Genomic DNA, 132,479 nt, shown 5'->3' on the forward strand with positions numbered 1-132,479 from the left:
ATTCACAAAATGTAGACATTATTTTTATTATCTGGGACCATTTACATTGCAATTTCAAAAATTTCCATCATCTACCATCATGCATTCACACTCCTATTTGTTTGGATCCATAATTAAGGTCAAGGAACCAAATTAAAAACCATTACTTGAAATATTTTCCATTAAAAATTTATTTGGAGACAAAACTTGTGCACAAGAGATTCCCCCCACATCGAGCCTGTCTTATAGAGGAGTGGGGGGTCTTTGGTCATGTCATATAAGCATTAATGTCCATCCAATTGTACTCAATGCAAGTCGTGCACAAAAATTATTGCCAATTTATAAAAAGGAAAAAGGTTCTTTCAGCCACATGAGGGTCTCAGGGCAGGATATACTAAGAGTGCGTTTGGTAACGTTCAGAACAGCATTTTGAACAGTTCTTTTGTTCGAAAAGAACAAAAAAACATGAAAAAGTGTTTGGCTTTGCGGTTCGTTTTTTCGTTCTTTTAGAACGAACCGGAGGTCTTGAGCACCAAAAGAACGTTCTTTGCAGATCATCTCTGAGACGGTCTGCAAAGAACAAAGAACGACGAGCGACGGACAAAAGTCACAAAACCCGTGATTTTTTGAGAGAAATCACGAAACTCATCTCTCGCTCTGCTAGCACCAATTTGGGAGACGACGAAGGAAGGACTCGCTCTGCAACCCTAGGTGAGATCTCTCACTCTCTCTCCTTCTCTATCTCTCGCATGCTCTAGTAACATTCGCTCGTTGTTTCCCTCTCTCTGTTTCTCTCTCTCCCTCTCTATCTCTTGCACTCTCTGCACCTCTCTCTCGCTCTTTCCCTTTCTCTGTCTCTCTCTGTCCTTCTCATACTCTCTGTGTCATTTTTTGGCTCTTTTCCTCTCTCTGTCTCTCTCTCTCCCTCTCATACTCTCCCTCTCATCGTCTCTGTGTGGAGATTATGGAAGATTGATCCAATTTGTTTCCGATTTTGTCTCAGGAAGTGGATCAACACCCCTTTAATCAGCAGCCTACAACCGAAAAGGTACGGAGAACAACCCCTTTGTTTCTCATTTTGTCTCTATAGAAATCGATCCTCTATTGGTGTCTCTCCTAAGTTCTGTTCTTTACAAAATTTTGGGGTTTTATTCCACCCTCTAAGAGGGCTACTCGAACTCAGTCTTGGCTCCTTTTGCCCACTGCTGTTGCTACTTCTGTTATTCCCCTGTGGTTATCAAACGTTTTCTCTATTCAACCCTAATGTTCAGATTTTGGTTGATTACTTCTTCTAATTAAATCTTAGTCTGTTCTTCCTAAGTTTCCTAATAATGTTTATGACTCTTTCCAACTTTGTATTTCCTCAGGTTGAGAAACAGAAGCTTTATCTTACACAGCCTCTCAATTCTCACTGATTCATAAATCATGGTTACATCCAATATTGGTTCAGATATACTTCTTTCAGATGTAATTTCTAATTGCCTCACATCTATATAGTGTAGAAACAAAGGAATTTGTCTTTTGATCAAAATTCAAATACAAAGCAGTTGTAAATCATTTCCATACTTAAGGTAATGGGGTTTCAGCACTTGAAATTATTTATTCTCCATAAACCACCGAATACTCAACACAACTCAACTAATCTTTGACCCAACTACAACTACTTTTTCCGACATGAGTACTGTTGTGTTGGTCCTCTATTTAGCACTTGAAATCATAAGCACAGATGTCCTTTCTTACTACTGCAGCCCAAATCATTTTTTCCCCTGTACCCATATCAATATAAGAAATTCCAATTTGCACTGTAGCATAAATCTACTAATAATACTTCCAATTTATCCTTTTGAGATGACTGCAGCCCAAGTAATTTTCGATTACCCCCTTATACTTTTAACACTTTCAACCTTCCTCTTCTCCTAATGGTTACAATGGGGTTCAAAGTCACCTGAGGATTAGGGATCAGAATTCCCAATAAAATTCCAGAATCTTAGAGATAGGAACAACCAGATTTCAGGAGAAATTAAGCATCAGAAAATCAAAGGGTCTGATCTGGATGATAAGCTGTTCAAATTCTGAGATATGAAAGAACCGTACTAAGGTTAGGTCTGTTGGATATTCAAGAACAGAATTCCAAAACCAGAAATCGATAATAGGAAATAAGGAAATCAAAACTGAATTATTAGGAATATCATAAATTGAAGCATGAACAAATAGCAGAAGTCATATTTCAGTAAACAAACCCAAAAACCTGAGAATTATACTAGAATTAGGATAATTTGGAATTCGATGGATGTGCAGGCCTAAGAACAGATCAGAACTGATATTCAGATGCAGCAGGAATAGCAAAACAATATTATGCTATTGTTCAACATGGAAAGACATGTCTAAACAATATTATGCTATTGCCTAGTTAGAGCTGTCCAAGTGGCATAACATAACTTTATAAGTCCACGTGTGCAAAAACTGATTTACAGTCTAAATTAGGGACTTCTTTTGATAAATTTATATATTCTTTTTCAACCTTGGGGTGGGTTTGCATTTTGAGTGAAAGTGAGTGAAAAAGCGAGAGAGTGAAAGAGAGTTTTTTTCTTAGTAAATATTGCCATAGTCTATGGCATGAACTATTTTCAAGTTGGCAAGGCAGTCTTGAACAGGTGTGTTTTTATAAGTAGTGGTTTTCAACACATCAAGCCAACAAGCTGGTGGGCCCATGATCAGAAAGGCATTGTGTGAGACCACCAATGTGAATTGCTGGTCTACTTTTCCTTCCATTCCAACATCTCTCTCTCTCTATTTGGGGGGGGGGGGGTGGAGAGGGTAATGTAGTCCTAGAATAGGAGATAATCCTACTAGGAGCCAAGTAGAATCAAGCTCTGGTCAAGCCTGCTATTTGGGGCTGATTAGGGGCTGTTTTAGGGCAAAGTTAAGGTTTAGGATGGGAATTTGGGAATGGGGTTTATATGGCTGTAATATGCAGGTTTAGGGGGTCATTATGGTATAAAAATAATTGAATTTGGATCAGTTTGAATTTCTGCTGAATTAAGATTAGGGTTTCGGGTTTTAGAATTAGGAAAAATAATCAAAACTAGGGTTTTTAGTGGGAGTTTAGGGCTAGGCTTAGGATCGAGTTTAGGGGGCTGTGGGAGGGAGGTTCGATCCTAATATGGGAGGGTTTTGATGGCCAGAAGTGGGGAATTTGTAATTTTAGGGTTTAATGGCTAATGGAGGGTTACAGAAATTAGGGTTGGACTGGACAGAATGGGCTACAAGTCTGGTCGAGTGGAGGGGTTTGTTTGGGGAGGTTGTGACCTGATTTTAAAAGGAATCTGATGGCAGGATATGGCTGGACAGAATTTAGAGTACTAGGGTGTATGGGAAGAAAGTAGAAAATTAAAGGGGGATCGAATGGGGGAGGGAAGGAAAGCTAAAACAAGAATTTAAAATCCAAACTTACACTGGATTCCTCCGGCAGCAGCTTGAATTGTTGAAGGATAAAACCACCTTCGAATAGAGATCCTCCCAGTCGTCACGGCGTAGAGAGTCGCAGGATTTCACCCACCCTTCCACCTTGATAACCCATAAGGATGCACACACTCTCAAAGAGCAAGAAGTAGCAGCAAACAACCACGAAATTCTGTATTTTTTTTAAATTCAAATCTGTGTGGGGGAGCCTCCCACGATCTCTTATTTTATAATAAAGGCCAGTGGCCAATTCCTAATACAACTTAAAGTCTCTTCTCACTTAAATCGTGGAAGGGATCTAATCACATTCTAATTACTAATTTAAAATAATAAAATATCCTAACTACCCCTACTAATTTAAAATAAAAGAATCTAACTTAAAAACAACTAATTAAAAGAAGATTCCCTATTAGCCAATAGGATATAAGAACCCATTAACCAATAGGATCACTTCACTTAAATTAGACCCATTGGACCCATTGAACCAATTGGATGCAACCAATTCTAAACCGGTTCAATCTAAAAATATAAAAATAAACTAAGTATGGAAAATATAAATCCTAACCTACGGCTCCCTATTCAAACCCTAAGTTCAGGGTTTCTTCTTCTTCTTCTTCCTTCTTGGAGCTGCATCAACTTTCCCTGTCTTGAAAACATTCATCCCCGATGAATGGCTGGAGATCACATAATGGTCTTCCAAATCAGGATCGAGTTGCTTGAGTTCATCTTCAGCGGATGGTGCAATCTTGTATGCGGACAGCAGCTCTTCGAAGGATGAAGAAGGTTGCAGTTCTGGCTGAACAGCAGCCTCTTGACGTATTACATGAATACCTTATAAATCATCATCATCCAAGTAGTTAGTCACATCATATCCATCATCAGGAGGGAGTGGATGAATATGATTTACGCCTTGTTCTTCATCTTTACCTTGAACTTCTTCCTTTTCAGCCACATTGATAAGCTTCTTCTTGTGTGGGCAGTCCCTAGCAATGCGTCCTTTGTCTTGACAAGAGTAACAAGTAAAGGGGTCATTTTGGCCCATAGGGGCCTTGCCCTTGTCATCCACACGTGGGGAAACAGCAGGCGAGAGGTGTTGCCTATAGAGGAACCTTATTTGGAGGTGCTAGTGTTGATGTAAGCCGGCTTGGAAGTAGAACCCGACTGTTTACATGAAGTTAATAGCTCCTTTGCTTTCAAGGCCTTCTCAAAACAATCTCGAACATCTACCACATCAACCACTCCAATTGTCCTGTTGATCTCACTTGATAGACCCAATCTGAACCTGGAAAGCATTTGGATGCCCTCCTCCCTAATGCCAGTGTGAGAAGAAAGAGCATTGAATTGCCTCATGTACTCAGTTACAGTCATGGTTCCCTGGTGGAGGGAGTTGAATTTATCCTGCATCTGAGACCTGAAGTGCCTTGGTAATTATTGCTTGCTCAGGTCATATGTCATGTCTTCCCAAGTGCGGGGTGTAGTACCATTGAAGTCCATCTCCCTTTCAGCAGTTCCCCACCACTCACGTGCAAGTCTGACAAGCTTAGCACGAACTAACTTCATTTTCCCTTCTTCAGATAGATCATACCAGTCGAAATAATCTTCTATTGCAGCAAGCCAATCATAAAATACCTGGGGGGTCAGAATTACCATCGAATTCTTTCAGCTCAAGCTTCACTTTTTGGTTGCCTGTATAGCGCCGATTAGTACCCTGGTCTCCAGTGAAGTAGGATCTCATATACTCTTCAAAAGTAGGCTGCCGACCTCTGTCTCTGTCCCGGTCTTCTCTATCTCTGTCTCTGTAGCCTCGGTGGTGATCTCTATGTTCTCGAGAAGGTTCACGGGCATATCTAGGTCTGTCCCGACGATCTCTATAATAATCTCTATCATTCCTGTCATCTTGGTTAGTCCTAAATCTGTCCCTATTACCTAAGTGTCCATCTCTATAACCCCTATAATCATCTCTAGGGCTCCCATCTCTATCAGGCAATCTCTGTATCACTGAATAGGGCTGGTACCTGTCTTCTTCTATGGGCAGGTTGTTGTCCCTATCAGGAGGGATTCTCTATCCTTCCAAGTGTTGCAATCTAGTCATGATTGCATCAATTGTAGTCTTCTGATCCGCAGAAATTTTTGGAACATCTCTAACACTACGCCATAGGGTCGGGTGGTTGTGGCAGCATCGGATTGCCATGTTCATCCATGGCTCTGATACCAAGTTAATGCAGTCCTAGAATAGGAGATGATCCTACTAGGAGCCAAGTAGAATCAAGCTCTGGTCAAGCCTGCTGTTTGGGGCTATTTTAGGGCAAAGTTAGGGTTTAGAATGGGAATTTGGGAATGGGGTTTATATAGCTGTAATATGCATGTTTAGGGGGGTCATTATGGTATAAAAATAATTGAATTTGGATCAGTTTTAAATTTTTGCAGAATTAGGGTTAGGGTTTCGGGTTTTAGAATTAGGAAAAATAATCAAAACTAGGGTTTTGAGTGGGGGTTTAGGGCTAGGCTTGGGATCGAGTTTAGGGGGCTGTGGGAGGGAGGTTCGATCCTAATATGGGAGGGTTTTGATGGCCGAAGTGGGGAATCTATAATTTTAGGGTTTAATGGCTAATGGAGGGTTACGAGAAATTAGGGTTGGACCGGAGAATGGGTTGCAAGTCTGATCGAGTGGAGGGGTTTGTTTGGGGAGGCTGTGACCTGATTTTGAAAGGAATCGATGGCAGGATATGGCTGGATAGAATTTAGAGTGCTAGGGTGTATGGGAAGAAAGCAGAAAATTAAAGGGGGATCGAATGGGGGAGGGAAGGAAAGCTAAAACAGAATTTAAAATTCAAACTTACACTGGATTCCTCCCGAAACTTGAATTGTTGAAGGATAAAACCACCTTCGAATAGAGATCCTCCCAGCCGTCATGGTGTAGAGAGTCGCAGGATTCCACCCACCCTTCCACCTTGATAACCCATAAGGATGCACACACTCTCGAAGAGCAAGGAGCAGCAGAAAGAAACAACCACGGAATTCTCGTATTTTTTAAATTTAAATCTGTGGGGGAGCCTCCCACGATCTCTTATTTTATAATAAAGGCCAGTGGCTAATTCCTAATACAACTTAAAGTCTCTTCTCACTTAAATCGTGGAAGGGACCTAATCACATTCTAATTACTAATTTAAAATAATAAAATGTCCCAACTACCCCTACTAACTTAAAATAAAAGAATCTAACTTAAAAACAACTAATTAAAAGAAGATTCCCTATTAGCCAATAGGATATAAGAACCCATTAACCAATAGGATCACTTCACTTAAATTAGATCCATTTGTCCCATTGAACCAATTGGATGCAACCAATTCTAAACCAGTTCAATCTAAAAACATAAAAATAAACTAAGTATGGAAAATATAAATCCTAACCTACGGCTCCCTATTCAAACCCTAAGTTCAGGGTTTCTTCTTCTTCTTCTTCCTTCTTGGAGCTGCATCAACTTTCCCTGTCTTGAAAACATTCATCCCCGATGAATGGTGGAGATCACATAATGGTCTTCCAAATCGGGATCGAGTTGCTTGAGTTCATCTTCGGCGGATGGTGCAATCTTGTATGCGGACGCTGACTCTTGAAGGATGAAGAAGGTTGCGATTCGGCGAGCAATGACCTCTTGACGTATTACATGAATACCTTATAAATCATCATCATCCAAGTAGTTAGTCACATCATATCCATCATCGGGAGGGAGTGGATGAATATGATTTACGCCTTGTTCTTCATCTTTACCTTGAACTTCTTCCTTTTCAGCCACATTGATAAGCTTCTTCTTGTGTGGGCAGTCCCTAGCAATCGTCCTTTGTCTTGACAGAGTAGTAACAAGTAAAGGGGTCATTTTGGCCCATAGGGGCCTTGCCCTTGTCATCCACACGTGGGGGAACAGGGGCGAGAGGTGTTGCCTATAGAGGAACCTTATTTGGAGGTGCTAGTGTTGATGTAAGCCGGCTTGGAAGTAGAACCCATTGTTTACATGAAGTTAATAGCTCCTTTGCTTTCAAGGCCTTCTCAAAACAATCTCGAACATCTACCACATCAACCACTCCAATTGTCTGTTGATCTCACTTGATAGACCCAATCGAACCTGGAAAGCATTTGGATGCCCTCCTCCCTAATGCCAGTGTGAGAAGAAAGAGCATTGAATTGCCTCATGTACTCGATTCACAGATCATGGTTCCACTGGTGGAGGGAGTTGAATTTATCCGCATCCGAGACCTGAAGTGCCTTGGTAAGTATTGCTTGCTCAGGTCATATGTCATGTCTTCCCAAGTGCGGGGTGTAGTACCATTGAAGTCCATCTCCCTTTCGGCGGTTCCCCACCACTCACGTGCAAGTCGACAAGCTTAGCACGAACTAACTTCATTTTCCCTTCTTCAGATAGATCATACCAGTCGAAATAATCTTCTATTGCAGCAAGCCAATCATAAAATACCTGGGGGGTCAGAATTACCATCGAATTCTTTCACTCAAGCTTCACTTTTTGGTTACTGTATAGCGCCGATTAGTACCCTGGTCTCCAGTGAAGTAGGATCTCATATACTCTTCAAAAGTAGGCTGCCGACCCTCTCTGTCCCGGTATTCTCTATCTCTGTCTCTGTAGCCTTCGGTGGTGATCTCTATGTTCTCGAGAAGGTTCACGGGCATATCTAGGTCTGTCCCGACGATCTCTATAATAATCTCTATCATTCCTGTCATCTCGGTTAGTCCTAAATCTGTCCCTATTTCCTAAGTGTCCATCTCTATAACCCCTATAATCATCTCTAGGGCTCCCATCTCTATCGAGGCAATCTCGTATCACCGAATAGGGCTGGTACTGTCTTCTTCTATGGGCGAGGTTGTTGTCCCTATCGGGAGGGATTCTCTATCCTTCCAAGTGTTGCAATCTAGTCATGATTGCATCAATTGTAGTCTTACGATCTGCGAGTAAATTTTTGGAACATCTCTAACACTACGCCATAGGGTCGGGTGGTTGTGGCAGCATCGGATTGCCATGTTCATCCATGGCTCGATACCAAGTTAATGCAGTCCTAGAATAGGAGATGATCCTACTAGGAACCAAGTAGAATCAAGCTCTGGTCAAGCCTGCTGTTTGGGGCTATTTTAGGGCAAAGTTAGGGTTTAGAATGGGAATTTGGGAATGGGGTTTATATAGTTGTAATATGCATGTTTAGGGGGTCATTATGGTATAAAAATAATTGAATTTGGATCAGTTTTAAATTTTTGCAGAATTAGGGTTAGGGTTTCGGGTTTTAGAATTAGGAAAAATAATCAAAACTAGGGTTTTGAGTGGGGGTTTAGGGCTAGGCTTGGGATCGAGTTTAGGGGGCTGTGGGAGGGAGGTTCGATCCTAATATGGGAGGGTTTTGATGGCCAGAAGTGGGGAATCTATAATTTTAGGGTTTAATGGCTAATGGAGGGTTACAAATTAGGGTTGGGCTGGACGGAATGGGTTGCAAGTCCGATCGAGTGGAGGGGTTTGTTTGGGGATTGTGACCTGATTTTGAAAGGAATCGATGGCGAGGATATGGCTGGATAGAATTTAGACTGCTAGGGTGTATGGGAAGAAAGCGAGAAAATTAAAGGGGGATCGAATGGGGAGGGAAGGAAAGCTAAAACGAGAATTTAAAATTCAAACTTACCTTTGGATTCCTCTAGCAGCTTGAATTGTTGAAGGATAAAACCACCTTCGAATAGAGATCCTCCCGGCCGTCATGGTGTAGAGTCGCAGGATTCCACCCACCCTTCCACCTTGATAACCCATAAGGATGCACACACTCTCGAAGAGCAAGGAGCAGCTGACAAACAACCACGGAATTCTCGTATTTTTTAAATTTAAATCGTGTGGGGAGCCTCCCACGATCTCTTATTTTATAATAAAGGCCGGTGGCTAATTCCTAATACAACTTAAAGTCTCTTCTCACTTAAATCGTGGAAGGGATCTAATCACATTCTAATTACTAATTTAAAATAATAAAATGTCCCAACTACCCCTACTAACTTAAAATAAAAGAATCTAACTTAAAAACAACTAATTAAAAGAAGATTCCCTATTAGCCAATAGGATATAAGAACCCATTAACCAATAGGATCACTTCACTTAAATTAGATCCATTTGTCCCATTGAACCAATTGGATGCAACCAATTCTAAACCAGTTCAATCTAAAAACATAAAAATAAACTAAGTATGGAAAATATAAATCCTAACCTACGGCTCCCTATTCAAACCCTAAGTTCAGGGTTTCTTCTTCTTCTTCTTCCTTCTTGGAGCTGCATCAACTTTCCTGTCTTGAAAACATTCATCCCCGATGAATGGTGGAGATCACATAATGGTCTTCCAAATCGGGATCGAGTTGCTTGAGTTCATCTTCAGCGGATGGTGCAATCTTGTATGCGGACAGGCTCTTCGAAGGATGAAGAAGGTTGCGATTGGTGAACAAAGAGCCTCTTGACGTATTACATGAATACCTTATAAATCATCATCATCCAAGTAGTTAGTCACATCATATCCATCATCGGGAGGGAGTGGATGAATATGATTTACGCCTTGTTCTTCATCTTTACCTTGAACTTCTTCCTTTTAAAGCCACATTGATAAGCTTCTTCTTGTGTGGGCGAGTCCCTAGCAATGCGTCCTTTGTCTTAAAGTAGTAACAAGTAAAGGGGTCATTTTGGCCCATAGGGGCCTTGCCCTTGTCATCCACACGTGGGGGAACAGCGGGCGAGAGGTGTTGCCTATAGAGGAACCTTATTTGGAGGTGCTAGTGTTGATGTAAGCCGGCTTGGAAGTAGAACCCATTGTTTACATGAAGTTAATAGCTCCTTTGCTTTCAAGGCCTTCTCAAAACAATCTCGAACATCTACCACATCAACCACTCCAATTGTCCTGTTGATCTCACTTGATAGACCCAATCGAACCTGGAAAGCATTTGGATGCCCTCCTCCCTAATGCCAAGTGTGAGAAGAAAGAGCATTGAATTGCCTCATGTACTCGATTCTGATCATGGTTCCCTGGTGGAGGGAGTTGAATTTATCCCGCATCCGAGACTGAAGTGCCTTGGTAAGTATTGCTTGCTCAGGTCATATGTCATGTCTTCCCAAGTGCGGGTGTAGTACCATTGAAGTCCATCTCCCTTTCAGCGAGTTCCCACCACTCACGTGCAAGTCGCAAGCTTAGCACGAACTAACTTCATTTTCCCTTCTTAGATAGATCATACCAGTCGAAATAATCTTCTATTGCAGCAAGCCAATCATAAAATACCTGGGGGGTCAGAATTACCATCGAATTCTTTCAGCTCAAGCTTCACTTTTTGGTTGCCTGTATAGCGCCGATTAGTACCCTGGTCTCCAGTGAAGTAGGATCTCATATACTCTTCAAAAGTAGGCTGCCGACCTCTGTCTCTGTCCCGGTATTCTCTATCTCTGTCTCTGTAGCCTCGGTGGTGATCTCTATGTTCTCGAGAAGGTTCACGGGCATATCTAGGTCTGTCCCGACGATCTCTATAATAATCTCTATCATTCCTGTCATCTCGGTTAGTCCTAAATCTGTCCCTATTACCTAAGTGTCCATCTCTATAACCCCTATAATCATCTCTAGGGCTCCCATCTCTATCAGGCAATCTCTGTATCACTGAATAGGGCTGGTACTGTCTTCTTCTATGGGGGCAGGTTGTTGTCCCTATCGGGAGGGATTCTCTATCCTTCCAAGTGTTGCAATCTAGTCATGATTGCATCAATTGTAGTCTTCGATCTGCGTAAATTTTTGGAACATCTCTAACACTACCGCCATAGGGTCGGGTGGTTGTGGCAGCATCGGATTGCCATGTTCATCCATGGCTCTGATACCAAGTTAATGCAGTCCTAGAATAGGAGATGATCCTACTAGGAACCAAGTAGAATCAAGCTCTGGTCAAGCCTGCTGTTTGGGGCTATTTTAGGGCAAAGTTAGGGTTTAGAATGGGAATTTGGGAATGGGGTTTATATAGCTGTAATATGCATGTTTAGGGGGGTCATTATGGTATAAAAATAATTGAATTTGGATCAGTTTTAAATTTTTGCAGAATTAGGGTTAGGGTTTCGGGTTTTAGAATTAGGAAAAATAATCAAAACTAGGGTTTTGAGTGGGGGTTTAGGGCTAGGCTTGGGATCGAGTTTAGGGGGCTGTGGGAGGGAGGTTCGATCCTAATATGGGAGGGTTTTGATGGCCAGAAGTGGGGAATCTATAATTTTAGGGTTTAATGGCTAATGGAGGGTTACAGAAATTAGGGTTGGACTGGACAGAATGGGTTGCAAGTCTGATCGAGTGGAGGGGTTTGTTTGGGGAGGCTGTGACCTGATTTTGAAAGGAATCTGATGGCAGGATATGGCTGGATAGAATTTAGACTGCTAGGGTGTATGGGAAGAAAGCAGAAAATTAAAGGGGGATCGAATGGGGGAGGGAAGGAAAGCTAAAACAGGAATTTAAAATTCAAACTTACACTGGATTCCTCCGGCAACAGCTTGAATTGTTGAAGGATAAAACCACCTTCGAATAGAGATCCTCCCAGCCGTCATGGTGTAGAGAGTCGCAGGATTCCACCCACCCTTCCACCTTGATAACCCATAAGGATGCACACACTCTCGAAGAGCAAGGAGCAGAAGAAACAACCACGGAATTCTGTATTTTTTAAATTTAAATCAGTGTGGGGGAGCCTCCCACGATCTCTTATTTTATAATAAAGGCCAGTGGCTAATTCCTAATACAACTTAAAGTCTCTTCTCACTTAAATCGTGGAAGGGATCTAATCACATTCTAATTACTAATTTAAAATAATAAAATGTCCCAACTACCCCTACTAACTTAAAATAAAAGAATCTAACTTAAAAACAACTAATTAAAAGAAGATTCCCTATTAGCCAATAGGATATAAGAACCCATTAACCAATAGGATCACTTCACTTAAATTAGATCCATTTGTCCCATTGAACCAATTGGATGCAACCAATTCTAAACCGATTCAATCTAAAAACATAAAAATAAACTAAGTATGGAAAATATAAATCCTAACCTACGGCTCCCTATTCAAACCCTAAGTTGGGGTTTCTTCTTCTTCTTCTTCCTTCTTGGAGCCGCATCAACTTTCCTGTCTTGAAAACATTCATCCCCGATGAATGGCTGGAGATCACATAATGGTCTTCCAAATCGAGGATCGAGTTGCTTGAGTTCATCTTACGGATGGTGCAATCTTGTATGCGGACACAGACTCTTGAAGGATGAAGAAGGTTGCGCTCGCTGAACCAGCCTCTTGACGTATTACATGAATACCTTATAAATCATCATCATCCAAGTAGTTAGTCACATCATATCCATCATCGGGAGGAGTGGATGAATATGATTTACGCCTTGTTCTTCATCTTTACCTTGAACTTCTTCCTTTTCAGCCACATTGATAAGCTTCTTCTTGTGTGGGCGGTCCCTAGCAATGCGTCCTTTGTCTTGACAGTAGTAACAAGTAAAGGGGTCATTTTGGCCCATAGGGGCCTTGCCCTTGTCATCCACACGTGGGGGAACAGCGGGCGAGAGGTGTTGCCTATAGAGGAACCTTATTTGGAGGTGCTAGTGTTGATGTAAGCCGGCTTGGAAGTAGAACCCATTGTTTACATGAAGTTAATAGCTCCTTTGCTTTCAAGGCCTTCTCAAAACAATCTCGAACATCTACCACATCAACCACTCCAATTGTCTGTTGATCTCACTTGATAGACCCAATCGAACCTGGAAAGCATTTGGATGCCCTCCTCCCTAATGCCAAGTGTGAGAAGAAAGAGCATTGAATTGCCTCATGTACTCGATTCTGATCATGGTTCCCTGGTGGAGGGAGTTGAATTTATCCTGCATCCGAGACCTGAAGTGCCTTGGTAAGTATTGCTTGCTCGGTCATATGTCATGTCTTCCCAAGTGCGGGTGTAGTACCATTGAAGTCCATCTCCCTTTCGCCAGTTCCCCACCACTCACGTGCAAGTCGATGCTTAGCACGAACTAACTTCATTTTCCTTCTTGGATAGATCATACAGATCGAAATAATCTTCTATTGCAGCAAGCCAATCATAAAATACCAGGGGGTGAGAATTACCATCGAATTCTTTCACTCAAGCTTCACTTTTTGGTTGACTGTATAGCGCCGATTAGTACCCTGGTCTCCAGTGAAGTAGGATCTCATATACTCTTCAAAAGTAGGCTGCCGACCTCTGTCTCTGTCCCGTATTCTCTATCTCTGTCTCTGTAGCCTCGGTGGTGATCTCTATGTTCTCGAGAAGGTTCACGGGCATATCTAGGTCTGTCCCACTGATCTCTATAATAATCTCTATCATTCCTGTCATCTCGGTTAGTCCTAAATCTGTCCCTATTACCTAAGTGTCCATCTCTATAACCCCTATAATCATCTCTAGGGCTCCCATCTCTATCGGGCAATCTGTATCACTTGAATAGGGCTGGTACTGTCTTCTTCTATGGGCGAGGTTGTTGTCCCTATCGGGAGGGATTCTCTATCCTTCCAAGTGTTGCAATCTAGTCATGATTGCATCAATTGTAGTCTTCGATCTGCAGTAAATTTTTGGAACATCTCTAACACTACGCCATAGGGTCGGGTGGTTGTGGCAAGCATCGGATTGCCATGTTCATCCATGGCTCGATACCAAGTTAATGCAGTCCTAGAATAGGAGATGATCCTACTAGGAACCAAGTAGAATCAAGCTCGGTCAAGCTTGCTTTGTTTGGGGCTATTTTAGGGCAAAGTTAGGGTTTAGAATGGGAATTTGGGAATGGGGTTTATATAGCTGTAATATGCATGTTTAGGGGGTCATTATGGTATAAAAATAATTGAATTTGGATCGAGTTTTAAATTTTTGCAGAATTAGGGTTAGGGTTTCGGGTTTTAGAATTAGGAAAAATAATCAAAACTAGGGTTTTGAGTGGGGGTTTAGGGCTAGGCTTGGGATCGAGTTTAGGGGCTGTGGGAGGGAGGTTCGATCCTAATATGGGAGGGTTTTGATGGCCGAAGTGGGGAATCTATAATTTTAGGGTTTAATGGCTAATGGAGGGTTACGAAATTAGGGTTGACCGGGACGAGAATGGGTTGCAAGTCCGATCGAGTGGAGGGGTTTGTTTGGGGAGAATTTGTGACCTGATTTTGAAAGGAATCGATGGCGGGATATGGTGGATAGAATTTAGACTGCTAGGGTGTATGGGAAGAAAGCGAGAAAATTAAAGGGGGATCGAATGGGGGAGGGAAGGAAAGCTAAAGCAGGAATTTAAAATTCAAACTTACACTGGATTCCTCCGGCAACATTGCCTGAATTGTTGAAGGATAAAACCACCTTCGAATAGAGATCCTCCCGGCCGTCATGGTGTAGAGAGTCGCAGGATTCCACCCACCCTTCCACCTTGATAACCCATAAGGATGCACACACTCTCGAAGAGCAAGGAGCAGCAGCAAACAACCACGGAATTCTGTATTTTTTTAAATTTAAATCTGTGTGGGGGAGCCTCCCACGATCTCTTATTTTATAATAAAGGCCAGTGGCTAATTCCTAATACAACTTAAAGTCTCTTCTCACTTAAATCGTGGAAGGGATCTAATCACATTCTAATTACTAATTTAAAATAATAAAATGTCCCAACTACCCCTACTAACTTAAAATAAAAGAATCTAACTTAAAAACAACTAATTAAAAGAAGATTCCCTATTAGCCAATAGGATATAAGAACCCATTAACCAATAGGATCACTTCACTTAAATTAGATCCATTTGTCCCATTGAACCAATTGGATGCAACCAATTCTAAACCAGTTCAATCTAAAAACATAAAAATAAACTAAGTATGGAAAATATAAATCCTAACCTACGGCTCCCTATTCAAACCCTAAGTTCAGGGTTTCTTCTTCTTCTTCTTCCTTCTTGGAGCTGCATCAACTTTCCCTGTCTTGAAAACATTCATCCCCGATGAATGGCTGGAGATCACATAATGGTCTTCCAAATCAGGATCGAGTTGCTTGAGTTCATCTTCAGCGGATGGTGCAATCTTGTATGCGGACAGCAGCTCTTCGAAGGATGAAGAAGGTTGCAGTTCTGGCTGAACAGCAGCCTCTTGACGTATTACATGAATACCTTATAAATCATCATCATCCAAGTAGTTAGTCACATCATATCCATCATCAGGAGGGAGTGGATGAATATGATTTACGCCTTGTTCTTCATCTTTACCTTGAACTTCTTCCTTTTCAGCCACATTGATAAGCTTCTTCTTGTGTGGGCAGTCCCTAGCAATGCGTCCTTTGTCTTGACAGTAGTAACAAGTAAAGGGGTCATTTTGGCCCATAGGGGCCTTGCCCTTGTCATCCACACGTGGGGGAACAGCAGGGCGAGAGGTGTTGCCTATAGAGGAACCTTATTTGGAGGTGCTAGTGTTGATGTAAGCCGGCTTGGAAGTAGAACCCGACTGTTTACATGAAGTTAATAGCTCCTTTGCTTTCAAGGCCTTCTCAAAACAATCTCGAACATCTACCACATCAACCACTCCAATTGTCCTGTTGATCTCACTTGATAGACCCAATCTGAACCTGGAAAGCATTTGGATGCCCTCCTCCCTAATGCCAGTGTGAGAAGAAAGAGCATTGAATTGCCTCATGTACTCAGTTACAGTCATGGTTCCCTGGTGGAGGGAGTTGAATTTATCCTGCATCTGAGACCTGAAGTGCCTTGGTAAGTATTGCTTGCTCAGGTCATATGTCATGTCTTCCCAAGTGCGGGGTGTAGTACCATTGAAGTCCATCTCCCTTTCAGCAGTTCCCCACCACTCACGTGCAAGTCTGACAAGCTTAGCACCGAACTAACTTCATTTTCCCTTCTTCAGATAGATCATACCAGTCGAAATAATCTTCTATTGCAGCAAGCCAATCATAAAATACCTGGGGGGTCAGAATTACCATCGAATTCTTTCAGCTCAAGCTTCACTTTTTGGTTGCCTGTATAGCGCCGATTAGTACCCTGGTCTCCAGTGAAGTAGGATCTCATATACTCTTCAAAAGTAGGCTGCCGACCTGTCTCTGTCCCGTATTCTCTATCTCTGTCTCTGTAGCCTCGGTGGTGATCTCTATGTTCTCGAGAAGGTTCACGGGCATATCTAGGTCTGTCCCGACGATCTCTATAATAATCTCTATCATTCCTGTCATCTCGGTTAGTCCTAAATCTGTCCCTATTACCTAAGTGTCCATCTCTATAACCCCTATAATCATCTCTAGGGCTCCCATCTCTATCGTGCAATCTCTCGTATCCTTGAATAGGGTGGCACATTGTCTTCTTCTATGGGCAGAGTTGTTGTCCCTATCGGGAGGGATTCTCTATCCTTCCAAGTGTTGCAATCTAGTCATGATTGCATCAATTGTAGTCTTCCGTCTCTGCAGAAATTTTTGGAACATCTCTAACACTACCGCCATAGGGTCGGGTGGTTGTGGCAGCATCGGATTGCCATGTTCATCCATGGCTCTGATACCAAGTTAATGCAGTCCTAGAATAGGAGATGATCCTACTAGGAACCAAGTAGAATCAAGCTCTGGTCAAGCCTGCTGTTTGGGGCTATTTTAGGGCAAAGTTAGGGTTTAGAATGGGAATTTGGGAATGGGGTTTATATAGCTGTAATATGCATGTTTAGGGGGTCATTATGGTATAAAAATAATTGAATTTGGATCGGTTTTAAATTTTTGCGGAATTAGGGTTAGGGTTTGGGTTTTAGAATTAGGAAAAATAATCAAAACTAGGGTTTTGAGTGGGGTTTAGGGGCTAGGCTTGGGATCGAGTTTAGGGGCTGTGGGAGGAGGTTCGATCCTAATATGGGAGGGTTTTGATGGCCGAAGTGGGGAATCTATAATTTTAGGGTTTAATGGCTAATGGAGGGTTACGAAATTAGGGGTTGGGACTGGACAGAATGGGTTGCAAGTCCGATCGAGTGGAGGGGTTTGTTTGGGGAGGTGTGACCTGATTTTGAAAGGAATCGATGGCAGGATATGGCTGGATAGAATTTAGACCGCTAGGGTGTATGGGAAGAAAGCGAGAAAATTAAAGGGGGATCGAATGGGGAGGGAAGGAAAGCTAAAACAGAATTTAAAATTCAAACTTACACTGGATTCCTCCTCGCAACGCTTGAATTGTTGAAGGATAAAACCACCTTCGAATAGAGATCCTCCAGACCATGGTGTAGAGAGTCGCAGGATTCCACCCACCCTTCCACCTTGATAACCCATAAGGATGCACACACCTCGAAGAGCAAGGAGCAAAGAAGAAACAACCACGGAATTCTGTATTTTTTAAATTTAAATCTGGTGGGGAGCCTCCCACGATCTCTTATTTTATAATAAAGGCCAGTGGCTAATTCCTAATACAACTTAAAGTCTCTTCTCACTTAAATCGTGGAAGGGATCTAATCACATTCTAACTACTAATTTAAAATAATAAAATGTCCCAACTACCCCTACTAACTTAAAAATAAAAGAATCTAACTTAAAAACAACTAATTAAAGAAGATTCCCTATTAGCCAATAGGATATAAGAACCCATTAACCAATAGGATCACTTCACTTAAATTAGATCCATTTGTCCCATTGAACCAATTGGATGCAACCAATTCTAAACCAGTTCAATCTAAAAACATAAAAATAAACTAAGTATGGAAAATATAAATCCTAACCTACGGCTCCCTATTCAAACCCTAAGTTCAGGGTTTCTTCTTCTTCTTCTTCCTTCTTGAGCCTGCATCAACTTTCCTGTCTTGAAAACATTCATCCCCGATGAATGGCTGGAGATCACATAATGGTCTTCCAAATCAGGATCGAGTTGCTTGAGTTCATCTTCAGCCGGATGGTGCAATCTTGTATGCGGACAAGACTCTTGAAGGATGAAGAAGGTTGCGATTGGTGAACACTGCCTCTTGACGTATTACATGAATACCTTATAAATCATCATCATCCAAGTAGTTAGTCACATCATATCCATCATCGGGAGGGAGTGGATGAATATGATTTACGCCTTGTTCTTCATCTTTACCTTGAACTTCTTCCTTTTCAGCCACATTGATAAGCTTCTTCTTGTGTGGGCAGTCCCTAGCAATGCGTCCTTTGTCTTGACGAGAGTAACAAGTAAAGGGGTCATTTTGGCCCATAGGGGCCTTGCCCTTGTCATCCACACGTGGGGAACAAAGCAGGCGAGAGGTGTTGCCTATAGAGGAACCTTATTTGGAGGTGCTAGTGTTGATGTAAGCCGGCTTGGAAGTAGAACCCATTGTTTACATGAAGTTAATAGCTCCTTTGCTTTCAAGGCCTTCTCAAAACAATCTCGAACATCTACCACATCAACCACTCCAATTGTCCTGTTGATCTCACTTGATAGACCCAATCAACCTGGAAAGCATTTGGATGCCCTCCTCCCTAATGCCTGTGAGAAGAAAGAGCATTGAATTGCCTCATGTACTCGATTCTGATCATGGTTCCCTGGTGGAGGGAGTTGAATTTATCCTGCATCCGAGACCGAAGTGCCTTGGTAAGTATTGCTTGCTCAGGTCATATGTCATGTCTTCCCAAGTGCGGGTGTAGTACCATTGAAGTCCATCTCCTTTCAAGCTTCCCCACCACTCACGTGCAAGTCGACAAGCTTAGCACGAACTAACTTCATTTTCCTTCTTCGATAGATCATACCAGTCGAAATAATCTTCTATTGCAGCAAGCCAATCATAAAATACCTGGGGTCGAATTACCATCGAATTCTTTCACTCAAGCTTCACTTTTTGGTTGCTGTATAGCGCCGATTAGTACCCTGGTCTCCGGTGAAGTAGGATCTCATATACTCTTCAAAAGTAGGCTGCCGACCTCTGTCTCTGTCCCGGTATTCTCTATCTCTGTCTCTGTAGCCTCGGTGGTGATCTCTATGTTCTCGAGAAGGTTCACGGGCATATCTAGGTCTGTCCCGACGATCTCTATAATAATCTCTATCATTCCCTGTCATCTCGGTTAGTCCTAAATCTGTCCCTATTACCTAAGTGTCCATCTCTATAACCCCTATAATCATCTCTAGGGCTCCCATCTCTATCAGGCAATCTCAGTATCACCTGAATAGGGCTGGTACTGTCTTCTTCTATGGGCAGGTTGTTGTCCCTATCGGGAGGGATTCTCTATCCTTCCAAGTGTTGCAATCTAGTCATGATTGCATCAATTGTAGTCTTCTCGATCTGCAGAAATTTTTGGAACATCTCTAACACTACCGCCATAGGGTCGGGTGGTTGTGGCAAGATCGGATTGCCATGTTCATCCATGGCTCGATACCAAGTTAATGCGATCCTAGAATAGGAGATGATCCTACTAGGAACCAAGTAGAATCAAGCTCCAGTCAAGCCTCGCTGTTTGGGGCTATTTTAGGGCAAAGTTAGGGTTTAGAATGGGAATTTGGGAATGGGGTTTATATAGCGTAATATGCATGTTTAGGGGGGTCATTATGGTATAAAAATAATTGAATTTGGATCAGTTTTAAATTTTTGCAGAATTAGGGTTAGGGTTTGGGTTTTAGAATTAGGAAAAATAATCAAAACTAGGGTTTTGAGTGGGGGTTTAGGGCTAGGCTTGGGATCGAGTTTAGGGGGCTGTGGGAGGGAGGTTCGATCCTAATATGGGAGGGTTTTGATGGCCGTAGTGGGGAATCTATAATTTTAGGGTTTAATGGCTAATGGAGGGTTACGAAATTGGGTTGACCGGGACGTAATGGGTTGCAAGTCCGATCGAGTGGAGGGGTTTGTTTGGGGAGGTGTGACCTGATTTTGAAAGGAATCTGATGGCAGGATATGGTGGATAGAATTTAGACTGCTAGGGTGTATGGGAAGAAAGGTAAAATTAAAGGGGGATCGAATGGGGAGGGAAGGAAAGCTAAAACAGAATTTAAAATTCAAACTTACACTCGGATTCCTCCGGCAACACTTGAATTGTTGAAGGATAAAACCACCTTCGAATAGAGATCCTCCCAGCCGTCATGGTGTAGAGAGTCGCAGGATTCCACCCACCCTTCCACCTTGATAACCCATAAGGATGCACACACTCTCGAAGAGCAAGGAGCAGCAAGACGAAACAACCACGGAATTCTGTATTTTTTAAATTTAAATCAGTGTGGGGGAGCCTCCCACGATCTCTTATTTTATAATAAAGGCCAGTGGCTAATTCCTAATACAACTTAAAGTCTCTTCTCACTTAAATCGTGGAAGGGATCTAATCACATTCTAATTACTAATTTAAAATAATAAAATGTCCCAACTACCCCTACTAACTTAAAATAAAAGAATCTAACTTAAAAACAACTAATTAAAAGAAGATTCCCTATTAGCCAATAGGATATAAGAACCCATTAACCAATAGGATCACTTCACTTAAATTAGATCCATTTGTCCCATTGAACCAATTGGATGCAACCAATTCTAAACCAGTTCAATCTAAAAACATAAAAATAAACTAAGTATGGAAAATATAAATCCTAACCTACGGCTCCCTATTCAAACCCTAAGTTCGGGTTTCTTCTTCTTCTTCTTCCTTCTTGGAGCTGCATCAACTTTCCTGTCTTGAAAACATTCATCCCCGATGAATGGCTGGAGATCACATAATGGTCTTCCAAATCGGGATCGAGTTGCTTGAGTTCATCTTCGCGGATGGTGCAATCTTGTATGCGGACGCAGCTCTTGAAGGATGAAGAAGGTTGCGCCGGCTCAACAGAGCCTCTTGACGTATTACATGAATACCTTATAAATCATCATCATCCAAGTAGTTAGTCACATCATATCCATCATCAGGAGGGAGTGGATGAATATGATTTACGCCTTGTTCTTCATCTTTACCTTGAACTTCTTCCTTTTCAGCCACATTGATAAGCTTCTTCTTGTGTGGGCAGTCCCTAGCAATGCGTCCTTTGTCTTGACAGTAGTAACAAGTAAAGGGGTCATTTTGGCCCATAGGGGCCTTGCCCTTGTCATCCACACGTGGGGGAACAGCAGGGCGAGAGGTGTTGCCTATAGAGGAACCTTATTTGGAGGTGCTAGTGTTGATGTAAGCCGGCTTGGAAGTAGAACCCGACTGTTTACATGAAGTTAATAGCTCCTTTGCTTTCAAGGCCTTCTCAAAACAATCTCGAACATCTACCACATCAACCACTCCAATTGTCCTGTTGATCTCACTTGATAGACCCAATCTGAACCTGGAAAGCATTTGGATGCCCTCCTCCCTAATGCAGAGTGTGAGAAGAAAGAGCATTGAATTACCTCATGTACTCGATTCTGATCATGGTTCCCTGGTGGAGGGAGTTGAATTTATCCTGCATCTGAGACCTGAAGTGCCTTGGTAAGTATTGCTTGCTCAGGTCATATGTCATGTCTTCCCAAGTGCGGGGTGTAGTACCATTGAAGTCCATCTCCCTTTCAGCAGTTCCCCACCACTCACGTGCAAGTCTGACAAGCTTAGCACGAACTAACTTCATTTTCCCTTCTTCAGATAGATCATACCAGTCGAAATAATCTTCTATTGCAGCAAGCCAATCATAAAATACCTGGGGGGTCAGAATTACCATCGAATTCTTTCAGCTCAAGCTTCACTTTTTGGTTGCCTGTATAGCGCCGATTAGTACCCTGGTCTCCAGTGAAGTAGGATCTCATATACTCTTCAAAAGTAGGCTGCCGACCTCTGTCTCTGTCCCGGTATTCTCTATCTCTGTCTCTGTAGCCTCGGTGGTGATCTCTATGTTCTCGAGAAGGTTCACGGGCATATCTAGGTCTGTCCCGACGATCTCTATAATAATCTCTATCATTCCTGTCATCTCGGTTAGTCCTAAATCTGTCCCTATTACCTAAGTGTCCATCTCTATAACCCCTATAATCATCTCTAGGGCTCCCATCTCTATTAGGCAATCTCTGTATCACTGAATAGGGCTGGTACCTGTCTTCTTCTATGGGCAGGTTGTTGTCCCTATCAGGAGGGATTCTCTATCCTTCCAAGTGTTGCAATCTAGTCATGATTGCATCAATTGTAGTCTTCTGATCTGCAGTAAATTTTTGGAACATCTCTAACACTACTGCCATAGGGTCGGGTGGTTGTGGCAGCATCGGATTGCCATGTTCATCCATGGCTCTGATACCAAGTTAATGCAGTCCTAGAATAGGAGATAATCCTACTAGGAGCCAAGTAGAATCAAGCTCTGGTCAAGCCTGCTGTTTGGGGCTATTTTAGGGCAAAGTTAGGGTTTAGAATGGGAATTTGGGAATGGGGTTTATATAGCTGTAATATGCATGTTTAGGGGGGTCATTATGGTATAAAAATAATTGAATTTGGATCAGTTTTAAATTTTGCATGAATTAGGGTTAGGGTTTCGGGTTTTAGAATTAGGAAAAATAATCAAAACTAGGGTTTTGAGTGGGGGTTTAGGGCTAGGCTTGGGATCGAGTTTAGGGGGCTGTGGGAGGGAGGTTCGATCCTAATATGGGAGGGTTTTGATGGCCAGAAGTGGGGAATCTATAATTTTAGGGTTTAATGGCTAATGGAGGGTTACAGAAATTAGGGTTGGACTGGACAGAATGGGTTGCAAGTCTGATCGAGTGGAGGGGTTTGTTTGGGGAGGCTGTGACCTGATTTTGAAAGGAATCTGATGGCAGGATATGGCTGGATAGAATTTAGACTGCTAGGGTGTATGGGAAGAAAGCAGAAAATTAAAGGGGGATCGAATGGGGGAGGGAAGGAAAGCTAAAACAGGAATTTAAAATTCAAACTTACACTGGATTCCTCCGGCAACAGCTTGAATTGTTGAAGGATAAAACCACCTTCGAATAGAGATCCTCCCAGCCGTCATGGTGTAGAGAGTCGCAGGATTCCACCCACCCTTCCACCTTGATAACCCATAAGGATGCACACACTCTCGAAGAGCAAGGAGCAGCAGCAAACAACCACGGAATTCTGTATTTTTTTAAATTTAAATCTGTGTGGGGGAGCCTCCCATGATCTCTTATTTTATAATAAAGGCCAGTGGCTAATTCCTAATACAACTTAAAGTCTCTTCTCACTTAAATCGTGGAAGGGATCTAATCACATTCTAATTACTAATTTAAAATAATAAAATGTCCCAACTACCCCTACTAACTTAAAATAAAAGAATCTAACTTAAAAACAACTAATTAAAAGAAGATTCCCTATTAGCCAATAGGATATAAGAACCCATTAACCAATAGGATCACTTCACTTAAATTAGATCCATTTGTCCCATTGAACCAATTGGATGCAACCAATTCTAAACCAGTTCAATCTAAAAACATAAAAATAACCTAAGTATGGAAAATATAAATCCTAACCTACGGCTCCCTATTCAAACCCTAAGTTCAGGGTTTCTTCTTCTTCTTCTTCCTTCTTGGAGCTGCATCAACTTTCCCTGTCTTGAAAACATTCATCCCCGATGAATGGCTGGAGATCACATAATGGTCTTCCAAATCAGGATCGAGTTGCTTGAGTTCATCTTCAGCGGATGGTGCAATCTTGTATGCGGACAGCGCTCTTGAAGGATGAAGAAGGTTGCGCTCTGGCGAACAGAGCCTCTTGACGTATTACATGAATACCTTATAAATCATCATCATCCAAGTAGTTAGTCACATCATATCCATCATCGGAGGGAGTGGATGAATATGATTTATGCCTTGTTCTTCATCTTTACCTTGAACTTCTTCCTTTTCAGCCACATTAATAAGCTTCTTCTTGTGTGGGCAGTCCCTAGCAATGCGTCCTTTGTCTTGACAGAGTAACAAGTAAAGGGGTCATTTTGGCCCATAGGGGCCTTGCCCTTGTCATCCACACGTGGGGGAATAGCGGGCGAGAGGTGTTGCCTATAGAGGAACCTTATTTGGAGGTGCTAGTGTTGATGTAAGCCGGCTTGGAAGTAGAACCCGATTTACATGAAGTTAATAGCTCCTTTGCTTTCAAGGCCTTCTCAAAACAATCTCGAACATCTACCACATCAACCACTCCAATTGTCTGTTGATCTCACTTGATAGACCCAATCAACCTGGAAAGCATTTGGATGCCCTCCTCCCTAATGCCAGTGTGAGAAGAAAGAGCATTGAATTGCCTCATGTACTCGCATACCATGGTTCCCTGGTGGAGGGAGTTGAATTTATCCGCATCCGAGACCGAAGTGCCTTGGTAAGTATTGCTTGCTCGGTCATATGTCATGTCTTCCCAAGTGCGGGGTGTAGTACCATTGAAGTCCATCTCCCTTTCAGCAGTTCCCCACCACTCACGTGCAAGTCGACAAGCTTAGCACGAACTAACTTCATTTTCCCTTCTTCGATAGATCATACATAAATAATCTTCTATTGCAGCAAGCCAATCATAAAATACCTGGGGGTCGAATTACCATCGAATTCTTTCAGCTCAAGCTTCACTTTTTGGTTGCCTGTATAGCGCCGATTAGTACCCTGGTCTCCAGTGAAGTAGGATCTCATATACTCTTCAAAAGTAGGCTGCCGACCTCTGTCTCTGTCCCGGTGTTCTCTATCTCTGTCTCTGTAGCCTCGGTGGTGATCTCTATGTTCTCGAGAAGGTTCACGGGCATATCTAGGTCTGTCCCGACGATCTCTATAATAATCTCTATCATTCCTGTCATCTCGGTTAGTCCTAAATCTGTCCCTATTACCTAAGTGTCCATCTCTATAACCCCTATAATCATCTCTAGGGCTCCCATCTCTATCAGGCAATCTCTGTATCACTGAATAGGGCTGGTACCTGTCTTCTTCTATGGGCAGGTTGTTGTCCCTATCAGGAGGGATTCTCTATCCTTCCAAGTGTTGCAATCTAGTCATGATTGCATCAATTGTAGTCTTCTGATCTGCAGTAAATTTTTGGAACATCTCTAACACTACTGCCATAGGGTCGGGTGGTTGTGGCAGCATCGGATTGCCATGTTCATCCATGGCTCTGATACCAAGTTAATGCAGTCCTAGAATAGGAGATAATCCTACTAGGAGCCAAGTAGAATCAAGCTCTGGTCAAGCCTGCTGTTTGGGGCTATTTTAGGGCAAAGTTAGGGTTTAGAATGGGAATTTGGGAATGGGGTTTATATAGCTGTAATATGCATGTTTAGGGGGGTCATTATGGTATAAAAATAATTGAATTTGGATCAGTTTTAAATTTTTGCAGAATTAGGGTTAGGGTTTCGGGTTTTAGAATTAGGAAAAATAATCAAAACTAGGGTTTTGAGTGGGGGTTTAGGGCTAGGCTTGGGATCGAGTTTAGGGGGCTGTGGGAGGGAGGTTCGATCCTAATATGGGAGGGTTTTGATGGCCAGAGTGGGGAATCTATAATTTTAGGGTTTAATGGCTAATGGAGGGTTACGAAATTAGGGTTGGACCGGGACAGAATGGGTTGCAAGTCTGGTCGAGTGGAGGGGTTTGTTTGGGGAGGCTGTGACCTGATTTTGAAAGGAATCTGATGGCAGGATATGGCTGGATAGAATTTAGAGTGCTAGGGTGTATGGGAAGAAAGCGTAAAATTAAAGGGGGATCGAATGGGGGAGGGAAGGAAAGCTAAAACAGAATTTAAAATTCAAACTTACACTGGATTCCTCCGAATGACTTGAATTGTTGAAGGATAAAACCACCTTCGAATAGAGATCCTCCCACTAGTCATGGTGTAGAGAGTCACAGGATTCCACCCACCCTTCCACCTTGATAACCCATAAGGATGCACACACTCTCGAAGAGCAAGGAGCAGCGACAGAAACAACCACGGAATTCTGTATTTTTAAATTTAAATCTGTGTGGGGAGCCTCCCACGATCTCTTATTTTATAATAAAGGCCAGTGGCTAATTCCTAATACAACTTAAAGTCTCTTCTCACTTAAATCGTGGAAGGGATCTAATCACATTCTAATTACTAATTTAAAATAATAAAATATCCCAACTACCCCTACTAACTTAAAATAAAAGAATCTAACTTAAAAACAACTAATTAAAAGAAGATTCCCTATTAGCCAATAGGATATAAGAACCCATTAACCAATAGGATCACTTCACTTAAATTAGATCCATTTGTCCCATTGAACCAATTGGATGCAACCAATTCTAAACCAGTTCAATCTAAAAACATAAAAATAAACTAAGTATGAAAAATATAAATCCTAACCTACGGCTCCCTATTCAAACCCTAAGTTCAGGGTTTCTTCTTCTTCTTCTTCCTTCTTGGAGCTGCATTAGAAGAGGGGGGGGGGGGAAGGGTTGCAAGGAAGTGGAAGGAAAAGTTAGGGAAGGTGGTCATCCTAGTCAAGTCATTTTCTTCTTTTTGGTTTCTGCTAACTCCCTCTCTCTCCCCTGCCGTGTGCATGTGTGTGTGTCTGTGTGCATGGTTGAATGATGTAAATTGGAATCTGCAGTCTCAGAGGAGTTTGGTGTCATTCATCCACAAGTTTTGATACTTGGGTTTAACTGGATTAATAAACATTTTTTGGGGGGGCGGGGGGGAGAAGGGTTTCTTATTTTGTTGTCAATTGATTTCAGGTTGTTATAGTTAGTAGATTGAGTTACAGAAAAACATGATTTATGATTACCTTATATCAGTATGTAGATAGACAAACAAAATATAAAGGAAAGAAAACTGGGCTGGTGGAGTTGGGGTATAATAATGATGAAAGAAAGAAGAAGAAGAAAGGGGTTGCACTCAGTTTTGATGGGTCTTTAGCTCAAATTGGTAGAGCACTTGGAACATGAGTATGTTCTAAGAGGATGGTGGTTCGAGTCCGCCAAGGCCCTCTTTATTCAACTATTCATAGCATAGTTAGTTATGCCACTAATCCACATAAGAAACCCAATTTTAATGGCATCTTTGAAATTTAACATACTTTTATACTTACTTTGGTTATGTTAATGAGATATTTTAATTTTATGCTAAGGTTGGTAAGAGAAAAGGATTTTACAAGTCTTTTTTTTGGTATAATTGACAAAGAAATGACATTATTGTAATTAATATCAATTAGGAAAGAACAGGTTTTACCAAACACCATTTTCATTCTGAACGACGTTCTTGAGACCGTTACCAAACGATCATTTTCGGTGTCAGAATGCCATTCTAGACCAAGAATACAAAAGAACGTTTCTAGTCAAGAACGGACGTTCTTTGTTCAAACCATTACCAAACACAGCCTAACACTATTTCTCTTTATCTCTTTCACTTTCACATAAAATGACCTTGTTGAAACCATTTTATCACGCCTCATTGATGCATTCACATCACATTCACTGCTTGCTTAGAAAACCCTTTCCTTTATAAGAATCAATCAAGCATGCCTTAAAACATCACATGTAATTATCAAATTAAGCAAGAAGTACTCCTAACCACATAGCAACGACAGCCCATGCTTATTCACCCAAGTACAGAGAGTCACAAAGAAGTGAATGAGTGACAAGTGGCAAACTGGGAAGCCAACCAAATGTATTTTTTGGGGATTAAATACGACAACAAGGGAGACATGCCATCATCATTACTTTCCAAAAAAGAGGGAGAATATATATATATAATAGTGATATATATCTAACTGGTCCAACAGACAACCTCGAAGGCCGAGAAGGAGAGAGATAGAGAAAGACAATATGGAATGGAATTAATTGAAAAACGCGTATGAGTCACAGGATAACGTCTGCACTCGTGCAATGTTAAAGGTCAGAATGTGGGTCCCAGAACCGACTCCCCTACTTCCACAATCCATAGTTCTCTACAACATTTTTCATTATCTCTGTAAACATACACACGCGTACACGATCAGTACAGAGACCATAACCCACAACAGATAAAGAAAGCAGAGCCACCGTGCAGAGGAGAGAGAGAGAGAGAGAGAGAGAGGGACCCTCTAACCCTCTATAGTCTAACCATCAAGTCGGTGGTGCTGAACAGTTCTGGGTGACAAAGAAACGATCAAGTTCATTTTTTTCATACGCGTAAAGGACTGTGATTAGTTTTAAGAGAAAGAGAGATCTTGACCTCCCCCGACATCACCAATTTTCAATATTTATAGAAAAAGGGCAAAAAGAATTAGTAATATATCTATAACATATGCACTTCCTGTCCTTTAAAAGGTGAGAGGGGGGAGGGGGGGTGGGGGAGAGCTTGTGGGTTTTAGTGTCCCTTTACAATGATTGCTTCCATGGAAGTGTGTAGAGCTTTGGACAAAGAGGTAGTGGAAGATTGAATAAATGATAAGGGATAGAGAAAGGAAGATGATGATGAAGATGAACCTATTTTTGGGATTTGTTAAGTAGCTAGCCATTAGAGTGTTGAAAGGCTAAGGTTTTTAATTTTTGTTTCCATTCTTTTTTTTTTTTCTTTACAAAAAAAAAAAAAAATCTTTTTAAAGATTCTTCAATCTCTCTATCCTTTTTAGGAAAGGTAGGGCATTGTGGCATAGGGTGATAGGCACCTTTCATTTTTAGGGTTGGGACTTTTGGGGGTGGGGAGGGAAGTTTGAGGCATGCCAATACTTGGGATGGGATACAATTGGGCGGTTGCAGGATCATAGGCCGGCTGTTCCATTCCATTGGTCTGTTTAGTGGATTGTAGGCCCCCCACTTCCAGTCCTTACTCCACTCTTAAAGTAGGCAGGAAGGAGCCTGGAGTGTATCTGTCCTTACTTCATTATGTGAATATATCCTTGTGGGGAATTCTCATCATCATCCAGGGTGAAGAGAGAATCTCTTTATCCACCATAATTTGATGTTATGATTGAATTATTGGAATAGTGAAGTTTCATCACTAACTCTAACTCTCATTCTTTATTATCAAAGATTCAAACTAATCTTGTGGAATAAAAGATTATCTCTTCACCATAGGTAAAGGAAAACTCTATCCTACAACCCCTATTGTTCTAAAGAGGAATAATACCTTTTGAGATTGTCATTTCTCGACCCAACCCACCAACCAGGCTTAGTTTCTTATGTGCTCCATGACCATATTTCTACGAGGGTTTCAACCCAGTGAAATCCTAACTCTGCACCTTCTATTTTGGATGATTGAGAGGAGTTAAGGGAGTTAGGGATAGACCTAAAATGACTACAAGAAAAATGGTGAGAAAAGACATTTAGTTTCAGATTATTATTAAGAACTATAACTCTAAATAGAACTCGATGGAGAAAAATGATTCATTTAATTAGGATAAGATTATTTGAATTGTACACATTAATTAGGAAGGAGGGCTCTTGAGTTTTTGCCTTTTTAAGTAAGAGCTAATTTGGGTTTATCACGAAATTTAATTAACAATGATTCTACATTTTCTTATTTTCTTGGCTTCACCTTTGTACGCGTTTGGATTTGAAAAAAAAGTTCAAAAGAAACTACACCGACATGGTTCAAGACCCTGTGGACTCTGGTTTCGCAATTGGATTTTTTTGTTTAAAAAAACAAAAAAAGTGGAATCATAACTGGAGTACATTTTAGCATGGACTCGTTGTGTCACTACCAAACTGCAATTTTTTTTTTTTTTTTTGTTTTGAAGATGGCAGAGAGATGCCTGACCCAATTGAGAAACACTAGAGACCCACCAGGGCAAAAAGGTTAGGATTTGCTCTGGTTTGTACCTATTTTCTATGTCTATCATTTCCCTTGATGATGATAACTTCTTAACTTTTTAATATTTGGTGCTCATTTGTATACACTACCATTTTGAGCACTCTTATCCTCTGCATCCCACCAGAGCTTCTACATCCTTTTTGTTTGTGTTAAAGTCTACCAGGTTATCAATTATTGTTTGAGCCATTGGAAATAAAGAGGGATAACTTTCTTGTGGATGGTTACTTCAACACCTGCTTCCAATTAGTCTTATGATTTGGAAGAGAGTCAAGAGACACATAAGGACACATAACCCAAATGGATCCTCACTTCTTTGCCTGGTCAATGTCAAGATCATTTGCATTTTGAACTTCTTGAAAATTTGAAAGCTCAAAATTCTTGAGTCATCATGAACTTATGCCTTTTTTGAGTCGATAAGATAAAAATTCAGCTAGGTAATGTTGATAAAGAACAGAGGAGGTACACAGGAAGCAGAAATTGATAAGGAACATACAATTAGAGAAAAACATCTCATGCCCTCTCACATCCCTAAAACTTTCTCTCCTCCCAGACCATTTGGGCCTTTAATGGAAAAACTGATTCACGCGTCTTGATTGATGTGGCGTGGGAGATTCTCCTCAATATTGGAGGCATTAAAAACCCTCTCCCTAAAAATTTCTCTTTTTGAAAGACTAGTTAATCACCGCAGGTGCAATTGATCTAATATTACAGCACTAAACAGATTATATTAGAAGGCAAAAATCCAACATCTTGATTGATGTAATAGTGTAATTGCAGAGCTTCATATCTGATAGGTTCAGCCACTCCATGGAAGGAACTCTTGGAAAATTTTAATATCTAAAGAGTGAAACGGATTTGAGAATGATGAAGAAAAGGTTAAAAAAGGTGTGGGGTTGGGGGGAATGGGAGGCTTTGTCTGATTGGAAGTAAATCTTGTAAAATATTTTAAAAATAAATGACACTTAGCATAACAGAAAATTGTAACATTTCAGATAGAAAGTAGTCGAAAAATAAACTAAAAATGATTCTTCCATCATTTTGCTTACAAAAACCCACGGTTCCATCCTAGTGGGTTTTAAAAGATGAAATTTGTATTATACAATGAAGAGATCAATATCATAATAGATAGCTACATTTTAGACTTTAGTAGTAGAAGAAAAGGATGAAATTTTCACACCATCATACTTACCTAGTAACATCTAAGTAATATGGTAGGAAAGTGATGTAAATTTTAGTTACTAGATTCATTAAATTTGACTTAGTTAAGCAATTATTGTTTCTAGCAACTTTTTAAAGTTTCTATTTTATTTTTGTTTAACCATTACACCACTCTAATAGTTTAGATTCAACCACATATATCTTAAAGAATGCAGTTGAAATTTGATTACCTAAGTAACAAATTTAGTTGTGGAATGATTGATGGTATCAAAAGGAAAGTTTCATCATTCTTAAAAAAAAAAAAATGTAATTTCACTTTTTTTTAAGTGATATCATTAAGTCATTATCAAAAGGTGTCATTAGTGCGCATCTAAAATGACACTATTATCTTCATAGGGAAAAAAAATGTTTGTCATACAAAAAGCGCAAAAAAAAATAAGGTTAACAAAAATTATTTGACACCTTGAGGGTTGCCAATAAGAAAATCCCTATTTTTAGTGAACATTTGTAAACTTTACTTTACAATAGTTTACATTCAACTCATGGAGCTAGAGGAAATTGGCACTTAGGAGTTCTTGGGTAGGCAAAGATATGTTGAATACATATGCAATCGTTGTTTAGGTTATTGATTTGGATAAAGTTATTACATATATTTGAAAATTCTTGACTATGAGGAAGTTTTAATTGAAATGCAAGCCCCAAATTTACACTCTTTGTTGTTAATGAATTTAATGCAACCCTTGGTTCCAAAACCCAAAATATAGGTCGCTATGAGCCCACCCGAATGAATAACTCAATTAGAAAGATAGTGGCAATTTCATAACAAAATGAATGTTAGAGCAGGGAGGAGCTTTTCAGCAATGGCTATGGAGGCTGAGGCATTGAGGGATGGCATTCTCTTGGCTCAAAGCTTGTCTCTCTCCAGAATATCTGCTGTATTTCAGACTCTTTAGCTTTAGTTTCTGTTTTGAACAAGTCTAATGTTTGTTTAGATTGGGCAGCAGACATCATAGTTGATGATATTACGTTGCTGTTTAGTAGTTTTTCTAGTGTTAGATTCTGTTTTGTTAAGCGTGATCTGAACCATGAGGCTCATACTCTGGCAAAGGGAGCTTCTGTTGTTCGTTTGTCTAAAGTGTGGTGGATGGAGCCACCCAACTTCATTGTATATCCTGCTGCTATTCTTCATAGCAGAAAATCTTTCTTTTCTTTTTTTAAATAAAATCACTTGGTGGAGGCACTTCTCCACTTTTTCTGTTTAAAAAAAACCAAAACACAAAAGACTAGTCCCCTTCTACAACTTCTATATCTGGTACGCACAACGGAAGAGGACTCATGAACGAGATACCTCCCTCATCTGATCTCTGATGGAACCGAGATTGCAAAGGTAAGTTTCTATTTCAGATTTCTCTTACCAGCAATCAATAATAGGCCAAATCACAAACCAAATAGGTAGTATTTAACTTCTGAAATCAGACATGGCAGAAGGATGAGAACCAGGTCCCTGTTTTGATTTGCTTCTCACAACAGGGAAGATGTTAGAGGACGAAAATCTAGGGCTTTGATTGCTTAGGGAAAAGGTTCCTCTAAACCAAACCTCAAGGGAAAAGGGATTGAATAGACAGAACTTGATCCAACCTATGGGGTTGCCAATACCATTAACCAAGGAACAAGAACAGGAATAGGAATAGGGCAGGGTCACCATAGGAGATATAAGAAATAAAGAAGGAAAAGATGGATAGAGAAGGAAAGACAGAGAGAACAGAAAAAATAGAATAGAACATGTGGTTCAGATCTGTAATGAATCACGCATACCTGAATTAAGCATGGAGGATGAGAGAGGAGACGAGATAACATCACGCATCACTCACAATCGTGAGAAAACTCAAATTTCATTCTAATATTCACTCTAAATTCTAACGATTAGGTTACATGTGTATAAATAAGAGAAAATCTCAACTCAATATAAAAACCTACTCAGCTAGGAAATTAAAAATTCAATCTAATCCCCTACGCAGTTAACCCAAACAACAACTCAGCCTTATACCAACTAAATGGGGTCAGCTACATGGATCCTTAAAAAGAATATTAATAAAAGTAAATGAAAAGAACTTAACAACAGCCTTATCCCCACTAAATGGGACCGGCTACATGGATCCTAGCCCTCCAATCAGCTCTATTCAAGATCATACTTGAACAAGACCTAAGTTATGCATGTCTTTCCTCACCCCTTCTCCTAGAGTCATTTTAGGCATGCCCCTAACTCTTTTCGTACATTAAATGTGAATCAAGTCACTCCTCCGGACTGGAGCATCCCAAGGCCTTGAACATGGCCATGCCACCTCAAACGACTTACTCGTAGCTTGTCTTGAATCGGGGCTACTCCCAAATCAATTCAAATATGGTCATTCATTTTTTTATCATTCCTAGTTTTGCCACACATTCATCTCAATATCCTCATCTATGCTGCTCTTAGTTTGTCTATATGACGCTTCTTAACTGCCCAACATTCTGCATCATACATTATAGTCGGTCGTATGACTGTCTTATAAAATTTTCCTTTAAGGAATCCGTAATCACACAGCACTCCGGATGCCCCTCTCCACTTCAGCCATCCTACTTTAATTCTTTGTGAAACATCATCCTCTATATCACCTTCTTTACTTATGATTGATCCCAAATACATAAAATAATCACTTTTTGGAACCTCCCTCTCATCAACTTTCAACCCCTCATTTTCCGTCTTGGAGTTACTAAAGTTACACACTATATACTTCGTCTTCGTTCTAATTATCTTAAACCTTTTTTATTCCAAGGTTGATCTCCATAATTCCAGTTTGGCACTAATTCATGCTTTTGTCTCATCCAATAGAAGAATAGTATCATCAGAAAAAATCAGACACCAAGGAACTTCATCTTGGATGTCCCTGCCTCCCTAGTAAATCATCTATAATAAGCGCAAACAGATAAGGGCTTAGAGTTGATCCTTGATGTCACCGAATTGTAATTGGAAAATCACTACCTTGACCCCCCACGGTTTTTACACTAGTTACCACAAAGATATTTTTAATTATATCACATATTACTTGAAACACTTCTCTTCCCTAGCACATGCCAGACTAAATCTTTAGAGACTCTATCATAAGCTACTTCTAGGTCAATTAAGACCATATGGATATCCTTCTTGTTCTCTCTAAATCTTTCCATGAGTCTCCTAAGTAGATGGATAGCTTTCGTTGTGGATCTTCCTGGTATAATACCAAATTGATTCTCCAAAATATTGGTTTCATTTCTCAGGTGTGTTTCAATAGCCTTCTCCCATAATTACATCGTATGACTGATTCATGTATGCCTCTATAGTTATTGAGACTCTGGAAATTGCCTTTAATTTTGTAAATTGGGATCACAATGCTTTTCCTCCATTCATCTGGCATAGAGGAAAGGCTATCCCCTATCAACCTTCAGACCAAAATCCTGGTTGGGTTATAGTCCATCTCAGTCTGGGTTTCCAGATCAGGTCATGCTGGTCCAACCACAATAATGGCATTGCATCAGAATTCTTCCTGATTTGGAATTTTTGGAAACTCATGAGTAAAAGAAAACTAGTTCTGGAAGTCCATAGGGGGTGGAAAGAACAAGATAAGAAAGAAAAAATATAAATCAATGAAAACAAGAACGTAAGCAATTCATAGCAAAGGAAAGGCTAACATGTTGTATAGGATAATAGCAATCTTAACAAAACCAACTTCCAGTTCCCTCAAAATATGGTACAAATAAGACTACAAAAAGGACTAAAGGCCAACATCATGTCTATAGAAACAAATGCCAACTTGAGTACAGAAATTAATGGTATACCACTCAGCTGAAAACAAAAGAGACATACAGTTAAACAGTGCAGAAGAAAGAATGAGCATATAGCAACAGAAGCAAAAAAATTTGATTACAACTGACATCACCATAGCATAGTAGTGTAACCTGAAGAAACCCCAATTGTTTAGAACAAGCCTCTCTGTTTAACAAAAGGTGGGGGTGGGGGTGGGGGTGGGGGTGGGGGTGGTAATGATAATCCCTCCATCCCACCAAGATAATCCTTGTTCCCATTTTTGGCTGTCCCAAAATCTGTCCACATTCCAAATTAGGTATGGATTTTTTTATTAAAATTTATGATTTTACCCTTTGCATTGATTACTAGAACTCATTTAAAAGATTTAAAGTTAGTAGTGGAGAGAGGCAAAATTGAAAAGTATGTTTTAGTGCCATAACCTTTCCCCCTTTAAATTTCAGGCTTTTTCCAAGGTGACGGTCACCACTGGAAGAGACAGCAATAATTGTAAATCAATGAAAAAAAAAATTTATTTCACAACTTAAAATAATCAAACTGTTTGCAGCCCATCAGGACAAGCTCAAAGGTAAAGAAGAATCATTGGAATAAATTGGAGATGAGTCTACCTATTTGGTATAGATGACAAAAAGATCTAACAAGAAAGGAAACAGTCATCATCATCAAGTAAAAAAACAGAAATAGGGTGTTTCTTGAACAGGTTTGTAGTTCAGTCTTATTGCCATGCTGACTGAGCTTTCCACTCACAAATTGCATGAGAGCTACTCCAAAAACGGGTATGGTCAAGGAGGAAGTCCATTGGTGAAGGTGATGACAAGCAGTACCACAATGGTAATGGTGAAAGAGAACAACATGGTCAGCTCACACAAAAAAAATTATAGTGCAGATGCATGTTCAAGTCATTCTACAAACCATAATGCACTTCATCTGAAAACAAGGAAGTCTAACAAATGACAGGGGCCATCAACTTTTCCAAAGAACAACGCCATTGCACCACCTAATAAAAACCATGTACATAGTTGTCAAGGTGTCGTCTGTTAGACTTTATGTAATATAGGTAGTTTGGGCATTAGTTTAGTATCTTGTTGTCTTACATTGTAATTTTACCTTTTTACCTTTTACCTCCCTAGGGAGGTGTTTGTAATTCTCACTTCATGTTAGTAAATCAAATAGGAGAGAGGAATCTTCTCTCTCCAACATTTGGTTGCACATCTCCTTCTCTCTTCTCTTCTCTTCATCTTCTCCTCTTCTCTTCTCACCTCCTACCTTCTCCTCTCCTCTCTTGAATTGATCCTTACATCATTTCCAAATTGGTATCAGAGCTCTCTCTGGTTCTGGTTTGAGAGTCGACCTACAAGCTCTCCGCCCTCTCCCTTTCTTTGGAACCCTAGGTTACAAAGGGGCTGCCATGTGAAAACATTGAAGAGATCATACTATATGTCTTGATGAAGACTATGGAAGCACCAAGATAGGTCTTAATGTGAAGATTTGGCTGTTTGAAGCTCAAATAAACAAGGGACAGTTTCAAACTTTGTTACCGCCAGCTCTTGAGCTCACAATTTCTCTCTTCTTCATCTGGCATCTGTTGGAGTAGGGTCTTGGCCCATTGAAGTCACCCTAGGCTTCCCCTTCAAGCCCCCAACAGCTTGGTTGCAACTTGCAAAGGAGGACAGCCCAAGGCTGTAACTCTTTTTCATGCTGCTGCTACAGTACCGCCAGTTCTGGAAAATTCCTCTGTTTTCTCCTTCATCGAGCAGTGTTTGGGAATGGGGCTTGGCTTGCTAGAGTCGCCCAAGGGGTGGCTTTCAACCCCCCCAAGGCCTTGGTTGCTAAAGAGGTGAGTTGGTGGAGCACAATTCATCCTCCTCCAAGCTGCCAGGTACCGCTAGATTTGTATTTTTTTTTGCCTTACATTTTGCTTGAAATGCTTTATATGGTGAGTTTGGATGCTATTTGTTGGTGAGTTACATCATTTGGGACTTATATGTTATCATGGATGAAGTTAAATCGTGAAGGGTGTAGGTGAGTTGGTTTTCTTCAAGTTTTTTTATGGTTACCTACTTACCGGAAATTTTTATGAGTATTGAAAAGAATATTTTGGGTAGAGTGCACTCCCCATTTGGTTTGGATATCATCCCCACTTTCTACATGTGTTCCTATATTATGTCAGAGATCGGAGGAAGAGGTCAAGGGCCACCCCAAGGGAATGACAGGGATAGATTCAGCTGTCATCACTGTGGGAAATCTGGGCACACTAGAGAGAGATGTTGGACGCTTTATGTTGTCTCCCTGGTATGCATGGCAGCATGAGAGGGGGAGCCAAAGCACACATTATAATAACTGAGGTTGAACCTATGGGATATCCATCTAGACTAAAGACAAACACTAGTTCTTTCACTCAGGATGATATTGCAGCATTTCGCAGGGTTATATCATATCGGAATAGCTTTCCTACTACATCTACAATGCCAGATTCTTTACTTTTCACCTTACAAGCCTCTACATCTGCTTCTTCCACCGCCTCTTCGTGGGTCATTGACTCTGGAGCCACTGACCATATGACCGGCATATCCTAGTGTTATAACTCCTACTCTATATGTTCTGTTAAGGAAAAGGTTAGGGTCATTGATGATTCTCTTTCTTCTATCTCTGGTAAGGGTAGTGTCCGAGTAACTTCTGTTCTTCATGTTCTCTAGTAAGGGTAGTGTTTCTTCTATCTTATCTGCGAGCCACCTAACCAAATCCTTGAAGTGTTGTCACTTTTTTTTTCTATCTTATTGTGTTTTTCAGGATTTGGTGACAACGAGGATTATTGGCAGTGGACGTGAGGAAAAGAGACTCTACCTTCTTGATCCAGGAACATCCCCTCTACCTACTGCTCAGTCCTACGCATGTGGACGTAGTGACAACAATACCGTTGACTTTGTGATGTTGTGGCATCACCGTTTGGACCACCCTTCTTTAGGTGCTATGAGGAAAAAACTGCCACACTCGTTTTCTTTTATTCCTCCTTCCCATGTATTTTAGTGTGAACCCTGTTTGTTTGCTAAACATTGTCGTTCTTCTTATCTCTATCATGGTAATAGATCCAATATTCCTTTCCATATCATGCATTCTGATGTTTGGGGGCCTGCTCCCACTACTTCTTTGTTTGGATATTGTGATTTTATTTCCTTTGTTGATGACTATTCCCGGTCCACTAGGACTTTTTTTATGAAACAAAAGAGTGATGTCTATGATGCCTTTAAATTTTTTTTATAAATTTACAGTGCTCAAACCACGGATCGAAACAGATTTGGGCAAAAACAGAGGTAAAGTTGCAGATCTTTTTTGTTGTTGTTGGTTGCACATCAAGTCATCAATAGAGTAGGTCAAAACAACTCAATTCCTTGCATCAAGCTGATATATATTTACATATTGCATAATGAGGTGTTTTTATGCTTCAAAATTGTATTTTATATGTATCATAAGTACATCCATGCATTTAATGACAATTTTCATGCGTATCTTTAGCATAACTTGCGTCTCTTGGATACCATACGATATGTTTATTAAAGTCACCCCTCCGGTACGATACCTGATACGAAACTTAAATCCTTGCCTCTCCTCAGCGGCAAGAGGTAAATTTTGTGGCAGTTTGTGATTTTAGTCAAGCATTCAAGAGGTCATAAATGTTGTCCCGATAAGGACGGTTAGTTTGGGCAGTACAGAGGTATGGAATCCCAATAGATTACTTTTCAAGACAGTGGGATCCAGGCTCCAGTGGCCTCTTCTTCAGTGGTTCCTACACAGATCCAGCATTTATGGATCCCTTCTAATGCCATCAGGCTAAACTCTGATGGCAATTCCTTAGATAAATCCTAGACCGGCTGGCATTGGAGGGACTTATAGGAATGTTGTCATAGTTCCGATATACTCAGGGCTCATTGCAGTTAGTGATTCAACAACAGCAGAGTTGAAGGCAGTGTTTACAAATATAGAAGTTTCATCATCACATGCATAGTTATCAAGGCGTCACCAAGGCATCGCCATGGCGTCCCAGACTTCTTGGTCGCCTTGGACACCATGGCGGGCGACTTGCCACCATGGCGGTGTCGCCTTGATTTTTTGCCCTCTAAAACACCATGGCCGCCTTCCCGCCTTGATAATTATGATTACATGGTAAGCAACTTATTGCAATCGAAGGAGTCATGACCCTTGTTATTAGTTGAATGAAATCTACTAGGGAGGTCCGTAGAAATATCATCATCTCATAAGTCATGACTCTTGTTATTATTTGGATGAAATCTAGTACGGAAGACCAAAGAAATATTATCATCTCATAGTCATGGCCATTATCATTATTTGGATGAAATCAAGTGAGGAAGGACCATATAAATATTTTCATCTCTTAAGAAGCTAGGTCCCTCAAATCTAGGGAGGACTTTTCCTTCTTGAGGAGAAAGAGATTAGAAAACTATCTCGCATATGAGCTAGCTAACCTTAGCAATTCTCTTCAGAGATGGTGGCCTCGGGGTTTCTTGTTGCCATAAAAGTTTTGTTTTACTCCTCAATTGATTTTGCTATTCGCTCTCTCTAAGTTTTGTTTTACTCCTCAATTGATTTTGCAGTAGAAGATTGGTGGACTAGATATCGTTCTAGCACAAACGACCCTCAAATCCACACAAGGTAGACGATAAGGGCGAAAAATGTCAATTTTCAATAGTTTTCAAGCTGAAGATTACAAACTCTAAAGAGACTTTATATAATAGGTCAAAGACAATTTGAGATTCAAATAAGTGCTCTAAAATTCAAAATTCAAATATTGCTCCAAAATTCCAATTTCAAACTTCGGCGGGCTTTTTCCTCGAGATCTTCAATTTGATATATGATTCGCCCCATTTCGCCCTAATATCTCTGACCACTCTGGGTGGACTTCTGCTGGTCCAACCGGCTCTCTCTCTCTCTCTCTCAATTTGATATATGATTCGCCCCATTTCGCCCTAATATCTCCAACCACTCCAGGTGGACTTTTGCTGGTCCAACCGTCTCTCTCTCTCTCTCTCACACACACACACACGTTACCCCAAGCACTATTGTAACCATACAAACAAGATTTCTGGTCTACCAGAATACAAGTTAATCCAATTATGTCAAAATATGATAACATACTATTACTTCTTTGTTGATTGGAGATAGTGATCCTACCAGCCTCTAAATTGAACGGAAAATGCAGAGGTAATCATATGGTAAATAGCACTTTCCGAATTACTTCTAATAGGACAAGCATTGGCATAGATAAACATATTTCCACATAATTGAATCACCAAGTGTTTCAGTTAGGTCATCAATATTCCATTCATATAACTAAATGAATTATGTATCTGGTTTTCCTTTATCCTTTCTTTTAGGATTACTTGGCTCTACTTGTTCAGTACATGAAAGTTTGAAACCGATCATCATACAAAATGGAACATTACTGAGATAATAACTGAATAGTTCTTTGTGGTGTAGCCTTAAGGCCACAGGTTTAATAGCATGTCTAAGTTCAGTTAAAGAGAGAAATAGTTGTGATGCAGATAAAACACACTAATGAGGCTTATTTTATGGAAACAAGCCAGAAATAAGTCTTGGGTTGGGTTATATATGTGTCGGGCCTTTAGTCCAATGGGTTTTCTTTGTAAGAAGCCACTTTAATGGACCAAAATTATGGGCAGGAGGTAGGAATACAGTATTTACTTTATTAGTTTAGTATGAATTTTTATTTCACCAAGTAATTGTTATTTACTTGTTTGTTAAAGGATAGGATAGAGTCTTACCTGAGTAAAACTTCTATTCCTACTTTAAATAGAGTTTTAATTATGTGGACACATTCTGATTACTCAAGGTACAGTTCTAGTTATAAGGGACATCTATTCCTATTATGGTAGAATTTTCTATTTCTTTCTTTCCTATGTCAAGTACACTTTCTTTTGCCACTGTAAATACGCTTTTAGTTTCTATATATTGATGTAAAAGTCATAGAGCTCCATATGATTTTGCTATTAAATAAAATTGGCTTTTGCTGCTTCTATGTTCAGTGGGATTCAAATTGCTCTGTTGTGGGATGCAACAACCCTTGGTGAGATGCTAAGGTTGGCTGATGGGATGTTAGCATAGTTCCAGGTGAGATGCTTAGTTCATATCATCTTCTTTTACTCCATTCTTCTAGTCTATATCATTGATTCAGGTTAGTAATTTCTGGTTTCTGTACAGTTCTTCTTCATGTTCTAGTTGCTGGAAATTTCTGTTTCTCATTGTTTACATCTGAGATTTCAAATCAAACTTCAGATTTGACAACCATATAGTATTTAAACACACTTACGGTTTCAAAATTTGATTTTGGTGTTGGTTTCTTAGATTCCGACTTCAAGTGGGATTCTTCGTTCTACTTGTTTTGAAGAGCAGATTCTACTTGCTATTTCATAATTATAGTAACTTATTAAATCTAATATCAGATCATTTTTCTGCTCTTTTGCTGACTATCAAATTGGAACTTTAAATTTCTGATTTCATGGTTTTGATGAAACCCTAAACTCTAGAGTCTTATTGCAAATAAGTATGCCTGCCAGTTCAACTGCTAATAATGCCATGAGAGTTCAGAGAGGACCCCAAAGAGTTCCTACAAATCAACCCTCCTTTGAGGATACCTAACGTAATATTTATGATAATGGTTTGAATAATCAGAGGACTAATGATGATGCCCAGAAGGAAAGGTCGAGTTGAAAGAGTAATCATGAAATTTGATCCCCACGTATTCTTCGACTGGCTTGCTAGTCTGGATGACTAGTTTGACTGGTTTACTCTGACCGAGGATGGGAAAATGAGACTCACACGAGCTAAGCTGATAGGACTAACCAAAGAGTGGTGGAAAAATCATGATAATAGGTTACAGACATGTTGTACAGTAATTACTAATTACCACATGGGCAGAGATGAAAGATGAGTTGAAGAAAAATATCTATCAAAAAATATCCAAATGAAGGTCTCCCTTCAAAAAGATTACCATCAAAAGGCCTTCAAAGAAAAAATACTTGAAGCTATAACAACTCAGCCTTATTCGTTACTTTGGATGAGCCGACGAAGGAGAATCCAGTTTCCCCACACTAGTTTGATTTGTATTGTCAAATATCAACTCCCAAACTCAACTCAACTCAACTCAGCCTTATCCCAACTAAATGGGGTCGGCTACATGGATCCTTGCCCTCCAATCAACTCTATTCGAGATCATACTTGATACAAGGCCTAAGCTATGCATGTCTTTGCTCACCACTTCTCCTAAGGTCATTTTAGGTCTGCCCCAGCCCTTTTTTTATTAATAATAATAATTATAATAGCAGCAGCAGCAGCAACAACAACAACAACAACAACAATACGTTGTCAATAGTTACTCATGGGACAGAATGTAAAGTAAAAAAGTGTAAGTATAAAAAGATGGAGTTAAATGAATATGTGCAAAATGCATGAGGAAGGCATTCATCATTTATTAATTTAATACTTTTTGTGTAAGCAACACAAGTCTTATTGAGAAAAGAAGTTTTAATTGCATCAACCACTGCCTATCAGGACAATCTGAAACCCAACTACCACCACACCCTCCCCCCCACACACACACACAAAAACAAAAAAAAAAGAATGGAAAAAGAGAGAAGACCCAAAGCCTACAAAAAGCGAATAACACCAATCTTATAGAGGAACAGTGTTGACCTAGGCATCTACTTAAAGGATAAGTTCATTGTGGATGCCAAGTGAGTGATGAGTCTGATGATATGTCTTAACCATTTACTACTTCAGTTTAATACAGAATATACAAGGATCTGTTTTTTAGCTTTCTCTTGGTGAAGCGATTTATGTCCCCGAAGCTCCATTGGAGGTTTTCAAGCTCTAACAATGCGTTCATTGGGTGCTCAATGATGCAATTTCTGGTCAAACAAGGTTAGTGAAGCAAATAAAGAATATCTGAGATTATCAGCCAAAATACTCCCAAATATGCACAGGAGTCAGTTCTACCATTTTGGATTGATCGTGCATTAAGAAAGTGTTTGAGATAAAGATTGAATGGAATTTAGAGCTAACTGGATGGATTTCAGATCATGGGTCACTCCTACATAAGCTTTGTGTTAGTGTAGTAAGATATGGAGACAGTTGAAATCCTATTTTTTGTAGTTTTTTTTTTTTTTGGCAGTATAGAACCTGTAGTAGGGCCTCTGTTTTCCTTTCTTTTATCAATAAAATTTCTTATTGAATGAATAAATAAAGCGGATGAACTAAACTGAGAATTGCACTAACTACTAGAAAGAAATTATGAGCTCACCAATAAACAAAAGAAGGATCAAGAAAAACAGATGTGAAAAGCGAGCATCCCAGCTTCCAAATAAGTCACGCCCTTACAGATGCATATGATAAGTTGACCATATCTTGTCATTAAAAACTTGTACTACAGTATCAAGAAAAAGAACAGAGAGAATATTAAGGGATATAATACAATTGATTGTTTCAAATTCTCACTATGTTAGTTTGTGACAAAGGTGAGATTCTACATTTGACCCATTTCCCTGCAGAGTTATAGAATGAATGTCCATCCTGGAAAGCTTATGGTACATTTTTCTTTCACAGCATAATTTCTCGTATGAGCAGCAAAATATTTGGGCTAAAACAACACCCATCACTTAAATAATTGTTTCCTAGAAGAACTTTAACTTCGTTTTTTCCTTCCTTTTACTTGCTCATTTCTTTTGTTGTTTTGTCTTTAAGCTCTGTAGAAGAGCATGTATATTACTAGCCTTAAACTGTACACCCTAGAAACTCAATAATTTCATCATGGATAAAAACCAAAACGATAAAATCAAGCACAAGGTGGTATAAGAGCTCACGGAGGTTCTCTAATGGTGTCGTCTGATTTATTGGCGGGGACTTCTCTGCAGTAAAATTGAACTATTTAGTACATAGCAGATAAACAAATGAGAGAAAATTCATGATATAAGCCAGAAAGTGTAATGATGGCAGAGGAGAGAGAGGAAAGAGTTTTATGAGAGAGAGTACCCCTAAGTAGAGATTGAATAGATCAACAATGGCGGCTCTCGCAGAATGAAACTGATAGGTGCTTTTAGTCCTCTGGTTCTGATCCATGGAATGGGAAACGGTGAACAGAAATCGCGACTCGGCGAGCGAAGCTAAAAATTCAATGTTGAAGAGTTCCAAGTTCAGATACTCTACAGTCTACCTTCACCGGTGGTAGTTAGAGGGAATTAAATCATGGACCTCAAATTTGTATGAAACGTCAATTTTAAGACGATTATACCCTCAGTAGATACCGGTACCATCAATCCATATCGAATCGGGCATCAATACTATTGATATCATATTGGTATCGGTCTCTAATGTCTATTGTTGCGGATAAAAACCGTGCTGTCACGCTATGAGGTCACTGAAAGCAAGAAAATGACGATTGGGTGAAAGAAAAGACTTGTGCTGATTTCGCGACTCTCCAATGCTTAAGTCAGTATTAAATTTTTATTTTTTTTTATTTTTTTAAACAATCAATATTAATTTATGTATTCAAATAATGTATCTAAAGAAAAGGTAGAAATTCTTTATGCTCCTTTTGGTTACCAAGTAAAATATATTTTAACCATATTAATATCTAGGAAATGATCTGACTGATCACATGTTAAACCCTCCCATGTATGTCTATGTTTTTTTTTTTTTTTTGGTAAGACATGTATGTATATTCATTCTTTGTAGTTCATGGGCCTTCTTAGTAGTATTGAATTTTTCAATGTTTTATTTTTCTACTTGGGCTACCAAGGGTGGGCTCCTGTAAATTGAATGAAGCCAAGCTTCCTTCACCACCTCCTACCGCAACTTCAGTGCCAATGCTTGTGGTTGGTCTTTTGGATCATCTATTAGAATAATCTTGGGGTTTGTACAAAACCCTGAACGGATTCCATAAAATAAACTAGAACATGATGTAATGAAACATAGAAAAGAGAACCGATGTGTACATTGCACTTACGCATGTTGAAGAAGAGTGATTGCGAATCCACTATCAAAGTTGCAATACCGACAGTTTCCAAATCTCCCTTAAAACTCTCTTTCTTGTGAAGAAAAGAGAAAAGTGACTACAGAGACTCTCACCAAAAATATTTATAATACTCTCAAACCTTCACCCACTTCCACAATGGGTCAATCTGGCCCATCTCAAGAATAACAAGTAGCAAGCCTCATCAACCAATGTATTTTGATTCTCATCAATAACTGACCCGATAATTAATCAAGCCCACATATCGACATTGAAAAAATCTAAGATCATCTTCTTGCAACTCGAATTCTCCCTCCACTGCATCTGACAACAACAACAGTTGGTTCTTTTACGGAGGAATGTCACCATCTACATTCCCATCTTAGTAGCTCTCCCTAATCTCTCTTACACTCCTCGAGAATCGAGATGGAGATTGATTGGCCAACGGCCCAAGAGAGAGAGAGCATGAGTGGGGGCGGAGAGATGGCACCCTGGACATAGCCATACTGGCAAGCCACATATATTGTCTTGTGTATAATTTATGTGGTTTATGCTTTGTGGTTATGTGGATGTATTGAATGTTTGCCGGCATGCCATGAGCTTCCCCCTATCGGTGAGAAAAGATTTGTGTGACCCTTGTCATTAATTAAATATATTTTTCTCATAATTTGATCATATTTTATTTTAGTTGAATATTTTTTTTCTCATATTTTGATAATTTTATAGTATTATATTTTATTAATGTATCATAATTTATTGGTACCCAAATTCAGTTTGGTTTCAATTCTAACTCTTCCTATGTTGGATCCAGAAAGTAAGCAAGTCCCACTTCAGTTCTGTTTCTTAATTCCGAATTTTAACCAATTTCTATTCAATTCAATTTGATTTTGGTTTGTTCAATTGAATCCGATTTTGGTTTTCGGTTCCGATTCTAATTTGACACCTTTATACAAAGGAGATTGAGATAAAAAAAAAAAAAAAAAAAACCAAACAGAACAAAAAACAAGAAAACTAAATACAAGTAAAAGTCAAATAAGAAATAAGAGATCCTAAGACAACTGATATGAAACAAAATATAAGACGATATCGTCTCATCCATGGACACATGCATGTTTGCCCTAAATTTTTTCTTCTTTCTGTATTTGACTTTTCTGTTCCTCCACAAAACACTCTTCCAATTGATTGGGGGAATGTTTTAAAATTTAGAAAGAAGTTACCGTTGTAGTTAGCCACTAACCAAATTAATTAGTTGGTTACCGAGGAAGATGGGCTTTTAGAATTTGAGTGTCTTCTGTTTGTAGTAATCCTACAATTAACTACCCAACCCATTTTTATCGTTCTAAGAGAAAAGTATAAGTAAAGGAGAGAAGAAAGCAAATTGCAAAGCACCCTTTGTTTAATTTTGTGTTCGTTCTGGTTTTTAATTATCTTCTTTAATTAAAAAGTACTTAATTAATTGCTTTTCTTGTTGGAAGCCATGGAATCTTTTAAGTTCTTCTCATCTTTCTTGATTCTCTTCTCTTCATGGGTTTTCTTGGGGTTCTCTCAAGGCACTGGAGGAGGAACAAGTGGTGGTGATCCTACAGCTTGCCTTACTAAGCTCATCCCTTGCCAAGATTCTTTGAAGGTTTCATCGGCGCCGCCACCGACGTGTTGTATTCCATTGAAGGCAATGGTTACTGATGATCCAAAATGCCTTTGTGGTCTCTATAACGACCCAGAGATGCTAAAGAATTTAAACATTACACAGGCAGATCTTTTGAAGCTTCCAAAAGGATGTGCCATCAAAGTTGACATGACTGTGTGTGAAAAAGGTAATTAGATCTTCCCTTTTTAATTTGGGTTCAGTTTTCTAAGATTTTAGTATTCCGAAAAATTAACTTCTGAATGCATACCAAACATAATGTTTCCAAAGGTTGAACAGATAAAATTGCTTAAGATGTGCAGCAATCCCAAATGACGTTTCAATTTATTACAATTAATTTATGGGGAAAGTTTTCATACACGGATTACACAGCTGTACCGTGTATGTGAGAGGGTGGGAGTTTCAAGGCATTAATTAATGGGGGGGGTTATGACTTTTCCAACTCTTTGTGAGAGGGGACACAACCATGTATGCTTACACGGCCGTGTATGAAAACTTTCCCCCTTAATTTATTGTAATAAATTTATTTCAATTTATCCAATCGAATCGATTGAGTTAATTCGAGCAAATCGGTGGTTCCAGGCCTGTTATAACCGAATTCCGGGAGGGGATCACTGAGTCAATTTGGATTAGTCCCAGATAAATTGATCTTGTTTTTTGATCAATATATAGCACCCACTTTTAGTTTGTCATTTTTAGTATTGCTTAGATTTATGATGAGTACATATGCAATGGAGGTGTTATAACTTATTAAATTTTAACTTATTCTTGTTTCTTTTGCTACAGTAGCACCAGCCAGTTCACCTACTGCTTCACCATCAGATTCTACTGGTGAGGTTCTAAAGCTTTCTTCTACTCCATAATTTCTATCAACAAAAGAGAGAGAGAGAGAGCTATAACCATAAATTTTCAAGTTTTTAATGAATCCTATTAAATATATGTCATATTTTTCAGGTACTAAGGGGAATTCTACTGGTGGGAATTCTACTGGCAGTCCAACATCAAAAAGCTCAGCAGATGGGATCTATCCTTTCAGTGGACTTGGTTTCATTGTTACATTTGTAGTTTTAATCTTGTCAGCATTCTAGGATCATTAGTTCAGTTAATTCAAGGAAGAATTTTCTTGCTGTAACCCTTAAGATATCAATTACTGTGTTACCTTATTTTTTTGCCCCATTTTGAATAACAAGCTAATTTTTTGGTGACATAAAATAGTTTCATTTCACATGTGTACTTAAAAAGTGTGAGACAATTGATGGATAATAGACGTTACAGATAGCTAGTTCATGTAAGAGGGTAAAATACTTTCAATTAGGGATCGAGTTTTCCTCAAGCCACGATGAAAGAGGAATTCCTTCGCCTATAGCCATCATTGTACTTGGATGGGTGTTAGAAACAGTGAAGAATATTTCAAAGACCCTTAAACAAGTATCGTCCAAGGCACTCCAGGGCTAATCACATGGAACCCATTCCTCCTATGACTAGCCCTGGATGGCCTTGGACGGTACTTGTACAAGGACATGATCCGCGCTCGAACTTTCAACATATAAGGAGAGTAATGATGACCTTAAATTTATGAGTGATCAATCTCTTCACCGAGAAAACTTTAATAATGACTACATGGTTTCTAGAGAGCCAACTCATATGACAACATTACATGATAACAACACTAACTATATAGTAATTACCCACTATATACATGACAACCATCTTAACCCAACTCACTACACCTGTATGGATGGCTTAGGAAAATGGTCTTGTCCGCAAGATCTAATTTTGGGAATTCGTTTTCCATTGCTGAAACATCTTTCCCAAGTAGCCTCGGCTGGAAAAGTGCCTTGTCAATGAAATAAAAAATCTCATCCATATTGATGTCCATGCGTGTACTTTGATATGATTTCTAGTTCAATTTTGGATTGATTTCATAAAGTAGTCAACAAATAGATTTTTTTATCAAGAAATTAAAATAGTTTTGGTTAAATCAATATGAAATATTTTAAGAATAAAAAAAAATCTATTTGATAGTTAAATTTATGAGAATAGAATATCTATATTTATTTGCGAAGGGTGGCGGTGGCGGGGGTGGCACATGGCTAGGAAGCGGATGGTGCTGGTGGTGGCATGGTAGTGGTGATGGTGGGAGGTGGTGGCAATGGTGGCGGTGGTGGTAGCGGTGGCAACAAGGATGTAAATGGATTAGATTTGGCTCGGATTTACTACTATTCGAATTCAAATCCATTTATTGAATGGTATATCTGTATCCGTATCCGATCTAATATCTGACGGAATTTTAAAAACTAATATTATATTCTAATTCGGGAGTTTATCGGATACCCGAATATTATCCGATCCATAAACTATCTCATTAGTAAACAAATCTGACCTATAGCAATTACGGATTTCCGACTCTGATTACCGATTATCGGTTGGCGGTTGTGGAATCATGGGTAAGGTTTGGGTTAGGACTTGGATTAGGCATATTATCAAAACATCTTTATAAAAGTATTTATAATAAGGTTAATATAGTAATATATCATATGTTTAGAGGGGAGGGGGATGATATTTCCCCAATATTAAATTAATCACATTTCACAATCGGATAGTAAATTAATCGGATATTATCCGGTTTGAAATGAAAACATCTGAATCTATATCTGATTATCTTTTAGACGGAGTTGGTTATTTTTTGGAGACCAAAGTCCCGGGTTCGAATCCGTTGGGATTCGAAAACCCCTAAACGGATTCGAACCCAGATCAAATACTGATTTTCGACTATCCATTTACATCCTTAGGTGGTAGTGGCAAAGTGGTGGCAGTGGGATGATGGTGGTGAGTCTGGTGACTAGTGAGAGCATTTGGAGAAGAAGAAGGGTGGTATTTTATTTTAATAAAAAATTATTATTTTGCCCATCAAATTAATCATGTGCTCATTAAAGAACAAGAGTAAAATGAAATGAAATAGAAATTCTAAAACAACTCCTCAGCTATTTCAGAAGTTTTTTATTCCAATTGATTTCTATTTCACTGAAATAAGGTATAAAAATCAAACCAAACAATCTTCAAAATAGAAATCACCACATTAAATTGAAGGGCGGAAGTTCTCTCTGCAGCAGCTCAGGCTGCGCCCAGACACATGGGCTGCCCATTCAGGGGGGCAGGGTGATCATTTCGCCCACCCTCATGTGTTTGGGTGCAGCCTGCATTGCTGCATAGAGAACATTTGGCCTAAATTGAAATAGAAACCATACCAAATCTTTTTTTTTTGGGTAGAAGAAACCATACCAAAACAGGCCTTAGATGTTTAATATAACTACGGTTATTCAGAATGTATAGTAAGAAACTGCAAGCAAAGTTGGTAAAGTAGGGAAGTTTGTATCCCCACCTCTTCCTTTGTGGACTGAGATTTTGTGTGTATGTGCTAATTATTGCCTAAAAATTTTTTTTGTGAGAAGGGTAAGGGTGTCATAATCAAATTGTAACCATTTATTGAAATTGAATCAAACGTTGAAATTGAAATCAATAAACCGTTTAATAAATGGTTTGATTCTGTTTTAAAAATGAAACCATTTATTACATGATTCGATTCGATTTGGTTTGAAACCTTATAAAAACTATTGCATCGAATATGAACTGAACCATTTAATAAACCACTGAGGACCATTTAGGAACTAATTATCTCTTCCTTCTGTCTTCACCTCATCTCTTCGAGTTTAAGAGTCATAAAATCGAGACCAAAACCGTTTAAGAACCATTAACAAAAAGTTTTAATCCAACAAATATTTTGTCATAATTTATCATCCACGTTAATTAAAACATTAAAAAAAGGAGTAATTCAGTTTGGTTTGATAGTTTTAATCATAAAACCGGAACTAAACCAAATAGAGAAAATACTCCAGAATTTGAAATCAAAACCGAACCAACTTATTTAAGTTGGTTTCGATTTCGAGTCTAAATTGACCCACTTACTTTTCAGATAGGATTCCGATAAAAGAGGGAGAGAGAAGGGGGAAAAAAATAAAAAGAAAAAGTAAAATAAATAAGAAATCAAAAGCTTAGTTGGAGTTAGAGAGTAACTCCTCTCAACTTACTCCGGGCTCTTCACCCTGTCTCCCTCAGCCAGAAATCCCAGTAATATAAGGAAAGCTTTTTCTCATAATTCACACTTACATGTCTCTCTGTTAATAACATTAATCCTATAACCATCCAAACACTCCTATCGTTCGTTCTAAGAGAAAAAGTATATAAGTAAAAGAGAGAAGAAGCAAAACCTTAAACCCCCTTAAACCCTTCAATTCGTTTCTGTGTTCTGGTTTTTAATTGTCTTCTTATCTGATATTAGAAAGTACTTAATATTGCTTAATTTTCTTGTTGGGAAACCATGGAATCTTATAAGTCCTTGTTTTTCTTGATTCTCTTCTTTTCATGGGTTTTCTTGGGCTTCTCTCAAGCCACTGGTGGTGATGCTTCGTCTTGCATTATTAAGCTCATCCCTTGCCAGCCTTCTTTGAAAGATCCGTCATCGCCACCTCCGACGTGTTGTATTCCATTGAAGGCAATTGTCACTGATGATCCAAAATGCCTCTGTGGTCTCTATAACAACCCAGTGATTTTAAATTTTCTAAACATTACACAGGTAGATCTTTTGAAGCTTCCAAAGGGATGTGGCATCAAAGTTGATATGACTGTGTGCAACAAAGGTAACTAATTAGATCTTCCTTTTTTAATTTTGGGTTCAGTTTTTTAAGATTTTTAGTACTGGGTTTAATCTTCTTCTCTTTATATTGGAACTATAGATCGTGTGATTTATTTAAATATGTTTGGTGGATCACAGTTTCAATTTATTTCAATTTATTCAACCGGATCGGCTGAGTTAATTGGAGCAAATCGGTGGTTCCAAGCCTGTTATAAGTTATAACCGAATTCCGAGAGGGGATCATTAATGAGACAATTTGGATCAGTCCCAGATAAATTGATCTTGTTTGATCAAATATATAGCACCTATTTTTAATAATATATTGCTTCGACCTATAAAAATTTATTCTTTGTTTCTTTTGCTACAGAACCAGCCAGTTCACCTGCTGTTTCACCAGTTAGTCCAACAAATTCTGCTGGTGAGGTTCTAAAACTTTCTTCTACTCCATAATTTCTATCAACAAAAGAGAGAGAGAGAACTATAACCATAAATTTTCAAGTTTTTAATGAATCTTATTGATTATATGTTCCCTTTTTCAGGTACTAATGGGAATTCTAGTGGCAGTCCAACTATCAAAAGCTCTGCAGCAGATGGGATCTCTCCTTTCGGTGGACTTGGTTTCATTGTTACATTTGTAGTTTTAATCTTGTCAGCATTTTAGGATCATTAGTTCAGTTATTTTAAAGGGGAATTTTCTTGTTGGTACCCCTTAAGGTTATGATGTCAAATACTTTGTTACGATATTTTTTTGCCTTAACTTGAATAATAAACTAATTTTTTGGTAAGTTAAATAATTTTTTTTTCACATATGTACTCAAAAAAGTGTGAGATAATGGATGGATCATACAAGTCACAGTTAGGTAGTTAGGGTAAGAGGGTAAAATACTTTAAATTAGGGATCGAGTTTTCCTTAAGCCACAATGAAAGAGGAATTCCTTCACCTATAGCTATCATTGTACTTGGATGGGTGTCAAAAATAGGGAAGAACATTTCGGAGACCGGATCATGTCCTTGTACAGTACCATCCAAGGCCATCTAGGGTCAGTCACATGGAGTCCACTCCTGCAGGTCCCATAATGGATTCCATATGATTGGCCTTGGACGGCCTTAGACGGTACTTGTACAAAAGGATATGATCCGTGCTCAAACCTTCAACATGTAGGGTGAGTGATGGTGACCTTAATTAGATTTGTGGGTCAACCTCTTCACCGAGAAACTGCATGGTTTCTAGAGAGCCAACTCACATGACAACATTACATGATAACCACACTAACATGTAGTAACCACTACATACATAATAACCAACTCACTACATTGGAAAATTATCGTCTTCAATTATCTGCCTTTCCATTTTTTTCAATTCCTCGAATAGGGGGGAGTGAACCCCACCCGGGCAGTGTGTTCGGGCAAGGGATAGGGTGGTCATTTCTGCCCCCCTATGAGAGGAATTGGAGAAAATGGAGGGGCAGATAATTGGAGACGATAAAAATCCCACTACATCTGCATGGATGGCTTCTAGAGTGCCTAACATTCCTTCCCCATAGGAAATGGTCTTGTCTTCAAGACCTAATTTTGGGAATTGGTTTTTCCATTGCTGAAACATCTTTCTCGGTGGATAAATGTCTTGTCAATCAAATAAAAAATCTCATCCATGTTGATACCCATGTGTGTGCTCTCATTAGTCCCTATCCTGGTGCAGGGGCCACGCAACCAGACAGCAATATCTTTCCCAAAAAATTAGGGTATTTTAACAAGGGTTTGAGGAATCGTCCACAGCCAATCTAAAATGGGTTTTGTAATTATTTTTTGTCGAATTAACCCAAATTGTGTCAATTTGGAATCAGATCAAAATCGATTCCAATCACTATTTCAAAAATCAAAATAAAATCGGCTGATTTAAATTGGAATTGCCCATGACCAAAACAACTGATTTGAGAGTGTTGCAAAAAAAAAAAAAAAATTTTTTTTGTTAGAACAGAAAAAAAATTTGGAAGCGATTGAAATCAGGTTGACTACACTGGAGGTGGCGGCAGAAGATATCACCAATCTCTTTGATCCTTTGGTTGAGTTAATTGTGCTAATTCAATGCAATTAAGTTGTACTTTCAACAAGGTCTTTTTCCTTGTAAATAAATAAATAAGGGTGTACCCAGCGCACGAGGTTCTCGCCACTGTGGGGTCTGGAGAGAGTCTTTTCCTTGTATTATCCAAAAAACACAGAAGGGATCCACAAAGTCTTTTCATTACACGATTTCCACTCTTGAAAGAACCTAAGTTTGTGCCCCCACCTCTTCCTTTGTGGACTGAGATTTTGTGTATGTGGCAATTATTACTGCAAAAATTATTTTTTGGGAGGGGTAAGGGTGTCAAAATCTAATTGAAACTGTTCTGTAATCGAATCAAATGTTGCAACTAAAACCGAAAAACCGTTTAATAAACGTTTTGGTTTTGTTTTGAAAATGAAATCGTTTATTATATGATTCGGTTCGATTTTGAATTACTTATCAATGGTTTGAAACCTTATAAAAACTATTACATCGAATATGAACCAAACCATTTAATAAACCAATGAGAACCATTTATTAACTTGTTAGTCGTTACCTTTTCCTTTCGTCTTCATCTCATCTATTCGAGTTTTAGAGTCATAAAATCGAGACCAAAACCGTTTAAGAACCATTAACATACAGTTTAAGGACCATTTTAAAACCTATTACATCAAATTGGTAACAAAATCAAGATCGAAATCGTTTAAAATCGAGAAACTAAAACCATATAAACGATTCGATTTCGATTTCTACCTACTATACTCTGAACTGAACCAAAGCGTTTAACAACCTTAGGGGATTTTCAAGAAAGTTCTGGTTTTTTTTTTCCTTTAGGGTGGAGAACTTCTGTACTCGGGGTTCGGCTACCTCTTGAATGGTACAAGCAGTGCTTGCAATTGCAGGTTGAAATGGTTTTCATTTCAATTTTACTGTTCCTTTCCCACCCCCCCTTTTAATTGCCGGAGAATCTGGTAAAGTGGCAATCCAATGTAGAGATTAAACTTCAAGGAAGCTGGGGAATTTAGGTAATCTATCAGAATAAATCCCTTCCTTTGTTGCTGCCCACGGAAGGAAGTGATTCTTGTCTCGAACTTCACTTTCTGTTTTTTGTGCTCCCATGCAAACGCAACGGCTTTTGCATGAGTTACAACAATCAAATTTTATTCTTCATGGGCAATTTTTGTAAACGGTTTGATTCGGTTTAAGATATAATATTTGGAAATTGAAATCGAATAAGAGCCTATTTTTCAAATCAGGTCTGAAACAACTCGGTTTGGTTTCAGTTCAATTTTTCATAATCGGTTCATGATTCAATTCTGACCCAATTTTTATTCGATTTAGGCTATTCTAGGTATTTGGGTTAAAAAGATCTTCACCCGAAAAAAAAAACCTTTATTTGTTCTGTCAGAGTTTTTTTTTTTTTTTTTTTTTTTTTTTTTTTATTGAAAGGGGAAAAAAAATTATGATTTATTCGGTTAAAAAATGAGTAATTCTGTTAAGTTTGACAGTTTCAATCATAAAACCAAAACTAAACCAAATAGAGAAAAAAATTTAAAATAAAAATCGAACCAATTTATTTCAGTTGTTTTTGTTTTCCATTCTACATTGACACCCTTATTTTTCAGATAGAGCAAAGGAGAAAAAAAATAAAGGGAAAAAGTATTAATCAGTAACGGAAGGAATCCGATAATAACGTCTTCAATTCCTAAAGTGTGGCAGTGCGGGCAGTGTTAGGTGGAGATGTCGATACCTGGAAGCTGCTGCATCCAACAGTCCATATCAATGAGAGTGGACCGTTGGATGCAACAGTTGCAAGGTGTCGACATCTCCACCTAACACTACCACACTTTAAGGAATTGGAGAGGATAATTTTCCGAAGGAATCCTCCATCTAGAAATAAGACACATGGCAGATAAGCAGTGGAGAGCGACTCCTCTCCCCTTACGGCCTCCTCATTACTCAGCCAGAAACCCCAGAAAAATAAGGACAGCTCCAGGCTGTGAGCTAATTAATTATGTTTGGATTGTGTTCCATTTCAAACCAGAGAAAATGAACTTTTTGAAAATCTTCCAATAATGTTCATATCATAATCCATTCTAAAGTATAGAAGGAAAAGCATTGAAGTCAAGCAAAGAAAACAAGTACCCATTACCCATCCATCCATCCACTACTTTATTATGTATAGATGGAATTGAAATTTCAGGACAATTAAGACTATGGCAGACTTAATTCATTCTTTCATGTTGTTTTTCTTAGCCACCACTTTCCTCTTCAGCAAGAGTGTGAGCTTTACAGTGGACCGCTTGTACTCAAGTGGCCCTCCTCCTGCAATCTTTGTTTTTGGAGATTCATTGAGTGATACTGGAAATGCAGTTGAAGCTTTCCCATTTTATGCTGATGCTGATAAGTCTCCATATGGTTCTACCTTCTTCCATGCTCCTTCTGGGCGATACTCAGATGGTCGTTTGATTATAGATTTCTTGAGTAAGAAATCAATCCTGAAGTAGTTTTGAATTTATTAATGCTTTTTACTAGTGATTAAAGATGGTTTATGTTTCTCATCAAAGATGATTGAATTGCCCTCTTTATTTACTGCTTCTAAATGGGGATTGCCATTTCTTCAACCTTATTTCATCAACATAGATCCCAACTACAGATATGGCATCAATTTTGCAGTTGCAGGAGCAACAGCTCAAAACATCACTGATCCAGTGCCTTTCTTCCTTCCCCTACAGCTGTTCAATTCCTTAGTTTCAAGCACAAGGTCTTCAAATCCTTAAATGCCAAACATAGATCAAGTAAGCAATTTCTCACTCAGTAAAATCCTATATTAGATTGCTCCACTTCCACATTTTGTGCTCTGTTAGTATTATATGTCTCTATTAGTATTGCATTCCCTATTGATTAAGCCTTCATTAACCAGGATGTGCAGTTTCTCATGTTCCTCCATTAGAGGCATTCAACAATGGGCTTTATGTGATCTGTATTGGCTCAAATGACTTCCTTATAGCTATGTTTAGGGACAATCTAAATCCTACAACAGAAGACAGTTCCTTTGGTAATATCAGCTATCACCAAAGCCATACAAGTATGAGTTCTAACTTAGAAAATTAACATTTGTTCAATATTTCTCAAATCTCAAATGAAGTTTTGATTCGCATATTTCCTTTTATAATCTAAAAAATGTCTTTGAAAAATTTATTCAGGATCTTCAGAAGGAAGGAGCAAAGAATTTTTTGGTCTTCAATTTTCCTGCCCTTGGATGTACCCCATTAGCATTGACTCTAGGTTCTATGGGATCATTCAATTCGACTGATCGATTTGGATGCCTTCAAGTGTACAATGCTGTAGTGGAATTTGCAAATGATGGGTTAGAAAAATCCCTTCATGTTCTCAGTGACCAGTTCAAGGATATACATGTCACATTAGTGGACTTCCAGAAGTTTATCTTTGATGTGGTTGCAAACCCTACAAGCTATGGTAAATGATATTAAAAGTGTTATTCTTTCTAAAACTGTTTTGTGTCTAAGATTACCTTTCTTTGCCCTGGGGATGGAGATGGTTGCCTGTGTGGGGGAATTGTGTTTGGTAATGTGGATGTTGATTTCCCTGTTCTAACCAGTGAATAGATAGGTTGCTCTCTGCTCATCAGATTGGCCATGTTTCAAGTTTGACCTTTCTTAACCATATGGCCGTCTATATAATGGATGTTTCATCAAAAACTACATGTCACGGTATCATGTCTAAACCTGCCACTTTGAATCTATCAAAACCAACACAACACCCTCACCTAGGCCTAGAGTGGATCAGCCATTTAGACTGCTTCATTGTCACCCCAATAATGTATTGATATGGAAATTTCTTTGTCTGTATATTTTTATAGCCAGTTTTCTCATGTGATCTGTAATCTCCAAGATGCATCTTCGTCTGTCTACCAAACTTTATTTTTCCTTTCTTGTTTATGTTGTAAACTTTTTGATGTAGGATTCAAGAGAAGTGAGAAGTTCAAGGCTTCTTGTGGTTATGGAGGAGGTCCCTCTAACTACAACCCGTTCAGCCAACATTTTGTAGAGGAGTTGACGAAAGGGATGCGCTACTGGAGATCCATACATGGCTGAATTCTACTAGAATGTAGCAGAGCAGAAGTGGAAATAAGTAGTTTTCTTACTTATACTGAACAAATTCAAGAACCTTTATCTTTTTGGATATTGAAAGGCATATTCTAAATTTGTTAAACAGATGGTTTGGACAATGTTGGGCACCAAATAGCCTCTCTGGGTTCTCTTCTGAAAATATAATTGGAGTGGTACTTTCTAGATTGGTTGTTGATTACTCAACTCTAAGACTTTATGTGGACTCTGGTTCTCTTTTTAATGAAAGATTTGTTCTACCCAGAAGGGGGTGGGGGAGAAGAGAACATTTATGTATAAGTAGTTCCTTTTAAGTACTAATCTAAATAGGTGTTTGATTGGGAGGGGAGAGGGCATTTATGTATAAGTAGTTCCTTTCAAGCACTAATCTAAATATGTGTTTGACTTGCCTCAAAATATAATATATAAGATTTTTTATTAGGAGAATGTTCTCTGTGCCGGGGGTGCAGGCTGCGCCCAGACACATGGAGGTGGGCGCAATGACCATCCTACCCCCCTGAGTGGCAGGCCCATATGTCTGTGCGCTGCGGCACAAAGAACATGAGCCCTTTTTTTTTTTTTTTTTTTAATGGTAGTGCGAAAACAAAGCATGCGTTTCAATTTGAATAGATGCACAGCACATTTAAATAATGGTCAGTAAATTTGATAAAACTACTGGTCTAAATATGAATTTGTTCAATTTATGACATTGATGTGCATATTCAAGAGATCAAGTTGCCACAAGACCAACCGACTACATTCTTTAGCTTTTGTTGTTTGGGAATGAACTTTCTTTCAATCAGAGAAACAAAAGGGAAATAAACCTACATTCTTCAACATTTGTATTTCTCATGTGCTTCCGTGAAAGGCATTTAAGTAATAGGATTACATGATCTTCTTTAGAATGGATGATATAACTGTGATCTCCCTTTGAAATCTCAGACCCAGTGCCTGTGCAAGGTAACACAGCAACACTAGTCATACTTGCAATGCCCAGGATAGTGCCAATTCCAATCGGTTGAAATTCTCACAATATATGGTGCAGAGTCCAGGTAAACACCCACGGAAACATACCTCCGCCCCGCCGACATCAATAACTAATCCCCAAACTAAGGTATTAAACATATGATACACCACAGATGACAGAGACATTGATCATACAAAGAGAAGAGGCATACATACACTACAAAAATAAACTAATTATTTTCAAGAATAATCTTGTTATGTACAAAAATGTCTGGAAACCATAAATATCTACACTTGAAGAAAAATTATTCTTTAAGCTAACCATGAATTATCTTCTACTTGTCTCATCTGCTACAAATATCTACAAATGACGAAAAATTATGCTTTAATCTAACCCTGAATTATCTTCTACTTGTCTCATCTGCTATAAATATTTACAAGTACACACTAACTGAACTCCAGCTTAATATTTGGGCTTTGAGTGCCCTCGAATTTTATGATATGGGGGATTTGATTACTCTTGTAATCAACAATTTGTGGACTCGGACTAACCTTGTTGAATTCTGTAACTTTGGGACTTTGAGTGTCCATGTACTCCATGAATTGTTGGTTTCGATTGCTCTTGTACCCTATGGCCTTCTTCGGGAGTTTGGACAATACAGTAGTCCCACCATTATAGCCATCCATCAGAAACTTCCCAATTTTTGACCTCCACTCTGAGCCGTCCTCGTTCTTCCTGTCATGAACAACTCTGTCGCAATAGTTGAGCATAGATCCTAAACCAGTATTTGGTGCCCAACCATATTCTTCCAGCACTCGTGCTTCCCCCTCTGTCAAATCTTCCCCAACCTAGACAACAAAAAACATGCCTCAAATTTCAAATTTTCAACATAAAAACAGAGACTTATCAAATTTGTTTAATATCATAGAACAAACTAATAGGCATTACTTCAACACGAAGATTCTGGCACTTGCTTCTACTTTGCCAGCACAAGGAAAAAAAAAGATTTGTCAAGCTGATCAAGTAGCTGATAGATTGATTCAGTAAAGAAAAAGGCACAAACATAAAAACACCAAGGGGATTTAACAAAGTGGTCTACTTTCAGATCTCTGGTGCAAAATTAGCATTCTATACACTTGACATAATGGAGAGGCACATCTTCAACATCACAAACATTGATCCACAATTCCTACACAGCAGAGCTCTTCTGGAAGAAAATTTTATTACAATAATTTGTGTCCTGAGGTGCATTCATAGTTGTCACGGCAGTGAGGCGATCCAAGGCGGTGGAGAGGGCCAAAGTTCAAGGCGACACCAACTAGGCGAACAAGGCGTCCAAGGCGCCACCTAGGCGACGCCTTGACAACTATGGGTGCATTAATCTTAACTGACAGAAAACACCGACACAAAAATAAAAAATAAAAAACTTATGATCTTTGCATCTCTGAAGTGAATAAGATTCCATATCCCTGCGAAATTTTCTTGACACTCACTTTTGACCAAGTGACCCAGACATGCACTTTTTCATGAAGCTCACCATGACAAGAATGTTTTACCAAGTCCAGATTAAGCAACAGATTCAAATTTTGATAAAAGATAGGCAAATATGTCTCAGTAATTCAGCTTACGATAGGATTATTCCCAATATTCCCCTAACAGTAAGAGAAAATTTTATATTTCAGGTTAAGGTACACCCTTGGTCGAAATCCGTGCATTACATGGACAAACTATGATTTCCTGGTATTGTTAAACCATGCTACCATAGTCTCCTAGTTACTTTAGTACCAACAGGGACACTCATGGGACATTATTTTTTTCATGTATCCCTTGATAATTCTATTGTGTCCCAAGAACCACCTCTTTTTTTATTTGTTCTCATCAAATGTATTTTTATAGGAGGAATTAACTTTACTGAAAGATGAAAGAGGCATTTATGAAGGACCAGAGAAACTTCAGATGGTCTTTGAAGGCTGGCAAATATAATCGACTTGATGTTATAGTAATGATGTTAACCTAACGTATAACCAGTGTCAGACTAGCCCTAGTGAAGATATTTATCTCATCAGTGGAAGGAAGTGTACCTCCCCTCTTAACAATTGCAACTAGCAACTCGTTATTCCCATCAACAGTGCATCACCAGTGGTAGTGTCACCAATCAACATTCAGTAAGCCACATGCAGCAATTGCTACCACTAATTCACCATTAAAAAAAATTAACAGTTTACCACCACTGTGGCTCACCGCTGCCATGGTTTCCGCACCACTAAGCTCAACATTGCAACCATCAGTGTACCATCACCACCACAGATCACCACTGCCACCATTATCTCTAATCCATCAAAGATACTGGCCCATCGCCATTCAACAGCACCATGAGTCCGCTACCATCTCCTGCCACTGAACCCATAACCACCACCACTTGCTGCTAAACCACTCTAACCTGAACTGCTAATACCCATACCGTTGCCTTACGGTCACCACTTTGATTCCTTCAAAATTTCAAGTCCTCTCCATCCAAGAATTCATGGGGACAAGAAATATTAGATCCTACAAAATGTAGATGCACCAAAGGATATCACATAGGGTTAGACCAGATCGTGTAGATTTGGTTGTGCCTGTGTGTGTGTGTGTATCCCATCACGTTTTAGCAAGGATACAGGAAAATTCCAGGATTGGATCAGTTTCAACCAATACCCATCTGCACTGCTCCATATTGGCTGATCCAAATGACAGACAAGCTAATCCCTCTTTTCTTTTTTTTTTGGGTATCATGATACCATGTAACTTATATTTTGTTTTTGGTCAAAGTAATGAAAACATAATGAAAAACCTTAATATTTTAGTCATAACTAAAAATCTCTCCATTACATCTAAACTTTAATCTGATGCTAGAGGAAACTAATAAATTCCGATCAATATCAGCAAAATGCATCAATATTTAAACCCATGAATGATGCCTAAACGAGCATAATCACCAAAGCAACTGTTGGCAGGAAAAACCAACATAGCCTTATCCCAACTTAATGGGGTCGGCTGCATGGATCCTTGCTCTCCAATCAGCTCTATTTGAAGTCATATGTGGTAGAAGGCCTAGGCTATGCATGCCTTTCCTCACCACCTCTCTCCTAGGGTTATTTTAGACTTCCCTCTAGCTCTTTTAGATCTTTCAATCTGAACCAAATCATACCTCCAGCAGGAGAAAACAACATACTAGGAAAATACCATCTTTCCCTCATAAAAGATTCAGCAGAGAAGAAAAGCTCAGGAAGAAGGGAATATCCCAAAGCTCAATGTAGCATTACTAGATCAAAATTATGAGTCCGAGCATTACCTTTTGTTTGCATCCTCTAAATAAATACCTTGAAAATGGTTTTTGGATTTCGTATGAATTATCAAACCTGTCCAGTACTATTTCCTTTTTTTAGCAGTAAAAGCTTTTGCTTATCCATCAAAAGAAGAAAGCGTAAACCCTTTGGACTGAATAACCATCAACATTTATACAAAATACTAATAGTCAAGATGGGTAGTAATGAGTAAAGAATGCCAAGCATTCAAAGAGATCATAATAAGGGAGTACCCTTGTTTTCAAGCTTAGGAAAAATTCTTATCCTAAATAGAAAAGAGAAATACAACAACAACTCAGCCTTACTCCAACAATCAGAAAAGACAATGAACAATTCAAATTATTCAAAACCAATTTGTTGAGACAAACCATGCATTATATACAATCTTGGATATAAATGGATTTCATGTTTTGGTGATTACATTCTATTTGTGTATGGAAAAGCTATAATGTTCTTCCTATAGCTGTAATGAATATACAGGTTCCAAGCATTGAGAAGCGTGTTCTTGAATCCAAGCATTATACTGGAAATCTGGAATATATCAAGCTGCTCAAAAGATTTTTGTCATGGATTGGAGGAGCTCAAATTGGAAGATCAAGTCAAGCCATCCAAGTGGATTTAAGCAACTCAAGCCAAGATTGGAAGATCTTTTTAGTTTGCTTGAATGTATCCTAGGTGTTGTGTTTCATCTTACAATATCTAGATGGCCCTAGTATGTAATGGTCCCAATTGCTCAATGGGCGAGATGCTCAATGGAGAGGATCCAAATAAATATTCGGTCCTACAAAATGTAGATTCACCGAATGATATCTAGAGTTGGGCCTGATTTGGTATGATTTCTATTTCAATTTTGGATTGATTTCTTGAAATAGTCAACAAATAGATTTTTGGTCAAAAAATTGAAATTATTTTCGTTGTATCAATATGAAATATTTCAAGAATAAAAAAATCCATTTGATAGTTCAAATTCTAAGAATAGATTCTCTATATTTCTTTGGGAAGGATGGTGGTGGTGGCGGCGGGGTAGTGGTGTGGTGACGGTGGTGGCAGGGTAGTGGTGACATGGAAATAGTGGGGGTGGTGGTGGTGGTGGTGGTGGTGGTGGTAACAGGGTAGTAGTGGTTGTAGTGGTGGTGGTGGCGGTGGCAATGGTGGGAGTGGGGTGGTGGTAGCGGTGGCAATGGTGGGAGCGGGTGGTGATGGTGAGACCATTAGGAGAAGAAGGGTGGTGTTTTATTTTTAACATGAAATTACTACTTTGCCCATGAAATTAACCATGTGTTCATTCAAGAGCAAGAGTGCTAAACCAAATGAAATAGAAATTCTGAAACAGCTCCTCAGCTATTTCAGAATTTCTATTTCACTGAAATAAGGTGCAGAAATCAAACCAAACAATTTCAGAAATAGAAATCACCCCCTGAAATTGAAATAGAAATCATACCAAATCAGGCCTTAGACCAGATCGTGTAGATTTGGTTGTGCCTGTGTGTGTGTGTGTGTATCCCATCACGTTTTAGCAAGGATACAGGAAAATTCCAGGATTGGATCAGTTTCAACCAATACCAATCTGCATTGGTCCATATTGGCTGATCCAAATGACAGATAAGCTAATCCCTCTCTTATTTTTTTGGGTATCATGGTACCATGTAACTTATACTTTGTTTTTGGTCAAAGTAATGAAAACCTTATGAGAAACCTTAATATTTTAGCCATAACTAAAAATCTCTCGATAACATCTAAGCTTTAATCTGATGCTAGAGAAAACTAATACATTCCGATCAATATAAGCCAAATGCATCAAAATTTAAAGCCATGAATGATGCCTAAATGAGCATAATCACCAAAGCAACTGTTGCCTGTTGGCAGGAAAAAAAACAACAACAACATAGCCTTATCCCAACTTAATGCGGTCGGCTTCATGGATCCTTGCTCTCCAATCAGCTCTATTCGAAGTCATATATGGTAGAAGGCCTAGGCTATGGATGCCTTTCCTCACCACCTCTCCTAGGGTTAATTTAGGCCTCCCTCTGGCTCTTTCAGATCTTTCAATCTGAACCAAATCACTCCTCCGGCAGGAAAAAACAACATACTAGCGGAATACCATCTTTCCCTCGTAAAAGATTCAGCAGAGAAGAAAAGTTCAGGAAGAAAGGAAATATCCCAAAGCTCAATGTAACATTATTAGATCAAAATTACGAGTCCGAGCATTAGCTTTAGTTTGTATCTTCTAAATAAATACCTTGAAAATGGTTTCTGGATTTCGTATGAATTATCAAAACTGTCCTGTACTATTTTCATTTTTTAGCAATAAAAGCTTTTGCTTACCCATCAAAAGAAGAAAGATTAAACCCTTTGGACTAAATAACCATCAACTATACAAAATACTAATATCCAAGATGGGTAGTAATGAGTAAAGGATGCCAAGCATTAAAAGAGATCATAATAAGGGAGTACCCTTGTTTTCAAGCTTAGGGAAAATTCTTACCCTAATCAGAAAAGACAAATACAATTCCGTTTATCCGGTTTAAACCATACTTTAAATAAAATTCTCATCCAAAAAACTTAAAGCAGAATAAAAGGAGGAGAAACTCATCTTTCGCATGGGGGATAATCTGATGGGAGTGAAAGAGGGCCCAATGTGAAATAAGACACCAACTCTAGAAGGAATAAAAATAGATTCAAGAAAGAAACAATCTTTCGCTTCTTTTTCGCTAATCTTTTCTTTGGCACATTCTCTCTCTTAGAGAAAACTCACTAATTTTAGAGTAGTGAGTGACGGATTGATGGCGTTTGTGGGGAGCTTGGCTTTGGTGGCGTATGCTAACATGACTTGCTCTTCTTAATTCAGTTCCTTTATTACATTCGCTTGTGCTGTTCCTTCCTCATCTACCCTCTTTATTACCCAGTTGGGTTTGGTGCTAAAGGACTACGTGGGGATTTGAGCTGACCTTTTGCTTCTTTGCCCCACCCCTGTTTCCATCTCTACCTTTCTCTTGGCCATCGCTTTCTTTGTGCTTCTCTGCGCTTTTCCTCTCTTTTCTGTTTTTTCTTTCTTTGGCGTGATGAGCTCCTCTCTGGTGGGACTGGCTTGTCGTGCTTTGTTCATCTTGCTTTCGGCTTGATTCCTTGTTTGGGGTTTTGCCATCTGCCTTGTGTTGCTTGCACTGCCGCTTGCTTCACCTTTATTGGTTGTTTTTTACTGATTATCTGCTACTTCTTCCTGTTTGATCTCACTTGTGGGGTCTTGCCGTGTTTCTCTCACTGTGTTTTGTTTGCATTTTCTTCGCAGTCCATGTTGCGTCATCACAGTGCCTTTCATAGATCGTCCGGTTATCATAATCGACGGCCGTCTCATAGCCGCCGCAAACTGGATTTCGGCGTGGGGTGAAACTTGAATCATCCACGTCACGGCTCGCCTGAAGAATTAATTCTGGAATCGAATTGGACCTTCAATCAGGAGCTTCTGGCAAATGGCATTGATGGGAAGAATTTAAATTTCTTGTATAGCCTGGATCACCCTGTTCTGTTTGGCTTCACAGTGGGACTCCCTAAACCATCCCTGGAGCTGTTTCGCTCGCAATTGTTCCATATTTGGAGGCCTATGGGGGTTACTGATTTTGATTGGATTGGTGAAGGGATGTTTGTGTTACATGTTTCTAACCATACTTCACGAGAACGCCTCCTCTCTCTCTGTCCTTGGTGGTGCGGTCAAGGCCTGGTCCATCTGGTTCGTCATGCTCTGAATGATCCTCTCTTCACCAGTGAACGTGAACTGATCCCTATCTGGATCCAGGTTAGTCCGGTACCTGTGGGAGCTTTCTCAGCTGAGTCTCTAAAGCAGGCGGTTTCTTGTGTTGGTAAGATGGTTGAGCTTTACCTCCAACATGACGTCGAGCTTCTCCGGACTGTTGCTCGAGTGAAAGTCATGATAAAATGGAAGCGCCCACTCTGTCTTCATTCTAAGATTAGGAATGATCGGGGGGACTTCCTTTCGGTTGACCTCCGTTACTAAGCGCTTCAGGTTTGTTTTATCTGTGGCTGCCTGTGTCATTCGGCTGAGGTGTGCTCGGTTCCCTCTACATCTGAGAATCGCTTTGAACTTGCTCTTACTCGCCCTCTCAAATTTAATATTACTGGGCTTGAGGGGTTTCGATCCAATTTACCTTTCTCTGAGGAGGCATGGAGTCTTACAACTACTTCACAGAGCATGCTGTCATCTGAGCCAGTTATTACTGAAGTCAGTGAAGAGGTTGGTCCTTTGAACGGGGCGTCTGAAGCGGTGCTCGCGGATATGGATTGGGAGCTACCGGAGTTGGATACTGCAGGTATTGGCCTTAATTCTGGCTGTTTCGAGCAGGATCTCCAGCTTTCCCTCTTCGTCTTACCCTCCACTGATCAGAAGGACGGGGAATGCTATGCTGACTTTGTGTTGTCTAGGTTATTGGAGCCTTTGGAAGATGATATGCCTGTGCCTTTGTCGGGCTCGCCTGTACCTCCTGCGAGGGTGCTCCTTGGCATGCTAGGGCCCTCTCCTTTGGATTTGGACCCTTATCTTGAAATCCAATCTGCTCCGCTCGCTCTGACACTGCCTGTCGACCAGAATGCAATCTTTGAAGGTGCCGCTGTTTTTTAACCACCTCTTAAGAAAAGGAAACTCTCTCCCTTCCCTGTTCTGCAGCTTGTTTTCCGCGAGTTCTCTGATCTTCGTGGCTCCATGCTCAATGCTTTGACCTTCTCGTCTGACCCTGCTTCTCTTCTTGCGATGGTTCATGATTGGTTGGGTGAGACTCGGGGTGGGCCAATTGTAACAAATGTGGAGAACAACACTTCTGCCTCCACGGGCCATGCTCCTACTCCTATAGTTAGTCTGGACATGGTACAAAATTTCGCGAAATATAGCCAAAATTTTGGTAAATTTCGGTAATTTCGACACTACCGAGACGAGATGGGATTCCGAAATGAAAAAAGTTCAAATTTCGGCAAAATTTCGGTATATTTCGGTATATCTCGATATATTTTGGTATATTTCGTTATACTTCGTAGAAATACTATGTATTGAGCAGTATATTTCGGTAAATTTTGGTATATTTCAGTAAATTTCGTAGAAATACTGTGTATTGAGTATTGAACTATTGACTATTATGAAGTTTATGAGTTATGACTTATGCACTTATGACTTTATGAGTTTAAACTAAAAGCTACATTTGACTTTATTTTTGTTTCATTACTTTGTTTAAATTTCTTATTATGTCTTTTAGTACTTAAACAATATGTATTTAACTATTTTATACAACAGGGTCCGACCGTATACAGTCAATCAAGGGTGCAAATCCAAAACACCACTTTGAGTTCATTTTTTTTGCAATATGAAGGTTTAAATGTGTTTATTTAGCTTAAATAAGGGTGTCCATGAAGTATCAGGCCTAGATATGGCCAAATACCCACCGAGATGGACTCCCGAAATATTACAAAAAAAATGCAATATTTCGGCGAAATTTCGAATATCTCGGTAGGCCCGAGATACCGATATATCGCGAGATATAGTACTATGAGTCTGGATGCGCCAAACCCTGTAAGTCCTCCTTCCATTGTCTGTTGGCTGTTCAATCTTTATTGTGTTTTCTTCATCTGCCTTATTGCTTGGTGTTACTTCATTTGGAATCTCAACTTTTGTGCTTCTCGAAGAGCCTTTATTCCACGAAGACTTTTCCGTTTATGTATGTTGCACTTTCCATTACTCTTTTATTTTATAATGTTGATCTTTGCATGGAATACGCGTGGTTGCATGAATAGGTTTACTCGTAAATGTTTGGATTTCCATTTCTCTAAATATAAGCCTGATATTGCTTTTCTCTGTGAAACCAAGTGCACGGATCATGATAGCATACGCCATCTTTCCCCTTTTGCTTCGTATGTTTCTGTTAAATTTATTAATAGCTCGGGTTTGCATGGAAAAAAGGGTGGTCTTTGGGTTTTGGCTCAGGCTGCGATTTCGGTCTTGCAGTGTGTTTGTTTGGGCAACACTATCGCAGTCAAAATTGCTAATACCCTCTCTATTCCTTTTTGGATTATCTGTATTTATGCTCCCCCTCATGCTGCTGAACGGTTTTCCTATTGGGGTACTATGAGGGACTTTCTTTCATCGATCAATGATCCATTTTGCGTGGTTGGGGATTTTAATGAAGTCCTGTGTGCCACTGATAAACTGGGTGGTGGCCCTTTTTCTCTTTCTAAATCCGGTTCTAAACTGTCTTTGTTGGTGATTGCCTTGTCCCTTCAAGAAATTCTTTTACCTGGTTCACGGTTTACTTGGTCTAATAAACAGAAACCGCCCCATCTCATCAAAGAGTGTTTAGATCAGGTCTTTGCCTCTTCTTCATGGTTTGAACTCTTTCCCTTTTCCTCTTCGTTTAAGCTGTCTGCTGTCGGTTCTGATCATAATCCCATTTGTCTCAGAACAACTACAGTACGCCCATCTTATAAAAAACTTTTTCATTTCCATGAGGCTTGGACAGTCCACCCGGATTTCTTTTCTTTTTGCTACTCATCTTGGGAAACCACTTGTGGAGCTTCTTTACCCTGTAAACTTACTTCTTTTTCTAACAAGTTAAAGAAGTGGAATAAAGAAGTTTTTGGCCATGTTGCTAACCTTAAAAGTAGTTTCTTTGCTGCCCAGCTTTCTGAATCTGATCTACATAGCCCTGATTTCCACTCCCTACAACGTGTCTCTCAAAAATTGAAGTGGATTTTTGAGGCAAAGGAACTTTTTTGGCTCCAAAAATCCAGACACTTTTATGTTAAAGATGGAGACCGTAACACCAGATTCTATCATTCTGTCACTAAAACTAATCTCAGGAAGCGGAATGTTATATCTATCAAGGATGAGTTTGGCAATCTAGTTGATGATCCCAAGGCAGTGGCTCACCTCTTTGCATCTCATCTGAAGCAGCTGTTTACTTCTCCCCAACCACTGGATGCTAGCTTTGTGGAGTGCCTCTTTCCTCCTGTGTTTCAGGCAGGCGAATCTGACTTTCTCTGTGATGTTCCTTCTCTGGAGGAGGTGAGAAAGGTAGTTTTTTCCTTTGGATCTTTGAAAGCACCAGGTATGGACGGTTTCAACGCTGATTTTTTTCAAAAAAATTGGGACTTAATTCATCCTGATGTTTTTGGGCTGGTGGTTGATTTCTTTAAAACGGCTTCTATCCCACATGGTTTGAACCATACTCTTCTTTGTCTTATACCTAAATCTGAAAAGGTGTCATCGGTATCTGACTTTAGACCAATTAGTTTGGGTAATGTTTCTTATAAGATTCTCTCCAAAATTATAGCCCTTAGATTAAAATCATGTATTCACTCTTTCATTTCACCTTTTCAAGCTGCTTTTATTCCTGGTAGACAAATTGCTGACAATGTTGTTTTGGCACAAGAAATTTTCCATTTTTTTAAGCACACCAAAGGGAAGATTGGGTTTGTGGCCATTAAGATTGATATGTCCAAAGCCTATGACAGAATTGAGTGGGGTCTTATCACTTCTCTGTTTAGGTTTTTAGGCTTTAGTAATCACTAGATCAGGCTTGTTTCTTCTCTTATCTCAACTACTTCTTTTTCTATCAAGTTAAATGGTAGCCCTTTTGACTTTTTTACGGCTTCTAGAGGCCTTCGCCAGGGCTGCCCTCTGAGTCCGTTCCTCTTCATTTTAGCTATGGAAGTCCTTTCTCGCCTTCTATCGGCTTATAGGGATCTTGATTTATTTCGGGGTATTAAAATTTCTAGGACCGGCCCTGAGATTTCACACCTTCTTTTTGCAGATGACATTTTCATATTTTGTCGTGCTACCCAGGAAGACCTGCTGTCGATAAAGGCAATATTGGATCTCTTCGCTGATTTATCTGGCCAGGAGATTAATTGTGCCAAGAGTGGGATACACTTCAGTAGGAATGTTTCTGCTTCCTCAAGGGCTTTCTTATCTTCACTGGTTGGAATCAAGGAGATGTCTAACAAATCTGTTTACTTGGGTACTAATCTTTTCCATGGTAGGTCTAAATCCAGGGAGTTGGAGGGGTTGGTTTCACGCATACAAGGTAAGCTTGCGCTTTGGAAATCTAAAGCCTTATCTTTCGCTGGGAGAGAAGTTTTGATCAAGTCAGTCCTGGCTTCTACGCCCGCATATTTGATGCAATGCTTTCGCTTTCCAATTCAAATTTGTCGCAAAATTGACTCTGTTTGCCTTCAATTTTGGTTGAGCAATTGTGGAACCAAGAAAAAACCTTCTTGCATTTCTTGGGAGAAGCTGTGTCGCCCTAAGGCCTCTGGGGGGTTAGGCTTCAGAAAGACCGATCATCATAATCAGGCTTTGCTTCTAAAACTTGGGTGGAGATTACTGAATGAACCCTCCTCTTTGTGGGCCAAAGTCTTAAAGGCCAAGTATTTTCCCAAAACTAGTTTCTTTGACCCTAGGACTAGGGCTAAGAAGGGGTCCTGGACCTGGAATAGCATCACACAAGTGACCCCTGTTCTGCAAAGCATGTTGTGCAGGCGGATCGGTGATGGGCGCACTGCTTCTCTCTGGTACGATAAATAGATTCCTTCCCTCTCTACTAATATTGCTTGCTTGGCGTCTACCCCTTTACCCATGAATTCTAACTTACTGAATGTTTTCCATCTTAAACAAGGATCTAACTAGAATTTAGACCTCATCACACATCATGTCCCCCATAGTATTGTTCCTCTTGTCCAATCTATTACTTTTTCTAACTCTAGTGATCAATGGTATTGTATGAATTCGTCTACAGGAGTTTTCACCACGAAACTCGCTATAAGGCATTTATTTTCCTGCTCTGCTGCAAGCTCTGATAATTCTGTTGGTTGGTGGAAATTTTTTTGGAAACTTCCAATTCATCCTAAGTTTAAAGTTTTCTTTTGGCGTTTGCTCAATGCAGGACTTCCTACAAAGAATATTCTATCGAAATGGAGCCAGTGTGAGGCGAATTGTGCTTTCTGTGGAAATGGTGTCGAATCACTATGGCACATTTTCCTTTCTTGTGATTGGGTCAAACGTATCTGGGCAGCACAACCATTGGGGCTAAGGACTGATTTTTTGGGCTTTGATAATTTCCATCATCTCTCGGTTCTTTTACTTGCACTTTCGGACTGATAAATCCCTGATGAAGTGGTTTTTTAGTACTTTTATTATAACTTGCTATTTCATATGGTCTTCTAGAAATAAGTAATTAGTTGAATCCATACAACCTAATCCCTTAAAGATCGTACAGGCGGTTTCACAATGGTTGGCTGACTTAAACCTAACTGCTTTTAAATCTAATTACCCTCATGATGTTTGTGTCCCTGATATAGTCATGCCTCTCATAACCCCTTTTTTGCCTAGTTGTAATTCTCCTATCTTGATCTGTGCAGGATTCAGTTCACCTGGACTGACAGGGGCTGGGTGGGCCTACCTCTTTTTGGTTGACGGCAAGTTTAAGTTTTTTGATGCAGGGAAGCTGCTATGTGCAGAGGAAGTAGATACCTATGTTTTTGCGATCCTTAAGGGTCTCATCCATGCGGCCGGTATTGGGTTGCGGATCAAGGAAATTTGGTGTGATAATAAGTTGATCACTGAATATCTTCCATCTCCGACCAAATGCCCTTGGCCATGGCACTTAGTTCCTAAGCTACTACAGATTTCTGATCTAACCCAGAATGTACATTTTCATCTTAATAGTTGCAACTTTAGCGCGGCCCTAGTTAAAAACTTGGCACGCAATGCATGTATGGACATCCATATGGTTTAGTCTTATATATTTTCTTTTGGTTTCATAAAAAAAGAAAAAGAAAAGACAAATACAAAAACATCAAAAAAAACAAATACACAACAACAACAACTCAGCCTTACCCAAACAATCAGAAAAGACAATGAACAATACAAAGTATTCAAAACCAATTTGTCAAGGCAAACCATGCATTATGTACAATCTTGGATATAAATGGATTTCATGTTTTGGTGATTACATTCTATTTGCGTATAGAAAAGCTATAATGCTCTTCTTGGTGCTTTAATCAATATATAGTTTCCAAGCATTGAGAAGCGTGTTCTAGAACCCAAGCATCATAATAGAAATATAGAATATATCAAGCTGCTCAAGAGACTTTGTCATGGATTGGAGGAGCTCAAATTGGAAGATCAAGTCCATCCATGTGGATTTAAGCAACTCGAGCCAAGATTGGAAGATCTTTTTAGTTTGCTTGAATGTATCCTAGGTGTTGTGTTTCATCTTATAATATCTAGATGGTCCTAGGATGTAATGGTCCCAATTGCTCAAGCTCAGCTCAATCACCTATGGACCTAAACTGGAAAACCTAAGATAGGTGGTTCTTAGTGTAGACTAACTAAATCAACTGGACCTAAATGGTATACATCTATCATGATTCATGATCATTGACGACATTTGGTAACCCAAATGGACCTTATTTTGGTTCACTTGTCATGGCACAAGAATCTATTGGAAATTATGTCCAAGTGATGTACTTAAATTTGGGCCAGTTCTGCACCAGTTCTAAACGGAGCGAACGACTGGAGTGCATGAGAGAAGATGACTGCAACATGGTCCGCTGGTTACCGAGAGCACCCTTTTGTAGACGGATGCAAGGTCGGTCGACCGCTACATCGTCCAAAGAATGTCTGAGAGGAGTTCTTCTCAGCCTACATGGCGGCAGCTGACCGGCTCTGTTTAGCAATCGACCGGAGTTCAAAACATAGATCCGTTAGACAACATAATGGCTAGTTTTTTTTTTATTGTTGGAAAATGCACTGTAAAAAGTGATTTTGCCAGTGTTTCAATAAGAGACTTTGGGGCAAATAAGTGGAAACCCTGTCGGGCTAAAATCGTGAGAAATCCAACCGCCCTTGTGCTAAAACTTGCAAATCATTTGAGCTATTGAGCAAAGTAGGCTCTGACCTACAACTTGCAAATCATTCAGCCATTGAGCTATGAGCTACTGAGCAAGAGAATCAATCAACTGCACTAGCACATGCAATTTTGCATATTAATGAGGTAATTTTGCATTTGGCCTTTTGACCATTGTAAATCACTTTTTAGTGATTGGGTTAATGAAGGGTATGGAGGCCCTGAACCCATACTGAGTGTTACTCCTACTTTGCAAGGAGAGTGTATAGGTGCCGCTCCCCCCCCCCCCCTTTTTTAAACAAAGATTGTATAAGCACCGCTCCCTCCTTTAAATGGAGATTGTGATCTTGGAGAGGTTTTTGTGCGGGTGTTTCTCTTACCTTGCAAGGAGATTGTAATAGTAGAATCCCAATCCGGCCAGGGAATTGGAGCGGACGTAGGACGGTATTGAGGTTGTGCCGAACCACTGTAAATCATGTGTGTGTTGTCTCTTTATCTCTTCATCTCTATTATTCATGTTATTGTGTTTCACTAACATTTGTTAGGAGATTTGAGATAGCATTCTAGAGAGGGTTGGAAAGAATTTTTTATTGGGATTTTATTCCGCACTCAACAATTTACCCTCTCGAGGGTTGGAAAGAATTTTTTATTGGGATTTTATTCCGCACTCAACAATTTACCCTCTCTTGGGTTGCCTATATGGTCCTACATACAAATATTCAGTCATGCAACAGATCAAGAGGGGGGTGAATATATCTGTCTCCAACATGAGGTTTGAACTATAAAAAATTTACTAGACAAACCCCATTCATAAGTGGTGCACTGAAGGGAGGCCACAGTTACAAACAGCCTCTCACAACATTCCACTTGATAAATACTTAAATGCAGCAGTTCCATAAACTAACCGTAAAGGAATTTAATAAATAGGCAGTATGAAAATTCAAAGCCATGACATGAGCACCAAAGACATTTAGTCAAGATACTCAAAATAGAAACTAGCTAAACTTCAAAGTGCCTAGAAGGTATTACCAACAAGGATTTGTTCTCGATAATGGTAATCCTGCTACAGCTAGCAAGCTTCATGGCTGCCACCAACCGCTTAATCTGCCAGTCAATGGGTAAAGAATCCACCAACTCAAAGAAATATGTAGCATAGCCATATTCAGGGCGCTCAAGAACAATTCTGCATTTAAATTAACATGGGAATTATTGTCTTCCAAATACAACATCATGAGTAACAAAGGTTAAATCCAAGAAAGGCAAAACATCATGTATATGTTGCACCTGTTATGCCTTGCAAAAACAAATATAAACGACTGAAGGTCTCGGCACCATCCCCACTCAACAGGCCACTTCCGGAACTGCAAATATCGTGTCTATGGATACGAAGGAGAAACATATGGTCATAATTTGTTATCTATGATGCATACGTAGTTCATAGAAGTGAAGAAATAAAATAATAGCAGACTGAAAAACTTAAAACAATTTTTAAGAGGCTTCTAACCTGCTCGACAAGTGATAATAAACAAGCCAAGCAGTAACTGGCCTTCGATCCCTTTGTGCAACGAACTGGAGTCAACTTTAATAGAGAAGAACTCTGGGAGAAAACCTGATATGGGTGTAGACAAATAAAATGATCAATAGAAGAAGAGAGGTAAAACATTTAAGCCAATAAGAGCATTAAACCTCACATGTCTCACTAAAATCATCTTAAAAATACTGGCATGCAGGGGCACTTATAATATGAATTGAAATCGACGAACTGTTTAGAGAAAATTATCTTTAGCTCCCAGAAAATTACAGCGAAGAAAGAAAGAAAGCTGTAACAAAATCAAATATTACCAACCAGAATCTGTGAAGAATAAGAGAAGAAGAAAAAAGAGAGAGGAGCCAGAGAACACGATGGAGAAACTGGGAAAGAATCCTAGGCCATGATAGAATTCAGAATACAGCTATTGTGGTCTAGCCCCACCGCTTATATCATATTCAACTAATTGACTAAGTCTAATTACAATGAAAATAACTAAAAGCAAGTAAACAAGTAAAAGGAAACTACAACCACAACTCAACAACCGCTCAACATAACAAAACGATTACTACTCAACAGGGACACTCCTCCTCACAGTAGTAATCTTTAACACTCCCCCTCAAGCGGGAGCTTATATAACCTAGACTTTTCAGCTTAAAACAACATAAGATAAACATAACCAATAGAACCCAACTTGAACAAATAACCATATGTAAAAGCCAGTAGTCAGCAATACTATCTTCTAGTGACAATACAATCATAAAAACCTCAACAATCAGCATTGGAGTAAAGGAAAAACCTTCGTGTTGAATAAATCCAGACAACAATGAGCAAAATAAGTGGTAGAGAATATCAATCGCAAGCCAAAAATATCACAGCAGCAAAAACAACATCATAAGCCCTTCTCGAGGATGGCAAGTAGCAATCTTCACTAGGAAGACAGATAAAAGTACAGCATAGGTTACTGTGAACCACTAGTAAAGGTGCAGCATAGGTTGTTGCAAACCACTAGTAAAAGTACAAAGGTTGGTGCAAACCATTGATAAAAGTGCAGCATAGGTTGGTGTGAACCACTGATAAAAGTGCAGCATAGGTTGCTGCGAACCACAGATAAAAGTGCAGCATAGGTTGTTGCGAACCACTAATAAAAGTACAACATAGGTTACTGCGACCCACTGATAAAAGTGCATCATAGGATGCTGAGAACCACTAATAACAACATAAGGTAGATGCAAACCACAAAACACAGCATAAGATTGTTGCCGAAAACCACAAGTAATAATATTCATAAAAAATAGGTTGCTGATGACTAGAGCAGATGACACAAGCAAATAATAACAAAAAAGGAAAAAGAATGTTACCTGGTAGTGTGGTTCCTGCGCCTAGACAGAGACACAGGAGCCTGCAAAATTACTGCCCAGCCGCCCCTCCAGAAACAAAACAAAAAAAAAAGCGTTCATGTTGATGCGCCTTGCGTGCGCTCTCATTGGCCCTCGCACTGGCATAGGGGTTACACGACCAGGCAGCAATCTCTTGCTCTAACAAAAATCATATAACTCCAATCTCCTTCTCACATGTAGCACTACACAACAACTCAACCTTGTCCCAACTAAATGGGGTCGGCTACATGGATCCTTTCCCTCCAATCAGCTCTATTGAGGTCATACCACAAAGCCTAAGTTATGCATGTTTTTCCACACCACTTCTCCTAGGGTCATTTTAGTTCTGCCTCTGGCTCTTTCAGTTCCTTCAATCTGAATCAAACCACTCTTCCGTATGTAACGTCCAAAGTCCTCCGTCGAACATGGCCATGCCACCTCAAACAACTTTCTTGTAGCTTATCATGTATCATAGCTACTCCCAAATCAGCTCTAATATGATCATTCCCTACTTTATCCTTTCTAGTTTTGCCAATTATCTATATGATGATTCTTAACTGCCCAACATTCCGCTTCATACATCATAGCCGGTCGTATGACTGTCCTATAAAAATTTGTCCTTCAAGTTTCAAAGGAATACGTCGATCACACAACACTCCGGACGCACCTCTCCACTTTCATCCATCCTATTTTAACTCTCTGTAAAACATCATCCTCTATATCACCGTCTTTATTTATGAATGAGCTCAGATACCTAAAATAATCATCTTACGAAATCTCTCTTTCACCACCTCATTATCCGTCCTAGTGTAACTAAAGTTACACACCATACACTTCATCTTCATTCTACTGTCTTAAAACCTTTCGATTCCAGGTTGATCTCCACCACTCCAACTTGGTGTTAATCCTTGTTTTTGTCTCATCCACAAAAACAATATCATCAACAAAAAGCATACAACAAGGAACCTCATCTCGAATGTCTCTGGTTAAATCATCTAAGATAAGAGCAAACAAATAAGGGCTTAAAGCTGATCCTTGATGTAACCCAAATGTAATTAGGAATTCACGACCTTGACCCCCCCCCCCCCGGCCACACACACAGTTTACACCAGTCACCACACCATCATATGTATCTTTAATTATGTCCACATATTTACTTGAAACACTTTTCTCTAGTACTTGCCAAATTAGCTCGCTAGGGACTCTGTCATAAGCTTTTTCTAGGTCAATAAAGACCTTTTGTAAAAGGTCGTGCTTGGCGCGTTGGTCAAGTGCTCACTTGTTGAACGCTTGGTCACGGGTTCAAGTCCTAGAAACAACCTCTCTGGAAACAGGGGTATGGCTGCGTACATTTGACCCTCCCCAGACCCTACTAAACGCGGGAGCCTTGTGCACTAGGTATGGCCTTTTAATAAAAGACCATATGAAGATCCTTTTTGTAATTTCTAAATCTTTCCATGAGTCTCCTAAAAAGTAATTAGCCTCTGTCGTGGATCTTCCTAGCATAAAACCAAATTGGTTCTCCATAATAGTAGCTTCTCGTTATATCACCTTTATTTTTGAAAAACTGAACCGCAATGCTTCTCCTCCTTTCATCTGCCATTTTCCTCGTGCTCATAATTTTATTAAACAGCATGGTTAGCCAAGATCAAAACCACAGATTCCTAAGCTCTTCCACACTTCTATTGGGACCTCATCTAAGCCTGGTGTCTTGCCTACTTTCATCCTCCTTAAAGCTTCTTTTACTTCAGACACCCTCATCTGTAGAGCACTACACGAGGACAAATAATGCAAGGGAGAACACCAAAGGATAACCCATTATCATATGGCAGCATCAAACCACGATTTGGTTGAAACAATCTATGATTTGGTTGCCTTCAACCTTTGAACAACAGAACCAGCGGAAAATCAGGAGCTATTCGGATGAGAGAGCTCCCTCTAGGAGACACCAATCGAAGTGAGATTTCAAACAATGGATGCTACTTCAATATCCTCCCAAATGCAACCCCTAGTGGATCCAGCGGTCAAACAACCAAGAGAGAAATCAATTTCTGAAATCAAGGGTGGTGGTAAGGATGTGACCAGTTGTGTTCACTGCTCAAGAACTCACATTTCCAGCAAGGGGTCGACCTAGCGGTATGCAGGTGGAATCGCCCGAGGTAAGGATTGTAAACCCAAATTATAGAGAAAGAAGACAAGGGGACGTGAGAGTTTGATACCTAACTCTAGGGCTGGGGTATCGTCCAGAAACATGGAGAAAATAAAGGGAACAGCAGCAACCATTAATCTTAAGAAAATAAAAAATAGTAAAATGTAAAGGTAGAGCGAACAGCAGCATGGCACGAACAGAAACCTTTGCTTTTATTCTCCATTAACAAGAGGTTTCATCATAAACAGAGGACCGCAGTGAAAGAGAGAAGAAATAGTATCTGATGGATTTTTTCCCCCTTCTTCATAGCTCTGATACCATGTAACAAAATCAGATATTCCCCATCAGATCTGTGAAGAAGGAGAAGAGAAGGCCAGAGAACATGATGGAGAAAAGGGGAAAGGATCCTAGGCCACGATAAAATTCAGAATACAGCTATCATGGTCTAGCCCCATCACTTATATCATATTCAAGTAATTGACACTTAATAGAAAACCTACTAAGAGTCCAAGTCTAATTACAATGAAAGTAAATAACCAAAAGCAAGTACGCAAAGAAGATTATATGAATGGCTAACATGAAACATCACACTTGCAAAGAACATTATATGAATAGCTAAAATGAAACATCACAAATACAAAGACTTGTTTGCTACCTTAGAGATCACATCTTCAAGCTCTCCAAAGATGTCCACATTGGAAGAATCATCAAGAACATTTTCTTCCTCCATTCCGCCATAAAGTTTAATTTCATCCACTGCAATCCCTTTGTCAACTAAAACCTGCTCAGATGACACTTCCATAAAGCTCAATCCAGATATGCACATTGAAGTACAACTCAACTCAGCATTACCCCCCACTAAATGGGTTGGCTGCATGGATCTTTTTTCATGCACATAAAAATAGATACCCACTAAATACCTGCAGAAGTCCAGGAGCATCTTCCTCCAATGCGGTTTCCACTGAATCCCTGCATTTCAGTTGAAGCCCAGAATGTCAAGCCTAATTATTAGAAAGCATAACTTATAGAGAAAAAGGAATGGCTCAAAAGGAACAGATATTTACGTCGCAGTCTTTTTCCTTTTCCGGCGATTCTTGATGTTCCTAGGTTCGGAGTTTTCTGAAACTGTTGGGTAATGGTCCCCAATGGACGGCAAAGTTTTCCTGGAGCCATCCAACTTAGAAACCTTCCTTGATATTAGCAACTTGATCCGGTCTCGGAGTATCATATGGTCTATCTCATCTTCATAAGATTCGTGAGGAAATTCTTGATAATCCTCAATGGCAAGCATATTACAATTTGAAGCAGTACCTAAAGTAACCGAGCATGGGCTTGCTGAGCCATTCTCCATCATCTTGAACTTCATGATGCCATCAGAATGACTTCCAGCCATTGAGGATAGTGCATCAACAGAATGACCATCATCATTCAAGTTTCCGGCAATGTGCTGATTACCATCCTCCATACGAAAAGCAGCCTCCCCAGGAGAAATACCCTGCAAAACATAAAATCAAGAAGTTAATCACAATAAACCAAGGAACTTGTGCTACTTTATAGGACATTCTGAGGGGGGGGGGGGGAATCCCAATTCTTTTCAAAGAAAAGGCAAGAAATCAAAAATATCCACATTGCTTGATGTCCGAATCAGCATCAGGAAGCAAAGAGAACAATTAATAATCTATAGCCAGCTCTGTTAGCTCAACTAGAAAGCTCCAAAGGCTACAATGGTCAAAGCAACAGAGCTCATGCCTCATTGGCTCAAATAGAGCAACAAAACGACAAAGGTACATGAAGAACAAAATTTGCAAAAAAAGCATATGCCTAAGTAGTAACAGGTACGTGACAAGGCGCAACGGGAGTGCCTCATATGAGGTGCTAATCCGCTAGATAGTATATACATGGTGGAGGGGTGAATTTATTTTTTATTTTTTTTTTTTGGGGGGAGGGGGGATTACTATAATTTTCAAGTAATGACATAATAAACAGGAACACACACATCTACAACCCAAAATTTTCACCAATGTGCCAAGTAGAAGATGCAGAGCAGACAACAGTCTACACTCTACAGTACATGTATTGTTGAGAAAATATGATTCATTAATCATTATCACCCTCCATTTAATAAAATCTAAAACAAAAAATTAATTTAGTAAGCCACATAGACATGATCAACCCCAATGCTAATCTTGCACCCCATAATCATGTTATATATCTCATAACTGCACTGGAGTAATAAAATTGGCTTGAAGCTCTTCCAGTCATAAGTGGGGTAGCCAAAGTACTACGAAAAATAACCACAGTTCTGAACTCAGGTTATCATTATGAGTTTATGAAACATGTCCACATGCTACTTCCCCATCCTCAGTCAGACTCAAAATCACATCTTTCAATGCCAATAGTTTGATATTTTAATAATTTCAGACTTTCAGTGATATATTTCCTTTTTAGCAGAATTAGGGGATATCTTTTATCCCCTTTGCTTGTTAGTAAACCATCTCAAGACATGTCAAAATTTTGCCAAAATTCTCAATCTTGCTGTAATCAACTCAAAATCTAACTAGAAAAGTTAACTTGTGGGACAAATAAACATCAGGCCTATATTTTGTTGAAGAATTTATAGTGGAACAAGACATCGAGACCTACAGGCTTTTGGGGTTTGGGCCTATGCATCCTCTTAGGAGCAGAACATTAAGAGCGTGTTGAGCCTTGCCTTGGGCACCAACAGCTTTGTCATGGTGCCTATCTTTATGGGCAAGAGTGGCCAACTGATACTCATCAAGACAACATTCACTAAGATGCCTCTGCATCATTACCCTAACATGCAATGCAAAAGGATTGTCTTTGACCATTGAAATCCAAAGATAAGTGTGCAAGAGATACTAAGAATCCTTGGAATGTTAGTTGAACTCTTAAAGATTCTCCAATACCTGCTAAGGCCAAGTCACATTCCAGAAATTGTATCTCTTGAAAAATAATGGTAGTATTACCCAAGCAAAAGCTAAGTATTGGATGCAAATGAATTTTCAGATTGCAAATTAAAATATAAGTAGAAAAAGGCTGACAGTAGTAGACACTCTTGGTTTTTTTTATCCCTTGCTAGCAACACACATTAAAATTTTCCCCAAGACTTTCGGAGGAAAGTTCATTTGTGATACGGTTGGCAAGCTGGCTTTTTCCGCCGCCATCTCTCATATTTGGATGGAACGCAACCTTAGAAGATGGACTTCCAACTCCCGCTCTTTTGATAAGATTTGGAATGCCATCTCCTTGGAAGTTTCCTCTAAAATTAATTCTCTCCCTCTTGCTAATGTAAAGGACTCCCCAAGGAACAGGCTCATTGTTGTCTCCTGGGGTTTTACTCTTTCCATTTTACTGCCTAGATAGCTTTTTTTTGTCTTGTTTGCTATATTCCCCCTTTTTTCTTCGTAATATATTTTTATTCATCTAAAAAAAAAAACGTATATATCATTCAATATCAATCTAAATGGGCTTATATTACCTCCAAAAGGCCAGATCTATCTCCTCCTGCAACTGTTGCTACAGAGTGCCTACAGAAAAGAAATAAACAAATATGATTCAACAATACATATCCTTTGTCACAGAAATAAGGGGGGAAAAGGTGTATGGACTAAAAAGGTAATCATAGTTGTCATGGCGCCTAGGTAAACCAAGGCAGTCGAGAGGGCCAAAATTTAAGGCGACACCAGCAAAGCGCCTAGGCCACCTAGGCGACCAAGGCGCCAATCCAGACAAAGCCACCTGGACACCTAGGCATCGCCTTGACAATTATGAAGGTAATGCAAATTAGCACTTTTTTTAATAATTTACATAGTTGAAACAAATCTAGCAGCGCTAGGAGCAGTTTTAAATCACTGAAGAGAGAATTGTACCTTGACAGAAGCATATTGCGCCGGTCTTTCAATAGAATATGATCAAGGTCATCAGTACAGACCACAGCATTGGTTTCAGTTTTTGCCTTGGCTGCCATGCCAAAAAGTCCACCTAGATTATCTTGGCATTGACCCACTAAATCATTATCGGAACCTTCAACTTTTACTTTGACATGAGAAGTTGGCAAAGCCGGATATTGGTGCAGATTATTAACACATAAATTAACATTTTTAAGTCCAATAGCATCAAGTTGAACTTGACGAGCAGTCGTCTGATTTGAGAAGGTAGAGTCAATTTCTTGATTCCTTCGCCTATTGCAGTACACGGAAAAGCCATCATACTGGCATTCACTGGCATTTTGAGAACAAGGAGAAGCATTTAGATCTGGAACTCCATCAACGTGGTCGTTAATACCTTCTTCGTGTGGACTCATTAGCTCGTTATCAGAATATTCAACCTTTACTCTGACAGGAAAGGTAGGCAAAGTTGGAAGTTGGTGCAGATTATAACTGTTGATATCCACTTCTCCCAGCCCAACAAAATCCCCTTTGGCTACATATGACGTCATCTCATTTAAGCAAGGATTGTCATTTGCTGCAGTTCCTGGCCTGCTACAATCACCAGACAAGCCCTTATATTGGCAACTACTGGCATTTTGAGAACACGATGTAACCATACAAGAATCTACGGTAATTCCATTTCCACCCCGTGAAACTTTAGCAGAATCTGGCTTAAGACCCTTATCACCTTGCCCATTAATAGAACCTTTATATTGACTTATTTGGCCAATATCTGAATTTTCAACCTTCACTTTGATGGGAAAATTTGAAAAAATTGGAAGTTGGGTTTTGTTAAAGAGGAAATCCACATTTTCAAATCCAACAAGATCACCATTAGCATCATAAGGAATCATCTGATTCGATTGAATATTGCCATTTGCTTGTGTTCCTTCCCCACTGTGATCACCAGGCAAATCCCCATACTCACAGTCCCAGGTATTTCTCGAATGCTGAGGGGCTGTACCAGAATCTAGTGAAACTCCAGTCTTTAGAATTTCAGAAGCATTAAGTTCAGGAACTCTATCAATGTGGCCATCAGTACCATCTCCAAATGAACGTGATGGGTCATTTTCACAATTTTCAACCTTCACTTTCATTGGAAAAGTTGACAAAGTTGCACAATGGGGCAGATTCTGTTTGTAAATACTCACATTTTTAGGTTCAAAAGAATCGCCTTTGACTTTACATGAAGTCTTTTGAACTTCAGTGATATTTAGTTCTGGAGCTCCACCAACATGGCTATCAATACCATCTCTTTCTGGACTTATTAGGTCATTATCAGGATATTCAACCCTTACTTTGGTAGGAAAAACTGGCAAAGTTGAATGTTGAGGCAGATTAAGAATGACAGCATTCACTTTTCTCAATCCAGGAAAATCGCCATTAACATCACATGTCATCATCTGGTCATTTGCTAGACTTCCTAGACTGTCGCAATATCCTGACAAGTCAGGTTGGCAGTGGCTTGCTATTTGGGACAAGGCCGTAAGCATACGAGGATCTACAGTAAAACTCTCTGGAACTTCAGCAGCATCTAATTTGGGAACTCCATCAGAATAATTTTTCTGAGAGGATAATTCATCCTTTGACTCGCATCCACCATTCCCTTCACCAGAAGAGGACAAAGCAGAACAGCCCAAGAAGATACCCTGCAAAAATACCACAAAACATGCTTTGAAGAGGAATGGACAAAAGCATATATGGCAGTTGACATGATAAAAACTCTCTTGGAAACTGATCTTAGGTAACTATTACACACTAAGACATTTATGAAATGCACACTCTAGAGCAGACAAGACACAGAAAAGAGGGATCTCTCCTTCTATATATATATATATATATATATATATATAGAGAGAGAGAGAGAGAGAGAGAAGATATTCTATGAAGTGTGCAAAGCTCAACACAGCAGAAAGGGGAAAAAAAAAAAAAAGGATTTTGCTGCTTTGACATTTCCTATACTTACATACAACACCCTGAATAAAAAATTGTCATATTTTTCTAATAATTTCATTAAATGTTTCTCTTCTCAACGTACCAAAGCACAACACAGCAGAAAGGGGGAAAAAAAAAAGGATTTTGCTGCTTTGACATTTCCTATACTTACATACAACACCCTGAATAAAAAATTGGCATATTTTTCTAATAATTTCATTAAATGTTTCTCTTCTCAACGTACCAAAACTTACATGTAATGCTTCCATACAAAATTCTCAATTTTCTAATCCATCTATTTTAACCGGAATTAGTTATACAACTCAACTCAGCAAAGCCTCGCCCCAACAACATTTTCTTTATTAGTCACTGGTATTATTGACTACATGAATTTTCTTTTCAGCAATCCCACTCTATCTAAGCCAATATGCTTTTCAAGAGAATGTTCCATTGAAAAGTATACAAATGCCCACCGGTCAATAAACATTTCAATGCCCAAAAATGAGGTGCTTCACTTCTTCAAGCTCACTTATCTCACTCAAAAAGGATCAATTTTCTACGATGGACTTTTTATTTAAAACATCAATTTATAGAGCAAAAATGAGTTCTTAATGCAGCTGCTCCAAAATTTTCTAGGATTTCTACTCAATACTATAAAATAAAAAATAAACAATGATGTGCCATCTCTCCCCCCCTACTGAATTCCTTTCTCCATCCACCTTCACTTCTCCTGTCCAATCATTCCTCCCCTACTTCAATCTCCTTAACTGGTCACATGCTAGTACTGAAATGCAATCAATCTTTAACATCATTATTATAAACTTAACCCCCATTAAATTCTATCTCAGTCAACTCCTCCTCCACCTCTCTTATTTCCTAAAATGTCCTAAAATCCTACGGTAAATGTTTTATAATGCTTTTTATAGGATATGAATATATGATATGGTGGGGAAATATGATACGGCCTCCAAAATGACACGCTAATCAAGCAAGATCAGTGCATTTGGGCTCAAAAATAATACATCCAAGGAAAAGTGATGAGGTTGGTACCCTAAATCAACTTCAACTTCTAAAAATAAACTAAGAGAAGCGAAAACAGAATATAACAAAAATTAACAACCCAGAGTTGACCAAAACAAGGCCAAAATGAGTAGGCACATATCCAACCACAAACAAAAATATCAAGCTCCAAAAAAAAAAAAAAAAATCTACCACAAAAAAAGAGAAATCAAATAAAATAAAAATAAGCGAATACAAAATAAATTTAGTGCACCCAATAATTTGTCATGCACGTTATCTCATGTCAATACGAAGACCTGAGAGGGTTCCCACGTTGATGAAGATCAATGGGTGGTGGAGAGAAATCAGCAAGAACCTGTCCAGGTTCATCCCCCCACCCCCTCGAACCAACATACTTGGGAGATTTTAATCCAATTTGGTGGGCCCCATAGCCACCTTGAGTAGAGATATATTAGGAGGCCAGGCTGCTGTCTGGGTGGAAATAATTCAGGAGAGTTGCAGCCTTGCGTGGAGATGATTTTTAGGAGAATTTTTTAAGATTTCAAGTAGGCCCATGGCCAATAAGTGGAGGAGGATAAGGACGAGAATTGACAGCTTCATTAGTCCTAGATTTTAGGGAATTTTTAAGCTATTGCGTGGAGGACTAGTTAGGATAGATATTTGTTTCTATTTAGGTTTAATTTCAGTTATTTGATGTAATTAGAGTCAGAGACAATTTAGGAAATAATTTCCAATTAATATTTAGAGTTTTATTTGTTTCTAGAAATTGCTTAGGATGTAATCGATCGGTTTATAAATATGAGGAAAGGCTGGAACAATCCTCTAGTATGAGAAATAGAATGATTTTGGTTAAAATCATTAATGGCTGTAAGATACAGTTGAAAGTTGAAAGAGTGAGATGCCTACGCTATGAGAGGGTGAGAGACCCAAGGAATAGTGTAAGCGGCTCAATCCGATTTATCATATCCTTTTCTATCTTTTCTATTTTTTGTTTTATTCCTCAATCAATCTCTGCGTGGAAATCTGTTGGTGATCTGAAGATTATTCAAAGGAGTAAATCTGCTGCTGAACAAGGTGATAGATCTCCTATTCTGTCCAGCAATTGAATATTAACTTTTGAGGATGAATTCTACACACAAGGAAGACTACTGGATTAGAAGATCTGAGCCATTGAAGCCCCTTAAAATCTATTCTGAATTTTTAAGATTTTACCTTATTTTCTGCCACATCAGATTTGGTTATGATAGGTTGCTATGATTTGTTACTTGAATCTGAGATTTATTGATCGTGTTTAAGATCCTGCTTGGGGTTAGGTCATTCATGTTCAAACTCTACATTATTTGGTATTAGAGCCAAGGTAGGAAGGACAGAAGACAGTTGATGGTTGCTGATCGAGCAAGTCTGATTCGACATTTCTACCAAACTCGTGGACGAGTTTTTATATAAGATGGGGAGAGTTGATGTAGATCGATGGGTGTTTGAGAGAAATCAGCAAGAACCTGTCCAGATTCATACCCCTTCCCCCCCCCCCCCCAATCAAACCAACATACTTGGGAGATTTTATTCCAATTTGTGGGCCCCATAGCCACTTCGCGAGGAGATATATTAAGGGCCAGGCTGCTGTATGGGTGGAAATTCAGGAGAGTTGCAGCCTTGCATAGAGATGATTTTTAGGAGATATTTTTCCAGATTTCGAGTCGGCCCCATGCCCAATAAGTGGAGTAGGATATGGGCGAGAATTGACAGCTTCATTAGTCCTAGAGTTTAGGGAATTTTCAAGCTATTGCATGGCGGACTTGTTAGGACATATTTGTTTTTAGTTCGATTTAATTTCAGTTATTTTATGTTGATGAGGTCCGGGAATATGTCTCACGATATTGTCTGCTCTGGGCTGCCCAACAAAGCTAGCTTAATGTCGCCCTCACGGTTTTAAAAGGCCCCATGAGGGAGTGAGGACTCTAATCCTTACATGGACCAAGGTCTTCCCTTCACTCACCGATGTGGGGCTATCTTAGTTGCCCCTGGGGCTAGTTTTTACCCTCAACAGAGGCCTCCCAATGAAGGGAAGAACGTGATCCATATAAGGATTGGAGTCCTCACTCCCTCATGGGGCCTTTTAAAACCATGAGGGCGACATTAAGCTAGCTTTGGCAGGCAGCCCACAGCGGACAATATAATGAGACGTATTCCCTAAACTCACCATTGGCGTCCTCTGTGGGATTCCCTACTCGGGCAAATAAAAGCAACACAAGCTCTTCCCTTCCCAGGGGGGGACCTTTGTTATGGATAAAAACTATCCCCAAGGGCAACTAAGATAGTCCCACATCGATGAGTGAAGGGAAGACTGCGGTTCTTATAAGGATTGGAGTCCTCTCCCTCATGAGGCCTTTTAGAACTATGAGGGTGACATTAAGCTAGCTTTGGTGGGCAGCCTAGAATGGACAATATCATGAGACTTATTCTCTGACCTCATCATTGGCATCATCTGTGGAAATGATATTGTTCGGTCTTCCCTTCACTCACCAATGTAGGACTATCTTTAGTCTCCCCTATGGCTAGTTTACCCACAACAGAAGCCCCCCCCCCCCCCAAAGAAAGGAAGAGCGTGTTGCTAGTTAGTTAGCTGCCTAAGACCCTAAGTAGGGGTCCCCATAGATGACACCAATTATGAGGTCAGGAATACGTCTCATGATATTGTCCGCTCTGAGCTGCCCGCCGAAGCTAGCTTAATGCTGCCCTCACGGTTTCAAAAGGCCTCATGAGGGAGCGAGGACTCCAATCCTTATAAGGACCACAGTCTTCCCCTCACTCACCAATGTGGGACTATCTTTAGTCTCCCCTGAGGCTAGTTTTTACCCACAACAGATGTAATTAGAGTTAGAAACAATTTAGTAAATAATTCAATTTAATATTTGGAGTTTATTTGTTTCTAGAAATTGCTTAGGATGTAATTGATTGGGTTATAAATAAGAGGAAAGGCTGTGACAAGCCAAGTCGAGTTTGATAAAAAAGAATGATTTTGGTTAAAACCATTAATGGCTGTGAGATACAGTTGAAAGGGTGAGAGACCCAAGGGAGAGAGCGAGAGGGTCAATCCGATTTATCCTATCCTTTTCTATCTTCTTTATTTTCAGTTCTATTTTTCAATCAATCTCTACATGGAAATCTGTTGGTGATCTGAAGATTCTTCAAAAGGAGTAAATTCTCTACTGAACAAGGTGATCGATCTCCTATTCTGTCCAGCAATTGAATATCAACTTTTGAGGATCAATTCTACACCCAAGGAACGCTACTCAATTGGAAGATCTGAACCATCGAAACACCTTAAAATCTATTCCGGAATTCTGAGAAATTAACCTATTTTCTACCATATCTGATTTGGTTATGATTGGTTGCTGTGATTTGTTATTTGAATCTGAGATTTATTTATCATGTTTAAGATTCTGCCTGGGGTTAGTTCATTCGTGATCAAACTCTAGATTATTTGGTATCAGAGCCAAGTTAGGAAGGACAGAAAACGGAGTTGACAGTCGCTGATCGAGCAAGTCTGATTCGACATCTCTACCAAACTCGTGGACGAGTTTTTTTCAAGATGGGGAGAGTTCATGTAGATCAATGGGTGTTTGAAAGAAATCAGCAGGAACCTGTCCAGGTTAATCATCCCCCCCCCCAATGGAAACAACATACTTGGGAGATTTTATTCCAATTTGCGGGCCCCATAATTTAGGCTGCTGTTTGCTAGGAGATATAATGTAAGACTAGAACCAGAATAGGTCTAATCCCAGGCAGGATCAAATAGAAAACCCCCAGAGAACAATGGGATCTCAAATTTGTTGGAGGAGAATGATGAGATCTAAAATTGGTAACCACAAGTAAACAAAAAAAGTAAATAATAGAATCCTTCAAATCAGTGACCAATCAGAACAAGAGAACTGAGATCGAGCAGCAATTAGGGTTTAGAGAAAACCCTAGATTCTCTTAGATCAATATCTAGATTGCTTCTGCTGATTCGATTGATGGAGATGTACCCTGGCAGCAATGATATTGATGTGGAAAACTTCAAGAAATCGATGTGACAATCAGTTGCAAGAATACCAGAAGCTTGTAGCACTCTTGAACTCAATTTGACTGAAACTAGGGTTTGGAATCAAGAACCGATGGAAGGAGATGGGGGAAGGGAATGGGCATCTCAAGCTAGGTCTCTCACCTATCCTATCTCAAGATTTTCACAAAGGCTCAAGCCAATATTTCATTAAATCAAATTCGTGCAAAATGCTGGCCTCCCTTACAAACTTATATAAAAGACTCAAAACAGAGTCAGACACTGAAAAGGAAAGGCCTAACCGTATCCTTGACTCATAAGATAACCTAAATTGACTAGGAAAGAGAAATAATAAAGGAAATAGATTCAAAACAGGACTCTAACTAAACTAATGAAGTAAATCCAGTTTTTCTACTTTCTACCCATAATTTAGGCTCATTAAATTGGCCAATTACAAAGTAAACCCATGGGATCAAAAGCCCAACACCTACATAACCCAACCCAAAGCTTATTTTCAAATAAAATAAGCCCTTTAGGTGACTTACCTGCATCAAGATAATTCAGGAGATTTGCAACCTTGTGTGGAGATGATTTTTAGAAGATATTTTCCCAGATTTTGAGTGGGCCCCATGGCCAATACATGGAGGAGGATATGGACAAGAATTGAGAGCTTCATTAGTCCAAGATTTTAGGTAATTTTTAGCTATTGCATGGAGGACTAGTTAGGATAGATATTTGTTTCTACTTAGGTTTAATTTCAGTTATTTGATGTAATTAGACTTAGAGACAATTTAGGAAATAATTTCCAATTAGTATTTGGAGTTTTATTTGTTTCTAGAAATTGCTTAGGATGTAATCGATTGGTTTATAAATAAGAGGAAAGACTGGAACAAGCCTCGAGTTTGAGAAAAAAGAATGATTTTAGTTAAAACCATTAATGGCTGTAAGATACAGTTGAGAGAGTGAGATGCCTATGCTATGAGAGGGTGAGAGACCCAAGGAAGAGTGTAAGCAGCTCAATCCGATTTATCCCATCCTTTTCTATCTTATCTATTTTCTGTTTTATTTTTCAATCAAACTGTGTGTGGTAATCTGTTGGTGATCCGAAGATTATTCATAGGAATAAATCTGCTGCTGAACAAGGTGATCGATCTCCTATTCTGTCAGGCAATTGAATATCAAGTTCTGAGGATCAATTCTACACCTAAGGAAGGCTACTCGATTAGAAGATATGGGCCATTGAAGCACTTTAATGCATGGAACAAGAACTCACTGAGATCTCGGTAATATCTTGCCTTTTTGCAAAGGTGAGACGAAATCATAGGCGACATAGGAAAAGTACACTTTCTCGGCCGAGATCTCGGTTCGACTGAGACTAAAGCAAGCCGAGGTAATAAAAAGTGACTTGTCTCGACCAAGACCAATCGAGGTCTCGGTCTCGGTGAGAATACCTCTGGTCTGTCAAAAATTCATCTTTCTTCTCAATTTTTGATGAAAAATAGCCGGATAACTTCAACAAATGTATGGAAACGTCGATCTACATCAAGATTGCAGTGATTTGAAGAAGTTTGGAGGATTCCAAGGTAAACCATTTTTCCCTAAATCTCTTTTTTTTTCCCCAAAACATATATTCAAATCTTGGTCGTTGGGTCATCTATTTAATATATGTTACACAACTTTGGCCGATCTATGACTTCATGTGATGCAGAATTATCACCTAACTGGACTTCTTTTACTAGGAATAAGTCTAGGGTTGGGATATATATATGTTGGGCATTTGATCCCAAGGGTTTTTTATGTAATAGGCCACTTTAATGAGCCTAAACTAGGGACATATAGGTTGCATACGGGATTAGCCCAATACTTAGTTTATTTTTATGTTTTTTCAATTGAACCGGTTCAAATTGGTTGCATTCAATTGGTTCAAATTATATGATCATGTGACTTGGTTAAATGGTCATACGATGTAAGTTGGGCTGGATTAGGACTCTATAAGTCCAGCCATGTTTTGAGTCTATTTCCTTAAGTATTCTAGTTTCCTAGTCAGTTTAAGTTACCGAATAGGTTAAGGATAAGGTTAACCCTTTCCTTTTTAGTGTCTAAGTCTATTTTTGAGTCTTCTATATAAGTTTGTAAGGGAGGCCAGCATGGAACACGAATTTGATTAATGAAAAAAAGCTTTTGCTTGTTGGCTGCCATTGTTGCTGCTCCTGTGCTCCTTTAGAGTGTGCATCCTTGTGGTTCTATCAAGGTGGAAAGGGATTGGTGGAATCCGATCGACTCCTTGAGCCGTGACGGCCGGGAGGCTCCCAATTTGAAGGTAGTTCTGTCCTTCACTTCTGTCCAAGCTGCTGCTAGTGGATTTCTGCTGCAACTTGTTCATTAATTTCTTCTTCTAATCCTCTACGCCCTTCCCCAATTGATCCCCCTTTAGTTTTGCTTGAATTCCATTAAACTCTAGATCTTGCTGCTCAGCCATATTTGTCCTTCAAAACCCTAATCCCCTCATCCTTCATTAATTTCCCCAAAACCCATAGTCGATCCTGAATTACTGCCCAGTTTTACAGAATTTTCAAAACACTTAAAACTCTATAATACCTACATTATTAGAGTCCTATAAACCTGCCTAGCCATACCCCCTAAGCCCCCCTTCCATTATCCTAACCTAAGCCCGAGATTTGACCTAAAACTGCAATTCTGTCCTACTGAAACTGCAGAACCAACAGCCACTTAGTTCCTTGTTATTGGTCCTAGTTTAATTGGCTTCTAGTAGGGCTTTACCCTATCTAGAACTACACTATTTGGTATCAAAGCCATGGATCAGCATGGTAATCAAGTAGTAAATCCATGAGCAGATCCTATGGCTACTATGTTGGAATTGTTCCAGAAATTTGCTGCTGAACAAAGGGCTGCAAATGAAGCCATCTTGGATAGGTTGCAACGACTGGGAGAACAAAGAGTCACCCCTGCCAAAGATCACAGGGATAGACTCAGAGATTACAGAGAAGACAAAGAAAGGTACAGAGAACACAAGGGACAGCAGGTCATTCTAAATCCTTTCAATCTACCCTCCGAGATGCGCAAACGACAAACCATGCACACCAATCAAAAGGGGACAAATTATGAGAATAAAGTCTTAGCTGTACCACAGAAGGAATTTGATCTGACCAGCCATGATTCAGGTCTAATCCTAGCCGTGGTTACACAAGAAGTTGCTGCCCAACCTGAGGTCAAGTTGGCACAGCCCATCAAGGAGTTATTGCATGATTTTTCTAATGTAGTGCCAAGGGAGCTGCCAAATGAGTTACCCCCATTGAGGGATATTCAGCATGTAATTGATTCAGAGGTGATTCTACAGGAGAACAATGACCCTCAAGATGTTGTTCCTGAAGAGGTGGAGCTTGTGTCTCAAGTATTAGATGAGAAGGTTGCTAACACTGAAGACTCTTTGGATTGGACATTCACAGTTGGTGTTGATTCAGAGGTAAAGCATATAGAGTTTGTTATGCCACCATGATTCTTCGAAGAGAAAGCTCCACGCTTGGAAGACTATATTCCTAATGTTCCTACCCCACCAGAGTTTTGTTTGGGAATGGTCAAATCTGCTACTCACTTGTTGTTTCCCACTTACCACTACAAAATTCGAGTACGAATTTTTTCAAGCTGGGGAGAGTTGATGCAGAATTTTCACCAAACTAGGCTTCTTTTACTAGGAATAAGTCTAGGGCTGGGATATATATATATATATATGTTTGGCCTTTGATCCCAAGGGTTTTCTATGTAATAGGCCACTTTAATGAGCCTAAACTAGGGGCATATAGGTTGCATACGGGATTAGCCCAATACTTAGTTTATTTTTATGTTTTTTCAAGTGAAGCGGTTCAAATTGGTTGCATCCAATTGGTTCAATTTAAGTGATCATGTGACTTGGTTAAGTGGTCATGTGACAACTTAAGTGGTTATGCGATGTAAGTTGGGCTGGATTAGGACTCTATAAGTCCAGCCATGTTTTGAGTCTATTTCCTTTAGTATTCTAATTTCCTAGTAAGTTTAAGCTACCTAATAGGTTAGGGATAGGGTTAGGCCTTTCCTTTTTAGTGTCTAAGTCTATTTTTGAGTCTTCTATATAAGTTTGTAAGGGAGGCCAGCATGGAGCACGAATTTGATTAATGAAAAAAAGCTTTTGCTTGTTGGATGCCATTGTTGCTGCTCCTGTGCTCCTTTAGAGTGTGCATCCTTGTGGTTTTATCAAGGTGGAAAGGGATTGGTGGAATCCGATCGACTCCTTGCGCCGTGACGGCCGGGAGGATCCCAATTCGAAGGTGCTTCTATCCTTCACTTCTGTCCAAGCTGCTGCTTGTGAATTTCTGCTGCAACTTGTTCATTAATTTCTTCTTCTAATCCTCTACTCCCTTCCCCAATTGATCCCCCTTTATTTTTGCTTGAATTCCATTAAACCCTAACATTAACCTCTAGATCTTGCTGCTCAGCCATATTTGTCCATCAAAACCCTAATCCCCTCATCCTTCATTAATTTCCCCAAAACCCATAGTCGATCCTGAATTACTGCCCAGTTTTACAGAATTTTCAAAACACTTAAAACTCTATAATACCTACATTATTAGAGTCATATAAACCTGCCTAGCCATACCCCCTAAGCCCCCCTTCCATTATCCTAACCTAAGCCCTAGATTTGACCTAAAACTGCAATTCTGCCCTACTGAAACTGCGGAACCAACAGCCCCTTAGACCCTTAGTTCCTTGTTATTGGTTCTCGTTTAATTGGCTTCTAGTAGGGCTTTACCTTATCTAGAACTACATATTATCATGGAGACCGATTTATTTTTCTGTTATTATTATTTTTTTTACTTTTCTGAAAAAAAATGAATTTCTTGCAAAAAAAAAATTGAAAAAATAGGGTCAATAGTGATTCTTTGGAAATGATTTTTATGTATGGACACCGTTGGATGCTCTACTGCCTCACAGAGTCACTTTTTTTTTCACCCACATTATATTATTTTATTTTACAGAAATTAAAAAATATTATAAAAGATTAAAAAAAATTATCTGTTTTTGTTGGAAAATTATTTACAACTTATGTAGACCTAGGGTCCGAAGTCAAACTCCTATTTGAACTTTGATTTTGGAAAATTGGATAGTGTCATTGTGTTTAAATGGCCCACAATAGGTAGTATACCAAGTTTCATGACCAATCTAGGTCAAAAACCCACCGAAACCATCAAACGAGTACAAAAAAAAAGTGCACCAACTCAGGTTTTTTGGCTGACCGAGTTGGGGCCCGAAACAAAGTTCTCGAACCATACCTTAAAAGTCTATTCTGGATTTTTAAATTTTACCCTATTTTCTGCCATATCAAATTTGGTTAAGATTGGTTGCTGTGATTTGTTATTTGAATCTGAGATTTATTTATCGTGTTTAAGATTCTGCCTGGGGTTAGTTCATTCGTGATTCAAAATCAGGGCGAGATCTCGGAAATCTCGATAAACTCGAGCTAGTCGAGACGAGATATGATACGAAACAACAAAATGTCAAATCTCGAAAAACTCAACCGAGATTTCGAATATTTCGAGAATCTTGGAGACATCTCAGTGAAATCTCGAATATTTCAAGAACCTCAACCTCCTTAGTACTCATAGAGTCATAGTATTGTATTGTTGGGACTTGGGAGTTAAGACAAGGAAGACTAGGATAGTAAGGTGTCTATTACTTATGTATTATTCATTGTACTTAGGTTGGGTGTCTATGTAATATGCATTGTGAACACTTCATTGTATCTTGTGGTTTGTAGTAGAAACTTTAAGTCTTTAACTATTTCTTAAATATTTATTCAATTACTATGTGCATAATTTACTTGTTTTATTAGCCAATTATGTCGCATATCATTCAAACAATGTGTAGAATAGGCAATATTACATTAAGAGTTCGGCCTTTACTACCAACCAAGGGTGCAAATCCAAAACACCAAATAGGGTGTTTTTTTCAATTTGAACCTTTAAATATGTTTATTAAGCCTAAAACAAGCTTACCTTAAAGCTTCGGAGCCAACTATGGCCATATGCCCACCGAAACATTAAAAAAACATACATAGTCTCGCCCCGATCTTGGAAAACTGGACCTGGTCGAGACCGAGTTTTAGAACCATAGGATCAATCCTCCACATTATTTGGTATCAGAGCCAAGTTAGGAAGGACAGAAGATGGAGTTGACAGTCGCTGATCGAGCAAGTCTGATTCAACATCTCTACCAAACTCGTGGAAGAGTTTTTTTAAGATGGGAAAAGTTGATGTAGATCAATGGGTGTTTGAGAGAAATCAGCAAAAACCTGTTTAGGTTAAACAACCCCCCCCCCCCCCAATCGAACCAACATACTTGGGAAATTTTATTCCAATTTGTGGGCCCCATAGCCACTTCGCGTGGAGATATATTAGGAGGCCAGGCTGCTGTTTGCATGAAAATTCAGGAGAGTTGCAGCCTTGCATGAGAAGGTTTTTAGGAGATATATTTCTAGATTTCGAGTCGGCCCCATGGCCAATACATGGAGGAGGATATGTCCAAGAATTGACAGCTTCATTTTTTATTTTTTTTATTTTTTTTTAACCCGAACTTCTCTAGGACCCGGGGCAGCCCCTAACTTTTATTCAAATCCAATAAATAATTAAAGAATACAAGAGGGGGACATGCCGCCTTACCTCAGCCCATAGCTCACAGCACTAACTGCCCTCAGAAGGGAAATCCCACTCCCTATACAAGATAAATAAACTGCACATTAAAACCTAAAGACAGGCATTCCTGCCTTGTCCTCTCTGATAATACCAGTGAACCCTCCACTCGGCAGCCTACCCTGGGGGTACGTGACAGAAACGCCTACTTCGCAAGCATGTTTAGCCAGCCAATCCGCTGCTCTGTTGCTCTCACGAAACGCAAAGGCCACATTAGCCTGCGTTGCTGAGATCAGCTCCATTGCTTCTATGAACCAGTACCAACCCTTCCATAATATGCACTTCTTTTGGTTGACCATTCTCACCGTGGAGGGAGAATCAGAATTAACCACAACCCCCTTCAACCGGAGGTCCTGGCACAGTTGCAACCCATCTCTCAGGGCTCTAAGCTCTGCAATAGAGTTAGTGCAGGATCCGTAAAAGTTAGCAAAAGCTGCCAGCACCATTCCATCCCTGTCTCTAATCACTCCACCACCCCCTCCCTCGCCGGGGTTGCCTTTACATGCGCCATCCACATTCAATTTAACAAAGCAAAAGGGGGGGCACCAGTAGATGGGTCGGGGTTGTTTCAGCTTTGGTTGAGGTGCCCAAATAGCAAACCATTGTAGGATTAACTCATCCCTTGTGGATCCCTGCCTATCTAACTTGGGGGGCAAGCTCACCTCCTTAACCCAACATTTCACCCGTTCTATAATGGCTCTCGCAGTTCGACGTCTCTCTCCATGCCTTCTGTTGTTCCTCTCCTTCCAAAGCTCCCAACAAATTAAGGCTGGCATAATTCCTGTTATGTAATCACTCAAACATCTACTTCCTGCAGACTCATGCCACAGAGCTACGCGACTTCTAACATCCTGAGAGGGCAAGAAAGGGATGTCAAAGAACCTAGCAAAGAAAGTCCAAACCTTAACAGCCACAAGCCTCAAGCCAAGGATATGCTCCGTCGTTTCCTTCTTTGGCTGTCCACAACAGTCGCATCTGGATGCCAAAGGGATACCAAGAGCCATGAGAGACTCGTCAGTGGGAATCCTTCCTGTAAGCAATTGCCAAGAGAAGAAGGCCCTTTTTGTGGGCAGCACTTGATTCCAGATCCATTTAGCGAAAGGGACTTTAGGATAGCCTTGTCGGACCTCATTCCAAGCCGACCTTGTTGTGAAACGTCCATCGCTGGCAGGGGACCACACCATAACGTCCTTCCTGTCAGAGAGCACATAGTTCCCCTGAATGATGCTGTCCCTGACTGAGTCAGAATCAATGATGCCTAAAATGTCCTCCCCCCAGTTTCCTTCCTCATCCATCGCATCCTTCACACACAGGTCCAGGTCTACAAGCAGGCCATTATCAACAAAATCAATCAATGGCCCCACCCCTACCCAGTTATCGAGCCAAAAAAACACGTTGCCTTCCCCAAGCAGCCACCTCGACCTTTCCAACATGAATCCCTTGAATTTCAACGTGTTATTCCAGGTTTTGGATCCATTCCCCTCTGTGCCTGCCATTGCCTCATGCCCATTTTTAAAGTATTTAGCTCTGAAGAACCTGCTCCACAGTGACTGCTCTGATAAAGCTTTCCAAAGGCTTTTAAGCCTGAGCGAGATGCCTACTTCCTTGAGAAGCCAAATTCCTAGCCCTCCTTCCTCAAGGGGTCTGCAGACCCTTTGCCAATTCACCCAGTGCTTGCGATTGCCCCATTCCGAGCTGCCCCAAAGAAAGTTAGCCAACATCCCATAAATTCTTCGAGTGACTACTTTAAGCGGGTCCAAAGTGGTGAGAACATGAATGGGCATAGAAGTGAGAACATGCCTAAGCAAAGTTACTCTTCCCCCGGAAGACAATAACCTACCCTTCCAGCCCGCCACCTTACTCCTGATTTTCTCCACCAGCCCATCAAAGTAACAAATCTTGAGCCTGCCCGAATAGAGTGGTGCTCCCAGGTATGTAATGGGTAGAGACCTCCTAGGGAAGCCAATGAGCAACCCCACCATACAAGCTGCTGCCGCTGTAGCCCTGTCACCCACCACATAGAAACTTTTTTGCCTGTTAACCATCTCTGCCTTGAGAAGCCTTCATATCTTCCAATGAAACCTATGATTTGCCTGAGCGAATTTTTCAACCCTCGAGAAAAGATGATGGTGTCATCGGCAAAAAGACTGTGCGAGACCCCAGGACACCCTCTCGGGAGTCTATAAAAGGCTGCATGACCCTCCTCAAATAGCCCTTTTAGGCCCCTGCTTAAAAGCTCTTCTGCCAGAATAAAAAGGGCTGGGGAGAGGGGGTCCCCCTGTCGCACCCCCTAGAAGACTTAAAGAAACCAGATTGCCTACCCCCCATTACGATAGAGAACCAGCAATTCTCCACTGTCTTCCTAATTAGAGCAATCCAATCATCCCCAAAGCCAAAGCGAGAGAGAACTACCCACAGAAACTCCCATTCCAACCGGTCATAAGCCTTTGCCATGTCCAATTTGAGAATCACATTGCCCCCCCTTGTCTTGCGGTTCAGCTCTTGAGTCACCTCTTGGACAATGGCTATATTATCATGTATGTTTCTGCCTTGCACAAAAGCACCCTGTTCTTCTGCCACTAAAGAAAGAAGCAGCCCTGCCAACCTGGTAGTCAAGATTTTCGCAAGAATCTTGTTGGAGAAATTGCAAAGGCTGATCGGCCTAAAATGTGTCATTGACTCAGGGTTGTCTTTCTTTGGGATCAAAACAAGGTTGGCCGATGTGAAGCTTCTCGGGAGGCCACCTCCCAAAAAGAAATCATTCACTGCTGCCCAAACATCGCTCTCTACCACCTCCCAGCAGGCTGTGAAGAAAATGCCTGAGAAACCGTCCGGCCCCGGAGCACTGTCCCCAGACAACAAAAAAACAGCAGCTCGCACCTCCTCTTCCGAGGGTAACAACATCAGAGAGGCGTTATCTGCATCGGTCACCACCTTGGGAATTACCCCCAACAGATCCTCATCTACCACGCACCCCTGTGACTCATAAATCCCTGAGAAGTGTCGAACTGCTTCGGCTTGGATCTCCTCTAAGTCCAATGTCCCCTCACCATCAATGCCTCTGATTTTGTTGATGCCAGGCATCCTTCTTCTAACATTCACCATGGCATGAAAGAATTTCGTGTTCTGGTCCCCCTCCTTGAGCCAGGTGACTCGAGACTTCTGTCACCAAAAGATTTCCTCTTGCAACAAGACCCCCTGTAAAGCCTACTTGGTCTCCTCTAGTTCCCTCTTGGCCTCATCATTATTACACCTGTCCGCATTCACTTCTGCCCTGCACACAGCATCTTCCTCATCTCTTACCTTCTGATGTATATTTCTGAACACCTCCTTGTTCCATCCACGAATTGCAATCCTCAGGTTTTTAAGTTTTAGGAACAACACCAAGAGTGGTGTCCCAGAAACCGGTTTACTCCACTGGCATCTGACAAAGTCCATAAACCCCGGGTTGAGGAGCCACATTTGCTTAAATTTAAAAGGCGACCAACCACGCTCGCAGGCAGCAGCATAAGACATCCAAATAGGGGCGTGATCAGAGCAGGTCCTGTTAGTGACCTCACACCTGGGGAAGGCACCAGCCCATTCTGCATTAATCAAGAAGCGATCCAACCTGGCCATAACCCTCCTAGAACCCACTTGGTTATTCGGCCACGTAAAAATGCTGCCAGAGAACCCCGCATCCATGAGACCTGCCCCACTGACAAAACTCCCAAAATCCTTCAGTAACTGCGAACAAGCCGGACTCCCTCCCACCTTCTCAGATGGGGCAGCAACCGCATTAAAATCTCCTCCAACCGCCCAAGGGCCAGAAACAGTTCTGGAGAACACTTCCAGCCTAGACCACATTTCTCTTCTATCCATCACCGAATAGAGACCATGAACAAAAGTGAGGAAAAAGCTGCCCCCACCAGAATCCACACAACTCAGAGTGACAAACTGCCAATGTTCCTCCTGTACTGACACCTACACCGTGGACCTCCAGAACACCCACAGCCTGTCCTGGACAATCACTGAGTCCAAACCAACCCTTCGTAAAACCAGAGGTGCCTTGGATGCCTGCGCCTTAGGTTCTGCAATCGCGACAATGTCCAACTTATGCTGACCTACCAGAGCCTTTAACCTTCTAGAGGTTGGCTTGTTTCCAATACCTCTTGCGTTCCAATATAAGCAGTTCATTGAGAACCATTGAGGGGATCCTCCACTGATCTCATGGATCTCGTGACACGCTGGCCAGCTCCCTCTCTCGGCGGTCTGCCCCGCCTAGCCTTTTTTATCTTCTTCCTTTTGTAAACCTACGTTGCACTGAGCAAAGCAGCACAAGTGGACCCTTGCTTCCTCCGTCTCCCTACAAGCTCCAGCCCCCTTGATGCAGATTCATCATCAAATAGGGCTTGTTTCATTGGGAATAAGTGTAGGGTTGGGATATATATATGTTGGGCCTTTGTTCCCAAGGGTTTTCTATGTATTAGGCCACTTTAGTGGGCCTGAAATAGGGGTATATAGGTTGCATACGGGATTAGCCCAATACTTAGTTTTTATTTTATGTTTTTAATTGAACCGGTTTAAATTGGTTGCATCCAATTGGTTCAATTGGTCTAATTTAAGTGAAGTGATCCTATTGGCTAAGAGGTTCTTATATCCTATTGGCTACTAGGGAATCTTCTTTATTTTAAGTAGTTTAAGTTGTTTTAAGTCATTAGGACTCTATTTTGAGTCTATTTGAGTTTCCTAGTCAGTTTAAGTTGCCTAATAGGTTAGGGATAAGGTTAGGCCATTCCTTTTTAGTGTCTAAGTCTATTTTTGAGTCTTCTATATAAGTTTGTAAGGGAAGCCAGCATTGTACACGAATTTGATTAATGAAAAAGCTTTTGTTTGCTTGCCATAGCTCTTGCTCTCTGTTGAGTGAACCTTGTGAGTAATATCAAGGCTACCTTGTGGGTAATATCAAGGTGAAGGGATTGGTGGACTCTGATCGACTCCTTGCATCTTGTAGATCGGGAGGTCTTTCTTCTAGTTCTTCAAAGCTGCTACCATTGAAGATTTAATCTTTCAAGTAAGTAGTTTATTAATTCAGCATTTAACCTTCTTCTTCTAATCCTCTAACCTAAGCTCCATCTACTCCTATTATCACCCCTTCCATTAATCCATAGATCCATTAGAACCCTAAAACCCTAAATCCAATTCTGCCCTAAATTGCAAAATTTTGTAACTCATCCAAACCCTAACTTCTTTATACCAAAATAACCCCCTAGACGTGCCCATTAATACCCTATAAACCTCTTTCCTAAAATCTGCGCCTAAACCCTAGATCTTACAAACAGTCCATTTTCACAAGGCATCCTACCCAAAACCCTAGAATTCCAACCTCAACCAAATTTGATCCAACTTATACCATTAGACTCATAAAATTCTGCACATCATTACCAATAAAACCCTAAGTCGAAACCCTAACCATAACCCTAATTCTGCCCTAATTAGCCTAAGCTGTCCCAATCGGCCAGCCTTGTTAAGAGATCCTATTACCCTGGTTCCTAGTGGGATTACTCCTACCTAGGACTACATTACCCCTGCTACCATTTCCTAATCTGTCCAGCATACGGCGCATTCTGCCCTCTAAGGATGCATTGAACTCCTTGAAACTTTCCAGCAGCTCTCTTCTGCCCAACGAAGGACCTTCGAAAGCAGGCACATGCGTATCATCTCTGGTGCGTCGTGTCACGTCCCTGGTATGGAAGAAAGGCCTGTCTTGTCCCTCCAACGCCTGCGAACAGGAGAACAGCACCTTTGTTGCCCCCACAGCCCTTCAAGTGCTCTCGCACACACCTCCCTTCTAGCCATCGCTAGCGCAACCAGCACCAGCGCTCTGTCGTTCCCCTCCTTTGCCCTATCTGGCTCAGCGCTATCACTAGGAATTTCTCCATCTTCTAGTGCCTGAACCGTGTCCAAGTTTCCCTCTCCTGGGATAGTTGCATTCCGATCCGAAGGCACTACCTCACCTCCTCGTCGCGCTCCGCAAGAGGAGCATTGAAGCCTTGCCCAACGACGCAGCTTTCGGACTCAAATGTAGCACTGCCGGAGACACCGCCTACTTCCAATGCCCACCCCTTCTCCGTGACACCTTGAAGGCGAGATTCTGCCCTATCCACCACGCGAAGAACCCCCTCCTGTCGGAACAAAAACTCCTTCCCTATCCCTTCCAAAATCCCGAACCCCAACCTCCGCAGCCCCTCCTTGGGACGCAGCAGTCCCTGTCGCAGCATTCTTGCGCAAACCAGCCCTACACACCTCCGTGGCATGCCCAATTTTAGAACAGCAACCACAGTACTCAGGCAGCCTCTCATACACAACCCTCTGGTGAAAACCCATTGCCCCACATCCAATCCAGACCCTCGAAGGCAGCTAAGCCCTAAGGTCCACTTCCACACAAAAGTGAGCCTCCAAACATGTCGCGGATTCAGGAGAGACGCCATTACTTCCCCTTGCAAGAAGAAGGTCTTGCGAAGATGCTCCTTAATCACAAAAAGAGAAGGCGAGCCTGCACTTCGCATCGCGATAAGTGCCGTCGAGAAAGCCTCTCTCGATCGATCGATTTCCTCTTTAGTGAAGTGAACGCTGGAACCCCAAAATGGGTAGAAGGCTTCCTTAGTTCCACGTCTACTCGAGGGAGAGCCATCGATCTGGTCAAAACATCTACAAAAGGAGGCTTGACCCCACTGGCGGTGGCCCCATGGCCAGGATCAGGTGGGTGCTCCTCCCGAGAAGGAGGAATCGCCATGCCCTAAACTCCACGTGAGAAAGGAACTCAGGTTAAACGTGCGCCACCAGAGCTAATCATCAAAAATACATTTACATTATCGCCTTGGTCACTGTTACGTGCGAGATAATCTGAAAATAAAATAAAATAAAAGAGAAATAATATGGACAGAAAGAGAGGAAGATTGACAGCTTCATTAGTTCTAGATTTTAGGGAGTATTTAAGCTATATTGCCTAGAAGACTTGTTAGGATAGATAGTCATTTCTATTTAGATTTAATCATAGTTATTTGATGTTGATGAGGTCAGGGAATACATCTCATGATATTGCTTGCTTTGGGCTGCCCGCCGAAGCTAGCTTAATGTCGCCCTCACGGTTTTAAAAGGCACCATGAGGGAGTGAGGACTCCAATCCTTATATGGACCACGGTCTTTCCTTCACTCACCGATGTGGGACTATCTTAATTGCCTCTGGGCTAGTTTTTATCCACAACAGAGGCCTACCAGTGAAGGGAAGAGATTGAGTTGCTTTTACTTGCCCGAGTAGGTAACCCGACAGACAACGCCAACAATGAGGTCAGGGAATACATCTCATGATATTGTCCGCTCTGGGCTGCCCGCCGAAGCTAGCTTAATGTCGCCTTCATGGTTTTAAAAGGCTCCATGAGGGAGTGAGGACTAAAATCCTTAAATGGACCACGCTCTACCCTTCACTGAGGGGCCTCTGTTAGGGGTAAAATCTAGCCCCAGGGGCGACTAAGATAGTCCCACATCGGTGAGTGAAGGGAAGACCATGGTCATTGAGTTGCTTTTACTTGCCCGAGTAGGGGATCCAACAGACGACGCCAATGATGAGGTCAGGGAATACATCTCACGATATTGTCCGCTCTAGGCTGCCCGCCGAAGCTAGCTTAATGTCGCCTCCACGATTTTAAAAGGCTCCATGAGGGAGTGAGGACTAAAATCCTTAAATGGACCACGCTTTGCCCTTCACTGAGGGGCCTCTGTTAGGGGTAAAATCTAGCCCCAGGGGCGACTAAGATAGTCCCACATCAGTGAGTGAAGGGAAGACCATGGTCCATATAAAGATTGGAGTCCTCACTCCCTCATGGGGCCTTTTAAAACCGTGAGGGTGACATTAAGCTAGCTTCGGCGGGCAGCCGGAGCAAACAATATCATGAGAAGTATTCCCTACCCTCATCATTGGCGTCATCTGTGGGAATATGTCTCATGATGTGGGACTATCTCTAGTCTCCCCTGAGGCTAGTTTTTACTTTTTACCCACAACAGAGCCCCCCCCCCCCCCAGTGAAGGGAAGAGTGTGTTGCTAGTTTTTTAGCTGCCTAAGCAGGGGTTCACACAGACAGCAGCAATGATGAGGTCTAGGAATACGTCTCATGATATTGTCCGCTCTGAGCTGCCCACCGAAGCTAGCTTAATGTCGCCCTCACGGTTTTAAAATGCCTCATGAGGGAGTAAGGACTCCAATCCTTATAAGGACCACGATCTTCCCTTCACTCACAGATGTGGGACTATCTTTAGTCTCCCCTCAGGCTAGTTTTTACCCACAATAGATGTAATTAGAGTCAAAGATAATATAGGAAATAATTTCCAATTAATATTTGGCGTTTATTTGTTTCAATGATTAGGATGTAATCGATTGGGTTACAAGGAAAGGCTGAAACAAGCCAAATCGAGTTTAAGAAAAACGAATGATTTTGGTTAAAACCATTAATGGCTATGAGATACATTTGAGAGGGTGAGAGACCCAAGGGAGAGACTGAGAGGCTCAATCCAATTTATCCTATCCTTCTCTATCTTCACTATTTTCTATTCTATTTTTCAATCAATATCTGTGTGGAAATCTGTTGGTCATCTGAAGATTATTCAAAGGAGTAAATCTGCTGCTGAACAAGGTGATCGATCTCCTATTCTGTCCAGCAATTGAATATAAACTTTTGAGGATCAATTCTACAGCTAAGGCAGGCTACTCGATTGGAAGATCTGAGCCATTGAGGCATCTTAAAGCCTATTCTGAAATTCTGAAGTTTTAACCTATTTTCTGCGATATCAGATTTGGTTATGATTGGTTGCTGTGATTTTTTTTTTATTTTTTTTTTGGCTTGCTTTTTTTTTTTTTTTTTAAATAAACAATTTATTGAGGATTAAAAAGGAGGCAAACAAGCCTAAAGACAGACTAAAGGCAAAGAAAGCTAAAGCTAAAACAGGGGACCCAGTCCTAAAACGTAATGGCGAGGGCAACAAGCCACTCGCTCACCCAAGAGAAATAATAAAATAAGGCTGCGGGGGATCTATGAGGCGCACCGAGGGGGTCCTTATCCTATTCGATCGTCAAAGGATCTCAGCATATAGACCAGGCCGATCAAGAGCCACACGGGCCAATAGAGCCTCCTCCTCTGGCAAAAAGGGAGATGAAATTTTTTGCAACCCCACTCCTAACTCCTTTTCAACCTGATGTATTTCTACCGCCACATCCACTGCCTTATCACCAAGATTTGCATTCCTTTGACGTTGAATTCTGCCAATAACTGGAGTTGCCATCTGGGAACCCACACGACCACCTCGAAGAGCATTCCTACGACCATCACTATTTTTTCGACCCAACACCTGAGTCCACCCGCCTTGCACCTCCTCTTGATCAGAATGGTCATAACCCGATCCACGAGACCCGGAACCAGCACTAGACCCGTCCATGAGTTCACCTTCACCAGCTCCAAGACCCGCTCCATCAAACCGTGGTGAATTTGAGACCAAAACACCTTTTGAAATATCCCCATTTAATTCTCCCATATCATGCGCAGATTGCATAATATTAGGAGATGGCACATGATCCCGACAAAATTGCCTTTCCAAAATAATAGGGGGATCCTCTCTAGTTTTAGGAGATAAGAGATTGACACAACTTCTCCCCACCAATTTGCTGGGTTTGAAAACCATCCTTATTTGCAATCAGTCCATGATTTGAAAATTTTCCAACTGAATTCCAAGCCATATCCGCCACCTCATGGTTACCAAAATTATTAGGAAAGGAGTTAATCAAATTCTCCACACATTCCCTGCCCATTAAGGAAACCTCCTTTTCTTGAAAGTCTGCAACAACTAAGGAAACTCCAATCCCCTCAGGGCCAGCTGGCGGTTTTGAAATAGGAAGGTGAGGATTCTTGCTTGGACAGAGAGAATTGCTGGCCGATCCTCTCACCGACTTAGCCTTGTACGTGTTGGCAAAGTTAACTCCATCTTCCTCAACGTAATGAGCACCAGGTATTGACGCCGCTTTGTCCTTCTCATGTTGACGAAGATCATCCAACTTCTTGTGACGACACAGGGAGACCTGATGGCCCAATCTACTGCAGTAACCACATCGTTGCATTCCATCCTCGAATATCACCTTTTGAGTAAAGAAAAACTCCTTGGACGACCCTGGTTCGCAACGTTCAACTTGAAACTCTTCAACGCGAGAGGCAGACTCCCCTGCATCAATCTCAACCAGGACTCAAGCAAAGTGTTCGAGCAACCCTTGACGAGTGCGACGATCAAGTGCCACGGGTCTACCAACCGCTTTGGTCATGGACAGTAACACATTTCCATGCCAATATTCAAGAGGCAGATCAGGGAACCGCATCCAAACGAGTTTGGTTTGCGTCTGCTTCTCATGAATATTAAAATCAGGCTTCCATCGCTGGAACCTAATCGCCTGATCTTTGAAACGCACCGGACTGAGTCTCCAAACTTCCGCCATATCCCCTTCGGAGGAGAACTGGAAAATCACAAACCCCTTCCCCAAAGGGTGCATGATCACCCCTTGTTTCAGATTCCACTTTACCTTCGCCTCTTGCCTCAAATCATCCAGAGACGCCAGTCGAAAATTAACCCTGCCGATAAGAGCATAACGAAAACGATAACGATTCTCTTCATAGTCCTTCTGTGGGATTTTGATACGAGTGATATTGCCTGCATGAACCGGCTCTGGAAGATCATCAAGGTCAGGCCACACATATCCCCCAACTGCCGTTGCATATGACTGAGGAGCAACCATGGCTGCACCGATCAAAACACCACCTCCATCATGGATCAAGGTGTATGCGTCATGTACTTATCCCTTTCTTAATAGGCCAATGTAGATCTCCGATTGGTTGCTGTGATTTGTTACTTGAATTTGAGATTTATTGATCATGTTTAAGATCCTGCCAGGGGTTAGGTCATTCATGAATCATGATCCAACTCTACATTACACGTGGTCCCTAACAAAGTCTTGAACCCCCTTTTTGCAAGTTTGACTCAACAATGAGTCAGTGAATTCTTTGCAAGGTTCCTGTTCTGCATCATAATGGTCAAAAAAGGTGTACTTGAGCTCCTTTGGTCATTCTTGAAATATCAATGGATATTACCGAAGATTTTGCAATATTTTTATGAATTCTACAACAGTTCAAGCATTCAACACCAACATTTTTGGAATTTCCATGTTTAATATTTTTAAATGATCAATGATTCTATCAACAAACAAAACACCATTTTCCGAAGAGTTGTTCTGTATGGATACTGAACCAGATTAGCAACTAAGTGAGAGCAAAATATTAATATTACATGTAATACCAACAAAATATTTACCAGAGAAAAAAGCCTGGGAGGAGTGATCTGATCCCAATCGAAGGAGCTAAAAGAGCTAGGGGCAGGCCTAAAATGACAATAGGTGAGGTTGTGAAGAATGATATGCATAGCCTGGGGCTTGTGCCAAGTATGACCTCAGATAGAGCCTATTGGAGGGCAAGGATCCATGTTGTCGACATCAAGTAGCTGAGATTTTCCTGATTTTCTGGGCTATCCTCTTTCCTCTTACTTTCATTTTTCATTTTTCATTTTCGATTTGTCACTTATCTTATCTCATTTCTTCATTTTTATTCTTCTTTTCTCTTACTGCCCTTACCCTTTGTGAGGACCTCAGTTTTCCATACTTTGTCTTCAAAAGGATCCATGTAGCCGACCCCATTTAGTTGGGATAAGGCTGAGTTGTTGTTGTTGTTGAAAAAAGCAACCAAATATGGAAATCAATATTACACCAACCCGAGCGATTGTTCAAACAGCATCTATTCTACAGTATTATAACAGAAATGGAATGAACTTCAGTTTGCAGCAAGAAGAGGCAGCTTGCTTAAGCCAAAATGACAATGCCTTGGCTCCATGAATTTGATATAACATGATAAATTCCTATGTCATATCTCCTCTGTAATAAGCTCCGTCACAGGTTCAATTATTGTAGGAGGTCAGCATACTGTTGGATTATGAGTTGTATATCCTTGGATTTCACTACATTAACACAAAGAATATCCATCGATCTAGAATAATCAGTGTTATGATTTATTTCACAGGACCAGTTCAGAATTTGTTCTTCCTCCCTTGATTAATCATAGACAATATTCATCAATGGATATGCAAGAAAAAGAAGGCTCAGGAGTTGGGAGAATTTGCTAGTCACTGTCTAAGAACCAAGACAGACTGATGTCAATCGATGGTGGTTGAGAGAAGCGACCAGAAACCTGTTCAGGTTCATCCCCCTCCCCCCCCCCCCCTCAACCCAGCTTATTTGGGAAAGATATTAGTCATCAAGATTGTTGATTTAAGGGAGGATTACTTATAGTTCGTGTGGGCCCCATGGCCTGCTGGATGAGACCAGTTTGAAGACTAATCGGCAACTGCTGGATCTTAGCTTCCCAAGGAATCGATTTGGGTTATTTTGTTTGCTTTTTAATTCGGTTATTTCTTATTTTCATGCAATAGCTAATAGGCTAGTTTCCAATTAGAAATAGGAGTTTTATTCGATTTGGATTTGTAATGGGAAGATTCTAATCAATCGATGGGTTGTAATTGATTCTATAAATGAAGCACAAGGCAGAACACAGCCCACGATGGAGTTTTGAGAAAAGTTTGTTGGTCAGTTCTGATCATGGCTGTGAGATACAGTTGAGGGGTGAGATACCTATACTTGTGAGGGGTAAGAGGCCCAAGGGAGAGAGTGAGAGGCTCAATCCTATTTATCCATCTTCTTCTACCTTCTATCTTCTTTTACTTTCCACTCAATTTGTGTGTTTGGTGATCTGCTGCAACCTATAATAGAAGAATCGATCAAGGTAATCTAGTGCAGCTGAGGTCACAATCAAGGTTTTAGAACTCAGTTTCACCCCTGGTTTCGCTAGGCCACAAAACCGAGATCTCGGCAAGATGATGCATTTTTTCCCGTCTCAACTCGGTGGTGGGTTTCAGTGGTCATACGGCCAAGATAGGTCCTGAAACTTTACATCCATCCTATTTTAGGCCTTCTAAACACAATGGAAACATTAGTTTTTACAAATTCAACCCCCAAATGGTACTTTGACTTTGGACCCTACGTTGGTAGTCTACGGCGTATGCGAGGTCTACCCTAGGCAATTCCACACAATATTTAGAACTCATATAATTAAAGTAGAGGTGTAAAACAGCTTAAATAAGCATTAGGAATTAAAATACATCAAACCATAAACCATTTAAGCATTAGGCATCATATTCATATTTCAAAATCATACATGGTGATGGTTCGACAGTTTGTTAATAATTGTTAGAAACTTGGAAAGAGACATAGATTAACCAAATACAAGTGTAAGTGTATAACAATTCCTACCATTTGAGATAAATAGTTACCTAACAGTGTTCTTGAGATGCAAATCAACTCCCTCTCTTGATGTTCAAGCTTGAATGTTGAATCTACAGGCTTTAACCTTCAACTTGGAGGTGACATTTGCCAAAAAATCCATCAAAGTTGGGTTTTTCCTTCACAACAGACCGACACTGACAAGAGGAGGCGAGATTTCGATTTTGGGGTCGAAATCTCGCTGAGAGGAACATTTTATATCACTTAAGTTGGGTCTGGTTCAGCCGAGTCAAACCGAGACCAAGTGTGCCGAGATCTCGGTCGAGTTTTTGTTGATTTGATGTATCGCCAGTGGTCTCGCCTCGAGTCCTGGCAATAGCTGCAATACCGAGATATTATCAAGATCTTGGCGAGATCTTGCCAAGATCTTGTACCATGGTCACAATCGATTGGTGATTAACTGGCTGAGATCCTACTGTTACAGTGCTGATCGGCAGAACCACAACAGCTTCATGTGATTTGGTTTGATAGAGGTTTTATTGCTGAAACCCTAATCCATTCAATCTCCCCACCTGAGCATTAACTGGCTAACTGCTGCTTGATATTTTGGAGAACTATTCAGCATAGTTGTCAAGGCGTCGCCAAGACGCCGCTTAGGCATCGCCAAGGAGCCGCTTAGGTGTCCAGCCGGATTTCTAGGTGCCTAGGCGGCTGCCGCCTTATTGTAGGGCGCCTTGCATTGGGTTAATTGGTATCGAAGCACGTTCTGGCACTTATACCAAATATCATTTACTTAAGATATTATTCATAAATAAGTAAATACCCCCTATTTGAATCCAATAAAAATAGTTAAAAAATAAAATTCCAGAAGGACAAAAAGTCAACCCCCCCAGTTCAAGAACAAAAATTGGATTTTATGTGATAGGTGAAATTTTCAACTTTGTAATGTTGGGGTAGGTGATATTTTCAACTTAGTAATGTTGGGGTTTTTCTCAAATCTAAAAATTCTATAAATCTTACTATGGTAAAACATTGTTAAAAACCAAAAGTACGGTAAAATATTCATTTGTTTTTATATCTAAAAAATATTTTCATTTAGAGCGATTTTGACAACATTCGCGCACACCAAATAAGGTTTGACCGGAACATAACTCCTTCAATACATATCAGATTTGAACAATCATGGATTTGTTAGAAAGTTGGTTTTGTGCTCTACCTAATACAAAGAAGTCTCATGTAAAAATAAAATCATTTGATCAATCAAATTTCTTAGAGAACAAGAACATTTCTCTAAAGCGAGAGCAGGTTAATTACTTATTGATAATATCATATTTTCTAAGAACAGTATAAACCAAATGTGAGACTAGGCTGAAAATGACCAATTTCAAGAACATATAAACCAAATGTGTGTTTTGATTGTTTCACACATATAACTGATATATTAAAAAAATAATATTGGAACGCGATTTAGGCCGCCTAGGCACCGCCTAAGCGCTTAGGGAGGACCTTAAACGCCTTGGATCGCCTAGCGCCTTGACAACTATGCTATTCAGGGGTTTAGAAACTTCACTCAATGGCTATTTGAAGGCCATCCAAGGCTGTTCACTCGTGTTCTTGAAATCTGACTTTCAAGCCCTAATTCCTGTAATTCGATATATCAGATTGTATATGTAATTGAGTACTTGAACCTGAGTTTATTAACTGTATTTTGAGATCCTGCCTGGGGTTAGGTCATTCATGACCCAATTTTACATCACAGACAGACCAAAAGACCCCTAAAAGATTCAGCTCTTAAGCCTCAGATGTGGATATCAGAAAAAAGTATTAGTTTTTATTTCATGGAAACCTAAGGTGACAGGCACACCAGCTCACACCGTTAGTCCAACAAATTGACAAGATCACCCTGCCCAACCCCAAATTCTTCAACATCCAGTACATGTTCTGGAACAATGTTTATAAATTAAAGAAGGAAAAAAAAGTGAGATAAGACGATTCAAAACTATTTAGTGTGTTTTAAAAATGATGTGTCAACATTTCATGTCCAAGGCCTCAAGTGATGCCATATTTTCACAACTTCCTCCAAAAATGATGGCATTGCAGACTTTTCGTGCACCATGTTCTGAAATTATTGATTCTCAACCTAATTATCTTCATTGTAACTTGACTCTAGCTGTCATGGTCATAGTTTGAGAAGGCTGGCCAAACTTTTTAACATCAATTTGGGGCCTGAATGTCAGTTAGGATTTAGCCAACATTCTAACAGCAGCTGGCTCAGCCTAAGGCCCAAAGAATAACGGCACCTCACCCAGCACTGATCAAGGCGGGCCATGGATTCAATGGCAAAATAGGTAATCTTCACATATCCGGAAAGGCTGCTGCATCCCTCCTGATACTGTTAATTTCACAAGGAACCAAATAGACTGGTCGGTTCCAATTTTCAATTCAACAATAAGTCAGAAATTTCCTCCAATATGCCAGGATTTATTTTCACTCTGCATAATGAAATTCTGAAACCCTTGATGATCCATCTATCCACAAAACTACGTAGCTAGTGACAGTAGCTAACTTTAACAAGGAATTCAATGAGCTGTCTACCTTGTTTTCAGAATCCTGAGATGTGGGCTTGTAACTATTCCGTGCCTCCACAATGGTGAGAACCGCAGCATTCTTTATCTCCTGTATCCGATCCAGCAAAGCTTGTTCTTTCACAGCAACAACTGCATCTCTTTCTGCAAGGAATGCATGAGTCTCCAATTCCTTCTTGAGAAATGCTTTCTCTTTCTTTTCTAATTCATCAAATCTTTTCTTCAACGATTTCTCAAGGTTGTGGAAGTGTTCTTCAATATCCTTCCACTGAACCATGTCCTCCAAATCATCCTTTCGAGATACCAGCTCATTGAACATCTTGACAAGCTGTTCTAGCATATAGTTTGCAGATTCAAAATCCATAACAACTCTTGCTGAATCAACAATTTCTATGCGAGTCTGGAACTGATTAATCTGTGAGACACAATTAATTCAGTAAAGTACCTAAAGAAAAAATGGCCATATTACCACAAAAATATGCATTTAAATTAACCCCATGCCAAACAAAGTGAAATGCAGAAGTTTATCATGAAAAAAGTTAATAATTAGTAAATGAAAGATCTTATGCTTGATATCGGCAGGTTGCCACAGCTGCGGAGGAAATAAAGCTGCCATATTTAAAACCATCCTAGGCAATGCTTCCATACAAAATGCTATTGTCAACCTGGCTCACAAAAATAAGGAAAGGCACAGACTAATCTGAAATGGGTGCAGAAAGGCCAAGCCTAAACAATACCTATTAAAAGACAGCAACTTGAAGTACGCCAGCAGTAGACACTAGAATTTTCAACAAGAAAAAGAACCATAACAAGGAAAAGCCAGCAAAACTGTCATCCATCCATCCATATCCGAGCCACATCCAAGACTAATGATGTGACAAGTTACGCTGTCATCATGAGAAACTCCAAGCATAAAGGCGAAAGATGTAATTCATCCTTTCATCCTATTCAATATTATCATAAATCACAGCATTCAAGGTTACCTTTTCTAATAACGAAGTACTTCTAACAACAGCCACTTTATCATGACAAAAGGGAAACAAAAAACAAAAAATCACATTCACACACAAAAGTACCAGTAAACTTTTTTTTTATGTAATCAGATGTTAGTATTTCGACACAATATTGAAATCTGGACAAAAACAAAAACAAAAAAAAAATTGTCTGACAACAACATAGGCACTAGAAAAATATAAAAGGAAAATGAGAAATAACAATAACGTGTAAAAAATATACACACATTAGTCAACAAACTTACAAATAATTATTGAAGGATAGTTTTATCGGGATATTATTACCAAAGAAAACAATTCTCAGACCTCAAAATTTTGGAGAGAAAAATAAGGCCTTAAAATTTTACAAGGTTCAGTTTTCTTTCTTTAAACTTTTCCATAAAAGATTATGGAGTTAAACAATCACTAAACACTTAAATACTTTAGCACACAAAATCTCCGTGTTATACGTTTTCAAGTCCAAAAGCAACATTTCCTTTCTTCTTTTTCTTTTTAATGGAATCATGCACATATTTTTTGCTATAAAAAATATTTTTTAGGCAGGAGGGGCGATTTACCAATTAGTAGGCAGGATAACATTCAGGTAAAATATCTGAAGTGAAACCCAAGCCCTGAAGTTGGACATTGATGATTACCCCTTGATAAAGTGGAATTAGATTGGTTGGATAGACACAAAAGACTTTGGAAACCAAAGCCCAAGAGGTCCAGCCTATTCTTTAAGGCCCGTAGGTGTGGTAATTAGATAGTCTTTTATTTAGTTGGGGGAATTCTGGTTAATTTCTTTAAATTCCAGGGGCATTATTGTAACTTTATATTTGTGGGTCCCAGTGACGGATAATGGGGTTTATCTAGAGTTAGTCTAACTAATTCTAGTCTAGTCAATGTTAGTTTTTAAGTCTATTAGGTTGCTTAGTGGTTACCTAATTCTGTTGGAAATTGTTTAAAGTGTTTGAAGTTTTCTCTAACACTACTTTTTAGTTTTTCATTTTCATACAAGGATGCAACTCTCTCTCCCTCTTATTTTTTCTTCAAGTACTGTTCACAGTCCCAAAACAGACAGTGTCTCATCTCTTTCTTCTCTTCTCCTCTCTCTCTTTGTCCCTTTCATTCCATCCCCTGCGATACCTGTATTACCAAGATCCATTCTCTCTGCCGTACGCTTGAAAAAGATATGCATTGTTATCAGAACCCTCTTAACAGATCTGTTTCTGAATATATTATCTTGCTACTCTATTTCTGGTTTTATTTCTTCTCTCTTTCCCAGATCTGATATTAATCATTTCTATGTTCTGGTTTTAAGCCAGAATTGTATCTCCAAATTAATTTCTGGTTCTAATTCCATATACTTTTGGATATCAGGCTGCATAACCCCCTATACTACTAAAAAACAGATTCCTTAAGATACTTAAGAATATCTCAGAGTTTCTAACACAACATAAATTACCTGAAAGATAGGGGAATAATTATATTCTAATAAAAAAAACCCTCTCTTACATGTAAAACCAACAGAACCATTTGTCCATCAATAAATTCTCTTCCTTCAGTATCATAAAAACCCACCTATGAACTATGAATGAGTTTATCAAGATGACACGATCTTCTCCCCCATTTACTTGTAGAAATGTATCCCAATGCAATAAGGGATTTCGACCCATACACAAAAACTACTGAATTCTAAAGAATAAAACTATAAGCAAAGTAATGGAATTCATTTGAATCTTAATTTTGTTAATATTAAAAAATGCTGGTTAAAATACTGAGGCATTTCATATGATGCATCCAACTCATAAACATCAAATCTCATGAAAAGCATTTCTCAAAAACCTTGGCCAGGCTGTTTATGGTTTATACTTCTCATAAACACCAATACTGATGTTTTCTACTTTCAATGCCATGGATTACAGATACAAAATATGGATTATGTATCTGAAAACCCAGTGCAGCCGTAGATCACTGAAAGGTATTCATAAACTATATTCATGAATTTACCAAAAACAAATTATATATTCATGAAGAATAATATCTTGATATCTGTATTTCTTTTTGGCTTTTACTTTCATACATATGCTTTTAGCTTTTCTTGAAACTTTGACAATCCTTAAAATTCTTTCAAAACGACACCTTTTGAGGACAACCCATTCTGACTCCTAAAACATAAACTACAAGAGTTACATATAACATGTATCAAAGCAATGAACTCCCAAGTTGTGGACGAGTCGATCTAATTGGTAATCAAGACTAGACATGGAAGGTCTAAAAGTTCTGCTAAGTGAAATATTTGTAAGATTCCACAAACACATAATGAGAGACCTGCAAAACCTTTTTATCTTTAACTAAATTGTCACGTTAGGAGAACGAAGAAAGAAACTGAGGGACTCGCATCAAGAACACTATCAAATTGTCTTTAAACTACAGAAAATGGCGGACACGCCATGGATTTCATTCCTCTTTCGCTCCCTTACGATTGTGCATTGTCTTTTTTTTTTTGATAAAGAGATTTATTAACGCTGGAACAAAGTTCCAGAGGAATCAGAAAACATCTTAAGAAGGATACAGTTCGGGGGAGGGGGATGTAACCAGACAGAAGAAGATTGAGTTAAGGCCCCAATAGATGCTAAGTGATCTGCCACTGAATTGCCTCTTGGAGCGTGTGGACAAAGACAATTTGAGAGAAATTCGAAGCTAGAATTCTGCAGTCCGATAGGATAGCTGATACCCTCCATGGAGCGTCCTGAGTAGGATCTTGAAGAATATTAGTCACTAGTAAATTATCACTTTCCAGAATGAGATGAGTGATGCCCATTAGGAGAGACATTCGAAGAGCCTGCCGGACTGCAAGGGCTTCAGCGACGAGTGCATAATTCCAACCAACTCCAATAGCAAACGCACAGAGAAATGAAGCATTTGAGGCTCGACACACACCACCTATACCTGCGCGACCTGGATTACCCAGGCTAGCTCCATCAACATTGAACTTCACGAAGGGGACATCAGGTGGTATCCATCTCACTAGTCTGATAGCTGAACGGTGTGGAGGTCCGATATGGTGAACAAAATCTCGAGCCGTCGCGATAGCCATGAGAATTATAGTAGCCGGATTGAACGGAGTATGTCTGAAAATTAAATCCCAATACGCTGTCCAAATATTCCAGAAAATGCTACAGAATAGTGAAACTTTGAGACGATCATCTCGACTAAAGTGCATTGAGGTGTTCAGAGCCGACAGAATTCCAGATCGAATATCCTGATCGATGAAGAAGGTTGATAAACCCACCTGGCGCCAGATCAGTTCCACCTGATCACACAAAAAGAAAAGATGGGAGGGGGATTGCGAATGATGTTGACAGAGATAACAGTATGGATTGTGGTTGAATCCCCTCAAATTTAGCAGATCCGGAAGTGGAAGTTTGTTGTGAAGGGTTTTCCAGAGGAGAAATTGGATCTTTGGAGCAGTAGGGAGGTGCCAGATCCTTAAACACATTTTGTCAGCGTGAGACGAAGCTGGACTGATGGCGAGATTATATGCAGAAGCAACAGAGAATTTCCTTGAGGAGGTACCTGTCCACACGATGCAATCCTCAGTGGGGAATATGGGAAGCGGAATGGAAAGAATTTGTGATGCTACATCAGGTGGCCACCAGTGAAAGACTCTATCCAACTGCCAAGCTTGAGTATGAGGATCAATAAACCAATCCACAGTAGAGGGTGCCTGCAGGGGGAGAGGAAATGGTGCAGAAGATGGAGGAAAATCGGGAATCCAGTTGTCAAGCCAGGGATTGATACTACGACCATTGCCCACCCAAAAGAAGATCCCTGAGCAAAGCAGATCACGAGAAGAACACACAGACTTCCATCCCCACGAGGCTGTGATTGGACACTTGGCACGAAGAAATGAAGTGGAGGGGAAATATGTTTCCTTCATAAGTCTCGCCCACAGGGAAGTTGGATGTGACAGAAGTTCCCACCCCTTTTTTGCCAGAAGCGCAGCATTCATAGGGGCAGAGAGTTTAATACTTAAACCTCCCCGTCGTCGCGGTTGACAAATGGTGCTCCAGGAGATCGTGGGAACAGCTGAGGTAGTTCCATTCAACCAATAGAATTGGCAACTCACTGTATCCAAAGATTTATGTACCATTGCTGGGAGCTTAAAACAAGACATCATATACAGGGGCATAGTAGACAGAGATGACTGGATTAAGATAGACTTGCCCGCAGGACTAAGAAATTGAGTCTTCCAATGTTGGAGCTTGTTAGACACTCTACTGAGAAGATTAGCGCAATGATGCTTCGATAGCTTCCCACTAATGAAGGGTATTCCAAGATACTTATCAAGAGCTGCTGTAGGAACTATTTGAAAAAACTCTCGGAGTTGCCTCTTTAAAGTTGAGCAGACATTAGGACTGAACTGAGCTGTAGATTTTTTTAGATTAAGCATTTGACCTGAGACTTGGCAATAAAACTCAAGGATACCATTAATAGCCCTTGCTTCAGACATAGAGGCTTCCCCAAAGAAGATAAGATCATCCGCGAATGCCATATGTGAAATCTTTTCCCCCCCCTCTTGTGAGTTGTAGCCCCTTAATCCGACCTTGCTGGGTTGCAATGATCAAGTGAGTCGAAAGAACTTCTGCACACAATACGAACAAGTAGGAAGATAACGGATCACCCTGTCGTAGACCTCTGCTAGGTTTGAAAAAAGGGAGAGGAGATCCATTCAGCAAGATACCTAACTGTGTATTTTCCACACAAAACATAACTCTCTCAATCCAGGTTTGATCAAAACCATAGTTGACCAGGGTACGCTTTAAAAAATTCCATTCAACTCTATCATAGGCTTTACTCATGTCCACTTTCAACGAGAAGGAGCCTTTATTACCTCTCCTGGTTTTCTTGATCTTGTGGAGTAACTCATGACAAACAAGGACATTATCTTGTATGTGTCGCCCCTTGATAAATCCGTTTTGACTAAAAGAAATGATCTTGTGGAGGATAGGTCGCAGCCGCCTAACAAGAATGAGAGAGATCACTTTGTAAATGAAATTGCATAAACTGATGGGCCTGAATTCCGTCACAGAAGAGGGGTGATCCACTTTAGGAATGAGTGCCAAGTAAGTGTGATTGATCGGCAGATTGAAAGTCCCAGTTGAGAAGAACTGGAGTATAGAATTGGAAACTTCCCTTCCCATAATAGCCCATGAATTCTGAAAAAACATACCAGAGAACCCATCCGGACCAGGAGCTTTTTGAGATGGCATATGGCGAACAGTATTGAAAATTTCTTCTTCTGTAACTGGGGCCAATAAGCGTTGATTGTCTTCTGGAGTAATTCTACCTCGAATGGGTGCAAAGTAATTTTCATGAATGACTGGATTGGAGGAAGTGAAAAGATCTCGAAAATGGTCGCAGAAAACCATACCAATTTGATGAGGATCAGTAACAGTCACCCCCCCTAGAATTAATGAAACGCACATTATTTCTTGCTCGTCTCTTAACAGTGGTGAGATGGAAGAATTTGGTATTGCGATCTCCATACTTAATCCAATTACTTCTAGATTTCTGCTGCCAGAACAGCTCCTCTTGATGTGCCAATCTTCTAAGAACTGCTATTTGATATTTCTCTTCCATGAACCAGTGGTCAGATCTCTAGGCAACATTGACTGTATACAAATTTCGTAGTGCCTCTTTAGCTCTTTCCATATTCTGAAAAATATTCCCCACATGATGTTTATTCCAATACTTAAGACTTTGTGCAAGATGACCTCATTTTTGGCAAACTTGGAAAGAGGGAGATCCTCGAACAGTGCTCGAAGTCCAGGCATCGCTTACAACATCCTGGAACCCCGGTTCGGCGAGCCAAAAAGCCTCAAAACGAAACGGCCTAGCCATGTAAAGAGAGGAGGGATCGGTATTCAAGATAATGGCTTTCTGATCCGAGGTCGCCACCAAATCAGAAGTGACTTTCGCATTAGGATGAAGATGTATCCAATCAGCATTAGCTAAGAATATGTCCAATTTGGCTTCTAGCGTCTATCACCAAGTTGTCTATTATTCCAGGTAAAACTGGCATCTGAAAGCCTAAGATCTTCCAAACAAGCACTGTTAATGAAATCTTTAAACGGTTGAAGTTGACTGGGAATGATGGGACGACCTCCGAACTTATCCTCAGGAGTAAGATAGTTGTTCCAATCACCTAGAAGAACTCAAGGTGTGTCCATACTTGGAACTAAAGAAAATAAAGCAGAAAATTGAGAACGTCTAACATTATCCAGACAGCTCAAATAAACAAAGGAGACATTCCAATATTGATTAATTTCCATGACGTACATCTGAACATGAAGACACCAGTCACTTTTCCACAAAAAATTACAAGTGACACCATTAGACCAGGCCAGTAACAAGCCTCCTGCACCTCCTTTAGCAGGAACGCCCTCGTAATTAGAGAAGCCGAGAGAACGACAAAAGCTTCTAACATTGACATCAGAGAACTGCTTTGTTTCAGAAAAAAAAAAAAACAGAAGGTCTATGTCTATGCACAAGTTGGCAGATGTCCCGCCTTGTCGCAGGATGACCAATCCCACGACAATTTAACGCGAGAAACTTCATTGTCCACTGGGTGGTTGTTTACAGACAACCACCGAAGCCTCAGTGTCTTTGATCGGATTAGTAGTCTGATCATGATTACCCTTCTTGGAGGATTCCAGATAACTAGGAATACATAACTGTACAAAAGAAGGTAAATGCTCGTAGAGAATATCGACTTTAGCAGAACCAGCAGCCCCTCAATGAACAAGCACATTGGGAATAAGAGCCCCAGAGAGATGCACTATCAGTCTTGCCGCAGGAGTGTAACTAGAACTAAGTGCCCCAGAGGGACACTCAAGCTCGAGACAAGGACCAACTTTGGCAAAAATAGAATAGAGAACTTCCTTCCCAAAATACTTCCAGTGATGTTCTGCAAGTTGAACCCAGAAAATGGCAAAAGGAAAAACAAAAGATTCAGCTGAGACATCAGGATTCCACTGCTGCATGACCACGAGATGCTCTAAATAAATCCAAGGCTGTGTAAAAAGTTTAACATGCACATCACGCAAGGACTTGAGCGTGACAATAGACCGATCAACAGCTTGCTCCACTAGGTGAATCTCCTCCACTTTAATGGATCGTGGGTGGCCTGCGCTATTAAACATAGCCCGAAGCTCCAAAGCCGACACATGAATAGTATCTTGCACCCAGCCGATGATAGAGTACTGGAAGTTATAACGTGCCTCAATTAAAGCATGTTCCGATACTTCAACAGAAGGGATTTACCTGTGGGGTAGCTCTAACTTGGCTGTGAAATCTGCAGCTAATTCCTCAATAAGCTGAATACCAGAGCTCTCGCCAAAGGAGAAGGAAGAGTGAGGGGAAGTAGAACCAGCCATGAGAGAAATGATTGCTCGACACAGCAAAACCACACGATCACTCACAAAAAGGAATGTGTCAAGGGAAGGTGCAGGCAGAACAACCTTCTCGCATAAGCCCAGTATGAATAGATCCGAGACCCTAACAATGCCCCTGACCCCCACTAATAATGTGTTTGAAGAAGCAAAGAGCTCATAATGACAAAAACAAGTTGCAACAGGTTAAATAGTGACATGCAGAAGCAAAAGAGGAATATAGCACCAATAACACAGCATTTGAGTCCCCAGGCCACGGAGAAAGATTTGAAAAAATAGGCATAGCGTTAACCAATCCAGTATTCAGACGTAACAAAGAAGGGAAAAGGAACCACTTACTCGATAATGAATCGGTGCTGCAAGATAGGATAGATAAATAGAAGATAAAAACCAATCTGCATCAGACCATCGAGCACAAGAAATCCAACGAGCCAAGGAAGCATTGAATGCATAACAGACTTTAGCTGAAAAACCATCCAAACAAAGCACGCCTTATATCACCTTGCATGCAGCCATTGATCGAATTAAAAGAACGAAGAAGCTCCGCCAATAAAACGCACTGAGCAAACAAGAAGGAAGAACCCTGAGATTACTTGTGACGAGAAATAACCAAACCCTGGAAGCCAAATAGGGCTCGAAGGGGATAGATTCCAAAGCAAAGAGATCTAAAACGGAAAGTGATCAACAAAATAGCCTAAGCCGAATGAAAAGATTACGAAGGAATCCCTGAAGACTGAAACCAAAAGAGAACCATATTGCTCCTAGGACAACGCAATTAGCACAACGAAAAAAGAAAACTTCAGCAGACAAAGGATCTAAAGATCAAAAGAAAGAAAGCGAAATCAGAGGTGCCTAGAGATCGAAGTGATCAGGCAAAGAGAGTCTCAGAGATAGCATCGAGAACTCCGCAAGGAAACCTTGGTTCTTCCGCTCTCCTTTTGCCAAGACTATTTTGTCTCCCTACCCAATTGCTCCTTGTGTCGTTGTATACTGATAACTCCAGTGGAAGATTTCAGTCTTGCGAAAGAAGATTGTTCTCGTCTAGGACTAACAGAAGGAAAACCTGATGAACAACAAAGAGGGAGCTTTGTATGGGGTTTTCATCGAACGGAAGAAATGAAAAGGAGAGAAATGGAATTGTACGGAAGAAGCACAAAACTTGTTCTTATCTTACTGAAGAAAAGCTTAATCTGCAAATTGCAGAAGTGCAGAGCTTCTGGCCAATGGCTACTCCGACTCTGGCGCGTTTCCGCAGCGAGTTCAAGCGCCGGTTTATGACTGATAGCGACCCCGGTTCGTCCATGCTAGACCACCCATCCTCTTTTTATTTCTTAAGACGGTTCTTTTTTTTTTTTCTTTTTTTTTACCCAAAAAAAAAAAACACGGTTCATTTAATTTTGACCATGTGGCATCAAGATTCTATATCAATGGTATCAGTGAGGGTATGGTGAATTCCACGTCAGGCTCACTCTCTCTTCTTTTTTTTTTCGGTTTTAGTCAGGATCACTCTCGCGCAGGATTTTACCGACTGGGGCTTAAGTTTGTTAGACTTTTTTTATGGTTCGAAAATATAAAGTAGTCAATTTTTGTTTTTAAGGTAATCTGACATTCACAGCTAAGATAAAGTTGGTGGTCAAACGTAACTCATGTGCTACAGCTTTTCTTACAAAAATGGAAAAAATGTCATTATTATTCATGAGATTTTTCAGTATCTACATCATTAGAAAGTAAAAATGGGTTTTATTGCTATTGAATAGGTAATGATCGTTTGGACTGGAGGTTTATTATTGTGGTTTTTCGTTTCTTGGGATTTGGAGATAAATGGTGTAACCTAATCTGGATCTTTATCGCCCCAGTACTACTAGGAGTGCTGTGCATATCGTGCAGCACAGTATTGCCCATGTGTGCACGGTGGGGCCCACTATGCACACATGGGCGGTGCTACGCCGCATGATGTGCACAGCACCCCGAGTAGTACTGGGGGCGATAATTTTCTAACCTAATCTCTAATATAATTTCTTGTCCTTCTTTCTCGATTAAGTTGAAGGTTAGTTCTTTTGAGTGGTTCCAGGTTACTAGAGGAATTCGACAGAGATGCCCCTAAGTCCATTTTTATTTATTTCTGAAATGGAAATTCTCTCAAGATTACTTTTGACCAAGGTTTTAAAACTTGGGTTTCGACTAGGTTTCGATCAGCAAGAAAATAAATTCGTATCGGTTTCGACCATATCTTAGTCGAAACTTGGGACTTTCTCCAGGCTAACTCGAACTTTGGTTTTGAGGCCCAAAAGTTATTTTTTTGCCTTGATTCTTATTGTGTTGCCTATTTTTTACATTTTAAACAATCCATACATTAGTTTCACATAGAGAACACTACAAATATTACTTGTGGTCTTGATCCAAGTTTGACACTGTATTTTGTTCTTGGACATCGTATTGAATAAAGTTTAATCGAAATATAACTCCTTCAATATAAATGAAATTTAAGCAACCTTTGATTTATTAGAAAACTTTTGTTTTGATAGCTTTTCAACAAGTCCAAGATTTCTTAAATCTGATTTATATTGAAGGAATTATGTACCAGTCAAACTTAATTTGGTGTGCGCGAATGTTATCAAAATCGCTCTAAATAAAAATTATTTTTTGGACATCAAAACAAATGAATGTTTTAGCGCACTTTTAGTTTTTAGCAATTTTTAACATATTAAGATTTATGAAATTTTTAGATTTGAGAAAAACCCTAGCATTAAATAGTTAAAATTACACCTACCGTCGAAAATTCAATTTTTGTTCTTGAACTGGGGGGTTGACTTTTTTTTCCCTTTTGGGATTTGATTTTTTAACTATTTTTATTAGATTCAAATAGGGGGTATTTGCTTATTTATGAATAATATCTTAAGTAAATGAAATTCATCTACTTAAATGATATTAGACATAACTAAGTGTCTGTCCTGATTTCTGGTAGTTTCTGGCATGAATACCTATCGGTCCTAGTTTCGAGCCAAGTTTTCCTTAGTTTCGATGGGCATATGTGTCGAAACCCAGTCGAATCCAGGGATTTTATAAAATCCCCCTTGAACTCGTCTCCAAAATCTGCAAAATCGAGTTAACTCGATGGTTTGGTTTCGGTCAAGTTTTTCTTCCATGCTTTTTGACATATCGTGGCCTGGGATTTTTTAAGGGAATCAAGGTAGCTCAACTCGCTCCTACTATTACCCACTTACTTTTTACTGATGATACATTTTTGTTGTCGTGCTACTGAGGATGATATTCTTACCATCAAAATTGTGCTTGATCTTTTTTTGTAACTTGTGAGATCAAGAAATTAATTTTCATAAGAGTGGCCTTTTTCTTAGTAAAAATATGCCACCCTCTGATCGAAGAATTTGCTCATTGATTGGTATAGCAGAATCCAAAGACCGTACTCCTCTTATCTTGTAGCAACCTTGACCCATTCGAGATCTCATACAAAGGACTGGGGGTGTGTTTTAAATAGAATGAGAAATAGATATCTCTATGGAAATCTAATTTGCTCACTTATGCAAGAAGGAAAATTTTGGTTCAATATGTGTTGGCCTCCGTCCCGGCATACCTTATGTCTTGTTTCAAATTCTCAATTAAGATTTGTAAATCTTTAGATTCTATCTGTCTTAATTTCTAGAATAGATCCTCTGGGTTGAAGAAAAAAGTTTTGCTCATGCCTTAGGATAATATTTGTTCCCCGATCGAAAAAAGTGGGTTGGGATTTAGGAAGGTTGAGATTCATAATAATTCCCTTTCCCTTAAGCTTGGATGGAGATTAATCACCAATGATAAGACTCTTTGGGCTCAAGTCCTCAAAGCCAGGTATTTCCCGAATATTTGATCCTAAGGTTGTCTCGAAGAAAGGTTCCTGACCATGGAATAGCATTACTCAAATCCTTCCCACTTTGAAGAGAATGATTTTTAAAACTATTGGTAATGGAAACTCTTCTTTCTTCTATATTGATCCTTGGATTCCTAACATACCTAATTGTAGTATTTCTCAGATTAATGTAGGGATGTAAACGGATCGGATTCGGCTCGGATAGTGCTAAACGGATACGGATATAGATACGGATCGGATATTTTATCCGTTTACATGTAAAGATAGCTTTTTGGATAGCTATACCATATCCATATCCATATCTATTTAGATTTCAGACAGATTCGGATAGTGTTGAACGGATACGGACACGAATACGAAAATGGATTTCGGCTATTCAGTTACATCCCTAGATTTATGTGACTAGTGTAGACCTTTCTACTCGTGTTAGTTCCTTTATTGTTAATAATAATTGGAGAAAATTATATGCACCTCCCTGGTGTTTGAAACAATAACAAAACACCTCTATTGTTTCACCATTTACATATAACCCTCACGGTGTTAGTGAGCTATTAGTTTTGAAAGTAAAAAAAGACAATTCTACGGGTGTCAATCGATGTGGTTCTAGTTATTTGGTTTGGTTGTGGTGCGATTTACTTTTTGATATGGTGAAATCAAAACTGAACTGGATAGGAATCAGCCAAAATCAAAATCATTTTGCATATGGTCCAATTTTACTGGTTTCTATTCGGTTTTCGTTATCCGATTCACTACCAATTTATATGCGGTTTTTGTGTGTTGTTTTTGGAAAACAGTATTGAAGACAATCTCAGTTTTCAAGGCCTTTTATATTCCTGTGGTTCCCCATTCTCTCATGTTCTCCCTAACTCATCATATTTCCCATGCCTATATGATAAAAAATAAATAAATAAACTTCTCATCCTTGCCTGTCCTTTTCCTTTCCTATTATTTGTTTTTCCATTTTTTTTCATCTCCACTCTCACATGATAAACAAACTACTTCTTCTATTAGAAAGTAGGGTTATGTTAATCCATTTTAACATCATTTTTAATTCAGACTTGAACAAATATAATATATAGTTAACCCAAGATATTTTACTTATTTTATGTTTCAAGTATGATGCAATAATTGTTGTTTATTAAATTAATTAGTATATTATTAATTAATCCAATTGATGCATGAGATAATATTCAAGTAAGAGGTATCGATTTCTAGTTGGTTTTTCCAGTTCTTTATTCGGTTTAGAACCGCGATTTTGTTGTACAAATTGAAACCGAACTGAAAAAGAACCTATAAAATCAAAACGGTTCATTTTTTTGCAGTAAGGTTTGGTTCGATCTTAAACGGGCGGTTCTAGTTCCATTTTGACATCCTTAATTTTACCCTTATTTACCTTCTTCTCCTCCAAACGAAAAATCCCTAAGGCCCCGTTGGGGAGGTTGGGTGGGATTGATGGGAAGAAGGGACCCACATGTTGGTGGGGTTTTGTTGGGGTGGAAATATTGAGAAAAAATTGAGGTAAAGTAATTTTTCTCACCAATTGGTGGGATTTCAAATAGGAGTGGGATTTTGAAGTGCCACATCAACAGACAAAGCAATTAATGATTCCCCTTAATTTTTGTAAGTTTACCATCCCAAATTAACCAAACAAGGTTGAGGTGGGATTTTTAAGTGTCATATCAGCATTTTCCCACCCCAATTCTCCCAGCTCACCTAAGTTCCCTCTAAACAAACGGGGCCTAAATCGATTTAGAGTTTTGTCCCTATGAAGCTCCAGATTCGGCGAAGGTTGTGATTCCAAGTATCTGAATCGATTGTTGGTTATGCGATTTCATTTGCTTGTATCTCTATGGAACGAGCGACAGTTAATTCTGCAGCCATTAAGCCTATAAACAAGGGTTGTAGTTCATAGGATCTGCTCAGGACAAGTAATTCTAGATCTCTCTTCGGCAGTGAAGGAGTTAGTTGAGAACAGCTTGGATGCCGGTGCTACTAGTATTGAGATTACTTTGAAAAATTACGGTGAAGAATCATTCAAGGTTATCGATAACGGTTGTGGCATTTCATCCAGTAAATTTTAGCTATTTTACCCCAATGATATCAGTTTGGATTTGGTTTCATTTTGTTTTAGATGTAATAGAGATTCTGAGCTCTTTATTTTTTATTTTTTAACCCGAATATTATCTAGGACCCGAGCCAGTCCCTACGAGCTTAGTGCATCATGGGTAGTTCTTTTGTTAGTCCTAGTACTATTTCAAAACTTGGCTTGCATCCGTTGTTTGTTCTAATGTGTGATGGGTACTTGCACTCAAGCATCATACTTCTAAAATAAATGATTTTTTTGGTCTCTAGTTATTAACGACTTTTGGTTTCAGAGGAGAGGCACTTAGCTCTCTTTGTACACTAGGGAATTTAACTGTCGAGACAAGAACAAAAAATGAACCAGTGGCTACACACTTGACTTTCGACCATTCAGGTCTTTCTTAGCCACTGATTCATTTTTTGTTCTTGTCTCGACAGTTAAATTCCCTAGTGTACAAAGAGAGCTAAGTGCCTCCCCTCTGAAACCAAAAGTCGTCAATGACTGGAGATCAGAAAAATCATTTATTTTAGAGGTATGATGCTTGAGTGCAAGTACCTATCACACATTAGAACAAGCAACAGATGCAAGCCAAGTTTTGAAATAGTACTAAGACTAACAAAAGAACTACCCATGATGCACTAAGCTCGTAGGGGCTGGCCCGGATCCCAGATAATATTCGAGTTAAAAATAAAATCTTCGAAGCTAAGAAAGACCTGAACGGTTGAAAGTCAAGTGTGTAGCCACTTAGCTCTCTTTGTACACTAGGGGTGCATATACTTTGCCCTAATAACTGGAATTTTAATTTCCTTAACTTTGTTTTACCTTCTATATATGCTTCCTCAATTTTTCATGTTAATATCTCTAATGACATGGACAGATGTTCTTGTATTCTATCCAAAGATGGTGGGTTTTCTATTCCATTAGCAACTAAATTTCTGAGTTCCTCTACCAAGATTCCAAATAGCTCTCTTTTTTCTTTTTGGTGGAGTTTTCTTTGGAAACTCCCTTTACATCCGAAATTGAAATTCTTTTTTGGTGTGTTTTATAGGCAGGAATTCCAGTCAAGGTTATTATCTCGAAACGGAGTCTCCCCAATTTGTGTTTTTTGTAGTTCTTGTATTGATATAACATGACATCTTTTTATATCGTGTGATTGGACTAGGCATATCTGGGTTGCAAGGCCTTTGGTTTGAGAACGTAGTTTCTCTTGTCTACTTCTCTGGATCAGCTTTGAACTTCCATTTTCAGAATCAAACAATTTGATAAACCACTTCTTAAGTGGTTTTTTTCTGTTTTCATTCCCTCTTGTTATTTTATTTGGCAACATTGGAACAAGGTAATTCATGGTACTTTTCGTATTGACCCATTGTGGGTTATTCGGATTAGCTCAAAATGGCTGTGTGATTTTAGAATTCCTCCCCCCCCCCCCCCCGCGCCTTCTCCATACGTTGATAATAATATGTCTATTGTTGTTGTGGTTAACAAATTTCCATTTTACCTTATTAATCATATTCATGTCTTGAACTATCCTATTTTGATTTGCGTGGGATCCTCTAACTCAGTCTTAAATAGAGTGGGTGAGCATATTCCATTTTGTCAGATGGACAAATTATTTTGACTGTTGGAGGTTTTTTGGAGAAGGCTATGGACTTGGAAGCTGATGTGCTTGGTCTACAGATGGGATTGGAGCAAGCGGTGCTTCTCAACTTGGAGATTGGTGCAGTATGGCTCCTTGGCCAATACATTTGGGTTCTTTTTTAAAGATAACCTACTTGCGAAACGCCTGTTTTTGTTACCCCATCTCCTATACTTTTATCCTTTTGTGACTTCTTAACATATTTTTCTTGCTTCTATAGGCACTCTTTTGTGTAGCCTTCTCCTGTTAATTTTATTTTCTTATTATAAAAAAATTAAAGATAAAAAATGGAAAAACAACATTGCCCGGTCAAGTGGAACCTGCATCTAGACATAAGAGTGTACAAAATTATCGCTCTACCCTTATGAAATAAAAAAATCCCATCTATATTGATCCCCCTACACATGCTTTCATGAACTCCGCGTTGATGCAAGAGCTATGCGACCTGGTAATGATCTCTTGCCCTACAATATGTATGTTCTTAAAAAGAGTTTATAGTCTTAACACCATCAGATAACAATACAATAAGTTCTTATGACCATCCTTCCTTTGTCCCATGAGTCATCGAAGTATACAATCAGTCCAAACGTCTACCTTTTCCCACCATTGCCTTTTTGCATTATTGTGCAATCCTCATAACGTTCCTTTGATTGTCTAGTCTTGTGCGCTCCCTGCAAATATATAGTTCATAAGCCACAAGCAATTGAGACTTGTAAAGAAAAACAAGTGACCATCCAGGCTCTCATGTTTTTTGGATCATAGCAGGCATTAAGATATAATATTTAGACGATCCACGGACCACATGTGATAATCCTTAGGGTACCCCAAGACCATAATTAATGAATAAAGACACAACATTATCAATTTATCATTGTTAGCAGAAGTTCAAGACAAATCACTATAAAAGGAAAAAAGTTTAGAACTATTTCTGCATAAGGTCCTGCCACTAGCCCTCAAGTCCTCATACAAGCATAGCATGCCTTATAGCACCAACCATTTCTGCATATCGGCAATGCTTTGTGTACTTGTCCATCCTCTCTTTCGTATCACTGGCTACAAAGGCCCTTGAGCTACTCACACCCTTGTGTGTATGTGATGGGGAAGGGTCACATGATGAGTGAACATTTAGGGTACTCACTTCATTGCCATCCCTAGCAATTAGCATTTTCCAAATTGGAATGATCACATTAACCTCTTCTTTTTTGCTCAAAATGGTTGAATACTTGAATCTAATATAAAAGGTTTCCAAGTTTTCTTTGGAGATCTCAAATAAAAAGTTTAAAATCTGCAACATCAAATCATGAACTATCAAAACCTTAGATCATACACAATGGATCCCGAGTCTATAAAGAAAGGAAAGTAATTTTTCTTTCCGGAGTGTGACCTATGCTAGCACTCCCATGTGCCAATCTCTTTTCCTCATCAAAATAAAAGGGCAAAGATGTCTTTTCATATGGGGTGGAGAGAGAGACTCATCGGAATGCAGGAGTAGGCCACACTCCTGGACAGGGACCTTTATCCGTTGCAGTTACAGCAACGCTGCTGTGCGCATCGTGTAGTGCAGCAGCGGCCATGTATGCACAGTGGGGCCCGCCGTGCACACATGGCCGCTACTGCGCCGCACGATGTGCACAGCAATGCTGCAGTTACAGTAGCGGATAAAAATTCCCTGGACAAAGTACTGAAATTTTCTTTTTTCTTTCTTTTTTTGGTAATGGAGGTACTAAATTTATTTTTTTTGGAATTGGGAGCTTTATATATATATTTTGAATAGAGTGGGGAGGGATCGAACCGGGGAGGGGATAAGGTACTAGCCAGGAGACTCAAACTCAAGACCTCTTGGTGAGTATGGGCATGAAGCGCACCGCGACTCACCAACTGAGCTAGGCAGTTGTTGGTGAAGTACTAAATTTTCACATCTCATAAAAAAATTCATCAGTTATGAGAATGAGTTCTATAGTCTGACTGCATGGCGTATGCTAGCATCTCCCCGTGTGTCTCTCTCTTCTTTCACAATAGGGGGTAGGTATGTCATTTCATAGGCATATGCTACGCAGCCACACAAGAAACATTATCCCTTATGTTGTATAATGTGAAAAAGAAAACTACCAAGTTGCGTGTGACGTCTACGCTTAGACACAGGAATGGTGAACTGACCGTCTTACCCACGGGAAATAAAAATCTTACTCATGTTAAATGCCCTTGCTCGCTCTCGGCGCGAAGATGACATCCTGCGGTCCTGCCCATTCCTGCATGACCAAATTTGACAATCCAACGGAGATGCTTTTCCATGTAGACTTGTAGAGGAAACATAAAACATCACGTCTTGTCCAGAACGATGGGATCGGTTCTAATTATCAGACATGCGTGAAGAGTGAAGATTAGAGACTAGAGACTGGAGAGGAAGAGCTGGAGGAAGAAGCGAGTGAGAACCAGCGACTCTGTCTTGTTTTTCTTCTAATGGCGTCATTACTATCTTCATTCAAATACTCAGACAGTCTCGCAGTAGTGGGCATCTCAATCTGCACGGCCTTTCTGTGCGAAGGCATATCCTGGCTCCTCATCTACCGCACTTCCTCCTACAAATCCCTCCGTTCGTCCATCGACAAAGCCTCTAAAAAGCTCGAGACCATGAAGACCGGCGACAGTAAGGGACTACCCGGCAAGAAATCCAAGACCAAGAAGATCGATCGAGTCGAGACCAGTCTCAAGGAATCCAGCCGTGATCTCTCCTTCTCCAAAATCAAGTCCGGAGCAGTTGTAGCTCTTGTGCTCTTCGTCGTCTTCGGTTTACTGAACTCTCTCTTCGAAGGGAAGGCTGTCACCAAGTTGCCCTTCTCCCCGGCAGGAGTTGTTCAGAAGATGAGCCACAGAGGCCTCCCTGGCAATGACCCAACTGACTGTTCAATGGCATTCTTGTATTTCTTGTGTTCGATTAGCATTCGCACCAATTTGCAGAAGTTTCTTGGGTTTGCGCCCCCTAGAGGGACTCCCGGTGCTGGGTTGTTTCCGATGCCAGATCCAAAGACCAATTGATTTGGTTTAGCCGACTTTGAGGTGTTGTTCAGTTTTTCGCTGTCATTGATTCTTGATTTGTTAGGGCTTACGTAGCTATTACTATTTATAGTTGTAAAATTTTGCAACATTCTAGAGTTTCGTTGGGTATTTGATCGCAATTTCAGGTGTTTTATGTAATGTAATGTTCTTCTGTGACTGTACTAGAATCATTAGTAGAATGGATCCAATGTGCTTCTATAATTTTGAGCTGTTAACTATTATTTAATGCTTCTTTGGTGGATTTGTTTCTAGCTTCTCGCTTTTCAGACGTTATAGTTTTGCTAAAACCAATTTGACTCTCAAAATTTCGTTGTGATGATATAAGCAGTAGCGAGAAGGATATCTCCATCACTCTAGGACCCTTCCACGATACCGGCAACGGATGATTTATCTTCCTTCCTTTTCACATTTCTTCTTTATATGACATTCCTCCCTGCAATATAACAAGTTATTTTGCCACCTATATTTTTGCTGAACTCTTCCAGTCTCTCATTTGATTTGCCTATGCCCTGATCACCATCTGTAACTAAGGCACTACCCTCATCTAATGGCCCCTCACTGTTATTTTTCCGCCATGTCTCATTCATCAGCCAAGCAACCATAGTTGTCAAGGCGTCGCCAAGGTGTCCAGGCGGTTTTGTTGGGGCCTAGGCGACCTCCGCCTTATTGCAAGGCGCCTTGCACTGGTTTGTATTGGTATCGAACCCGGTATTGGCCCTTATTTATGCCAAACATCATGTAAGTAAATGTTTTATATTTGGTATTTCATTTACTTAAGATATTATTCATAATTAAGCAAATACCCCCTATTTGAATTTAATAAAAATAGTTAAAAAATCAAATTCCAAAAGGAAAAAAAGTCAACCCCCTAGTTTAAGAACAAAAACTGGATTTTCGACGGTAGGTAAAATTTTTAACTTTCTAATGTTCGGGTTTTTCTCAAATCTAAAAATTCTATAAATTTTAATATGGTTTAAAACATTGCTAAAAACCATAAGTGCGGTAAAATATTCATTTGTTTTGATATCTAAAAAAATATTTTCATTCAGAGCGATTTTGACAGCATTCGCGCATACCAAATAAGGTTTGACCGGAACATAACTTCTTCAATATAAATCAGATTTAACCACTTTGGGATTTGTTGGAAAGCTAGTTTTGTGCTCTACCTAATACTAAAAGTCTCATGTAAAAATAAAATCATCTGACTAGTCAAACTTCTTTGAGAACAAGAACATTTCTCTAAATCGAGAACAATTTAATTACTTATAAATAAGATCATATTTTCTTAGAACAGTATAAACCAAATGTATGTTTGATTGTTTCAAACTTCCAATAGGTTGCTTCTTCAGTTCTATTGTCTTCTAGTTCTATGTTGATTTTTGATGACTTGATGTGACTTAATGCGGTTTAATGTTGATTTTTGATGACTTGAGAAGGCTTATTGTTGATTTTTGATGATATAAGGTATATATTATAGCATACTAAATAATGTTAGAGAAGGGGGAAATATAAAATAACACTTGGGGACGCCTTGGTCGCCTAGGCGGGCGTTTTGTCACCTAAGCGCTTAGACACCCCTCCAAAGCCTTGGGTCGCTTTACCGCCTCGACAACTATGCAAGCAACAATAACCTCATCAAGATTGAAAGTATCCTTACCAAACAAAAATGTAGTCAAATTATGATCAAATGAAAGAGGTAGTGAAGCCAATAAGAGAAGTGTTTTATTCTTCTCTTCGATCTTAACATCTAGAGTTGACAATTCCGTCAATATCCTGTTGAACTCATC

The 132,479-nt window shown here is 39.9% G+C and overlaps 4 protein-coding genes and 1 long non-coding RNA gene across 6 annotated transcripts in view; 3 read left to right on the forward strand and 2 right to left on the reverse strand.

Annotated features, from left to right (window-relative positions):
• Positions 1-10,725: 10,725 nt before the first annotated feature.
• Positions 10,726-16,803, reverse strand: LOC122650937 (uncharacterized protein DDB_G0283697-like). The gene is made up of 4 exons (XM_043844296.1): positions 16,419-16,803; positions 15,715-15,885; positions 15,425-15,618; positions 10,726-11,175 (listed from the first exon to the last, which is right to left on the reverse strand). The coding sequence occupies exons 1-4, from the start codon at positions 16,801-16,803 to the stop codon at positions 10,726-10,728; spliced, it is 1,200 nt and encodes a 399-aa protein (XP_043700231.1).
• Positions 16,804-46,628: 29,825 nt separating this feature from the next.
• On the forward strand, positions 46,629-47,884 carry LOC122650938 (non-specific lipid transfer protein GPI-anchored 9-like). The gene is made up of 3 exons (XM_043844297.1): positions 46,629-46,965; positions 47,583-47,627; positions 47,751-47,884. Exons 1-3 carry the CDS (start codon positions 46,629-46,631, stop codon positions 47,882-47,884), a joined length of 516 nt encoding a protein of 171 aa, XP_043700232.1.
• An 8,572-nt stretch (positions 47,885-56,456) lies between these two features.
• LOC122651527 lies at positions 56,457-57,587 on the forward strand. The gene is made up of 3 exons (XR_006331471.1): positions 56,457-56,621; positions 56,740-57,013; positions 57,518-57,587. It is a non-coding gene; the product is annotated as an uncharacterized LOC122651527 (long non-coding RNA).
• A 1,407-nt stretch (positions 57,588-58,994) lies between these two features.
• On the reverse strand, positions 58,995-115,085 carry LOC122651526. Of its 2 annotated transcripts, XM_043844935.1 has the most exons (11): positions 114,996-115,085; positions 111,613-112,017; positions 81,825-83,533; positions 81,434-81,482; positions 78,999-79,429; positions 78,855-78,903; positions 78,590-78,715; positions 74,383-74,487; positions 74,163-74,254; positions 73,908-74,061; positions 58,995-59,478 (listed from the first exon to the last, which is right to left on the reverse strand). In XM_043844935.1, exons 2-11 carry the CDS (start codon positions 111,964-111,966, stop codon positions 59,077-59,079), a joined length of 3,471 nt encoding a protein of 1,156 aa, XP_043700870.1. In that variant the 5' UTR covers positions 111,967-112,017; positions 114,996-115,085; the 3' UTR covers positions 58,995-59,076. The 2 variants fall into 2 exon arrangements, 1 of the variants encoding a protein (XP_043700870.1); XR_006331470.1 differs by lacking the exon at positions 58,995-59,478 and having other exon boundaries at positions 73,921-74,061; positions 74,383-74,486; positions 78,588-78,715.
• A 14,997-nt stretch (positions 115,086-130,082) lies between these two features.
• LOC122650058 (calcium load-activated calcium channel-like) overlaps positions 130,083-132,479 on the forward strand; it is an 8,218-nt gene continuing 5,821 nt past the window's right edge. Inside the window, exon 1 of the mRNA XM_043843354.1 lies at positions 130,083-130,686. Coding sequence (XP_043699289.1) covers positions 130,096-130,671 — 576 coding nt within the window. The 5' untranslated portion in view covers positions 130,083-130,095 and the 3' untranslated portion in view covers positions 130,672-130,686. The remainder of the gene's footprint in view (positions 130,687-132,479) is intronic.

This window comes from Telopea speciosissima, chromosome 2, assembly GCF_018873765.1.
Source record: "Telopea speciosissima isolate NSW1024214 ecotype Mountain lineage chromosome 2, Tspe_v1, whole genome shotgun sequence".
In the NCBI taxonomy this organism is placed as follows: Eukaryota; Viridiplantae; Streptophyta; class Magnoliopsida; order Proteales; family Proteaceae; genus Telopea; species Telopea speciosissima.

Excerpts from the sequence above, each read along its gene's own strand:
- LOC122651526 (XM_043844935.1), bottom strand. The coding sequence starts at position 111,966 with ATGGATTTTGAATCTGCAAACTATATGCTAGAACAGCTTGTCAAGATG. Across the intron at positions 79,430-81,433 it reads ATAGATCTGGCCTTTTGGAG|GGTATTTCTCCTGGGGAGGC; the intron begins GTAATATAAGCC and ends TATGTTTTGCAG. Across the intron at positions 74,255-74,382 it reads TATTATCACTTGTCGAGCAG|ACACGATATTTGCAGTTCCG; the intron begins GTTAGAAGCCTC and ends TCGTATCCATAG.
- LOC122650938 (XM_043844297.1), top strand. The coding sequence starts at position 46,629 with ATGGAATCTTTTAAGTTCTTCTCATCTTTCTTGATTCTCTTCTCTTCA. Across the intron at positions 46,966-47,582 it reads CATGACTGTGTGTGAAAAAG|TAGCACCAGCCAGTTCACCT; the intron begins GTAATTAGATCT and ends CTTTTGCTACAG. Across the intron at positions 47,628-47,750 it reads TTCACCATCAGATTCTACTG|GTACTAAGGGGAATTCTACT; the intron begins GTGAGGTTCTAA and ends CATATTTTTCAG.
- LOC122650937 (XM_043844296.1), bottom strand. The coding sequence starts at position 16,803 with ATGTGCCACCCTATTCAAGGATACGAGAGATTGCACGATAGAGATGGG. Across the intron at positions 15,619-15,714 it reads TGAAAAGGAAGAAGTTCAAG|GTATTCATGTAATACGTCAA; the intron begins GTAAAGATGAAG and ends ATGATTTATAAG. Across the intron at positions 11,176-15,424 it reads ATGTTTTCAAGACAGGGAAA|GATAGAGAATCCCTCCCGAT; the intron begins GTTGATGCAGCT and ends AACACTTGGAAG.